The sequence below is a fragment of the Bubalus bubalis genome, chromosome 5 (genome assembly GCF_019923935.1).
Source record: "Bubalus bubalis isolate 160015118507 breed Murrah chromosome 5, NDDB_SH_1, whole genome shotgun sequence".
In the NCBI taxonomy this organism is placed as follows: Eukaryota; Metazoa; Chordata; class Mammalia; order Artiodactyla; family Bovidae; genus Bubalus; species Bubalus bubalis.
Genome location: NC_059161.1, coordinates 121,357,852 through 121,497,474, shown reverse-complemented (window position 1 = coordinate 121,497,474; position 139,623 = coordinate 121,357,852). Strand labels below are relative to the sequence as shown.

The window sequence follows — 139,623 nt, the reverse complement described above, 5'->3', positions numbered from 1 at the left end:
GTGACTGAAGAATAACATGTGCAAGTAGCTCAGAGTCCCAAGCTTGGGATCATGTTCTGCTGTCGCTACCTTGAAATTCTTAATCATTTTTTAACAGGTACCCAACATTTTCATTTGTACCGGATTCTGCAAATTATGTAGCCTGTCTTGCTCCTAATAATAGTATCTATTACTGATATGGGCTTCCCTGGAGGCTCAGTAGTAAAGAATCCGCCTGCCAAGCAGGGCACATGAGTTTGATCCCTAGGTCGAGAAGATGCCCTGGAGAAAGAAATGGCTACCCATTCCAGTATTCTTGCCTGGGAAATCCCATGGACAGAGGAGATTGGTGGGGTACAGTCCATAGGGTCACAAAAGGGTCAGACACGACTTAGCAACTAAACAACAGCAGCAACAAATACAGCTCTAGATCTTGCCGTATGCCAGGTATGACCAGCTTCTCCTAGTTATAATTCATCTGTCCCCCACAGCGGCCAGGTGTAAAATGCTTCTCTTGGACTTGGTCAACTCAGATGATGATGTTTACTGGGAGCTAGGCATTTTTATATATGCTGACACTCCTAAGGCTCTTAGCAATGCCAGAGGTAGTATGACCATCCACATCTGATACAGGAGGCCCCAGGCCCCGAGCGATTAAGCGACTTGCCTGAAGTCTGTAGGGGGGCAAGGAGTCGGCCGCAACTGAGCACGCACGCACTGCAGTTGTGGGGCGAGTGAGGAGTCACCGGCTATTTGAATCCACGTTCCAGACCCTGGTCCTCCTGCCACTGTGCGGGGAGCCCACTGAAAGCCAGGGGTCATCCCAGGAGCGTGGCTGCCCTGCCGCCGCCAGCTTCCAACCCAGCTGTGGTGCTGCGTGCCCAGCAGTGCCCGGGTGGGTGAGCTGTCAGTTCCCGTTCCCTCCACCTCCCAGGCCTCTGACAGCTGCTGCGCTCTGCCACCTCCCATGCCCAGGTGCGCGATCTGCTCCCCCGCTCAAGCGAGGACCCGTGGGGCCAGGAAGTGTCACTTTCCATTTCTGCCCGCAGTGCTGAGCTCCCTTCGTTCCCGGCTGCAGCGTGGCTCTGGGGACCCTGGTCCGCCCGTGCTGGTTAGCACTGACATGACAACCCAGGCGGAAGGGTCTGATGCAGCTGGAAATGGGGTGGACAGACCAGCACGCAGACATGCTGCTGGGATAAAGACAGCAGGTTCATCAGTGAAGAATTTGGGGTCTGGGGCACACAGTCTTGAGTTCAAGTCCAAGATTCGGCACTTATTAGCCATTTGACTTGGGTAAATTACGGAATTGAATTTCAGGGTCCCCTTCTGTAAGAAGACAGCAAGAAGGAGGCATCTTGGTTAAGAACTCAGACATAACGGGGACTTCCCTGGTGGTCCAGTGGCTGAGGCTTCCTTTTCCCAATGCAAGAGGCCCAGGTTTGATCCCTGGTCAGAGGACTATTAATACATTCCACAAGCTAGCAAGGTAAGCTGCTTTAGTCATGTCCAACTCTGTGCAACCCTGTGGACTGTAGTCCACCAGGCGCCTCTGTCCATGGGATTCTCCAGGCAAGACTACTGGAGTGGGTTGCCGTGTCCTCCTTCAGGGGGTCTTCCCAACCCAGGGATCAAACCCATGTCACATGTCTCCTGCATTGGCAGGCAGGTTCTTTCTCATTAGAGCCACCTGGGAAGCCCCAGTACATCCCACATATGGCCAATTATTAATAAGACCCGTTGAGGCCAAATAAATAAATTAATTAAAAAAAAACTCAGACATGAAAGACTAATGGAAATTCACATCCTAGCTCTAGTACTTATAGCACTTGTGCTAAGTCCTATCACTTTGCACAACTCATTTCAACTTCTCTGAGCCTCGGTTTCCTCACCTGCCAAGTAGAGATTACCCCTGTGGCAACCTCATGGTGTGCCTGGAGGCCTGAGTCCCTTTTCCCAGTGCCTGGAGTTTAATACATGTTCAGTAAGCCATTGTTACGACCATGATCTCTCAGGGTCATCGCGAAGACCTGATGGGGTTGCTGAATGTCACAGGAACCGGTGCCCTGCTGGAGGGGTCTGTGTCAGGCCAGGCTGGGGATGGAGTCAACCAAGGGCAGGGTTGACAGCTGGGCTGTAAGGAAGACAGCCCATGTCCCATGCAGAGGCCGAGCCTTGGGAATTTGTAGCTGAGCCCCGGAGAGCTGACCAGGAGGCAGGTAACTGAGGGGCTAAGCCTGGAGTGCTGAACTTATTCAAGTTCAAGACCGTGGCAGTGGAGTGGGAGAGACACACCAAGCCCATGCCAGCCTGGGCCACCTCCCCAGCCTCTCAGCGACCTCTCCTTCCCCCACCCTGCAGCCCACCCACTCTTTAAGCCCCAAAGCTGAGCTTCTAGAACTTTACTATTCAGAGGAACCCCAAGTGGGTCCTGATACCCCACATTTTCTCACTGGCCCTCAAGTCTACTGTTGCTGCTGGTTTAGGAACAGACATGAGCAACCAGAATCTAAAACACTGCATAAACGTAGGTCATGAAAATGAACAATAACATGGGTTGTTGAGTTATTATCTGGTCTGACTTTGGTTGTCTTCAGGATGCTGTCTGAGAGACGATTCTCCCCAGAGGTCAAAGTGAACACTGTCCTCTGAAAGTCAGAGTGCGCTAGGATCTGATTCTTCTCCTAGGAGCAAAGAGAAAGGGAGAGGGGTCCTTCCAGCTTGGGTAACATGGACAGTAGTTTCCAAACTCTGGGCCACACTCCACCTTCATCTGAGCTACTTGGGGATCTGAAAAAATACAAAGGGACTTTCCTGATAGTCCAGTGGTTAAGAATCCACACTCCTGAAGCAGGGGGCCCAGGTTCAACTCCTGGTCGGGGAACTAGATCCCGCATGCTGAAACTAAGACCTACACAGCCAAATAAAGAAAAAAAAAAAAAAGACAAAAGCTGCATGATTCCACTTAAAGGAGGCATCCAAAGTAGTCAAAGAAAGAGAAAGAAGACTGGTAATTACCAGGGCCTGGGTTGGGGTGGGGGTGGTGAGTTATTTAATGAGTGTTGAGTTTCAGGTTTTTTAAGATATGAAAAGTTCTGTAGATCTTTTCACAACAATGTGAATTTACTTAACAGGAGAAAATGGTACCCTGAGAAATGGTCAAGATGATAAATTTTATGTAATGTATTTTTTTATCACAATTTTTTAAAAAAATTACTGATTCTGTCCCTGACTCCTGAGATCCTATTTAGGTGTATCCAGGTAGAGCTTGGAGAAGGAAATGGCAACTCACTCCAGTATTCTTGCCTGGAGAATCCCGTGGACAGAGGAGCCTGGTGGGCTGCTGTCCATGGGGTTGCAGAGTCGGACACGACTGAAGTGACTTAGCATGTATGCATGCATTGGAGAAGGAAATGGCAACCTACTCCAGTGTTCTTGCCTGGAGAATCCCAGGGACAGAGGAACCTGGTGGGCTGCCTCTATGGGGTCATACAGAGTTGGACACGACTGAAGCGACTTAGCAGTAGAAGCGGGTAAAGCTTAAGAATCTGTTTTTCAAAGTCTCCCCGAGGGGATCGGGTGCATAGCCAGGCTTGGGGACCACTGGTTGGCGGAGGGGGGAGGATATACCCTGAATATCTCCTGAACCTACTCACCTCTCATGTCTCAGCCCCCTATCCTGACAATTAGAATCCCCATGCTCCTTCTCCCTGCCTCCCTCCACCAGGCAGCTAGCTGCCTCATGACCTTTTGAGATCACAAATCCGATCCTACAAGCTCCATCAAAACTGTTGCCCAGCCTCCCATTGCTCTTAGTACAGAAGAGAAAAAAGCATGGCCCCCGTTATCAGAGTCCAGAAGTTAGGTGCGTTCTGAGCATCACACCAGGGAGCCTTTGGAGCTATGGCAGAGGTGTGTACACGGGCCCCAGGGTGCCAGGAGCCAGGGATTGATCCTGCATCAGAGAGAGGGTGGCAGGAAAGCTTCTCTGAGAAGGAGGCGTTGGGATTTCCCTTCCAGTCCAGTGGCTAGGATTCCGTGCTTCCACTGCTGAGGGCCCAGGTTCAATCCCCGGTCAGGGAGCTAAGATCCTGCAAGTTGAGCAGAGTGGCCAAAAAAAAAAAAAGAGAGAGAGAGAAAGAAAGAGAAAGAAGGAAGCATTATGCTGGGTCTTGGAGGGCAGATTGATGTCTGTCAAGGACTGGGGTAAAGGGCCAGCTAAGCAAAGGTCAGGAGGGGTGACCCCAAGGGGAGGAGTTGGGGGCGAGGAGATGGGAGAAAAATGAAAGTGGAGGTGGGTCGAGGTCTGTAAGGGGCTGAGCAGGGAGAAGGCAAGAGCTGGTTCAGCCGGGATCAGCAGGGGAGAATTTCCAGGGCTGGCTCCACCCTGGCCTCATGGAGCCGTCGGATCCCCAGTGTGGATCAGTTTACCAGCTTCAGGCCTAAGTGAGTCCTCTCTGTCCCACACCCTCGTGAGGGCCTCCCTCTGCAAAGACACCTATCTGGGAGGGGGCACAGCTCTGTTTGCTTGGAACCCCCACAGCGTCCCAACTATCCACTCACACCCCTGGCTTGGCCCACTTCCCAAGGGCCTGCCTCTAGCTTTTGGCCCCAGTGCGTGTGTGTGTGTGTGTGTGCGTGTGTGTGTGAGTTTTCAGGGCTGTGTGGTCACACTGCCTCTTTGTGCATCTGTGTACTTGTGGGTGGTTTGTTAAAAGCTGGGTATACAGCACATACAGGCTTCCCAGGTGGTGCTAGTGGTAACAAATCTGCCTGCCAATGCAGGAGACACAAGAGACACGGGTTCGATCCCTGGGCCGGGAAGATCCCATGGAAAGGGAATGGCAGCCCCCTCCAGTATTCTTTCTGGAGAATCCCACGGACGGAGGAGCCTGGCGGCCTATAGTCCATGGGGTCGCAAAGAATCGGACACGACTGAGCCGCTGAGCACACAGAGTGTTTACAAATGTCTGAGTGCAATCCCTTTAGATTCTCAGTGAGGCCTCAGGGCTCTCCCAGGCTGAAAAAGGGGATTCTAGGGGCCACAGAGATATAGACCTGGCATGAGGGAGCCAGGGAGGCCTTCCAGCCACCCTGCTGCTGCTGCTGCTGCTAAGTCACTTCAGTTGTGTCCGACTCTGTGCGACCCCATAGACGGTAGCCCATCAGGCTCCCCTGTCCCTGGGATTCTCCAGGCAAGAACACTGGAGTGGGTTGCCATTTCCTAGATAAGCACAAAACCCAGGTAAAAAGAGAGAGCCCACTGTGCAAACACAGCACCAGGCAGGGCCAAATTCCCTTTGACTTCCTCCATGTCCCCAGGGTCACCCCCATCACCACCACAGAGGAATTCAGGAGTGTTCATTTCAGGAAGGGCCCTTTTCATTAGAGACTAAGGAAACTCATCCTCTGAGGCTGGGGCTCCCCTTCTGCACCCCCTTCTCCCCTGGGGAGTCTTCTTTTCTCCCCATCTCCACCCCACCCCCCTGTATACACATGCAGTTTCTTACCTGGAGCAGAAACAGGGTCCCACCTTGGGCATGGCTGAGCGGGTCAGCCTTGGATGGGGTCACAGCTGGCCCCAGCTGGAGGGACATGACAGCCATCTCAGGGCTCAGGGGAGGCTTCTATCTTTTGGAAAGGAGATGGGAACAGAGATATCCCAGCCAGCCCTGGAAAAGATATCACATCCCGTAACGGTTGGCAGGAAGGTTAATTGGACACAGCCGTAAGCTTGTTCTGACAGCGCTAAAACATCTGAAAACATCTAGAGACACAAGGAGGAATTAAAAGGTCTGGCAAGCCCAAGGGCACACTGAACGGCACCCAGGAGTGGAAAGAGCACTGGACTGGGAGTCTGAGCCCCTGGCTCCTTACCCTGACTCGGCCACTACTCGCTGTGCCCCTCGGGCGAGCTCCTGCCTCGCTGGCCCTTGAGAAACATTACTGTGTGCGAGGCACACGGAAATCTCGTTGTGGCTCCATGCGGTGGTATTGTCATCATCAGCTCCGTTCAGGGGATGAGGAAACTGAGGCTCCCCGGAGAGAGGTGGCTTTTGCCAGAGTTGGCAGCGATGGGTCAGTACTGGACCCCCACTCTGAGCTGAAAGCCATTCATTCCAGGGCAGGACTAGAAGCTGGGTGACTGTCCTCTGCTCTTCCCTTGGTGTCCACTAGGAGGCGCCCCAGGCTTTCTCCTGGGCACCAGCACCTTCCTCCTCAGCCTGTGTGGCCTCCCCTACTCTGAGCTAGGTGGGCCTGGGGGCCAGCTCCTGGGTCAAGGTCAGAAGGCACACTGATCCTCCCTATCCCTCACAACCCACCCCTTATGGTGGAGCCTCTTTCTAAGGGTAAGGGAGAGAAGAGAGGGGTCTCAAACCCACAGTGTCCAATAGGTCCTTCCTGGGAAGGCCAATGTGCGTGTGTGTGCAGGCTCAGTCGTTCCGACTCTTCGCGAGCCTATGGACTGGAGCCCGCTCCTCTATCTGTGGGATTCTCCAGGCATGAATACTGAGCGGGTTGCCATTTCCTCCTCCAGGGGACCTCCCTCCTCTTCCCGACTGAGGGATCGAACCTACTTCTCGTCTCTTGTGTCTCCAGCATTGGCAGGTGGATTTTTACCACGGCGCCCCCGGGAAGCATGCCAGATTGGGGTCAGCTACAAATGGCAGAGGCTCAGAGAGGGTTAGTAACTTGCCTGAGGTCACACTGCTAGGTGTGTCTGGTTCCAAACACCGGAGCCCAGCCCAGGTTCAGGTGAAGCTCTGGGCAGGTGTACTGGGCTCAGCCTGTCACGTGGCCCACAGCGGGCAGGAAGGTCCCAGTCAGCTGGGCCTGTGAGCCCTGGGAGTGACAAAGTGTCCCTCGGTTCCGGCAGTTGGGGACGGGCATGGAGGCTTGTGAAAGGGCAGGGCGGGCACTCAGCGGGCAGCGGGTGGCTGTCCTTGATGCTGGTGTTGGCGTCTTTAATGGAAAGTGGGGTGGAAGTTGGGGGTGGGAGCAGAGGGTGTGTGTGTCGGGCTCAGGACCCCCAGGTCACTCTGGCTTAGAATTCAGATTTGTCAGGGCCCTGGGAGGAAAGGGGATGGTGCTGACAGGGGACTGGGCTGGGGAGAGGCCTTTGGGGATGGGGGTAGGAAGGCTGTCATTTGGGGAGGGGGTTGCGCACAGGATCCACTGTGAGTTGGTGTAGCATTGACAGCATGGGCTGGGCTGGGTGAGGTGACAGTGACATTGAGTGGGGCTGCAAGACCCTTCTCTTCCCTGCTTGGCTTCCTGTGGTTTTTTGTTTATTTCGTTTTTGTTCACTGGGTATTTTTTTTTTTTTTTTTTTTTGGCTCCACAGCACAGCAGATGGGACCTCAGTTCTCCAACGAGGGATCGAACTTGTGCCACCTGCATTGGAAGCACAGAATCTTAACCAGTGGAGCATCAGGGAAGTCCCCTGCTTGGCTTTCTGAAGCATGGCTGCTTCTCTGACATCCAGGGTGGGTGGCCTGGACCTTCCAAGAAAGCAAGGGGCGAGGCTGAGTACTGGGGGAGAGAGCCTCCTTGCCTCCCCAGAGTTACAGCTAGCTCCTGCCCTCTCACCCAGTCGGGGCATCTCAGCCAGGACCCTACCCCAGAGCAGGGCTGAGTCCCCTCCCCAGTTAGATGGAGACATCTAACCTGAGCCTGTGGCTCACGGCAGCAATGGTGGAGACAGGGTCTGGCCCACGGCTGGACTCCAGCCTCCAGGGATGGAGAGGAGCACAGCCCAGACCCCAAGGCACTCGGCAAAGCTGGGGAGACAGGAGACCATCTGCGTGCACGGTGATGGGGCTGCTCCAGGTGTGGGAGCTCTGTCTCCCCCATCTTCCAGTAGACAGATGAGTGTGGGGACATCAGGCCAGTGACGCCATCCTGAAAACTCCGAGCCCTTCCGCAGGCAGGTCACAGAACCTGCTCTCCCAGCCTGGGGCCCCTCCCTTTCTCCGGGCAACGTGTCCAGGGGCACCTGACTTGAAGAGGCTATAAATAGAGGGATGACGGAAGGCTCCTGAAGCCCAAGGGAGGGCAGGAGAAAGGGTTCTGATTCTCCCCAGAGGGGCCTAGGGAGGCTGCACTGACAAGACAACATTTCCATGGTGAGTCTTTGGGGTTGAATAGGGGACCCCCTGGCAGAGGAGGCACTCAGGCAGAGGGAGTAATCTGGCTTAATAGAGCAGGTGGGGGGCTCAGAGCCACTGGGCGAAGGCTGCAAGGGGTTATAGCAGGTGAGGAAACCCAACATCTAACAGCCTTGAATGCCAGGGTAAGGGCCATGTTTCGGGAGCCAGGTCTTGCTCTCGGGGTAGTTCTGGTTTTGTGATGACGAGTCAAGAGTAACACATGAGAATAAGTTGAGGGTGAGCCCAGGGTGCCTGGAGCACACTGCCAGAAAATACATGGCCAGTGGAATGGAAGAACGTTACAGTGTGCTAAAGGCTGCTAACTACTCCCCCAGACCTGTGCTCCCCATCTTCTTTGCTGTAGCACTCCTGATTTTTCACTGGGCACATAACCATTTGAAATAAAGATATTTCCCAGCCTCCCTTATAGCTAGCTATGACCACATGAATAACCCTCTGCCACTGGGGTGTAAGAAATGTCATTTAAAGACAGAGGTTTTCACCCTTTCTGCTGCTTCTTTTCCACCGGCTGGAGTGTTTATGTGATTGCTGGAGCTGAAGCAGCTACCTTGGATCATGAGGTAGACACCACGTGTTAAGGATAAAGATCGAACAACAAGGAGGTGGTCTGGGTTCCGATGTTCGTGGAGATGCCACATCAGTTCTGAACTAGACACTTCCAAATGTTGTTTGTTGGGAGAAAAGAGATTCTATATTGTTCAACACATTATTTCTTTGAGCTTTTCTGTCTCCTTCAGCTGAACATAATTCTAAACAACACACAGGTCAGAAGAGAACCTCAAGAACCCTTATACCCAGTTGTTCTGCCACTGAAATAAATCTGTAAACAAAGCCAAGTGAAAAAGGAAAACCCCAGGGGCATTTACACTTGTTAAGCAGTAACAACAGGCACAAAACAATTCTATTCCAGGTATCATCCCTCACCCACTGGATCCTTTCCAGTCTCCCTTCCCTGTAGTTTCAATAGAATGCTTGGAAATGTACCATCTTTACTGCAGATAATATACAACATCCTGAGAGAGCTTGGTTCCCTGGGCCAGGCCCCATATCCAGACTGCCTGTTCTGGATGCGGTCACTCAGGTACCCCATCCCCCTGCCAGAGAGTCACATACCCAGAGTGGCACCAGAAGGTTGAGCCACTCACTGTTAGAGGAGTAAATGCAGGAGAGAAACTTCCGTTACCCCTTTGGCGTGCCTGGGTGGGTCCCTTTAACCCCTTTCTCAACACACAGGGTTGTGTGGTCTTTTATCTCTGATCATTTATTTCATCATGATCATGATGAAATGATCATGAGAACATGATGATAAGCTGCCACTTAATGAAGACCTTAAGTGTTCAGCTCTCTCCGAGAGGACTGGTCAAGTGGCCTCCGCCCTCGGCTGAGATGGAAAGGGAGGATACAGCCCTTGGCTAAGGATTTAATGGAGCCCTTTCTGGGAACAACCTTCTCCTTGCGTGGCTGAAGGATTAGTTGTTAAGGGCCCGGGAGCTCCTCTTAGGCTCATACCACTTACTGGATCCCGGGCAGGAGCCAGGTTGAGAAAGGGAGGCAGCTGGGAAAACATTTCTAAGCCTCCTAAGGCAGCTCAGGTCGCTCTGTCTCTGAGTCTTGTGTTTACCTTCAGTAGCGGCTTGTGAGGCTCCCAGAGCTTTACCCAGGCCACGCCTCCAGAGGGAGGCGGGGTGGGCTAGCAGGGGCCCTGCCGGGAGGCCTGGAACTATCCTAGGGCCTACCCACCCCTCCTTCCTGGCTGGAGGGGCAGGGAGGGCACTGCCTGGGCCGCTCCTCAGTACCCTGGCAGCTGGGGGAAGGTCCCTCCTGGTGGTTGGGACACAGCTTCCCGACATGGGGGTGGATGGGGGATGGGAGAGGGGCTTTGCACCAGGTACAACAGATGGGGCAGGAGTCTGAGGCTGGTGGGGTGGGAGAGGGATGAATGAATGACTGGAGCCAAGCTGCCTCCTGGGTTTGGTCCCGGCTCCACCACGAGCTCTGGGATTTGCCCAGTGACTTATCGTCTATGAGCCTCAGTTTCCTCATCTGAACAATGAAGAAATTCACAATTCTCCTCCTCTTTGGGCCGTCATGAGGATGAAATGAGTTACATGCCAAGTTTTAGGATAAGCATGTAGTGTATGAAATGGGCTGGAAGAGTATTAGCTGCTAGTTGTTTTATTATTATTAGCTATTGCAAGAGAGAAGCTCAAACTCCATGAGTCCTCTCAGTGACGGGAACTTCCGGTGAAGAATCTAAGTTCTGGGGTGTTACCTCAACACTTTGCAGCATCACCTCCCACTCTGTAAAGCTGTCTAATCACTCCAGCCCATCAGGGGAGAAGGGCTAAACCCATCCAGGGTGGCAGAGGTGTGTAGTCGTTTCCAGCACAGACTCTGGGGCCAGACTGCCTGGGTCTGAACCCAAGTTCTGTCCTTCTGGAACATTCCTTAACCTCTCTGGGCCCCCAGCTCCTTATGGTGATGTAGGATAATGCAAGTGCCTCATCAGTGAGGTATAAGTGTCTTGTGAGCCAGCATGACAGCCTGGCGCTAAGGGTGTGGGGAGACCAGGGGCCATTGCCATGGGACTGGCTGCCCCAGCACCCCTTGTTCCCCAGCAAGCCCCTGAGGGATTGTGCCCAGGAACTCCAGGGTGGCTAAGAAGCGGTGCATGCATGTGTGTGTGTGTGTGTGTGTGTGAGCTGTATTCAGGGAAATTGCCCAGAGGGCCCACACCTGCCTCATTGGGTGAAACAGGAGATTCAGGCTCCACCCCACCCAGCTGGAGGCCCCTTCCACAGTGGGCACGGGGTGGGTGCCCAGTTGGCTGCCCCACTTCATCTTCTCTCCACCCAGAAGGCTGGCATTTACTGTCCCATTCTGCAGATGAGGAACTGAGACCCAGGGACCCAGAAATGGGGGTGATCCCAACCTTGACTGATTCTGGCCCCCACCCTGACCAGGACACCTTGGCTCCTGGCTCCAGTGTGAAGCCACTGTCACCGTCTCTGGGGTGCAGAGCTGGGGAGGCACATTTTCCTTCAGCTGACTCCTTTCCTTGGGGTCCAGCCTTCTAGTCCCACCTGCTGGCCCCCTCTTTGTCCATTTATCCCAAAAAGCAGTGACTTGGAGTTTACTGCAACTCTCTCCTGCAACCTTGAAGACAAGCAACAGACAAGCCCTCCCCCTGTGGATCTTGTCCTGGAGCCTGAGAGGGAGCCATGGTTGGCAGCAGGCACACGCTGCCCATGGGAAACATGGGGGGAACCTGTGCTGGAGCCATCCAGGAAGGCTTCCTGGAGGAGGTGGGCCTTGAGACCATCTGTTGGGCACCCGCTTGGTGCTACATGCTTTCCTTGCATCCTTTCATTTCAATTTCACGATTACCTTACTTGGGAGATTCTATGATTGTCCCGATTTTTCAGATGAGGAAACATGCCCAGAGAGGTTTGCTGACTTGCCCGGGGTCACACTTGCCACCTGTCAGGTGGCAGGGCAGAAGCTAAGAACCCAGGGCTGTCTGATTTCTGAGCCTGTGTCCCTAACACTCTGACCACTTTCTCTGACCCTCCCTCCCAGGCTTCCCCATCATTAAGAAGGGCACAGGGTGGGAAAGTGGTACTCTGCTCCGTCATGACTCGAGGCCCCAGCTGTTGGCAGCAGCAGCAACAGCCCTTTCTGAAGCCCAGTGCCCCCAGCTGGCCTCTTAGCAGCATCCCTGACCCACCCCTAGGGCAGTGAGGAGCAGGGGCGGGGTGAGAAGCCTTGTCCTGGGGCTCATTTTCCTGTCTTTGCTGAGGGTAGGGGGCTTGATGGGGGAGGAGTCGGGTCCCCAGTGCCCAGGCTCTGCTGGCTAAATTTAGGTGCTGGGATATAGAAGGAACAAGGGTAATTAGGGGTGTTGTGTCACTTTCCAGCTGCCTCTCACATCCCCTGAGCAGTCACACGCCACTCGGGAAGGAGGGAGGAGCTGTGGGTGACACGGAGGGGAGGGGTGGATGGACTGTTGGGGCCGGAAGAGGTGGGGGGACCTGTAGCCTTCGCCCCAAACTGGAGGACTCGGCAAGCAGGGGCTGCTGCCCCAGGACCCTGCAGTGGGGGTGACTCACAGGGAGGCGATTTTCAGCCAGAAATGACAACAGCTTCCTCCAATTAATATCATCCATAAATGGCAAGTCCTGCCCTGAAAGTTGTGACCCTTTCGTCATTGGCAGTGCTCTGCCTAGGGGGACAGCCACCAAGTACGGGTCACGCACAACATGCAGCAGGATTTATGTGTGTGTTCTCAGCAAGTGCTTCCAACAAGGCCATGAGAAAGGCATTGCAATTCCATCTCACAGAGGAGACACTGAGAAGTTAGCTGCCCAGGTTCGCATGGCTGAGACTTGGGGGTCTGGGTGTGAACCAGGCCAGCTGGCTGCAAGTTCCCAGCTACAGGCTACAAGCAACAATAACCCACTGCAGTGTGGTCAGTTATCACTCTGAGAAGCAGGGAAGGATTACCAAGAAGGCTTTACTGAGAAGGTGAGAAGGGGAGGCAGTAGGAACCAGGTCTGCAACGACTATAAGCCAATCTGGGGATCCTTGGCAGTCCAGTGGTTAGGACCCTGCAATTTCACAGGCAAGGTCCCAGGTTCAGTTCCTGGTTGGGGAACAAAGATTCAGCAAGCCACCCAGTATGACCCCCCCAAAAAAGGCAGTCTGCCCATCCCAACATGCACAGGCTAATATGAAAGAAAACATGAGGCTTCTGTGTTGGAGCCATAGTGATTGTTGCTGTATCTTTACAACTATTAAAACCAGACTTGGCCTGGGAGCTTCCCTGGTGGTCCAGTGGTTAAGACTCCGAGCTTCCAACTCAGGGGGTGCAGGTTCGATCCCTGCTCGAGAAGCTAAGATCCCACATGTCATGCAGCATGGCCAAAAAATAAAAATAAATGAAAAAAACAGATTCGAATCACCCAGTTCAAAAGCAGGCAAAGGAATTGAATAAGCGTTTCTCCAAAGAAAAGATCTGCAAATTGCTAAACAGCACACGAAAGATTGGTCATATGGGAAACAACACCATTGGTGTTGAACAACACCAATAACCAACACCATTGGTCATCTGGGAAAGGCAGATGGAACCACAGTGAGATCCACTAGGAAGGTTAGAGTCAAAAAGTCAGACAGTAAAAGTACTGGCAAGGATGTGAAGAAATAGGAACCCTTGTGCATTGTTGGCGGGAATGCAAAAAAATGGTGCAGCCACTTTAGAAAATCGTTCAGCAATTCCTCAAAAGTTAAATACGGATTACTGTGAAAGTGTGTTAGTCACTCTCAGTCATGTCCAACTTTGTGACCCTGTGGACTGTATCCAGGCTCCTCTATCCATGGAATTTTCCATGCAAGAACACTGGAGTGGGTAGCCAGTCCCTTCTACAGGGGATCTTCCTGACCCAGGGATGGAACATGGATCTCTCACATTGCAGGCAGATTCTTTACCGGGGAAGATCCAGCAATTCTACTCATAGGTATACACCCAAGAGAACTGAACTCATATGTCTACCAAAAAATTGTATGTGAATGTTTACAGCTGCATTATTCACAAGAGCCAAAAAAGCACAAAAAATCTAAATGCCTATCGGTTGATAAATGGATATCAACATGGTACATCCATGTGATGGAATGTTATTCAGCCTTTAAAAGGGCTGGAACTCTGGCACATGCTACAACATGGATGATCCTTGAAGATATTACGCTACATGAAAGAGGCAGACACTAAGCCCACACGTATAATTCCATTTATATGAAATATCCAGAATAGGCACATTTATAGAAATAGGAAGTAGATTAGTGATTTCCAGGGGCTCAGGGGCAGGGAAGGATGGGAAGTGACCGCTAATAGGAGCAGTGTTTCTCTGGGGAGGTGGTCATCTTCTGGGATTAGATGGTGAGTGCGTAGATAAATGACTTTTTGAATATACCCAAAACTACTGAATTGTACACTTGAAAAGGATGAACTTTATGATATGTGAATTATATATCAATAAAACACCCTAGACCTATCTCTAATATTTGCAAGAGCATAAATGGAGATCCACACACCATATGTCTAAATATTTAAAAATCAAGCAAACAAGCTGTTAAATAAAATATGTTCCCTTCTCTTACCTTGACAAATATACCTCCATAGTGGTAAAATTGAAAAGTATGTATAAAGCTATGCTTTGTATATGCTTGAAAGCTGGTGTGTTTGGGTATTCTGTTGATGGAACGGCTGTGTTTGGACAAGTGATAAAGACATGCATTATTCATAAATTATTATAGTTTTATTCCACAAAAAATGTTCATGCCTTCATTTCACAAAAAATACTAATTTGTGTTCTAGTAAAAGGAGTGATCTGAAAAGACTAAAGAGACAAAATATGTTTTCACAACAATGATGAATTATAGTAAAATGTAAAAATGTTTTAATATTTTTCAAAAAATATATATTTCTAACATATTAAAATTATTTATTGAATTATAAGGCAGAATACAAATTCAATTAAGAAAACATCTAAAGTCAAATTTTAATTTTAATTTTTTAATTAATTAAAATTAAATGTTATGAGACATTAAAAAAATACTCTCAGCCATTCTAGTGTTCAATGCCCATCTACTTGGTAATGTAAAGAATCAGTATCATACTCCACTCATGTTATATCTAAATTTATCTGTACAGATTTAAGAGTAATAGAAATTGTTTAAACATTGCAAGATAAATGTTCCTCAGCCACCACGGGCATCGTTGTGGATACAGCATTAATTCACAGGAACTGCTGGAACCAAGAGTTACTACATGAAAAAGAACCAGAAAACAACTCTCACCCCCTGGTCCGAGGGTGGGTTCATTCTCATGAATGTTTCCATGCAGCTGGCACCCATTCTGCATGGTTGTCTAATCTATGTCTTCGGAGATGCAGAACATCTGAGCCAGGAGACACCTGGGGGCTGCTTCAAACGCTAGCCCAACGCCTGTTCCTTCTTTCTGGCTTATTGCCCACTCCTCCACACTCCACTCCTCCATGTAGCACAGTGTGGCTTCTCAAACCCCAGGGCTGACCTCCACTCACCCCCAATCCTCCTCTCTCTTCTCTGCTGCTCACACGGCAGCTCCGAAGCCCCTCCCTGCCCAGCCAGCAGCCCCGGGCCGTGCAAGTCCCACTCCCTGGAACCCTCCTTCCCTCCCTTCTCTGTCCTCAGCTCTCACGTTTCCCCAGCTCTCCTCCTCTGGAATAGGAGCTCTCAGGGCTGACCTGAGTGTGAGCCCTTCGAGGGCAGGGACCTGTTGCCTGGCTCAGGCCTCCTTCCCAGATCAGGCCCTTGGCCAAGTTGGCTGAGCAAGGAGGCCCCAGCCCAAGGGGCCAGGAGAGGGGTTGGGCCTAGTTTCTTCCATAAGCTTTTCCTCTGTGGTGATAACTCTGAGAACAGTGGGTTCTTCCCAGAGGGGTCTGGGCCAGGTGGGCAGCACCTCGTGGTCCCCTCATGGTCTGGATCACTGAGGCCGGGGGCCTTGGGGACAGACTCCTCATCACCTGGTCCACCAGGAGCCCTCTGACTCCCTCCCTCCAAGATGCCCTCTTTCAGCCTCCCCTGACTTCCAGCCCTCATCCCAGACCTCGGCTCCCCAAGCTCAGCACTTTGCATACGACAGCTAAGATTCTGGGGGCCTCCAGGGCCACACTGTCTAGAGCAACCATTCTTCCTCCCTAGCCTGTTCTTTTTTGTTGTTGTTGTTGTTGTTTTTTCCTAGCCTGTTCTTTGGGCAAAAGACAAAGTGATCAAGCTGGTTTCCTTGACCCAGAAGTGTGAGGAGAGAACAGAAAGTATGGGCTGGAGACCACAGACACAGAGTAAATTTCAGCCTCACCATCTGCCAGCTGTGTGACCCATTCTGGCCTCAGTTTTCCTCATCTGTAAAATGGGAACAGTTAGGGTTCTGCTTCATAGTGTTACTGTGAGGATTAAATGAGATAATGCTTCATATAAAGGGTATAGCAAATCCTCAATATATGGGGTTGTAATAATAATAGTAATAATGATATGACAATTATTATTATTATCATAAACTTATATAAGCTTCATCCTTACTGTCCACTCAGTCAGTTAACAGGCGTGTAATAGTGCCACAGGGTCCAAATATCCTACAGTGGCCTAGAGCAATGGAGACATTCACAGACAGATTTCAATCTGCATTGGTGAGAAAAACATTTGATCACTAGTCAAAGAAAACCTGAAAACTGTGGCTTAAACATTTCAGGGATTTCTCCTCTCACATATCAAGGAATCTGAAGGTAAGGGCATTCCTTAGATGTTGGCTTTCAACCTCATGGTGCCACAGTGGCTGCCATACCTCCAGGCATTATGTCTAGGTTCCTGGCAAGAAAAAGAGAAGTTGGAGTCAAAGGAACACAACCAGCTCAATCTGCCTCTTATTATAAAAAGCAAAAACTCTTCTGAAACCCCACACAATTAACTTCTGCTTATGCTTTATTGGTCAGACATAGACTCATGGGAAATTGGGGAGCATGATTAGCTCAGGTTAGCCCTGATCCATCCATGGGGATGGGGGACAAGGCAACCCTTCACAAAATTGGAGTGTGGTTAGCAAGAGGGGGATGGGTATCATATGGGTAGTTAGCAGCGTTTGCCACAAGTCACAGGATGGAGGGGGCTTGAAGCTCATCCCCTCCATGTGGATACTAGGGCACTGGGATTTAGAGAGGGGAAGCGACTTGCCAAAGGTTACACAGCAAAACAAGGGGGTACTGGAACCCAGACCTTCTAAGGCCACAGGCAAAACTCTTACACCTCCCCTGGCCAACATGACATGGCTCCGTTGACAAGCCCCCATCAGAGGACTCAGGAGCTGGGGACCCCAAGGCTCTGGCACCCAGAATCTTTCTGGAGGAGAGGAGACATTGTCCATAGGAGGAGGTGAAGGAGGACTTCTCTACTGTCACCATCTCCCAGGGGCAGAGCTGGCTATTCGGCGTGGCTAGCCAGCAGGCAGTTAATTACTCTTGTCACCCACTGTTTTCTGGGAGAGACAGCCATATAATCTGCCTGTCAGCTGGAGGGAGGAGGGTCCCCCCTCCTCCACCCTCTGCTGGGGCTGACACTTGGCTGACAGGGGGGTGGCACGGTAGCTTGTGAGGGAGGGGATGATGGGGGGCCAGCTGGTGGGCAGATAGACAAGTGAGAGAAGAGCAAGGATGCCAGGCACCAGAGCACTGTTACGATGGGTAAACTGAGGCAAGACCGAGGTTCAGCCTCTGCCAGGGGATAGCGTGAGCTAAGGTGTAGGGCCTCTCCTGTGCCTGGGTCTCCAGACTCCTTGGAAGGTGTCCCTAGAAGACCCCGGTGAGAGACACTGAAGTCCAGGTGGGGGTAGAGGGCAGGGCTGAGGATACTTCAAGTTGGAGGAAGCAAAGAAGGGCAGGAAAGGTACCCGGGCAGAAGGGACGGCATGAGCACAGGCATGGGGGCCTGCCAGCCTGTCGGGGCCTGTTTTGCTGCAACTTCCAGGGAGGGGCAGCTAGAGGCATGCAGTGGGCGTGGGGACAATGGAGGCAGTACCTGCTGCAAGCGGGCGCTTTTCACTATCTCATGGAACCCTCCCACAACCAGGGAGTCCTCTTTGCATTCCCATTTTACAGATGAAAGGGCTGAGGCTCTGAAGCCACACAGCTCATCAGTGGCAGAACAGAGACTCAAGCTCAGATCTGCCTCCCTCTCGAGCCTGCCCTCTTAGCCCTCACCTGATTCAGCCACCGGCTGTTGGAAGGATGGATGAGGGGCCCACAGGGGAGCCTGGACTTTGAGGAAGGCAAGTCATTGAAGGTCTGAGCAAGAGGAGGTTATATGTCCCATTTGTAGTTTTTTATATATTTCTTCATTTGTATGTATTATCTTCCTTACGGCACGTGGGATCTTTAGTTGCGGCACTTGGAATCTTAGTTGAGGCATGTGGGAACTGGTTCCCCAACAAAGGATCACATGTGCCCCCTGCATCAGAAGAGCAGAGTTCTAGCCACTGGACCATCAGGGAAGTCCCACCCTCACATCTTCATTTAAGAGGATCCTTGGTTGTTTTTCTAAACGCCACCCACAATGTCTACATTCTTGATTTTCCTCCTGTTTCCTTCATGGAGATGTAGAGTGGTGGCGAAGTGCATGAGATCCAGAGCTAAACTGCTGCTAAGTTGCTTCAGTCGTGTCCAACTCTGTGTGACCCCATAGACGGCAGCCCACCAGGCTCCCCTGTCCCTGGGATTCTCCAGGCAAGAATACTGGAGTGGGTTGCCATTTCCTTCTCCAATGCATGAAGGTGAAAAGTGACAGTGAAGTCGCTCAGTCCTGTCTGACTGAGCGACCCCATGGACTGCAGCCTACTAGGCTCCTCCATCCATGGGATTTTCCAGGCAAGAGTACTGGAGTGGAGTGCCATTGCCTTCTCCAGAGCCAAACTGCCTGGTTCAAATCCTCTCCCTGAAATACGCCAACTGTGTAACCTCAGGCAATCTATCCAAGCTTTCTGTCCCTCAATTGACTCATCTGTAAAAGGGACATCCTAAGAGCACCACCTACTTCACAGTTTTGGTATGGAGGTTCAAATTGTTGTATAGGGACGTTCCTGCCAGTCCGGTGGCTAAGACTCTGCACTCCCAATGCAGGGGGCCTGGGTTCAATCCCTGGTCAGGAGACTAGATCCCACATGCCACCACTAAAGATCCCACACGCCAGAACAAAGAGCCGTTGGAGCCAAATAAATAAATAAGTATATTTCTTAAAATTGGTACATAAAAAGTCTTGTAACAGTGCCAGGCAGGGAGCGAACACTCTGTAAAGGTCAGCTACTGTTAGCAGAGTGCCCTGATTCTACACGTTTGTTAATTGGCCCCTGTCGCCTTGCTACACTGTAAACTCCAGTGAACCAGAACAGTGTCACTTACTGTATTTTATTGCCTAGAGCTGCTGTAACAAAGTGCCACAAACTGGGTGCCTTACAACTGTAATAATGCATTGTCTCACAGTTCTGGAGGCCAGAAGTCTGAGGTCAACGTGTCAGCAGGGCTCTGGTGCCGCTGAAATTTGTTGGGGAGAATCCCCCTTGCCTCTTCTAGCTTCCACTGTTGCCGGAAATCCTGGCGTTCCTGTGCATGTAGACGCATCTCCCCAGTCCCGGCCCCTGCCATCATGCGGCGTTCTCTTCCTGTGTCTGTGCCTTCACACGGCCATCTTCCCTTTTCTGATAAGGACACCATCAGTCATATTGAATTAAGGTCTGCCCTACTTCAGTACGATCCCCCCTCAACTTGATTCCATCTGCAATGACCATTTTTCCAAATAAGTTCATGTTCGAACGTCTGGGGGTTAGGCTTTCAATGTATCCTCTGGAGGTGGGTCAGGAGCGGGGGATATATTTCAACCCATAACACTCATCAAAGCAACCCCAGCACCAGGTTCTGGAGAGATCTGTCGGGTAGATGATAAACATGAGTAAATGGGGTCTTCTGATTGTGAGCCCCCAGGAGCAGGACTCACTGTTCCTGGGAGCTGGGCAAAGCCTGCTTTCTTGGAGGGCTTTAGATGGCTCAAATGGTAATCTGCCTGCAATGCAGGAGACTCAGGTTCAATCTCTGGGTCAGGAAGATCCCCTGGAGAAGGAAATGGCAACTCTAGTTGCCCACTCTAGTATTCTTGCCTGGAGAATTCTATGGACTCTTGCTTGGAGAATTCTATGGACAGAGGAGCCTGACGGGCTATAGAGTCCATGGAGTTGCAAAAAGTGGCACATAATTGAACGGCTATCACTTAGGTGGATTTTAATTTAAATGCATCTGGGGGAATTTTCCCAGCCAGCTGCCTGACCAAGCCACCTGTGACAAGAGTCCTCTGGGACCGGGAGGGGTAGAGAGGAAACCTCAAGAGGTTTCTGCCCCTCAGAAGGGCAGGCCTGACTGCTGAGCCCAGAAAAGCTGCCACTGTGCTCAGCCCTGCTGTCACTCAGCATAGATGGGGCAATCCCGGGGGAGATGCCAGCCGGGGGCGACCGATGTCTCAGTGACATTGCTAATCTGGGGCCCAATCTGCCCGTGAGTCAGGCAGTGACTGGGCGGAGTAGGGGTGGGGGGTAGCTGACGCTGAGTCAGGGGACAGTGGGCTCCCCCTGCCTGGGGGAAGAGGCGGGCCCCACCTCTCAAGCCCCCTGCCCAGCAGTCCCTGGACCCCCTGCCTTTCCCGCTATTCCAGAAGACTCCAGCATCCGAGGGCCAGCCAGCCAGGCTGCGCCCAGAGGCCTTGACAGGAAAAGGAGGACTCAGGCAGCGGCTGTAAAGGTCAGCAGCCCTTGGGGCCAGGAACATCCACCATGCAAATGTGGAATTTACACTCCCGGGTGCCCGCTGGCCAGCCTGCCTGTCTGTCTGTATGCCAGCCAGCAGTTCTGGGCAACACGGGCACAGCAGATGTCCTGGGCCATGCCCGGAAATGGGTGGCTCTGGGATTCCCCGTGGCTGCGGGCACCTCCCCATGGAGGCCCCAGGCGTGATGGGGGAGGGGCCTCAGCAGTGGCCTGGCCCCCTGGGGGCAGGGGGTGGGGGGCTGCTCTGGCTGGTGTGGATTGGGGCCCATCTGGGTGGACTCTGGCTATCTGCCTGGAATTTCCACCACCAGCTCCCTTGGCTACATGGCTGAGAGATTCTAGGGGCCAGACAAGAACAACTCGACACCAACCAGCCGTCCTTTCTGCTTATCTGGCTTCCCCCAGATTCTGTCCGGGGCCAGTTCCATTCTATGAGACTGTACTGACCTTCCTGGGCAGAATCGTAGAGCCCTGCTACAGGCCAGAGGTTTTTCTTTAAACCTGCTAACATGCTGTTATCCTGCTGTCCCAGGAGACGAAACTGAGGTTCAGAGAAGAACCCTGACAAGATCACATGTGTGTGGAATGGTGGGGCTGGAACTCAGACCTGGGTCACCATCATCTCTGACAGGCAGCGAGCAGGTCTCTACACTTTCTCAGTCCCCACCATTCTCGGCCACCCTCCCTCCATCTGCTTAGCCCAGCAGACCCAAAAAGATGACCTCCGCACCCCACATCAGGCACTGAGAGTCTGGGCATGTGTTCTGCTCAACTGCATGGTAGGCGGTGCCTTGCAGGCAGCACTGGGCCAGGAGTCCTGGACTCAGGACCCGACCTGTATCTGGCTTGCTGAGCAACCTCAAGACCTTCACCTAGCCTCTGAGCCTCAAACTCAGCAGAGACCCAAGGGCGACAGTCAGGGATCTAAGTCGGTTGCTCCTCTGTGTGTCCAGAACCCCCTGGGGCTGAAGTCACCTTCTTCTCTGCTTTGTGAGCTCCATGTGCCCCCAGCAACCAGTGATGAGCTTGACACCCCGTGGGTGCTTGATAACAGCTCATCCTTGCCTGAGTGACAATCCTGCCACTCTGAGTCCCCCGGGACGCTGTCCACAGCCTCCTCAAAAGGCTTCCAGGCAGAACACTTCCCAGGGCTCAATCTTCATTTGCAAACTTACTCATTCTCTCTCTCTGTCTCTCTCTCTGTTCCTACTCCTCACACACACACACACACACACCCATGCCCTGGGGAGCCCTTCTCCACCGCTCTATTGCACTGAACAGTCCAGCCCAGAGTTCAGAGTTTTGGGTGTTTGGAGCCTGAGGGAGTGGCGTAGGGAAAAGGCCTTGTGGTGAAGGGCTCACAGTACCCCCAAGAGCCACCTGGTGGGTGGTACAAGGGGATTCGCCCCTCCCGGACAGCTGGAGCCTCCTCAGTCTTCTTGGACGGAGGCCAGCCTGGAGGAGGGGCAGGTCAGGGAGGCACTTGACGCTTGCAGGAGGTGTGCGTGAGGTGAGGCCAGGGAGGCAGAGGGACCAGCCCAGGACCACACAGTGAGGCGGACTCGTGAGCCCTGGCTCAATGCCTTCCCTCTCCCACCTCTGGGCCCTCGAAGGAGAATCCAGAATCGCTCCCCAGCTGATTGCTGGTTGTGCCAGAGACACTTGGGGGCGCGGACTCAGAGGGCAGAGGGGCCAGGCCCGGGGAACCCACCACTAAATGTGGACAGGCTGCTGGGGCTGTGGGTTTCCTGGGGAGGACAGGAGGGGAGGACTCCGGAAACAAAGAGGCTTGGGGGAGCTGCCCGCGGAAGTTGCTGCTGGGAAATGAACCCTCGTGAGTGCCTGCTGTGGAAGCTGGTATTGGCTCTGCCTTCTCAGATGCCACCTGCCTGGAGTTTAGGACCAGCGGGCTACTCTCCTGCTGAGCCTCTGCCCTAAGAGAGCAGAGCAGGGGTGCTGGGAGTCCTTCTCAGGGAGGCCCCACCCCTGGGCAGGACTGTAGGGACCAAGTCTTGTCCATCACTCACTCCTGGGAAGCAACATCCTGGGGAGGTGGGGGCCCAGAGCCCAGGTGGGATTGGGGAGGGCTAGGAGCGGGTGGTCCTCACCCTGGGAGATCCTGAGCAGCCCAGAGCTGGACAGCAGCCAGAAACAAGGAAGGAGCATGGGCTCCAGGCAGACAACTTGGGCTCCAATCTCCCATCTGCCTCTTGAAGGCTGTGGGACCTTAGGGAAATACTTAACCTCTCTGGGCTTCAGTTTTCTCCCATATAAAGTCAGACAACTGCTATCTGTTTCCAACGGTTCTCTGTGAGATATGAGCATAATGTCACATGCAGCACGTGCTTGGCACGGTGCCTTCCTGCTCAGTAAACAGCCACCGATATAATTGCTGTTTTAACATTTCTAACCACAGCGACAAACCATTATTCAAATATCTGATTGGCAAAGCTCACAGAGTCTGATAAAACACTGTGCTGGCAAAGCTATGGGAGAACAGGCAAATGCAGGCACGAGTGGCAGGAGGAGAGGATGAGGCAGCCTCAGCGAGGGCAATCTGACCCCCTCTTTTCCTTCATGGGGGCTCCTAGCCACGTCCCAGCCCGCTGTTCCACTTGCCAGAATTTGTCTACAGGCTCACTGGCACACATCTGAAGCGGCACACGTACACGGTTGTTTATTATAATATTTAATGTAGTTACCCAACACTAGAAACAAGCTAAACGTGCATCAATGGGAGAGCAGTTAGATAATTTGCAGTCCTTCTGTACAATGAAGTAATCTGCAGCCATAAAATAAGAACGGGGAACCAGTTTTCAGCTGACATACAACAATAGCCAAGAAATAGTTTCAAGGGAAGAAAGCCAGGTACAGAACAAGATGTATATGCATTGAAAAAGAGAACGAATGAGAACAGGTGTGAACGTGACCGTTCTCTGGAACCATCTGGAAGAACACACAGGAGCTGGCAAGCACTCCTTTCTGGAGAGGGGACCTGAATGGGCAGGCCAAAGTGGAGGATCGACATTCCCTTGTACGTCCCTTTTGAATTTTGAATCATGTAAGTGCATGACCCGCTCAAAAACACAAAGGTGAACTATTTTAAAATTAATTTTCGTAAATTATTTTTTAAAGTCCATTTTTAAAATTAGACTCTCCTATGGGAATTCCGTCAAGGTCCAGTGGTTAGGACTCTCTACTTCCACTGCAGGAGACATGGGTTTGATCCCTGGTCGGGGAAGCCAGATCCCACCAGCCTTTTGGCATGGCTTAAAAAAAAAATCTAGACTCTTGGCTGAGACCAAGCTTCAGATGTGCTTTTGGTTCTGTGTATCCAGCGGTGGGAATGGAGACCTGAAAACCTCAGAAGCTATGCCCAGGGTCCTAGGCAGTGAGGTGGGACCTCGCAGGACCTGGATGGGCCAGGCCTAGGACCTCAAGTCTGCCCCAAAGGTGGGAAAACAGTAGGACCAAGGAGCTATATAGGCACCTGCTCAGCCATGGCCCCAAAGCTGGTATAAAGTCCTAGAGTACAGATCGGCCCTCGTTACATCCTGCCCACATCCGGTGGAGGCTGGCACGGAGTGGACTCACTGAGGAGGGGGAGGGTGGATGTGAAGAGGTGCGGGACGATCCTGGAGCTGAGGTCGCCACTGCGTCTTGTCTGAGGGAGCACTGAACACTGAATGTTCCCAACAGCCACTGTCAAATCCCATGCCCGCCCCCCTGGTTTTCTGCCCCTGCTGGCACCCAGGGTGTTCAGAATCCATCGGGGAAGGCTCTGCCCAGTCTCCGAGCACCTGCATGCCAGCTGCTCTCCCTCCCAGTGGAACAGGCCCAGGGCAGCCAGGACCACCGTCTCACCTGCCCCCACTGCCATACTGTCACCTGTCCCCCCTGGCAAGCGCGCACCCTGGGGCTGGCCCTGTCTCCAGCCTCCCTGGCCGGATGCCGGCCCACTCCCAGAGTCCAGTCAGCCCTGGTGCCTTGGCGTCAGCATCGCAGACACCCATGCAAGGCGAGCAGCCGAAGCCGTGCTGCCAGGAGACCGTCTCCCTGGATTCTGATTCTTTGAGGAGACAGCAATGTGGAGGAGGAAGGGTGCCATTCCCAGAGCGGGGGATGGCTGGTGCTGGGCTCTCGGAGATGGGGGTGGACCCTCCACCAGGACTGGTCACTGGGTACCGAAACCCCTTCCCAGCTTTGCTATTAGTGGTGGGACCAGAGCAGAGAGGACTGAGGATAGGTGCTCCCTAGAAACCAGGGCCTCGGGTGATGGCTTTTCCTGCATTGCCAACCCCAGAGGGTCTTTGCTGAACTCCACAGATAGAGGCAGGATCACCCTACATCTGTCCCAACTGGTGGTCGTAGACCTGCTATACCGGGACCATCACCTCCATCATCGTTAGACCTCATGAGAAGCCGGGATGAACATTCCTATTTTATAGAAACTGAAGCTCAGAGAGCTGGTGACTTGCCCTGAAGTCACATACTGCCCCTCAAAGCCCCTGATTTCTTTTCCACCTCTCCCCCCCGACCCCACCTTCTCTCATTGTGCCTCTGGAGGGGCTTGTATATCCTGGGTCAGCTCAGTTTCACAGACCAGGGGCGCTGGAGTCAGTTAGAACCTATATTAATGAGCGAGCATTCCAGGAAGAGGGCGCAGTCCACGCAAAATATCTAGAGGTGGGAGTGTTCATGAAGAGGACGAGAAGTGTGAGATGTGTGCTTGGTCTCTACAGTGTGGAGGACGAGCACGGGGTTGGAGGGAGGTCGGGAGGCCAGGAAGGCTAGGGTTCGAAAGCCAGGATGGGAGCACTGGGACCCCACAGGGTGTTTCTGATTGGGGGAACAGGCAAAATGAGAAGTGTCTTTCTAGATGATTCCTAGAGGAGGTGATGTGGGCACCAACTCAGGAACAGAGGCCCTGAAGCGGGTGCAGTGACAATCAGAATATGGTAGCTGAAAGAGAGGCTTCTGGAGTAAGGATGCTGGGACTGAAGCCCAGCTGCACTGCCCAGCTGTGTGACCTTGGGCCAGTTATTTAACCGCTCTGGGCCTCAGTCATCTCATCTATAAAATGGGGATGATGGTAATACACCTCCTAGGGCTGTTCTGACAACAGAAGGAATTAGGACATGCCCAGCATGCAGAGCAGAACCTGTTAGAACGTAGTAAGCACTAAGTCTCAGCTGTTCTTTTTTATTACTGTCACCCTGGTGACATGTTGGCTCTCTCTTCCTACTCTGGGAGGAAGCAGATGGGAAGACAGGAAGCCAGTGGGGAGGGAGGACCTGCCCTCACTTCAGACGTCTGTGTCCATGACCCGGATCTAAGTGGTCCCCTCTGTTTTCAGATGCCTGGTCAAGGTGACCAGACAGGCAAGGACGGGTCCTGCCACACCCTGTCCTGCCCCGCTTCCAGGTGGATGGGGGCACTTTATACCAGTTTCCCTGGACAGGAATCCTGTGCCCACTTACCAATGCTCCAAGGCAGGCTTCAGGATCCCCCTGCCAAGCCTGGGAGGTGGGGGAAGGGAGATGTCAGGGCAGAGAGCAGGCAGGCACACCCACGAGGCTCTAATGAGGCGTGCGAAGGCCACAGAGGCCGCCTCGGAGTCATGGTCATGGGAGGACAGGGGCGCAGCAGGCCTGGCATGACGGCTGCGGAGTCGCGGTGATCTGCCCTTTGCTGGTGGTTGCTGGGGTGAGCTAGTGCGCTCCGAGTCATCCGCCTATAATAACTCTAATCCGCTCATTACCACTCCCAAGGCTGCCAAGGGTCCCTGCCTTCCTCACCCCCATTGCCCCGCCTCCCTCCACCCCTCACATCTGTGCAACAGCTGGGCTCCGAGACAGCCAGTTCTCCGCAGGCCCCGCACCATCTGCTTCCCCTGGGGAGGAGGCTCTGCAGAGGGTGTGCCTGGGCGCTCCTGTCCCTGGAAGGGCAGGTGGACCTGAGGTTTGCTTGGCCTGGTGTTTGGGGCTCTGAGCCTCGCTTTGCCTCCCACCAATGGGCCAGGGATCCAGAATGTGGGTTCAGGAGGCTGGGGTCTCTCTTTGGCCCCTGATAGACAATCAATGCTTCATTTCCCTGACACTTGAATGTCAAGGTCTCATCTGCACGGTGATATGGCTGTCTGGACCCCTCCCAGCTTCTCCAGCCAGCCAGACCTAGTGTGTGAAGGTGGTTCCGCTATGTGTCTTTCCTGGGGCTCCTGTGTGTGTTAGGGTCCAGTAGAGGACACTGAACTGCTGACTTCTCTGGGCTGGGGATGGGGTACAGCGGAGAGGGATGAAGGCAGAAGCACCTGCTGGCTCCACCCCACCCCAGGCTGCCCACCACTTCTGGGGTTCTCAGTCCCCTCCGTCCGCCCTCTGCCTGGATGACCGGACTTGTTCTCCATGGTTGCCCCTTCCCAGGACTGGGAGGAGCCGTCAGGACCCTCAGGAATAACAACAGCAGCTGGGCTCCCCAGGTGGCGCTAGTGGTAAAGAACCTACCTGCCAATGCAGGAAACGTAAGAAACAAGGGTTCAATCCCTGGGTCGGGAAGATCCCCTGGTGGAGGAAATGGCAACCCACTCCAGTATTCTTGTCTGGAGAATCCCCATGGACAGAGGAGCCTGGTGGGCTATGGTCCATGGGGTTGCAAAGAGTCAAACACAAACGAAGTGACTTAGCATGCGTGAGGCTTACGGAGCACCCGCCGTGCACCCCTTGAAGGCTTTATGCCAGGTGACCTCACGGGGGTGGGACAGGTGTTCTCCTCACCCACAGGTGGGGAGCCTGAGGCACAAGGGCCCCAGAAGGTGACACAGCTAGCAAATGGCAGCCCTGGGGTGTGAGTCACGGCCGGCGTGACCCTGGAGCCCCCTCACCGAGCCCTAGAGCTACACGTGGCCCAGCGCAGGCTCCGGGAGTGGGGCTCCCCTTCTCAAGCCGGAACCTGGCCAGGCTGTCCCTTTAAACTTTACCCCCACCTGGCACAACAGGGGCACTCAGCCCAGCCACTGTTTGGGGCAGGAAGGAATCCTCAGGCAAACTGCTTAAAGCAGAACTGCTCTGGTGGAAACAAAGATGGAGTCCCATTAGAAAACTGTGAAAGTGCTTCTCTCCCTGCCTCTCATTTTCAGAGAGTAAAACTGAAGTCCAGAAAAGAAAGGGCCTGAGTTGGAGGGCGGGGGGACGGGAACATCACCCATCAAATTGGTGGCAGAGTCTATCTTGGACCCAAATGGTGGAACTTCCCCAGTGGAGCAAGACAGAATCTCAGGATTCTTTCTCCTCCCAGAGGGGTGGCCTTACTCCCCGGCCCCTCTCTTGGGCTGAACCAGAGCCCAGGAAGAGGGCCGGAGACCCAGCCTGGGCTGCATTTTCTGAGCACCTCCACTGGCGGGCATAAGGAGCTCCTCGGGTGTATCAGGCTTCCCGGGCTCCTGCTCGCTGACGCCCTGCGCAAAGACCTCCATGGTTCACTCCAGGGACAGCCCATGCGTGTGTGCAGTTCAGGGCCACTTCATTCCCCACTGTTGACACACCCGTCTCCCTTATTCCATCAGCAAACACTGGGCCTGGAGAGACAGTCTAATTGGCTGGCAGTGCCCTTCTCCCAGATCTCCTCCTTGCCTAAACACACAGCCCTGTTTATCCTGTGTGCCCAGCCACCAGGACCTCACTGTCGCCCAGATCCCTGCCCCGTCAGCCACTCACCCCTGTCTCTCTCCCACAGTGCCCCTGCCAGAGCAGAAGAGCCCCATGGAAAACTCGTCGGACACCCCCTAACCACTTACCCAAGTAACACCACCTCCACTCAGAGAGATGAAACAACGCGAGAGGGAAGGGAGTGGCCTGTGGTCACAGCCCAGGAGGACAGAACCTGCTTCCCACCACTTGCTGGGGTTTGAGCACCACCTCTGTGCCTTTGCGTGAGCTGGTGCTTTAGCCAGGAAATCCCTTCCTCCGTGCAGCCTCAGCCCACTGAATGATTGACAACCTCATAGGAAACCCCACATCAACCTCCATGGTTGCCTCCATTACGGCTAATAATACCCACTACCTTCTATGGGCCTGCCTGGTGGCTCAGACCATAAAGAATCTGCCTGCAATGCAGGAGACCTGGGTTCAATCCCTGGGTCGGGAATATCCCCTGGAGAAGGCAACAGCTACCCATTCCAGTATTCTTGCCTGGAGAATTCCACGGACAGAAGAGCCTGGCAGGTTACAGTTCATGGGTTCATGAAGTTTCTATATTACCCTGCAGGTTCCTGAAGGCCAAGACCTGGGTGTTTCATCTCCGGGCCCCCAGTCCCAGCCCAGAGTGAGGCCCTGATAAACAACTGGCAGTGAGAGAATCAGCAGGCTAGAGGCAGGTTCTCAGTCCTGTTCCAGCCTGGCCCAGCCTTGGTCCCTCAAGTCCCCGAGCCTGCTCCCCTGGCCAGGCCTATTCCAGGGGCCCTTGTGCACACCGCTCCCCTGGGTACAGGAGCCAAGCGGGCTTTGCAGATCGTGTCTCCCTTGGTTCCCCGAGCCTGGGCCCAGCCTGGGCAGAGGCTCCTCTGGGCTAGTGTGGGTGAGTCACGGGCAGACTGTAAACAAGTCTACAGAGCACTGGCTGTACCACCAAGGCCCTGGCACTCATCCTAGCCATGCCGGGGGGATCTAAAAGAAGCCATGGCTGGCTCCCACGCACCCACTATGGAAAGGAGAGGGTGGAACAGAACCAGGGAAGCTTCCAGGTTTGCATATCAACCTGTGCACAGGGGTCTGCAAAGAGCCCCATCCGAAAGGGGACTAAGCAGAACCCGTGGGTTGGGACAGTGTTAGTTGCTCAGTTCAGTTCAGTCGCTCAGTTCAGTCGTATCCGACTCTTTGCGACCCCATGAATCGCAGCACGCCAGGCCTCCCTGTCCATTACCATCTCCTGGAGTTCACTCAAACTCATGTCCATCGAGTAGGTGATGCCATCCAGCCATCTCATCCTCTGTCGTCCCCTTTTCCTCCTGCCCCCAATCCCTCCCAGCATCAGAGTCTTTTCCAATGAGTCAACTCTTTGCATGAGGTGGCCAAAGTACTGGAGTTTCAGCTTTAGCATCATTCCTTCCAAAGAACACCCAGGGCTGATCTCCTTTAGAATGGACTGGTTGGATCTCCTTACAGTCCAAGGGACTCTCAAGAGTCTTCTCCAACACCACAGTTCAAAAGCATCAATTCTTTGGCGCTCAGCTTTCTTCACAGTCCAACTTTCACATCCATACATGACCACTGGAAAAACCATAGCCTTGACTAGACAGACCTTTGTTGGCAAAGGAATGTCTCTGCTTTTGAATATGCTATCTAGGTTGGTCATAACTTTCCTTCCAAGGAGTAAGCGTCTTTTAATTTCATGGCTGCAGTCACCATCTGCGGTGATTTTGGAGCCCCGAAAAATAAAGTCTGACACTGTTTCCACTGTTTCCCCATCTATTTCCCATGAAATGATGGGACCAGATGCCACGATCTTCCATTTTCTGAATGTTGAGCTTTAAGCCAACCTTTTCACTCTCCTCTTTCACTTTCATCAAGAGGCTTTTTAGTTCCTCTTCACTTTCTGCCATAAGGGTGGTGTCATCTGCATGTCTGAGGTTATTGATATTTCTCCCGGCAATCTTGATTCCAGCTTGTGCTTCTTCCAGCCCAGTGTTTCTCATGATGTACTCAGTCATGTCCAACTCTTTGGGACCCCATGGACTGTAGCCCGCCAGACTCCTCTATCCATGGAATTCTCCAGGTAAGAGTACTGGAGTGGGTTGCCATTCCCTTCTGCAGGGGACCTTCCTGACCCAGGGATCGAACCCAGGTCTCCTGCATTGCAGGCAGATTCTTTATGGTCTGAGCCACCCTCACTGTGATTGGGGTTGGGAAGGGGCAGTTAATCAGGAAGAGACATGCCTGCTGGGAGTTTCAATTTTTTGACTACCTACAATGTGACAGCTACAGATGCAGGGCTGGGGATACTGCAGTCAACAAAACACAGCCCTGTGTTTTGGGGAACAGGAAAAGCAGAGCAGGGTAAGGGAGGGTGTGGGGCAGTCACTTTATTCATCATTTGAAAGATAGTGTAGAAAAATGAAATCCTGGAGTACTTTCCAGCCACTTGACAAATGGGGAACCTGAGGCACTGGAGGGCTAAGCATTTGCCTGAGGTTACACAGGGAGACAGGGCAGAGGCAGGTCCCAAGACCATGTGTGTGGGCTCAGAGGTAAGGCTGACTCCAATGTGGTTCCTATGGGGCCTCATTTCTATAGTCCTGGGGGTGGGGTCTGTATGGGGCCTCATTTCTATAGTCCTGGGGTGGGATCTGTATGGGACTTCATTTCTATAGTCCTGGGGGGTGGGGTCCCCATGGGGCCTCATTTCTATAGTCCTGGGGGTGGGGTCTGTATGGGGCCTCATTTCTATAGTCCTGGGGGTGGGGGCTGATGAGTACAGAACCCCTCTCCTCTGCCTCTTGGGGGAGGGGCTCCCGGTACTTGGCAGCAGCAGAGACTCCTGGGTGAAACCAGGCTCTGCAGTCGTTCCACGGTGGGTTGCCAGACCAGCCTCCTCTGTCTCCCTATCTGTGAACAGGCAGCTCTAACTCTGTGCTCCTGAATGGCCTCCCCAAGATCAAAAGGTGCTTCCCAGGGAGCAGCCAGCTAAGGCTGTCAGTACGGTCTGGCATCGGAAAACTCTCCCACCTCCACCGCAACCCAGCTGAGAGCTCTAGGAACGCTGAGTGACTCCATTTCCCCGGTTTCAACAGCCTTGGCCGCTGCAGGGTCAGACCGCAGGCACTGACATTTTGGAGGCTCGCTCTTGGCTAAGTGAACATTAGACACAGCTTACTTAGCCGCTGAAATCTGTGGCTGCCTCCTACATGCTGTTTGATAAGCTTTTATTGTCACCTCCCTCTGGTGCTGTATCCCCAGGTCCTGGGGCAGCTTGTTTGCCAGGAACCAGGATGCTGCCAGGTCAGGGGGGCAGGGGCAGTGGGTGGCACAGAGCCCTGGCTGGGAGCCACTACCCAGCTGTGTTCCTTTGAGCACAAGGCTTGCCCTTTCTGGTCTCACCTGGAAACGGCTCTCCATAACGTGACCCGGCTTCTCTGTCTAGCAGCCCTTTCGCCAGTCCACTCCTGGGTGTAGCCCCAAGTCTGAGACAAAGTAACCCATTCTTGGGTCACTAAGCCAGCCCTCCCACCCCCAGCCCTAACCCCTGGCCCAAGCAATCATTCCAGGATCCTCCCATCTCTTCCGGGCAGAGTCTCCTAGAATCCCTTCTCCATTGCTGCCCCTCTGTTTTCTGAGCTCCCAGCACACCCTGTCTAGGCTCACCCTGGACAGTGTCTTGGGCCACTGTGCATGTGGGTGCTCCATGGAGCTGGGGCTGAATGCCCTACACAAGCCTGGGACATAGTTGATCTCCATAGATGTCCATTCAGTCGTTCAACAAACATTGCTCGGGGCAATCTATACCCCGCTCCATGCTGGGTAGTGGATATGGATATTAAAAGCTAATAAGGCACCGCTCCTTACCCTCAAGGAGCTCCAAGTCTGCTGCTGAGAAACACAAACTGCGTAGCAGGTGATTCGCGCACTAGCAGGGGAAGCCCAGGAAGCAGTTGGGAGCCCACAACAGGGTGTACTTGACCTTGGGAAGGCTCCCTGGAGGAGGCAACATCGAAACTGACTTGAAGGATCAGTAGAAGTTAGCCAGTGGAGGGAAGGGTTCCTGGAAGAGGGAGCAGCTGAGGCAGAGTCTGGAGTGTAGAGGAAGTGTGGTTCATTCTGGAAACTAAGTATTTCGGCTAGCCTCCTGATTGCCTGGCTCTTTCCCACCCCTCTAATATCAACAAAAGAAAGATCATTCTCTCCCATGGATTGAGTTTCCCAAATTCCTCTCCCTGCTTGAAGAGACCAGGGGACTCCCAAGAGGCTGACCATTGGCCCCACGCCCCCTGAGCTGCCAGTCACTTCTCCACTCTGAGCTTCAGCTGCCTCATTTGTTAAATGGGCTGGGGCCCTCCGGCCCACATGGTTAATATTTTGAGAGACCCAAAGGAAAACAGAGCAGGCACAGTCCTTTCCTGGCCTGGCCAGGGGGTGCAGCCCAGTTTGGGGACAGAATCTGCAGGGGTCAGATGTAGGGAGATCTTGCCCACCAGTCTGAGCCCAGGCTATGGAGTCTCCCTGTCTCAGAAGGCTCTCTTCCTGGCCCCTCCTCTCTCCCAGCCACTTTCGATGGGGATAAAAAAAGAAAAGAAAGAAATGGTCCTCCCACCACCTGGCAGGCGTGCCCACAATGAGAAATGCCTTCCTGCTGAGCCCTCAATACCACCCAACCCTACCTGTCGTGATCTTGTGGCTGCACGCCCCCAGACGGCCTGGGGAGGGGTGGAAAAGGCATCTCTCATGGTGGGCTGGGGACCGGGAACCTAGGTGTGGGGGCCAGAAGGACAGAGGGGTGAGGGGGGAGCCCTAGGGCCACCTTCACACAGGCCATTCTTCCCCTCCTGGTTTATAGGGGGAGTAAGGGGAGGGAGTGGAGTCCACGACCAGCAGACACACTGAGCCTGGCTCAATTCCTGGAAAGCCTGACCCCCATAAACGACTTGATAAGCTTATGAATCAGATGGGCACAGTCGGGGGGCAGCAGGAATGGTCTCATCCAAGAAATGGGATTCCCGGGTGGTACAGTGGTAAAGAATCTGCCTGCCAATTCAGGAGATGCAGGTTTGATCCCTGGGTGAGGAAGATCTCCTGGAGCAGGAACTGGCAACCTGCTCCAATAATCTTGCCTGGAAAATTCCACGGACAGAAGAGCCTGGTGGGCTATAGTCTATGAGGTCGCAAAGACTCAGACATGGCTGAGCACACAAACATCAATAAATGGGAAAACTGAGGCCCAGAGGGGCCTGGGCTTTTCCAAGGTAACATAGCAGGTTAAATGAGGCAGAGTCAGGACTAGACCTTGAGCCTTCAGAGTCCAGTCCGGGACGGGGACCAGCAGTTGGGATGGAAAGCAGGGTCCCCTTGAGGCCTGTGACACAGCCAGGCCAGGCTGCTATGGGGCCCGAATCCAAGCCTGACCACAGCTTCTATGCCTCCCTATGCTGAAAAGGTTTGTCCATAGGTGGGCTGGGCTCCTGTCCCACCAACTGAGGTGAATGGCAGGGAGAAAAAGAATTCCTGCCTCGATTTCCCAGGAAGCCAGACTTCCAGATCTTTCAAAATTCCAGAATGAAAGAAACGCTGGAAGGAACCTTCTGAATCACCTATGGATATGGGAACTGAAGCCCAGGGAGGAGAAAACTGTCTCAAAGCCCAGACCCCAGTGAGTGGCCAATGCACGCCTCCTGTCCCTTAGTCCAAGCTCTCCTGGCATATCAGTGGTTAAGAGGCTGGGCTGCGGCTGGAGGCTGATTGACCTGGGCTGGAATGCCAGCTCTGCCATTCACTGGCTATGGGGCCTCACTTCACTCCCTAGTCTCTCTGAGCCTCAGTTTCTCCATCCCCATGTAAGCCAGGGATAACAATACTGACCACATAGGGTACTATAAGGATTTAATGGCATGACAAGAGCCTCACAAGGACAGGCTTGGCCTCATTCACAGCTGTGTTCCCAGCACCCTGACACATGGCACACCCTCAATAAAAGGGAAAAGTTATCACCGTGTACTATACTGCTTGTGGGTTGACATCTTTAACTCTCAAGTCCCCCGGAGGGAAGTGGGGGAATCTGGCTGCAGTACAGGAAAGTAGCCAGGATCCTAGGAAGAACGGCAGTGCCCCCTTAGGCAGGTCCCAGCCCTTCTGTTCGGTCCCTTCCCACAGTACAAGGAGGACATTGCTAAGTGATGACTGAAGGCCTCCAGCTCCAGGAACTGTTCCTGAGCTTGCGCCATGGCCTTGCCTGAGGGCACTGACCCTGACTCTCTGGGGTACCCTAAGCACGAACTGAGGGTCAGACTGGACACAAGGGAAAGAGGCAGGAGCCAGCCTGTGAGGTTCTCAGGAGCCTAGACTGTATTAGGCTGCCTGCTTGTAGGATGCACGAGTGATCAGAGGAGCCAGGCATCAGTCCGGCCTGAGAGCCAAGCTGATGGTGGATGCTGCCTGGTTCATTAGAGGGGTGAAGGGCAGCGCTAGCTGAGCACTTCATGGGCCCCCACTTCCACTCCAGCGTTACCACCACCTGCACTTAGCAGCTCCCTCCCCACCAGGCATTTGGGAATGTAAGGAACATTGCGGCTCCTAATAGACTACACAGCCCATTCTGGCCATTAGCTCTTGCTACCTGCCTCCGTGAGGGTGTTTACCTCCAGGTTGCAAGGGGGTGGGGGGATGAGTGAAAGTTCAGGAGCCAAGAGGCTCTGGTTGGGCAGAGCAGGCCTCAGTGTCAGGGCTATGAGTCCCAGCCTAGGGAGGGCAGCTCCCATCCCGAAGTCTTTCCCTGGTGTGTTGCCCCACATGAATCCTTCTATCCTCTCCCTCCACACACACACACACACACACACACCCCTTCAGCAGAGCCCTTCCCCCCACATCACAGCCTCAGCAGAGGGACTAGCCAGTGGACTATTTTCCAGGGAACTTGAAGGTTCACACCTGGAAGTCTGCCAAGTCTAGAAAGTTCTGGGCTCTGGAGAGAGAAAGTAAAGTTCTTAAAGAACGTTTCCTTAGATGAAATGGCCTCCAGGAGCCAGGGAGGAAAAACAGGAAGGGCCTGGCTGGGCAGGAAGTCCTGAGGGTGGGGCCAGGTCAGGGGAAGAGGTGCTGGGGAGTGGCCACCGTGGCCCTGGTCGAGGGCTGAGTTAGGGACTGTCCTGGGTTAAGCTGGGTGTGGGAGAGTTGTCCCCAGTTGACCGCTGCCCACCCGAGAGATAGGTCAGGACCCTCAGATCACACGGTGGGAGCTGGGCAGGATGATGGGACTGAATCCTCCATCAGCAGGAGGCACAGATCCCACACCAGCCCTCTTCTCCCCACTCCTGGGCTGCAGGGGCCCAGAGCAAACTCCCCTCCCCTCACTCACCAGGCCGTCACCTTTCATGCACTGAGCCCTGCTCTGTGCTCAGCAACAACTCTTATCACTGCCCCCAGTCCACAGATGAGAAGACTGAGGCATAGGGACACTAAAATTCTTCTCCACGTTTACCCAGCAAGTGAGTCAGGGAAGAGACTTCAAACACTGGCTGCCTGACTGCACAGCCCTTGCTGGTAGTGGGAATGCTAAGGAAACAGAGCAGAAAACACCTAAAATCCTGGGGCGTGAGGGGAGGCCAGGGAAAGCTGAGGGGGTGGGCGGCTGACCTGAGCCCAGGGTGGGGCAGGAAGCCTCGCTGCTGTTTTCGCATCTGCCACCCCCGGCCCGTGCATGCAGGGGGCACTATTTCTCACGATCTCCTCTCCTCACACCCACCCCCGCCTCCCCCACCCTCAGTCTCAGCTGTGACCTCGCTTCCCACTCCCCCAAGACAATCCAGCCGCTCAGAAGTACTTCCAGATTCTCAGGGGCACAGCCGCCCCCGCCAGCATCTGCACCCACTCACCCTGCCTCATCCTAGGAGACTCGACTACCCACGCTCCCTGTGCCACTCAGAGCCCAAGCTCTGCTCCGCTCAAGGACACCACTCCGGCGAGCCTCTCCACTCCACAAGCTCGTCCTTCCCCCCTCTCGCATCATCAGATCCTTTCCACCCGTCGATGAACAAATTGTTTTCCTGCCATCTTGATCCTACTCCCCTGACCCCCCCACCGCCAGCTACTGCCACTCCCCTGCTCCCCTCTCCAGGGGAACTGCTCAGAGTTGATTGTATCTGTTGTCATCCATGTCTCTCCTCCTGCTTCTCTCAAAATCACCCATCTGGCCTCCCCTCCCATCACTCCACGGGAAGTGCTCCTGTCCAGTGGCCTCTGAGTGGCTAAACCCAGCAGCCAGCTCATTGTGGCCACACTGGCCCTCCCCACAGCAGTGGACTGTTGGGCAGCCTTCCCCCTGCTGTTGTGCTCCCCTGTTTTTTTTCCAATTTATCTGGGTATGCCTCCTTGGTCTCCACTGCTGGTTCTTTCTCTTTTCCCAGACCTTGCAGTTAGGGTTAGAGTGAGGGTTAGGGTCACCCAACTTGCTCTAACACATGCATTCTCCATGGGGGCGCCATCTCCCCCAAGGAGGGGGAAATTGGTTTTGGCGGGGGGGAAAAAAAACTCTTAAATATTGCAGTGGTTTGACTCTCCAAAGGGCCAAAGTACATAAACATATGTACATCACAGCTGTGGAATTACAATTTTGTACGGAGGGGGTGATTATAGGGGAAGAGTCTGCAAAGGCTTCTTCGGGTAGATGATAATTTTTTAAAAGGCTGAGAAAGAGGGTTTGTTGTAACACAGATTTCTTATTCTGGCGGATGGCAAGCCCCTCCTTCCACTGCTCAGGCCAAAACCTTGGGAGTGATGTGGCCTGTTCCCTTTTTGTCTCAACCCACATCCAATCCATCAGGAAATCCCGTTAGTTCTGCCTTCAAAATAGATCCGGAAACCAATCACTTCCCCCCACTCACACCCCCATCCCCATGGCAGCTACCCTGATTTGAGCTGCCTTATTTCTTGCCTGGATTATAGCAACAACCTACTTCCTGGTCTCCCTGCCCCTGCTCCCTTGACATATAGCCAGAGCAATTCTTTTACAATATAAGTCAACTCATGTTCTTCTTCATCCAACTCTGCAGAAGCTTCCCATCTCCCAAAGTTCTCACAATGGCCCTCACTCCCCACTCCCGCTTCCTCTCCTGACCCTTCTCTGCTATTCCTCTCTCCCTCACTCATTTTGCTCCAGCCCCACAAGCCTCTGGCAAACCCTCCAGGCACCATCCCACCCCAGGGCCTTTGAACTGGCTGTTTGCGATCCCTGGTTCACTCTTACTGAGACACCCACAGGTCTGAATTTCTCACCTCCCTCAAGTCTTTGCTCAGATGCCACCTTGTCAACACAGCCTGCCCTGACCACCCTGTCTTTTTTTTGTGTGTGTACATTTATTTACTTATTTGGCCACCTCGAGTCTTAGTTGCAGCGTTCAGGATCTTTGTTGCATCACGTGGGGTTTCTCTGTTGTGGCACATGGGCTCAGTAGTTTTGGCATATGGGCTTAGTTGCTCCACAGCATGTGGGGCCTTAAAATAGTTCTCCGACCAGGGATTGAACCTGCGTCCCCTGTATTGCAAGGTGGATTCTTTACCACTGGGTCATCAGGGAAGTCCCTGATTACCCTGTCTTAAGACTGCAGTCCATCCCCAGTATTCCAGATCACCTTTACTTCTCCAGACCCTTCCTTTCTTCCCTAACACACCTAATACTGTGACATTTACTTCCTCTGTTTACTGCTGATTGCTTGCTAGATGCCAGCCCCCCAGGGGGCTCCCTGTTTGGTCACTGTTGTCCACTCAGCAGTAGGAGAGGGTTGGCACACTGCAGGAGTGTCTAATGCCCCCAGACACCCACTTCAGGCAGGTTTCAGACTTTTTTCCCCACTGGGCTCATCACGCCGCCCACCTTTGCATTTGCCTTTTGCTTTCTCTGTAATGCGCCCTGCCCCCTGCCCCCCACACTATCCATTACTCAGAACCCTCTCAAAGAACACTTCATCTCTCATTAGATCAGGAAGGGCCCAGCCTGCCAGCAGGGAGGGAGCTTTTCCCCAAGAGCAATGGGAATTCATGAAAGGGATTTGAGCTGAAGAGTGACATGGTCACATTTGTGCTGTGATGCTCATGGATGGTGGGTGGAAGGGGAGCCAGCTGGAGGCAGAGGAGGAGACCCAGAGGAGAAGCTGGTGAGAGGCGAGAGGACCCTGGCCAGGGTAGTGGATGAGCCAAAAGGGGGAAGAGGGGAGTCTGGGGCAAGCTGCGGAGGTAGCCAGGAAGGGGTAAAGGCCGGGCCCTGCCACCAACTCACTGTGGCAAGTGAGGAAGACAGGGAGACACCCAGGAACATGGCCGAGGTGTCTGCTTTACAGGGTTGGGTGGGATAATGAGTCAGCCAAGCTCAGGGAACGGGATCACACTTCACAGGGGAAAGGAGGTTTCTAGAACCAGTTTCTGTCCTCCAGATCCAGCTTCCATCCCTTTTCACTGGGGCATCTTATACCCCAACACTTCTGGCCATAAAGGAGGCAGCCCATGGGGGTGCCCCTCTATGGCCCCCCAGGGAAGGGCAGGGAGGGGTCCACCAGGGGGTCTTTTTCAGAACAGAAGCTGAAGCCTGTGCCTCTAAATTCACAGAACTTCCAGTCTCTGGTGGAAAAGTCCACACTTGCTTCACTTTCTGCCTAGCCTTGTTTGACCAGAAAGAAAAACAGGACAGGGAGTGGCCTTTGTGTCATCACGGGGGCTCCGGAGTGAAGCCCAGGGTGTGCCAGACAGGAGGACGAAGGGCGTCCCCTGGTCAGCTCCAGCTGTCCCCGACAGCAGCAGCTCCTTGCAGGAGGAAACTCGCTCATCTCACATCCTCACCTTGCAAATGGGGAAACTGAGGCCCAGAGAGATGCAAGCTATCAGAGGGTACATCTGGTTTTCCCGGGGGGAAAACTGAGGCTTCCTGGAGAGGAGAACTTGCCCTTCTGACAGGGACAGACTAATAATGTCATCGAAATATATATATAACTCGTTTCTTCCCAAGAATTCAGAATGCCGCACATCCATGATCTAATTTGTCCACGAGTCATCCCACTGGGATGGGTGGCAGGGCCACTCCATGCAGATGTTGTGAAAATGCTCAGTCATTGCCCTCCCTTCCCTAACCTTTCTTTTCTTCTTCAGTCTCTATAATTTCCCCTTTCTTCTCCCATCCAATTTAATACAGCAAAGATGTAAGAGGCCCCCACTTGGTGCAACGATTGGGTATTTGAGAAGCTTCTGGATTTCCCCAGGGCAAAGTCACCATTCTGTTCTCTGTGGTCTCAGAGCACTTTGTTCATACCTGCATCTGTGTGCACATCATCCTGTTTCTATAGATCAACAATTCTGGAGTGCAGGGTTGGTCTTATTCGAGCTTACTTTCTCGAATACTGTCTAGGCCAGGGCCTGGCATTCGGGAGCCTGGAGACACGCTTGCCCAGGGCATTCCTCCGTTAGTGTACTTGTCCCACCATATGCCAATTATCCCGGGGATGAGTCCAGAGAGGGGTTGTGAATATGCAGTCTCTAGCACATAGTAGCACAATGTCTGCTGAATGGATCAATTTAAAAAACGAAGAAAGGAAGATGAGGATGAATAGGAAGGGTCAATGATAACCTTGCCTTTAAAGAGCTCCCGATCCACGGCATGGATGGGGGAGGTGGGCAGAGAGCAGGACTGGAGAGATGTACAAATACATTGGAGTAGTGATGTAGAAGTACCATGGGCCTACAGAGGAGGAGAATCACCTGGGAGAATCAGGGATGACTCCCCGGAGGAAGTGGAATTTGAGATGGGTCTTTAAGGGTGGAAACACCTGGCAGAAACTCAGAAACAGTTTTTAGCTGAAGGTAGGGCATTGGGCAAGACAAGAAGGGCAAGGTCCTCCGACTGGGGGTGGTGGCGGTGGGATGGTAGTCTGGGTCAAGCCAAGTTGCTCATGCCTGACTCCACTGGCAGTGGGAAACCATCAAAGTCCTTGGGGCCAGAGATCAGAGTATGTTGGGGCCAGTGTCAGAGAGAGTGTCTAACTGAGGGAGGCAGCTGCCAAGTTTGCAGTGAAGGTGTGAGAGGCTCCACAGAGGAAGGATCTAAGGGATCTGGAAACCCATTAGATGTGGGGGCAGAGCAGGGGGCGCTCTGGAGCGCCCATCTGGAGTCTGGGAGAGTGATGAGGCCTTAACAGGTATGGTGTGATCCTGGGAGGGAGGGACTGCTTCCCAAGGAGATGATGGAGTTCATTCCACTGGGGTGGAGACGCTTCATTAGTAAGGCAGATGCCAGCTTGGAAGGGAGGTCAGGGCCCTGGAGACAAGAGTTGGGAGTTGGGTTAAAGCAAAAGCTGAGGCCCTGGGAGTGGATGAGCTCATGCAAGACAGTGTTGGGTGAGAAAGAAATGGGACTGAGGACAGAGTCTTGGAGAACTCTCACAGTTGTCGTGGGAGAGGAGCAGAAAGAGAGGGGATCCAGGAAGAAATGGAGTTTCCAGAGAGGTGGGGGTGGTTCCCTTATCTTCTCCCTCTTTTCCAGTGCTACCCCCCTCACTTCTCAAGAGGTGTGTGGGGGTGGGGGGCGGCCCAGCGGGACCCTGGTGCCTGCCCAGCCCCCGGAATGCTCCCAAGTGAAAGGCAGTCAAGCCAGCGATTGGAGTGCTTGGGTTCTAGAACTGGTCGGAACCGGGGAGGTGCGGCAGGGGGGACTGCCCCCTCCCTCACCCTTCCTGGCTGTGTGACCTCAGTCGAGCCACACTCCCTGTGATCTTCAGCCTTTTCTTCACCTTCCCGAGGGGATCACAACAGGACTTCCTTCATCGGGTTGCTGCGACTATTAAGAGGGATAATGTGCGTTATGCACTTGGCACTTGGGCCTGGCAAGCCCTCAGAGCTCAATAAATGGTGGCTGCTGCTATTATGATTATTACAGGGCTGGGATTGGATTCTGGCGCTAGGTCTAGCCGGGCCAAGGAGTCCAGGAGCCCCCAGAGCCTTTAGCGAGAAAGGGGGCCTGGCAACCTGAACTCGCCCAGCTCCCGAAGTGCTAGAGTCCCTCCCGTGACCCTCCCAAGCGCTGAGTCGTGTTTCGTGGAACTGGGGCAGAGTCACAGCTCTCTGTGCGCGGCTAACCGTTTCACCTGCTGAGAAAGGGGACCCCAACCCGACTAAAGTCTTCAACTTCAGATGGGGCGTGGGGATAGGGTGGGGGGGTTCAGTCCCCGGGGGCCCCCGCTCCTGCGGCGCCTCCTCCTCCAGGGCAGACGTGGACGCGTCCTCTCCCGTACGCGGTAATTCACCAGCTCACGCGGGCTCCGCGGCGCCCCCTCCGCGCACGCGCGTCCCCGCCTCGGCCCCCGCCTGGCCCCAGACTCTGCTGCGGGCGCTGTAGGTGGGTCCGTCCAAGTTGATGAGAAGGACAGCCGCCCTGGGTGGGGGCGCCCGTCACTGGGGGCTGGCGGCCTCGTCCTCCATGCCTCGTCCCCCGCCCCCCGCGGATTTTGCCGCAGGGGCCCACCCGAGGCGCGCCTTCTGCGCCGCCCTGGAGGAACAGGAGCGCCGAGGGGCGAGTGGCACGGGCTGTGCTGGGGGCTTGTGGAGGGGGCGAAGGTCTTGGGTCGGTGGCTGCCGGCTCCTGTCTCCTCACAGACTGAGACCTGTACCCCAGACTTTTGAAAGCCTCGTTTTCCCCTTCTCAGACTAAGGGATCTTTTACTGGACCCTGGAAACAGGTTAATCCATCCCTTGGGCCGCATGCCCGTCTATGCAGCCTTATTAGAGAGGGAAAAAGCGTGTTCCGCCGGAGTCTGGGGGATATTTACTCCGATCCCATCCTCTCTGGACCAGGCGCGGGGCGGGGGGTGGGGGGCTGCCTGCGGGGAGTGGGGCTTGACTGAACTGGACCTTCTACCAGCTGGGCTTGGGGACTGGGGTCACGCCACTGCAGGCAGAGCCGTCTAGCGCTGAGAGGCCCCCATTAACTAGGCCACCGCTGGGGGTGGGCGGTGGCGGCTGGAGCTGACCGGCTTGGGTCTCTGGGGGAGGTGGCCGCAAGGGCCAGGGCTTTGAACAAACCACAGAAGGATTCTGCAATATCAAAAGAACTCTTAGTCACTAATATGTGGGGGGAGGGGGGCCGCTGGTGAAAGAGCTGCTGCTTGGTTCCCATCAGCGGAGGATCAAAAAGCATTTGGTCAAAGAACCTTTAAATACCTTGAAAGGCAGGTGGAGCCTGTTCAGTAGACTACAGGAGATACTGAAATGTTAGTCTGAGCTGCCAGCAAACTGGCTCCAGCCACACCGAGTGCTGGGGGGAGGGGGCCGCTGAGGCAGGAGGGAGAAACCTAGCCCACCCCCAGCGCCACCCGGGAATCCCTGCGGGGAGGGTGAGTTGGGCAGAGAACTGGGCTCAGACTGTCAGAGCTGGAAGCCACCTTGTAAACCTCTGGCTCAGGGATTTTTATTTGGAACCTGTAGGACTCTCTCCCCCTCACTTAAGGACAGAATGTTGTGTCTGTATTTGAATATGCATTTTCCTAGGGAAGAGAGGTCCTTGGAGTTCATTAGATTCCCAAAGGAGTCCAAGGCCAAATCAAGACTAAAAATCAACAACATCCTTGTACAGACTGGTAAACTGAGGCTCAGAAGGATCAAATCACTTACCTCGGGTCACTCAGCTTCTAATTGGCAAGCCAAGGTGCTGCCACAGTGCACCCAGATAAGGGCATCTCACTAGTCCCCTGTGGTTCTGTCTCAGGGGCCCAGAGTTGTCTGAGACTGGGGTAGGGGTGTCTCAAAACAGAGGCTGAAGGCCAAGATTCTGACTGAAGCTGTGGCAAGCAGGGACTGGCAAGGACAAAGGGCACTAGCTTTCATCTTTTGGGGTGACAAGTGATTTGAGCAGCTGAACCAACCCTCAAGGGTGTCAGAGTGACCATGGAGAGAGATCCAGAGCCAGAATCTGGATACGGAGGAGGTTACAGGGAGAAAGGATGTGGGTGGGGTTGGGAGTGGGGAAGAGGTTTCTGCAAAGAGAGTTTCTGACCCTATGACATGACCCAAGGATGTGGAATGAGGGCCCAGGGCTATTGGAAGTCAGCTTGGAGTAGTGTCTTTGGTGCTTGGTCACCCCCAGGGAAGCAAGAAAGACACCTAGCCCTTGCCTTGCCATCTCCCCAGTGTATTCTCACAGACCTATGGGGTACAACTATTAGCCCTATTTTATGGATGAGAAAACTGAGGCCCAGAGGTGTCAAGCAACTGGCCAAGGCCAAACAGCTAGATAGTCGCAGAGGCAGGACCAGAATTTGAGTCTTGGATTCTTCCTGGGATGCCGCGGGCCAGACCCTGCCTCTTTAGTATCAGGTATCCAAAGGAGGACCCAGCAGAAGACTGACAAGCGTAGGCCCTGGGTAGACAAGCCTGGGGTCTCCATTGTGATGAGGTGGGCAGAGAGTGGGCTGCAGCTGCCTTCTAGAAGTTTGCTGTTGCGTTGTTTGTGGGGAGATGGCATCTGTTAGTGTGATACCTTCTCCAGACTTTTGTGTTCTGTAAATGAGGAAAGGGAAGACTGGGGAGGGTGTATCTGCAGGGATGGGGGACAAGGTGGCGGAACAAGTCACTCCTCGCCTGGCACATCGGCAGGCTCTGCCGTTGCCCTGCACAGCTGCCTCTCGGAGCCCGCCCCTCCTAAATCAGGAGTAGTGCTCAGCCTGAGCCTCTTGCTACATCGATGGTGGTGAGGAGAGAGGTGTGTTTGTTCTGTCACGTGAGCTGCACAAACGGCTTCCTCAGCATTTTATTAATAATTCAGCCTATGGCCAGGAGGGTGGGGTAGAGGGGGACAGGAGCTATGGGGAGACAGCAGCAATGGAGACCATGCCAGGTGGAGGCCAGGGGAACCCAGGAGCCCTGCCTCCAGCCGTGACCTAGCAACGGAGCCAGGCAGCCTCAGGGGCCCTGTTTAGGCGAGTGCAGGCCTGGCATCTGCTCCTGCGGGGACAGAACGTCCCTCCCTGCTCCCCATCCCTCCTGAAGCCGACCCAGGACACCTGGGCTCTGACGACAGCACCGTATCAGAAACAGGCCTGAGGGGTCCACAGCAAGCACTGCACCGGGCCTTGGAGAACCTGGTGCTGCCAGCATTTCCTGCCACGTCATGGAACCCAGGACACAGGGGCCAGCAGCATCAGAGAACGAGAGAGAAGGGAAGGCGGGAGGCAAAATTCCCAGCCCCTTACCACCTGCGAGGGACCAGGCAGAACCGGGGGTGATTCACACCCTCTAATCTCCTTTCTCAGAGAACCTGCTCACTCCCCCAGGCTTCATTTCTTGCTTGTGCCCAGCCCTCAGGGACTGATCAGAAGACAGGCACTCACAGTTGTCTTGGCTTTCAGTGATGCTCCAGCAGGAGAGCGTAGCCTTCACAAGCAGGAGAACGGTTCAGGGTTAGACATCTGGAAGAACTTCCCTGACAGGCAAAGCATGGGAAAGGGGAGTATGTGGTATCCCTGTTAAGGATAAACAAATGACAATGGCATTCAGAATCATTCAAGACTAAGTGCTATGCTCCCAGTATCATTTTACGTGCTTTAATTGTACCTTCTCATTTAATCTTTGTAATAGTTGAAGGAAGTGGGCATTATTATCTCCATTGTACAGATGAGGAAACTGAGGCCCAGAGGTGTCAAGTAGTCTTCCCAAAGTCACACTGCCATGAATGGCAGAGCCATATAAATCTATATTCTTTCTGATGACTGCATCCCCTAGACAGAGTGACTGAGGCCCAGTGAAAGAGTGTCTTTAGAGCTTTTCCTGTGTCAAGCAGGAAATAAAAACCCACCTGAGGTTTCCAATGCCTCCAGAGCCTCAGATTCTACAGTGATATTTCATGGGGGTTTCCAAGGGACTGTCCAGCTCTGACATTCTGGAACAATGGTTGTCTAATGCCTGCTGGCAGGGAATGAGATTGAGGTTTTTAGTTTTGTAAGGGATAAGCTATAAGATCTTGGGTGGGAGCAAGCACTGGGTCTTCTCACAAGTCTCACAGTGGTTGGCATAAGGCTGGGAGTCAGGACCAATGGTTCTATACCTGGTTCTCTCACCAGCTCCCTGGGCTTTAGCTCTGGGCCTCTAGCTTTCCCTTGAGGCCTCATTTTCACCATCTGTCACCTGAGGGGTGGCCTGGGTCATCTCTCAGAGGTCCTTTCCACCCACTTTGAAAGACTCCGTGATTCTAGATGCTTATAAAGACCTAGTGAGTCACAGTGATGAATTCTGCTGTACCCTTTCTGGATTCTCAGGCTGATGGATTCGGGAGATTCCTGAACAGGGAGTTTTTTGGTGTGCTATCCATTCATGACAGAGGTGTGGGCAAAGGGATGGAAAGGGTGGGTGTGGGTTGGGGGGTGCACTATTTGCTCTTCACCAGGGCACTGGGCTTCCCTAGTGGCTCAGACAGTAAAGAGTCTGCCTGCAAGGCAGGAGACCCGGGTTCAATCCCTGGGTCAGGAAGGTCCCCTGGAAAAGAGAATGGCTACCCACTCTAGTATTCTTGCCTGGAGAATTTCATGCACAGAGGAGCCTGGTGGGCTACAGTCCCTGGGGTTGCAAAGAGTCGGACATGACTAAGCGACTAACACAGGGCAGTGAGAGAGGCAGCTGGGGGTGGGGGTGGGAATAAGCGAAGCCTAGAGACCCTGGAATCCCAGCCTGTTGGCTTGGCTTTCTGGGGTGTGTGAAAAAGGGGTGTGTGGAGAGTACCTGAATTTTTGGCTGTGAATGTGACTGGCTGCAGAGTGTGTGAAACAATGGCCCTTGACCAGGGGCGGAGGAGCTGAGATTTCTGGCCACTGAGGAATTATGGGCTAGAACCTACAGATGCCTTTTTCCCCCCTTCCATTTTTAATTAGAACATTCAATCCAAGGAAATCTGTTCTCTACCGGAACAATCTTCATGGAGGTTTGCTTGGGGGAATTTCCTTGTCTGTTTCTCAACCAGAAAAGCTGTGGGTGGAGGTGAATATGTGTGTGTGTGTGTGTGTGTGTGTGTGTTATAGGCTCCATGTGAGTTCATGGAGATGGTGTGTGTGTGTGAGTGAGTGTGCTGGGGGAGACTTGAGATGGAGGCTTGTCCCTGGGGTGCTGGCTGCCTGCTGCTCTGTGGGAAGGTGGAGGTGTGGCTGGGTGTGAGCTGTGCAGTATAAAGTCCATTTCTTGAGGTGACAGTAGGAATCCTTGACTCTGGAAAGCCTGGTTTCCCTGCTGACTGCATCCTCAGTGGAGGGGTGGGGACGACGCTGCAGCAGTCCCCGGGATAACGCCCTCCTGCTTATCCCCTTCAGTTCAGGGTAGGGGCAGGCCCTGTGTTGTTTGACGCATCGGTGTCTGTACCTCCGTATTTGTGTGCCTGTGTGTGATGGGGGGGCGGGGAGAGTGCTGTGGAGGCGGTGTCATTGATTAGGTTTGTAGGTATGTGCAGGGATGCATTTCTGGACCTGAAACCAGCAATGGTTTGGTTCCAGGCTTTGACAAGCCTTGGGCTTGGGCCAAGCCTTGGGCCCCTTCTCCTCCCTGCCCCAGAATCAAACAGTTCCAATTCTGTAGAGAGAGAAGAATTAGGGTTCACCTGACTTGGACTGTGTTGAGCTGACAGAGGCAGGAAAGGCCAAGTGAGACCCAGGGTTGGGAGGGCAAGGAGGCCCTTCTTTCTTACTCACTGAAGGGCTGGGGTCAAGGAAAGAGGGCAGTGGAGTGGTGAGAGGGAAGCAGGGACAGAGGTTGAGATGTCTGTTTTCTTCTACTGTGTGGCTGGGTTAAGTAGGGAGGGTCACTAGGCCTAGTCCCTCGCTGAGGGTCGAGATGTTAGACCTTTCGGTTCCAGCTGTGCGCAAGCTGTGGGCATGGCCAGCGTGGTGGACCCAGCTCAGCGTTGGCAAAAATCCACTCCTGGTTTTTCCACACACCAGCTTCCCTTCCCGGGACCGCCGGTCTGTCGAGCCCCGAGCTGACGCCCTTCAGCCGCCACCAAGTGGAAAACGCGGAGCGGATCCACTCGCCTTTTGGAACGGAGTCAAAGGGCACCTCGGAGGAGGTGGCCGGCCTCGCCGCTCTGCAGGGTTCGAAGCCGCTGCCATCCGGGGCGCATCGGCCAGCTGGGGCGCCTGGTGCGGTGGGACCCGCAGGCCCGAAGAGCCCCGCCGGCGGGCTCCGTGCCCTCCCCGCGGGGGCTGCGGGCAGGCGGGGCGCGGGGCGGCGGCAGTGCCCTCGGGGCGGCTCCGGGCGGCGGCGGGCGCGGGCTGCAGTACGGCTCGCGGCCGGCAGCGGGCACCGGCGGACGCCAGGCGGTGGCGGTGGCCACGGCGTTCGGCGGCGGGCGGGCGGCGCCGGCGGTGTCCCGGGCGCGCTCACACACGCGCTCACACACACACATACACACCGCCTCGTACACACTCACACACGCTCCGGCGCGCACACGCGGCTCGCAGGCCGGAGGGAGGAGGCTCGGCGCGGCTCGGCGGCGGCGGCGGCGGCAGCGTGCTCGGCGGGCGGGCGGGAGGGCTGGCGGGCGGCCCCCGCTCCCCAGCTCCGCGGCTCGGTACAGCCCGCACGGCCCCCGCCCTCGGACCCGCCCCCGGGGGTCGCCCGGCCCCATGCCCTGCAGCGGCGGCGGAGCAACGCGCGGCCGCGGGAGGCTCTAAAGAGCCCGGAGGGAGCCGGCGACGAGGGGACCATGTACCGGGACCCGGAGGCGGCCAGCCCAGGTAAGCGCGGCCCCGCGCGGTCTGGGGCGCCCCGCACCGGCGGGCAGGACGGCGGCAGCGCCGGGGGGCCGTCTCGGAGCTCCAACTGGGGGCTGCTGTCCAACCAAGCCGCACGGACTCCCCTCACCCAGGGTCACCCCAGCCCCGGGGGCGCGGGCTGGAGCGGCAGCAGCTCGGACCCCGGCCCCCCGCAGTCAGTCCGGGCACTGCCAAGCTTGATGCCCGGCGCCGGCTTCGCAGTGTCCCCACAAGGACCTCCTTCCCCCCACCCCCCGCAGCCCAAGGACAACGTGTGTGGCGGAGCGGGGAGCTGCCGCCCCCGCAGTGCCCTCAGAGGCACCCCTGGGTCCCAGGCAGCTTTCGGCCAAGGTTGTGGGCACGGGGAAGCGGAGTGACATCGGCCGTGACAACTGTGAACCGAGAGGGTGCCAGGGGGCAAGTGGAAATCTGGTGCAGCCGCAGGGGAGGGGGGCTTCTGGAGGGCGGTGAGCCCCAGGAACGATGAGAAGGGAGGCAGGGGTACCTGAAGGGAAAGAGAGCAGAGACTGGTAGGAATAGGGGTGCCAGGGGAATGTTCTCCAGGCCTTGGGGAGGGGGCAAGCAAAGAACCCCAAACTCACTCCTGTCCTGTCGGGGGTGGGAGGGGGAGGGGCCATGCTCCTTTGCATTTCTGCGGAGCCGGGGAGTGGCCTGAAAGCCCACGTCTGCTAGGCATCTTGGAAGCAGGAATCTTTCCACCTTTCTCGGGAAATTGCTCTGCCATTTCCTCCTTGGTTCCTGATGACGCCTCCTCACACAGTGCCCACCTGTAGGCAGGTCCCCTGCCGCTCCTCCCCAGGCTCATTCTCAACTCCCACCTGGGGTGCCCCACCCCAGACCCAGCACCCCCAGTCTGCCAGTCCTAGCAGCAGGGTCTCTGCTTCTGGGTTTCTCTCTGATGCTGAAAGCACGACTCTCAAGCCCGAGGATTTGCTCCCAGACCAAGAGCCTCTAGGCTTACTGATGCTAACCTCCGGGGTCTGGGGGCCCTGGGTGGGGGGAGGGACAGCACTGAGGTCCTCTGCAGAAGGGGCCTAGAGCCCCAAGGCTTTTGAGGGCACTCCTGTGGTGCCAGCTTTGCCTGCTCTTGCCCCAGCCCCACATTTGCTCCTTCCCTCTAGGGGCAGGCTCAGCCTGCCCCCGTGTCTGTCCTCACCCTCATCAAGTCATAGCAGCTCGAGCCCACCCAGGAGGACCTCCTGGGTGCCAGGCATTGCACTCATTCTGTGCTTGCGTATATGCGTGAAAGAGGACTCAGTCTCCCACTCTATAGCCTCATGGCCACCTGTGAATGTCCTCTAGGTGACAGCTGAAGGGACATTGCCTTTGGAGACCCCTCCCTTCATCTCTCGGGACCCAGATCACCCACCTTGGCACCTTCTCCCAAGTGGGCTGCCAGCTTCCAACACTGAGACCAAGGACATAGGCGTTCTCTTCCTTGGATCGCACTCTCAGAAGCCAATAGCTCAGTGCGAAGACCAGCTCTGGGGTGTGAAGGTGGAAGGGGGGATGCAGTGAGAACTCTCCCCTCCCCCTGCCAGGCTGGCAGCCTCCTGTTAGGCCAGTGGCCTGGGCCCTGCCCTTGTCCCCTCTCCTTCCCTCCTCTTTCCTCCCACGCCTGGGCACCATGACATCACCACAACCCCAAGCACCTCTGCCCTCTCCACGGAGGCCAACTTGATGTGCTTGGCATCTTCTGGGCAGAGGGCCTGGAACCCAGTGGTGTCCCCTGGCCTGCTGGCAGCCCCTAGACTTTTCCTTCTCCCTCTTGAATGGGCCTCCCTGTCTGAGCCAGAGACCTGTCTTGCCCACTCCAGTTGCAGGACTCACCAGTCCTCTGGCAGGGCCAGTTCTGGTGGAAACAGATTGGTCTTACTTACAACCGGTTTACTTCTGTCTGAGGTGGGCAGTGGGCTGGATGGGGTCAGAAATAGGCTGCAGAGGGCAGAATTTGCTTTTGACCCTAGATCTCTGGGGGTCTTTGAGGAGCCAGGGACCTCAGTCTGGACTCTGCGCCCCCTGGCCTCCCTGCCCACCTCCTCTCATCCCTACAGCTCCAGGCCAGGCTTTCCCCCTTCCCCAGCTCACCCCAGGCTCCCCGGACTCTGCTCCCCCAGGCAGGGAGTGTGTCCCCCAAGGCTGGCACTGGATGGGAGTAAGATATGCCAATGAATTCCTGTGTGATTCAGGCCCATCCCTCTGGTCCTCCAAAGGCCAGTGGACCTTTTACATCCTCATCACTTCATCCCACTGCCTGGAACACCTGCGGCCCAATCCTTTCAAAAAAAGATCTTTGTCTCCTGTCCTCTCATGCTCCCCACTGCCCCCGGCTGGTTCCAGAAGGTCCCTGTGGTACTCTCTCCTGTAATCCATGCCCTCTGCAAGTCCCCACATGGCTCAGCCTACTGCTAAGACCATTACCCCAACAGGGGACAGGCAAGCTCTGTGTGGGCCCCTGGCCCGCAGGCCATTCTCTTCCGGATCTGAATTCTCTTCCTTGGCCGAAGCAACGGGACTGTGGGGCAAAGCCCGAGCCCAGTGAAGAAGGAAGACCAACCCCCCACCCCACACCTCCATCACTCCTGCTCCGAACTCTGCCCCGCCTCCCCCCAGCCAGGCCTGCAAGCTCTCCTCCACCTTCCCATAGACAGGCAGCCCTCTCCCGGCCCACGGCCTCCATCTTCTGTTCATCCCAAAGCTGGGCTGGCCTGGCCGCTCTGTGTCCCTGTCCCCTGGCAGGGCAGGGCCTCGGCCGGCCCACAGGGGTCAGCGTTGCAGTGGGCAGGCAGGACGGCAGCAGAGAGGGAGGCAAGGAGAGGTGACCTTGCGGTGAGCGAGTGAGCAAGGCCAGAGAAGGAAAGCCTGGGCTGGTGCGGTCGCTCTGGGAGAGAGTTCAGGTCCTGAGGGCCGCCAGCTCTGGCCCCAGCCCTCCCTGAACTTGTCCTTGGGGATAGTAGTACTTAAAGTCTCCTCTGTCTGTCCACCTGCTAGCGGACTCTGCTCCCTCCTACAGCAGCTCTGCCAGGTACGTCATTCCTAAGGAGTGTGGGGGACACCCCACGGGCCAGGGGGCCTTGGCACAGCAGGTCTTCTCTCTCAACCCCAAGACCAACCCCTCCACCTGTGGGCACAAGTGAGGGGCAGAGGCTGCTGGCTAATGTGTGGGACAAGAATCAGGGCCTGGCCGAAAGGGCAGATCGGGGCTATACACTGTGAGGGCCATCAAGGTCAGGGACGGGGGCTGGGGTGTGGGATGGCCCAGGGAAGCCTGACTGTCCGACCGTTTCACAAACTCTCCCCTCCCACCCCCACCCACCCCACCTGCACAGGCCCAGACCTCCCAGGCCTGCCTCCCAGGCTTGAGTCAGAGTCTCAAGCTGAAGATCACAGGACCTCCCGACGGGCCATGGCTGGTGGCAGGGCTGGACGTGTGACTTCTGTGGGGCTTGGGTCAAGGTAGCCAGCACCCCCAGACTGTAGCGTTTCTAGGACCAGCCCCCACCCTTGGCCTTGGGTTGTGCTGTTCAGTGGCCTTGTGGGGACAGCTTGACTAACAGGCTGGGGGGCTCAGGACCAGGGGATGGTGGAGGGGAAGAGAACCTCACAGCCCCTCCTGGTTCATGAAGAAGGGCTCGAGCAGGCTGGACCGGCATGGGAGTGCACAGGCCAGGAGGTGACAGGGAGGCACAGCTGGAAGGCAGAGGAACAGGTGGGCGTCAGGTGGACAGAGACAGGCCCTGGGCAGCTAGGGCTTGGCTGACCCCAAGCTCAGGCCCCAGGGACAGTGAAAGCAGCTTGGGGTGATGCTGGTGACAATGGAGGACTGTCCCCTTCTCGCCGGCTCCGGCCTACCCGAGGGACAGGCAGAGGAGGGGTGGGCGGTCCCCTCTCCCCCTTCACCTCCCCCCGCCCCCATTCTCTCAGGGACTCTGAATTCTTATTGAATCCGCTGGACCGTTTTCAATAGCTGCTTCCCCCAGGGAGTGAGGCCGGGAACAGCAGAGAGAGGCGTGGTGAGGGGGGCCTCCAGGAGGGTGTGGGGGCTGGGAGGCCCAGTCCTGAGCAGAGGACTCTTGGCTGGAAGAGGAGTCGGCCGCACAGGCTCCCCAAAGGCTCCGAGGCCTCTCGGGTGGGCCCGAGCGGCCCTGCATGGGGCCAGCACCCTCTCCCCTGGGCATGCCCGGCAGGTGGCACATGCCACCCGTAAGGTCAGCGCTGTCTGTTGGGGCGGTCACTGATCTGGCCTGATGCCGGAGCCAGCCTGTGCCAGACCTAGCCTGGGTGACCGCCCGCCTTGCCAGGGAACCCCAGCCAGTGGTAACAGGTGGACCGTGCCAGTTCCACAGACATGGACGTCCCTGACCTTCCGGGCAGCGGGGGCAGCCTTGCTGGGCCCTGTCCAGCTCGTGTCTAGAGGGCAGGGCTTCGTCTCACCCAGCAGAATTCCCCAAGGGTTGGAACAGAGTTGGCAGACAAAATGGGACCTGTGGAAGGGGCTGGATGGCGCCCAGAGCCTGTGCCTGGAGCTCTGAACCCAGCTGGTCGGAAGGTGGGCTGGTGCGTCGGGCCTGCCCCGGGAGGCTCTGCAGCATCTGCCTGGAGGGGTCCCTTGGCAGAAGTGTATCGCCTGCGGGGCTGAGCTGGAAGCTGATCCAGACGGTGAGCTGGGAGGTTTGGGGAACTGACGGATCCGAGTGACTGCGGGTGTGGGCCCCCAGCACCCAGGAAAGGGAGGGCAGGGCCGATGGGCAGAAGTGGTGGGCTGTGTATGTACCTAGGTGCACGCGGGTGGCAGCTGGATGGCCCTAATAGTTCATCCAAGTGCCGTGCCCGCTGTAAACAGGAGCTAATAAGTGGATTTGTAGCGAGGTGTGTCAAGGTGCGTGGGGAGCTGTGACAGAGAGCGTTGGGGGAAGGCAGCTCCCCTGGCCCTGTACCCAGCCAGGCGGAGCCTGAGCCCTCCAGGGGCCCTGCCTGCCCCCTGCCACACCCTCCCACCTGCCAGCTTGGCTGCCTGCAAGGCCTCCATCTGCTGGGAGCAGGGCCTCACCTGGCTGTGCAGTGTGCACGGCAGGGATGTTAGGGTGGATGAGGGGGTGGGGTTGGAGCTTTGGTGTGTACAGATACGGGGAGGCCCAGGACAACGTGTGAATCTGTCAACGTGTGTGTGTGTGTAACTGGGTGTGTATACGTGTTTCTCCAACTCGATGTGTGTGTGTATACACCCCTTCCCAGAGCTCTCAGAGAACTGCCTCTCCCCATGTTGGTAGTGGCCCTGCCCCTCCGATGCCCTTCCTGGGGCAGAGGGAGCTGGGGTTCTCCAGCTGGCCCGGGGTAGAAAGACGGTGACCCTTTCTGCCCATCAGAAGAGGCAGGCCGGAGGTGCTGGTTGCCTTGGAGAAAGGGCAGAACTTTGCACCTGTAGAACCCCGCCAGCCCCGTGGCTCCCGAGCGCTAAGGAGCCCCCAGAGTGAGAGGAGAGGTGCCAAGGCATCCATCCTAGCAGGTGGGGGTCTCACAGCACGGGCTGGCGAAGCGTGCACCCTGCTTCCAGCTGGGGTGGGGGGTGGCGTGGGGCATGGGAGGCCTCGAGGGGTGCCGGCGTGAGGCACTCCATGAGGGGAGCAGAGGAGGGAGCTGTGTGGCAAATGTGTCCAATTAAATTACTTCAAACCCTGCCGCAGCAGCTGCTCCCGGCGGGGCCCTGGGTACAAATTGGATCCGTCTCATTACCGCAGGGTGGTGTCAGCGGGGCCATAGAGCAGTGGCCAGCTCAGCTAGCGCACGGCCGGCCCCCTCCCACCCTGCCCAACCTGGGCCTGCCGTGACACCTGCGGGCACTGGCTCCCTCCAGCATCCCTCAGGTTCCTCAAGTCCCCTGGGTCCAGATCCTGGGGCTCCCTGTATACCTTCTTGTCATCCTGACCCTCACTCCTGGCAGCCCAAGGCTTCCTCTGCACCCTCACTTTCTTTCTCCAGGAAAATGGGAGTTTCCTGCTTTATGGCAATCCACTCCCATACCCTTGTCTGGAAAATCCCATGGACAGAGGAGCCTGGGGGCTACAGTTCATGGGGTTGCAAAGAGCTGGACATGACTGAGTGACTGAGCCCACATACCCTGCTTTATAGGGGGTCCAGCCTAAGGAAACCCCTCTTAGATCATCCAACAGACTTTGTTCCCTCCACTGATAGTAACAGCAGGACAATAATAGAAAGTTCTTATTTATGGAACATCTGGTATGTGCTACGCACTTCATGTCCATGCAGCAAGGGGTGGCTTGCTTAAGCCAGGTGTCTGGGGTCAAACAGCTTCTGGTAGAGACACTTGCGACTGTGTCCCTAAAGCAAGTCCCCCCATCACCCTGGCCTCAGTTTCCTCCCCTGTTAAATGGGTATGATGCTGGTTCTTACCTCCCATGGAGTCAGAGGATGAGGCGAGATAAGGCAGGAAACATCTTTAGCAGAAAGCCCAGCACATAGTAAACACTCAACCAGCGACAGCTGTTATCAACATTACCCTGCACTGAGTGATTGACGTGTGGGATGCGGGTTCTGGAAGCTCCAAGGAGGACAGGCCTGCCTCAGCCCCACTCCACCCTGCTGCCGGCATTGGGGAGGGCTTCACGGAGGCAGTGTCGGTCTGTCTACTTCAGAACAGCGAAGATGTGTGGAGCATTCAGTAGATGCCACGTGCTCTTCTAAGCCCTCGATGTATGTTAGCTGGTCCATCCTCAGACCACCCTGGGATGGGGGAACTTGCAGTTAGAAGTTGATTTGGGACCAGCCACACTGCCAGACCCAGGAGCATGAGCCTTGGGTCCAGGGTTTTGGGGTTTGGAGGGAGAATGAGCTTGCCATGTGAGCAGGCAGGGAGGAGTCATTCCACGTGGTGGGGACAGCACGTGCAGTGCCCCGGACGTGTGTCAGGTCTCAGCCGGTCGAGGCAGCCGTGAGCGTCTAAGCCTGCAGGGCTGGAACGGAGGTCTTTGGAGGCCGTAGTAGGAGACTCGAAGGGCATGGCAACCCACTTCAGTATTCTTGCCTGGAGAATCCCCTTGGACAGAGGCGCCTGGTGGGCTACAGTCCATGGGGTCGCAAAGAATCTGACACAACTGAGCAACTAAGCACGGGAGTCGAGGCTTGGGCGCAGCAGGCTGGGCCAGCTGATGAAGCTCCTGGGGTTCTGAAGTAGGAAAATTGGACTTTTTTTTTAATTTGGGCAATGGCAGGCTATGGATGGCTTTTCAGCGTTCTCTATGAAGAACTTTAACGCAGCAGTGTGGAGGGTGGGAAGCCTGGTGGCAGGTCCGTCTATGGAGCTGCATCCCCAGCCATTAACGTCTTTGTTCCCACCTCTGTCCAGCCCCTCCACTGCCTCTTACCTGCCCAGGGCTGTGTCGAGAGCACCCTTAGCAGGAGGTCTGGGGCCCTGCCCTTGGAAAGCTTGTGGTGGGTAATGGGCAGTCAAGGGAACAGCCTGCTGCAGGGGGGCATGGCTGTACACCCCCAGGGGCTTACCTAGGGGGCCGGGGTATCAGAGGAAGTCTCCCGAGGAGAGATGTAGAGCCAAGTGGGGTGGTCCCAGGGCCCAGTGAACACAGTAAAGGCTCCTGAGAATCAGTCCTGCACCCCACCCCCCACCATGGGTATCAGGGCTTGGCCCTGAAGGAGCCGTACTGCTCAAGCTCCAGCTGCCAGGCCTGAGCTCCAGAGCCCCACCGGAGCCAGCCTGTCTCCACAGCAACTAGGCAGGCCGCCCCCCTCTCCATGCCCACGGCCCCTGGCACAAGGGCCCATTCACAGCAAGGCCTGGGTACGTCCTCCCACTTCCCTAAGGGGGTCATCCCAGAGCGAACGCCCTCACACCCAGGCACTGGCAGCAGATGAGCATGTTGGCATTTGAGTCCGTGTGCACGCGCAATGGGTATGGGTGCCCCGTAGCAGGAAGCAGGGAGTGGGGATAGTCTATGATTTCTGCCCACCTTAGCTGGGGGTTTGTTTCCCTGGGGGAGAGGGTCCCATGGGTACCAAAGAAGATGAACTCTGGGCTCCTGCCTCAAGGATCATGGTAAGGAGGAGGATTTGCCAGTGGGGGAAAGCCGTAAGGGGGATCTCTCAGCAGTACCTGGTGGACCCACAGACCACCTCGTTCTACATGTACGGCTTTCATCTAGTCTTCACAGCAGCCCCTTGAGGGAGATATCGTTACCACTGTTGTACAGATGAGGAAACTGAGGCCCAGTGAGGTGGAGCGTCTCTCCAGGTCACTCAGTAGAGCAGACATGGAATTGCACGTCAGCCTCACCCCCAAGCCCTGGTCTTAACCACTGCGCCACACAGCCCTTATCCCGCTAGATCTGAGCCAGCCTGTCTCTTGGTCCATCGCTCAGAAGGGAGGGCTGGGGATGGGTACTGGCCTCAGAGCTGGACCCAGAGTATATCCCAGCACCTGCTTTAGTGCCCGGCGTCCCCTAAAGCTTTATTCCCAGGCCCCTGGAGTGGGGCGGAGCCTCCTTCCCACCATATCTTCTCTCCCTCTCTCTGGGCGACGTGGAAAGATCCTCTCACTCAGAAGGAGGCACCCCTTACTCCCTACTTGGCACCTGCCAGCCCTGGAGGAGCCTGATGAATCGGCTGTGTGTGTGCCCCCCCCCCCCCTCACAACCCCGTTCCTCCCTCTCCAGCCCCCGCCTGGTTAGGGAGGTGCGAAGGGAGCGATTTCACAGCCTGTCAGCTGAGGCCTAAAAATACACAGAACTCTGAGATGCTTGGGCAGGGGGAGGAGAGAGCAGGGACCAAGGATGGGGTGGGGGGTGTGCACCGGTAACTTGGCCAGAGTAGCCCTCTTGGCATCACAGTCCTGCTCGGCAGTGGTGGACAGACCCTCTGTCCCCTGGTTCCCTGACTGGCCCCATATCTGGCGATGACAAAGGGGAGTTGGCATCTCTAGGGTCCTGAGGGGCTCAGCTCTGCACTCAGACCTAAGGGAGGGCTTAGTGTCCGATGGGAACCATAGCCCCTGGGCCCCCAGAGCCTCTGATCAATGGCTCTTTCTCCATCTCCTCCCCCGGGTTGGCTGGCATCTTTGGGCTGTGGGAGCCAGGCTGGGCCTGTGCCTGCTTCCTTCCTGGAGAAGGTGCCTGCTTCTGTTAGGGGAGAGGTGTGAGGAAGGCAGCGTGGATGGGGGTGCCAGCAGGTGTGCAATGTGACGTGCGAGCCACCCAGGCACTGGTGGGGGGAGGGCGACGCAGAGGAGAAGGGGTGTGGTGGCCCACGTCACTGCCACGTGGCCATATGCTGAAGCCTGGCACACAGCTCCCTCGAGTCAGCCAGTGCCCAGAAAGGGGGCCGTGCGTGCGCGTTCATGTGGGCCTGCTGGAGCTGGCCTGTTCTTGTGGCCATGGATGGTCGTGTGTGGCTATTCCAGACAGAAACTGGGCGGAAGCACAGGAGTGGGTGTGGCAGCATGAGCAGACGCATGTTGTGTTATGCAGACACGTGATGGCGGGTGTGCCTCCCATGTGGAAGCGTGATGGCATGTGTGCCAGGGCCGAGGGACATAGGCAGATCTCTCTGGGGCACCAAGCAGGGGCGGAGAGAGTCATTAGGGAAACTGCAGAGTGGCAGGCAGAGCATGGGCTCTGGATCAAAAGTAATGGGGCCCAAATCCCAGATCAGCCATGTATTGATTAGAATTGTGCCCTTGGGCAAGTTACTTAACCTTGCACTGCCTCATTTTCCCATCTCTAAAACAGGCAATAATAGCTCTTACTTTAGAGTGGGCTGGAAGGGGCTGCTGAGTTAACATCCATATGCTGCCTAGAACCGTGTCTGTCACAAAGTTAGTATCATGTATACCAGCTCTGCCTGGAGAATTCCATGGACAGAGGAGCCTGGAGGGCTACAGTCCATGGGGTTGAAAAGAGTCGGACATGACTGAACAACTAACACACACACAAATACACACACACATACATACATACAAGCTCTATTATCTGGTCCTACCCTTTGATGAAGAAGGAAATGGCAACCCACTCCAGTATTCCTGCCTGGGAAATCCCATGGACAGAGGAGCTGGGGTGGGTGTGGCTACAGTCCATGGGGTCACAAAGGGTCAGACATGACTTAGTGACTAAGTAACAGCTCTTTGATGATATAGGTGGGAGAACCAAGGCCAGAGAGGGCAAAGGACCTGCCCAAAGTCACACAGTATGTTAGTGGCAGAGCCAGAACTAGAACCCGGACCCCAGCACTGTAAGACAGGGCTTATTCAAGTCTAGGATCTCCTTTGGGCCATCAGAAGCCTCCACAACACAGAACTGTAACCCCATTGGCATCTGGGACCTAGATTCTACCAGGGCTGGGCTAGGATCTTGCAAATTCAGGGCTCTGAGCATCTCCAGATAATGCCAGGGTGCAGGGGTCCTCAGAGCAGTAGCCAGCCACCAGAGTTAGAACCATGCCATTGGTTAGTCTGCAGACTTGGCCAATTACTCAACCCTCCCGAGTCTCCATTTCTTCCCTATAATAGAATAACAGTAATACATACTTTATAAGGTTATCGTGGGGATTAAATGAGATCTGCATGTAATGTCTTAAGTGGCTGGAACACTGTACCTAGTAAGTGCTCAATAATGTTAGCTGCAATTATAACCCATGCAGAACCCTCCCACCCAGGGCTCCATAAATGGTGACTTCCTTTGCTTCCCTTCCAGCCCCTGGCAACCCTCGCTGCCTTCTGCCTGCCACCCCACACTCCACAAGGCTTAGACGGATCAGGGACTGACTTGCTGGCAACCAAGACCTGTCTTGTCTCCTGTTATTGGCTTCACCCAGGAGGGAACAGGACCCACCACTGAGACTTAGCCCCTGAGCTCTTTTCATCTGGCCTCCTCGCTCACTTGTTCTGTGACCTTGGACAAGCTCTGTTTCCTCTCAGGGCCTTGATCCTCCTCTCCGTAAAGTGGAGGGGCTGGACCACACAGCCCCAGAGCCTCTTGGTCACATGGCTTTGTGACCCAGGAGGGTCCTGGCTTAGCCTGCTGGAGGGGGGCGGCAGATTGGCAGAAAGGAGAGTCGGCTGGCTGCCCTGGATGAGTGAAGCATCTGGGGCTTCAGCCGGCTGGTGGCCTGCCATCCTGCCCGCCCGCACCTGTGGCTGCGTAGGAGGGCAGGCAGGCCCGGCTGGCTGGGCACTGACATTGGGGGAGGCTCAAGGACAATGACGTAGAGAAAGCCCTTCTTCTCAGGGCCCTGGGAGCGGCCACTCCAGCCGCCCTCCCCTGCTCTCCTCCCCTTCTCCCCAGGGCTTTCCTTCAGCAATGCCTCCTTCCCCCTTCCTGGAGTCCCCCGGTATCTCCCCGCCTCTACCTTTTCCACTTCTGTCATCTTGACCATTTTCCAGGGTTCCGTCTTTCTCCCTTGGCAGAGGGGAAATCTCTCCCTCCTCCTCTGTCTCCCTGCTTCCTGAGATGCCTCCTTGTCCCTTCCTATGACGTGTCCCCGATTCTCTGGATCTTCCTGGCTCCCCCTGCTCCTCCCGAGCCTAGGTCTCTCTCTCACTCTGCCTGGCATGTCTAGGCTTCTTCCAGCTTCTTGTCCCCTGGCGCTCTCTCACATCCGAGCTGTAGCATCCCCGCCTCCCGTCTTCCCATTTCTTGGAGCACCTGACTCCACCACCCGTCCCCCCGCCCTCAAAAGTTTCCTGGCCTCCTTCCGATGATGGGGCTGGTCCAGGCAGTTTCTGTGGCTGGTGCTGCTCCCTAGGATCTCAACAATCCCCCACCCCCATGAGTTGGGAAAAGGGGTCAGCCCAGGGCCCAGGGACAGCAGTCTTGCCTCCTAATTAGCAGGAAGTAATTGCCTGGAAAAAAAAAAAATCATTTCGAATGAGACTCCGAGACTCCAAGTTAGAGCTGAGACAACTGATGGCCCCTAGAGAGCAGGAGAAAGGAAGCAGCTCAGGTCAGGGCCTCAGGAAGACCCCCAGGAGATGAAGGTCCTTAAGACCCCCTTGCTGGTTTGCCTGCAGGACCCCAGCCATGAAGAAGTAGGGAGAGAGAGCACTGGGCTAGGAACCCCACCATCTTCACCGGAGTTCTAGCTCCATTACTCATTGTGTGACATGGAACAAAACTTATTCCTTTGAGCTTTATTTATTTATTTTTTTTCCTCCCCTGTAAAATCGGAAGAGTTGATTCGAACAGTGGCTTTGAAAGCAATTCGCAGGCTGTAAGGTGCTGTGGGAGGGTGAAGTTTTCCTCCATGTGGCTCTCAGCTGAGACATGATGATGGTGGAGGGGTGGGGTGGCTTTAGAAACCCCTAAGGGGGCAGTGAAGCTTCCCAAAGAACCTGGAAGGATGGGGTGGTAGATCCAGTTGAGCTGTAAGGTTAAGGGCAGATAGAGGTGGTTTCCCTTGCTGGTCTCAATACTCACCAGCAGCACCCCAACTGAGTGGTCACCTCACCTCTCTGAACCCCACTTTCCTTATCTGTAGGATGCTGACCATGATGCTTCCCTGGGGCAGCGGGGTTTGGCCAGGTTAAATGAGATAATGTTCACAGAGCTCTCAGCACAGTGCTTGTCCTGTAGTAACTGCTCAATGTATATTAGCTCTATCTGCTGTAATTAAGTGGCTTCCCTGGTGGCCCAGCTGGTAAAGAATCCTCCTACAATGCAGGAGACCTGGGTTCGATCCCTGGGTTGGGAAGATCCCCTGGAGAAGGGAAAGGCTACCCACTCCAGTATTATGGCCTGGAGAATTCCTCGATCTGTATAGTCCATAGGGTTTCAAAGAGTTGGACACAACTGAGCAACTTTCACTTCACTCACTGTAATTAAAGGCTATTATCTTTACTCCCTGCCTGGATCCAGAGAAGCTGATTCGGGGTGTTGTCTTCAGGTGGTTTGATTTGTTTTGCTGTTTGTTTCAGGAAGAGGAGAATTTCTGCACCCAGTGAGGCTAATACAAGCAATCCCTAGAGACACCAAGCTGCCTTGCCTCTCCAAGAGCCCCTACCTGTGGGGTGGGGGGAACAGGCTTGGGCTGCAGCTGTGGCCCTCTCCCCCAAGCCCCATTCTTCATAGGAAAGAGCTGTGGGCACGTTTCTTATTTGGGTGGATGTGAGGTAGAGAGACTATGCCATGGTGAAGGCATATTACAGGCCTTAGTGTTCGTTTTGTTAGGACTGGCCTGGCAGCAGGAGAAAAGGTTGCGTTTGTTTAAACAGGCCTACCCCACCCACCTTGGAGGAGAGAACAGGAAATTTCACCTGGTAGGGTCCAGCTGTGTGAGTTGAAGTTGCTGTGAATGGAGCAGCACAGCACCCCAAGGCGGCCGGAAAACAGTTGGACAGCCTGCAGCGTTTGGGTGTTGGACAGCGCTGCAAGCTCAGAGCTCCAGATTGCCCCAGGAGGGGTGAGGGGGCGGCGGGGGCCCAACCGTCTGCCGCTCCTTCCCCACACTCCCGGTGCCACCCTGGGGACCCTTCTGTGTGCCTGCTCTGAGCGCAGTACCCGCGCTAGCCGCCAGGAGGCAGTGTGGTGGGGGGGCTACCCTGAGGGAAGGGGATGCCGCATTTTCATTATCTGGGAAGCTCTTTTTATCAGGAGCAGGGCTGCTGACTGGGGTTCTTGGCATCTTCAGGCCTCATCCAGGAAAAGGGAGCTCTTGAGGTTGGCTGCTCGCTGCTGGGTCTTCAACTTGGGACTTATCAGGGAGTAATTAGCAGAGGAAAGTGTGACCGCCATGCTGCAGTCCCGGAAAAGGGCGCGGCCCTGGGACCGATTTCTGTTTCAGCACCAAGGACAGAGGTGATGTGCCGATCGTTGTTTCAGCACCGCGGACAGAGTTCAGAGCAGCGGGCTCTGTGGATCCATCCAAATAATTTGTGATGCAAATAATACCACCAGAATACCACCACCAAGAGCTCCAAGAAGGAATCTCAGATCCCTTATATTCTAACGCGGAGACAGGGCCAGAGAGTTGAGTTAGTTGCCTAAAGTCACACAGCCACAGTGACAGTGGGTGGCAGAACTGGGTTCAGATCCACAGTGGTCTCTCTCCATCCACCTCCCCCGACACCTGGATCCCAGCGAGTTAATCCCTCCTTCTTGAACATCTCTGGGAGCAGCTTCACATTATGTTGCATCCCCCGGAATTTTGAGCTGGCGAGGATTAAGTGTATCCCCTCCCCCACCAAAAACTCAAGTCGGGAATTTGAATCCCAGGAGAGAAGATTCCTAGCCCCCATGGCTTTCATGGCTCCGAGCCTCAGGTGGGAAGGTGTCACGGCAGGACAGGTGCCCTGTCCTGTAAGGAAGTGTATGACTTGCGGAGGTAGAGTTGAGTCATCAGCATGAGGAACTCTTAAGTGCTCTGAGGTCCTCAAATAAAATATAGCACACCATTCCAATCCCAGCTTCTTTGCAGCTGTGTATTATTAATAACAATAAGATGCTGATTTAGGCCAAGGCACAACAATGCATTATTCATAAGAGTAACTAGTGGTCAAGGCCTGCACTTAATCATCACACGTCCCTGATCCTGCCCCCGCTGCACACTCCTGGGGGAGAAGCCCTCTATCTGAGCTTCTCCTTTTCCTGGGCTCTTGCTGCCCTGACAGACATGATCATTTTCATGGCTGCCCAGGCAACTCATCAGGTTTTGGGTCAGGGTGAGTGACAGGTTCCAGGCTAGCTTCTGGCTGGACACCCTTCAGTCTGAGCTCCCTGCTCAAAGCTGGCACCTGGTCCTCTCTGTCCTGAATGGCTTTCACCCTGAAGACTTCCAGACTCAGTAGGCCTCTGGGGTCTAGAGATGTCCTGTAACCCTCCCTACACACACCCTTTTTTGAGACTGAGGACTAAGCCAGATGCACCAGACTTCCCTAAGCCAAGAATTGTAGGAGTTTGGGGGTGTGGCTTTAGTGAGGGGAGGGAGTCACCAGATAGAAGATACCCTCGACACCTCCATTAAATATGACAATGGATTTAAAATCCTCAGTAAACTCTGGAGCACTGTCAAGTGTTCTGCACTAAACAAACCTGAGCCGTGTTACCAAGGCCATGTTCTCTGCTGGAAGACAGAACAGAGGTAGAGAAGGCATGGATGAGGTCCTTGTAGTTCACCAGGCCCCACTCCCTGATGAGGAGTCAGAGTTCTTGTGGATCCTGACATGTCCCCGTCCAATTTCTTGCTGGAACGGCTCCTGGCCCATCCAGATAATCCTTCATTCGCTGTTTACTCACTTGGCATCTCTTCTGAATTCTAAACTGTCTGCATCCAGCCGGCCTCTGCGGCCCCTGCCAGCACACTCTCCCTGGCTCACTCACGCATTATCTGTTTTTATTACAGTCAAGGTTGAGGAGGCTTGCTCGTGCTAAGCCCCTATTTTCAGCTACTTGTAACTTTCCAAAACAATTCCCTTTGGGCCTCCTCTTTCACCAGCCTTGTTCCTGCCCCAGGTGAGGCCAGAGGGCTTGTGGGTGCCTCTGCTGCTTTCTGAAGGACACTCAGAGAGACTGTCTGGAGGGTATGGGGGTAGAGCAACAGCCCAGCCCTCCTGGGAAATGAGAGGCTCTCTTTCCTCTCCTTTTTCTTTTTTCCTTCTACCTGTCCATCTCATTTTCTTTTTCTTGTTGGAAGGAATGAGCTGCCCCCATTCCCAAGGTGGGTGGCCTGGAGTGGGGGAGTTTTCAAGTGAAGAAAGGGCAGAAAATTCAGCATGACAGGAAGCCTGGAGCTTTGCCTAGCTGTCTGGGGTTCAGAGTTTAGCTCACTGGTTTTCTGTTGCTTTCTCCTACACTCTGCCTTTTTCTGGCTTCCTTGTGCATGTTGGGTCGAGAAGAGGAAGGGAGGTGGGGTAGGTGCCAAAATTGTTCCCCTTCCTATGCCCAAATAGTCCTGGGGCTGGTAGGCTCTGCCTTTGCCCTGCCACCCTCCCCCATTTCCATCTGCTCTGCATGCACGTGGAGGGGTGCTTCCTGTGGAAACCTGTGACTCCAGCTTTCACTGTTTTCCACCTCGAACGTCATCCTGCAGCCACCAAAGGATGGTGGGGGGAGGTGCTGGGGCATGATACATTGCGGTGCAGAATCAAGTGGGAGGAGGCAGGATCGGGATGGGAAAGTGATGGCAGATGTAGTCCCAACCACCCCCAACATCTCTGCCTCATCTCTGGAAGAGTGGTTGCACCCTAGTCAGCACCTGAGACAGGGCCCTGGGTGAGTCCTCAGGTACCCCACCCACCCCTTCTTCCTGCTCCTACCCTGTCTGGCCTCAGACACCCAATCCCCAACCTATTCTGAGACTTTAGAACATCTTAGCATCTATCTGATGGAGAAGGAGAAGGCAATGGCAACCCACTCCAGTGTTATTGTCTGGAGAATCCCAGGGACAGGGGAGCCTAGTGGGCTGCCGTCTATGGGGTCGCACAGAGTCGGACACGACTGAAGTGACTTAGCAGCAGCAGCATCTATCTGATGAGGATGCTTTACTGAGGCCAAGGGCTGGACCAGTTGAGGAAGGAAGGAGCAAAGATGTGTGGGTAGGAGGGGGTCTCTTACCCACTTTTCTCCAAGAAGTGCTTGGAGAAGTTTGTGGAAAGTGGAAGCCCTTTCCCTTTTGATGTGGAGCAGTTTTAAATTCTTTATTGAATTTGCTACAGTGTTGCTACTTTTAAAAAAAGTTTTGGTTTTTTTGCCACAAGACACGTGGGATCTGAGCTCCTGACCAGGGATAAAACTCGAACCCCTGCATTGGAAGGTGAAGTCTTAACCACTGGGCTGCCAGGGAAATCCTCCTGGCTGCTCTTTATATTTTGTGTTCACTCGTTTCTTTCTTCCCTTCTGTCTCTCCTTGAAGCAACTTATTTTAAGGCTTAACTCCCATGGGGCACAGAGTTGAGGCCTTCCAGACTCCAGGTCCACTCCTAGCTTTGTCTCTCCTCTGCTGTGTGTTCTCAGGCAAGTATTTACCCATTCTGAGCCTCAGTTTCCTCCTTTGTGAAATGAGGATAAGAGGGTTTACCTTCAGAGGGCTGCTGAGGACCTGAACATGATTCAGTGTTGAGCATACACTAGTTACTATGATTAAAGGCACTTGGTGAGGAAAGCAAGGCCTTGTGATCTGAGGATCCCCCAAAGAGGGAAGCAGTCTAGGTTAGGAGGATGTGAGGGTAATGGGACAACTTTGGAAGGGCTGGATGTGGGGAGTGTGAATGTCACCATCAGACTGTCAGAGCAAGTGAATTCTTGGGGAAAGAGTCTGTGTGCCCAGATTCCCAGCATGTCCACTAGTTTCTCTGTATTGTGTCCTGGGCCATGGGCTGTGGGAAACCCAAGCAATGAGGAGAACCCCATAGGCCCTGCTTCAGGGACAGACCTACTCCCAAGAAAAGGAGGTTGGACAGAAGACAGTTAATACAAGTTTGGAGAAGGAAGAGACTGCTGTGAGCACTTGTCATCAGGGAGGGCTTCCTGGAGGAGGTAAGCTCATGTGGGGCTTTGAATAATTTCATGCATTTGTTTAGCACTTATTTATCCAGCCTTTCCTGTGCACCAGACCTTGGGCTACAGAGATGAGTGATCCGGGGGTCTCAAATCTCCAAGTGTTCCCAGTGGGGGAAAGACATGGAAAATGCTAATTATTAATCCACAGGGATGGATTGCCATAGTTACAGGGGAGGTAGAAAGGAATGTGGGAGGAAATGAAGACCATCTTTGTCTAGAGATCTTGAGAATAAAAGGAAGAGAATAGGTGGTAAAGAATGGAGGGAAGGGCCTTCGAGGCAGAAGGAACAGCCCATGTGAAGCCTCAAGTGTGAAAGAGGAGACATGTGGGTTGTGGCTGGGCTGTGCAGTGTGGCATGTTACAAAATGCTCTCACATGCTTCAGCTCAGAGGAGGGCAGCCATAGCAGGATCAAGGCCAAGTTCAAGTTGCCTTAATTCTCCATACCTGTTTCTTCCTCTGCAAAAAGGAGATAATATAAGGTTGAGGAGATCACACGAGATGGTGCATATAAGCTTCCTGGCACAGTGTCTGCCACAAAAGGCACATGTTCAATGAATGTTTGCTATTCTTTGATCCTGATGACACCCCAGCAAGAGAAGTTGGGGTTCTTCTCATCATTTGGAGGTAAAACACTGAGGCCCAGAAGGAGACTTGCCCTGGGTCACTGGCCAGGTGCAGAGGTGGGACCTGAACCCAGGTCAGTTGCCTCCAAGTTTACTTCCTGTCCCACTGCTCTGCCCCAAAAGACAAACGGGGTCCATGGGGAGAGGACTCCAGGCCAGAGAAGGTGCATGAACACTTAGACCTCAGGGACAGCAGAGTGGGCTAGGTATCTGTTCATGACTGTGACCGTGGCTGTGTATTCACTTTTGTGTGTGAGAGCATGGGTGTCCCTCCATGGGGTAAGTCCCCATGGCTTGTGTATATGTGTGTGTGTGTATGCATGTGTGTGTGTGTGCGTCTGTGCATGGGGGAGGCGGGCATAGATGTCTGCGCCAAGGGTGAGTCTCCATGACTTTTGTGTGTGCACGTGAGCCATGGGTGTCTCTGGCCCGTGTGTGTGTGCCTGCTCCCCCTCTGGCTCCCCTCGTGTTCCCCCTGGGCAGCTGTGAGCTTGCCTTCAGAAGTCCAGTGCATCTCCAGAAGCTCCCCAGGGCATCCCAGCAGCCGCGCCTGTTTGATTCTCTTCATCTATAAATCATGGCTTGCTGAGGACATGAGGAGGAGTTGGGAGTTGGGGCAAAGTCCTGGCAAGGGATGGGGTCAGCTCTGCAGTTCGTATCTGAAGCTTTGCCTGGCTTCCAGCTGTTGCCCCAACCCCCGCCACACCACCGCCCCCGCATGGCTCAGCTCTCCCCATTCCTTGTCATAGGTGTTCACTGAGGTTTGCTCTTGTTCAGCCCTGGGCCAGGTCCTAGGGAGGGGGTCAGGAGTACACAGGATTGAGTGAGACATGACCCCTGACCTCTGCTATCCTGTGGGGAAAACTAAATGTGTTTTTAGTATTTCAATCACCACTCACTGAGGGCCAACTTCATGTCCCAGATGTCTCTAATGCAGGGCTCGATGTGGTGATATTATGATAATAGCTAGCATTTATTGCCTACTTATTCTGTGTCAGGCACTGTGCTAAATGCATTGTATGTGTTAATTCCTTTAAACCTCACTGTCCTATGAGGCCTGTACTATTCTAGCCCCTGTTTGTAGATGGGGAAACCAAGGCACACAGATAATCAGAATTTGAGCCTAACAATCTGGTCCCAGAGCCCTGGCCCTTAATCAATGCACGCTAAAAGACGGGTACACGCACAGAATGACGGGAGCTCAGAGGCAGGAGAAATTCCCACTGGGCAGATTATGGAAGGCTTCCTGGAGGAGGTGCTTCTCATGTGGGTCTAGAAAAATCAGGACTTGTCAGGCAAAGATGGGTATGGGAGGAGACCAGAATTGATCCTGGGGGGTGTGTGTGTGTGTGTGTAAAAGAGAGAGGCTCTCAAACCCTCCCATCTCTTCTCTCCCATCTTGCTTGGGTGACAAGGGAGGTAACATATGCAAACACTGGGCATTCAACAAATATTTACTGAGTACCTTGCATGCACTGGCCTGCCACAGAGGTTATAGGAAAAAGCAAAACAGCAACATCCCCTTCCTTTATAATCTGTACACAGTAGGCACTTAATAAATGGTAGCCTCTATTATTATATTTATCCCTAGAGGCTTGAAATTCCTCCTCATGCATTCTTTCAACAAGCACTTACCAAGCACCTACTATATGCCCAGCTGTCCTTGGTGCTGTGAAGAGAGTGGTGAACACGAGGCCCAGCCCCCTTCTTGTGGGGCTGATGTTCTAGAAGGGAAGACTGTGTGTGGACATCTTGTCCACCTTCAGAGGGGACCACTTTCTCGAGCACACAGGTCTTATTTACCCTGAGAGCTCCCTGTGGGATGACATGGTCAGGACCATGGTCTCTGCCCACAGCACCTGGCGAAGCCCACAGCACTCCACCAGATGGTCATCAATCCTGGGCTCTGACACGTTGACATGGTGGCCACAGTCCCGGGCAGAGGGGCAGGGATGTGCCCGAGTTCACGTCTCGCATCCTGACACCCCTGGGGCTGGACCCTGAGGGCCTGGCTCTCCTTCTTCCTGGCTCACCCTGCCTCCTAGGTCTCCTGAAGACATCTGTCTGCCCTTGTCTGTGTCTCACCCCTGGGACCCAGATGTCTCCTCTGCCCAAGGGTAGGTCGTGGAACTCAGCCCTGTCAAAGGCTGACTAGGGCTGCATTATTTTGTTTCCCCCAATGCTAATATGCTGACGCTAAGGGGACTTGAAACCATGTATGTCATCGGAGGAAGGGCCAGGGCGGCTTTGCCTGGAGAAGACCGGAAGGGGACATGAGAGCTGTCGGTGGGGATTTGGAGGCCTGTCATGTGGCAGAGGGAGCCGGCTTGTTCCCAGCAGCTCTGCAGGGCAGGCTTAGGACTGCGGGGGGAAGATCGAGGGAGACAGGCACAGCAGCCCTAGCTACCAGTGCCTATTCGTGGAGGGTCTGCCTCCCACAGAAGCAGCTTCCTATCCCTGGCAGGGCTGCCAGGGGGTTTGTTCATTGATGGAACCTGACTTCCAAGGTCCCTTGCAGCCAGAGACACAGTGATCCCACACTCTGGGAATGGTTTCATTCTGGCTGGCAGGCAAAAGTATGCCTGACCCCCTTGGTGGCAATATCGCATGCTGGCCGAGGGCGTTGTGCCACTTGTTTGTGGTATCAATGCAGTTTCGCACTGGCAAGCATTTTGCTTTATCCTAGATTCAAGGACTGTTCAAGGATTGCTTGGTGGGGGGTGGGGTGGGCAGGGAATCTTTGGGAGAGAGGTCAGCTGTGTGGAAGGTGATATCATCTGCACATGCTGCAGGGTGTCCTGGGGTCACTGATCTGGGAGGGTTCAACTTTCCTTAGTAATATTTCCCTTTCTTCACATGGGACGTTCCATGGACATGAAACAGGGAAATCAGGTTCTTTTGGTTGCAAACAGCTTGAGGGGACACAGCCCTATCTACTCAGCATCCATCTCTGTCTGTGGCCCTTGAGAAATTCCTGGGAACCCTAGGTGTTCCAAAGAACACACTTGGAAAACCACTGATCACCCTCCTCTGTAGTGGGTGTGATGTCTGGGCGAAGAGTGTAGGCTCGAAGTCAGACGGTCTGGGTTTCAGCCTTCACTCCATTACCTACTAGGTGAATGACCTTGGACAAGGTACTTGACCCCCTTTGTGCCTCAGTTTCCACGTCTGTAAGATGGGGACAATCTTAATGCTCCCCTCAGCTGTCGTGCAGACTAAGTTGTCACTGCATGTAGAACACCTTGAATATCTGTTCCTCGTCAGAGCAAGGACAGGTCAGCTCTCCCACACAGGAGGGCACTGGCATCTAAGGCTGAGTGCCTTGCAACCAGTGCCACACATCTGGTTAGTGGCCAGAATAGGGCCTCAGCCTCCTTCTCCCAGACTCCAAGTTTGGTGCTCACTCTGCATGCCTGCAGAACGCTGATTGCTTAAGACAGGTGTTTTCTGGATCTCTGGGGTCCGTTCAGAGGGGCCACTGGCTTCTGGGATTGACAGGCTCTGTCCTCAGGGGCTCTTCAACTTACAGCACAGGTCAAGGAGCAGTTTTGATAAGGACCTTGTTTGACAACGAGAAAAGGGAGCTCCAGGGAGGTGACCCCGTGGAGAATTGCCCCGTGGCCAAGAGATGTGGGGCAGGGTGAGTGCGGAGAGGGCACCAGAGCAGAGGAATCACGTGGGGTGTAATTGCCAACCACAGCTCCCAGCTCACGAGCTTGCTGACTCCCCCTCTGATCCTGCCCTCCCCTGCTCAAAAACCTTCCATGGCTCCCACAGCCCACAAACACAAGGAGCCCCTCAGCGAGAAAGACAAAGCCCCTCTCCATCAGGCCCTATTCTCATTCCCAACCCAGCCTCCACCACTTCCCTCCCCATCTCCTAGTCCAGATCTTCCAACAACACGCCTGACCGTTCTTCCTTCTCATGCCTTCGCTCTTGCTGTCCCCTCTGCCCAGACTGTGCTACCTTCACATCCTGTCCCTCTCCCAGATCACACTAAATACCACCTCCTCGGGGAAGCCTTCCCAGATAGCTCCCTGGTCCAGCAATCACTTCTCTGTGCTCCTGGAGCTTTCTGGACACCTGAGAGAGAACTGACACTACCAACCCTAATAATAATTCATATCTGCTCAGTCACTTCAGCCGTGTTCAACTCTTTGCAACTCCATGGACTATACCCCACCTCTGTCCATCAGATTCTCCAGGCAAGAATACTGGAGTGGGTTGCCATGCCCTTCTCCAGGGGATGTTCCTGACCCAGGGATCAACCTGCGGCTCCTGCATTGCAGGTGGATTATTTACTGCTGAGCCACCAGGGGAGCCCCAATCTGTATCTGCTGCTACTGCTGCTGCTAAGTCGCTTCAGTCGTGTCTGACTCTGTGCAACCCCATAGACGGCAGCCCACCAGGCTCCTCCATCCATGGGATTTTCCACAACAACTCCATGAGTGGGTGCCATTATTATCTTCACTTTATTTTTTTTAATGTGGTGGGGGGGGGATTAATTATTTTATTTTATTCTTTTGACCACGTTGCTCGGCATGCAGGATCTTAGTTCCCCGACCAGGGATCAAATCTGTGCCCCTGTGGTGGAAGCTCAGAGTCTTAACCACTAGACCACCAGGGATATCCCCTATCTTCACTTTGTGGAGAAAATGCAGACACTGAGCGGTTAAGACACTTGTTCAAGGCCACACAGCTATTAAGAGGCAAAGCCTGTACTCACACCTGAGTCTGTTCTTGGGTCTCCTGGAGTCTTGAGCTTCAGCCTGGGTGTCTATCTGCCACTCCCTGGTTCTAGGACACGAGCTGTCCTAACAATTAGCTGAATTCTGACCTGTCCCCTGGGCCTCAGGGTCAGCTCTTAATAGACAGTGGTTGAAGAAAGCTCAGCCAAAGAAGGGAATTTATTTAAAAGTGAGTTCAGCAAAGGAATGTCTGCTCTCCCAGCCCACACAGCACCCCACCCCCAGGCTCTCTCCATGGGGGCAGGGGCCAACTCCCATGGAGAGAGCTGGAAAGAGCACTGGCCCCATTCCCAGAAGCTGTGTCCGCACATCTCTTGGCCACAGGCCTGAGTCTGGGGGCCTATGGTATTATTGTCCCTCCGCACCCCCTGGAGCCTGAAGGTTCAAGATGGAAGCCTCCCATCTGGCCTGAGAACCATGATACAAGTGGCCGCTCCAGCCTCAGCAGAGCTGTGCTCCTCTGCTGGAGGGAAGGAAGGGCAGGACCACTTCCCCGGTGTCTGCAGGCTGTCCAGGCCAGAGCCCCTGGGTGCTATGGACTCTGAGGTTGACAGTGAGCTGGGTGCAGTGGCTTTCTAGGCGCTGAGGCTGGGACTCAGGACAGGAGGAAGCGTAGATGGCCTGGCAGGTGGACAGGGAAAGGCCCCGCAAGACTGGCCTTTCCCCACAGCTTGCAGACTCCAGACGTTGGGGTGGGAGGGGTAGAGCCCAAGCGGGATTCTGAGGAGACCAGACAACGGGACCAGCTGCCCAGAGCGCTGGAGTCATGGTGGGAGGCAGCCCGAGGGCCCTGAGCGCTGGGGCTGGCCTCTGGGCTCTCCTCCATGAGGCCCCACAGCAAAGCGACAGGGACTGGGCGCCCAGAAGCTAAAACCGCAGGAACCGGGAGCAGACAGATATCGTCGACTCTTAATTACCACCATTGCTGAAACCAAAAAGCCCACGCAGGCTCCTCTGTAAATAAACAGCGTCTCCTTGACTTGAAGATCCATCCGAGCGCACACATATTTACAGAGCACGTGTGATCTGTGCCGGTCTCTGTCGACTCACTCCCCCACACAATAATCTCTGGTCAAGTTTCTCCTTCCTTACATTTAGGTTTGAGTTCGTGTTCACAACCACCTGTGAGGAGGGAGGGAGGAGGGTTAATCCACATTTACGGGGGGAGAAAACCCAGCGGTTAGGTGATTAAAGCCGCATAGCTAGCAAGCAGTGGGATTTGCACAGAAACCTGGGCTTTGGCTCCCAGGGCAAGTCCATCAAGGTTCCCACCCTGGAAGCTTAGGGCCCCTGGGCTGTTAGGACAGAAGCTGCGGGGCACACCCTTCCCCACCCACCCCTGCCAGGAGCACGCAGGGGCACTGTGAGCAACCAAGGTGAGGCTGAGTTGGAGGGGAGGAGAGTGCGGGGAAGGACGGGAGGCAAGCTCAGGGACTAGGGCAGGGGAGGACAGGGCATGCAGAGGTCAGTTGGGTGGACTTCCAGACCAAGAAAAGCTGAGCTAAAGGGGATGAGGACTGCTCAGGGGGTTCCAGATTCCCTCTTTGATTACACATGTGGCCAGCACTTGAGGAGGGTCTGTGAGGGCCCATAGGGCACATGGCCTCAGAGGGGCTGTGGGAACTAACCCTTTTGGCAAATGAGGCTGGAGTTGTGGCTCAGAGTATGTGTATGGGTTGGGGGGGTGGAAGCATTCTTGACAGAAGCTCTTTAAGAGGTACTTGAAAGCCCACTGGGGGCTTCCCTGGTGGCTCAGACCGTAAAGAATCCACCTGCAATGCAAGAGACCTGGGTTCCACCCCTGGGTTGGGAAGATCCCCTGGAGGAGGGCATGGCAACCCACTCCAGTATTCTTGCCTGGAGAATCCTATGGACAGAGAAGCCTGGAGGGCTACAGTCTATGGAGTCACAAGGAGTCGGACACGACTGAGCAACTAAGCACAGCACAGCACAGAAAGCCCAGTGAGGTCTGGGTAGGCCAGGGGCACACTTGACCTCTCCCTTGGGGGGCATGAAGTTTGGGGGATGGGGAGTACCCCATGCAGGGTCCATGCAGTGAGGGACTGGGAGAGACCTACCAGAGGCTCCCATTTTACAGATAAGGAAAGGGAGGTGCAGAGGGAGGAAGAGACGACCCAAGGTGAGCCCGCAAGGCAGAGCTGAGTGTAGAACGTGGGGCGCACAGCTCCCAGTGTGGGTTGGGCGGTTGTTCTGGCGCGGGGCTCCGGGCTGCGGGAGAATGGCTGGCCTTGACCAGTGAGGGTCTGACCTGTGCATGTCCTCTCCAGGGGCGCCCACCCGCGATGTCCTGCTGGTCTCTGCCATCATCACCGTCAGCCTTAGCGTCACTGTCGTCCTCTGCGGCCTCTGCCACTGGTGTCAGCGCAAACTGGTGAGGCTCCTAAGGGCTCCCGGGGGGACGCGGCCTGGCCCTGCACCCCGCCCTCCTCGACGACAGGCTCGTGAACGCTCTCAAGGGCGCGCGCCCACGACCCACCTGCCCACAGAACCAGGCACACGTGGAAATTCACACCGGGCGCTCTGTGTTTGCTGGGGCTTGGTCCCATACGTCTGTGTGCACACCCAGAGCCACACACCTAGGCACACACTGGTGGGGGCATTCGCACGCTCTTGACTACGCGCACACACGCCCCACTTCCCGCAGAAAGGACTGCAGGCACACACGCGCAGACTGAGAATGGAGACCCCTCCTCCCACCCAGCGCCGCGCGCCCCCTCCCCTCCGCCCGCGCGTCCCGCCACCACCCAGGGCTGGGCGTGGCCGAGCCAGGCCTCCTGTCCAATGAGGAGGCTCCGCCCGCCCCGCCCCCTCCCCCTGCACCCTCCCATCCATCCTGGTTCTCGGGGGTTTGTACAGGCACAAACGGCTTCTTTTCATTTTTAACGAGGGCTGGGAAATTAACGAGCAGGATTAGGCCATCAATAAGTAACGAGACCGTCAGGAGGGACATTCATCACCGGAGGGCGCAGGGATGGGGAGTCAGCTTGAATCACCCTCCTGCACCCCCGCAGCTCCCCAAGGGTGGCTGCCCTTGAGGCCGCCGCCCCATTCCCCCTTCTGCTGCCCCAGTTTGGAAGTGCTGCGGGGTCTTTGAGGACTGCGGGGGGCACCCCCAGAGGTGGGCCCAGAGGTGTCCCAGGTGTGGGGCGTTTCTGAGGCTTCGGTGAAGAAGGGTCACTAGCAGACCTCTTTCATGCCCCAGATCGAGGATGGTGGGAGTGAGGTCAGAGTGCCACATTTTTCTCCCTGCCCAATCACAGAGGGGCGAGGGGCGAGGGGCGGGGAGGGCTGTGGCCATGGGTACCGTGTAGGTGGGAGCTCCATGCCTCAGTCCTAATGAGGAGAAGGGGCAGATACCCCTGGGGCCAGACCCAAGAGGCCACCATGCTCCCTTCAGGACTGTGTGCCTGCAGTCCTTTCTGCGGGAAGTGGGGCATGTGTGCGCGTAGTCACGAGCGTGCGAATGCCCGTGAGACCCCTGTCTGTCCACCAGTGTGTGCCTAGGTGTGTGGCTCTGGGTGTGCACACAGACATATGGGACCAAGCCCCAGCAAACACAGAGCGCCTGGTGTGAATTTCCACGGAAAGGCAAGCCTGGGGGTTGGGGGTGTTCTTCATCCCAGGATGTGCAGTTTCAGGCAGCCTGTTCCCTGGGGAGGAGCCAGGGAGAAGGCCAACCCGGCCCCACGCGTGAGAGTGTGCGAGTATGTGTGTGTGACTTGGGCCCACTCCTTGTGTGCAGGTGCCAGGCTGGCTGCCCTGCATTGTTCCTGGATTTCCTGTCTCTGTGTCTGTCTCAGAATTTCAGGGGAGGTGGAGGAGGGGGCTTGGCCACGTGCCTGTGTGTGCCAGTGTCCTCGGAGGCCTGGGAGGGGCTGAGCCTGCACTGCAGCCCTGTGCGTCTTGTTGCAGGGCCCTTAGGCTGCCCGTCTGTCTGTATGTGAAGGCCGGGGACTGTTGTATGAACAGGCACTGCTGCTGACCTTGAGTGGGGGCTGTTTTGTACTGGGGGTGTCAGTTTTGAGGACATTAGTGCTGTGTGCGTGTGTGTGTGTGTTCTGCCCTGCACGGTGGGATGTGGATCATCTCATCACATCCCCATGTAAGTGCTGCAGTATGTGTGTGTGTGTGTGTGTGTGTGTGTGTGTGTGCATGCGTGCGTGTGTCTGTGTGTGCGTGCATATCTCTGTGTTTGTTGAGGGCCTCACCACTCACCTGGGGACAGGAGTTCAGAGATGACAGCTTTTGTAGCAGGTGGGGGGCTGTCACTGCAGGAAGTGCCTTGGGAAGCTGAGAGCTGCAGAACCTTCCCTGGCCCAGCCCCTCCTCCCGGCCTCCAGCCAGGAGCTTCCTCCGGGGTCCAGACCAGACCGGCACGTGTCCTTCTTTGACTTAATCCTCTGAGCTGCTGCTAGAACATTACTTTGGCCAAGACCCCCCAGTCCTGCCACCCCTTCCCCGCTGCCCCTCCACCTGGGTCTCAGAAGCCAGGGAGCTTTTTGTCCAGATTGTCTCCGGAAGGGGCTTTCAAATGCACCCCCCCCCTCAACAGTTGCTGGGCTCTTCTTGCCTGCCTGTCCCCTCAGCAGCAGTGACGTGATACCTGACAGCCCAGATCCCATTTCCAAACATTAATAACTTCCTTAATCTCCAGCTGGCTTTTTCCGGATCAGCCTGGCCAACCCCCTCCCTGCTAAGCAGGCTGGGGGGATCAGGCTCCTTTAGAGCCACCTAATTCTCCAGTGGGGAGGCTTCTTAAATGGCGTTAGTGGTAAAGAATCCACCTGCCAATGCAGCAGACACCAAGAGACCCAGGTTTGATCCCTGGGTCAGGAAGATCCCCTGGAGAAGGAAATGGCAATCCACTCTAGTATTCTTGCCTGGGAAATCCCATGGATAGAGGAGCCTGGCGAGCAGGAGTCCATGAGGTCGCAAGAATGGGCCACGACTGAGCACTTGTCAGCAGCAATGTCTCCAGAACCCCAGCTGGGGTTCCTCTCTTTGCCCCATTTACTTCCCCCTGACCCCTAAAGCAAGTCCTGCCTTGGTTCCTATCCCCCATATGCCCCAGCTCTTCTGCAAAAGGATCGTTGCAGCTGGAGGGGAAGCTTCCCTGAGCTGTGGCAGGAAGAGGGACAGGCAGAAGCTTCCAGAACACCCTGGGTGAGCCAAGTGCCTGGGCTTGGGGCAGGGGTCACGGACCAATCTTGGAAGAGGGTGCTGGCCAGAGCAAGTTCCCTGAAGACCAAGAAGAAAAAGGAGAAGGGATGAGGGGTAAGGTAGGGACTGCCAGCAGATGCTCCCTGCCCCAGGCTGCCTGAACAGCTGGAAAACCACAGGGCTGGGGCTCCAAACTGAGGGTCCTGCCCATGAAGGGCCCTGGGCCACCGCAGAGGTGCTCCAGGCTCCCCACCTTCCCAGGTGGAACTAGGAATTGTTTGGGGCTTGAGCTTCTGGGTGATGATGGGAAGGACCAGAGCTAAGCTGAGAGAGGGCAGCTTTTGTGGACCCAAGGGATCCAGCAGTTCTGGTGGGTTTTTTTGTTTTTTTTTTTTTTTCCACTCTTTGGGTTCTGGCTCAGCATCAGCCTGAGGCTGGGATGCCCAAGTAGGTGGGGCACCACACCAAGTACCAGAGCCCATACGGTCCCTGCCATTGGGGGCTACATTCCCAGGGGTGGGAGCTGAAGTAAGTAAAGAGAAATATTAAAGCCGTGATGAGAACCCTGAAGGGTGAGGGACAAGGGCTCATCCAGGGATGCCACACCGTTTCAGAAAGGAGGAAGGGAGGCTAGAGAGGGCAAGGGACGTGAGCGGGGTGACAGGGGGAGTGTGGGGCACTGCTTGGACAGGACTCTGGTGCCCCCAAGGCACAGGGGTGCTGGGGGGTGGCATGAGGGCCTTCCCCCCACCCCCCACGCCTCTTCCAGCAAGCTCCACTGTTGTTGTCCCTAAACAGGCAGCTCCGGTCCCAGGAAGGGGCTGCAGCTGGCAGGAGCGTCGGGGAACACGGCTGTGTGGCTTTTATTTTGCTTTAGGGAGAATGGAATAATTGACTGTTGTGGCTATGGTCTTGGCGCACATGACGGGATGTTGGGGAAATGTATGCCTGTTTGTTTGTGTGTGAGTGTGTGTGTGTGCGTGCATGTGTGCATGTGTATTGTGTGTGTGTCCCCATCCCTACTCTGCTGGGCAGGGGCAGGCCAGTGCCCAGTGGGTGACAGCCCCAGCCCCTGCACTCCCCCTACCCCACCCAGGCCCGTGGCCCCTGGGTGCGCGTGAGGATGCTCGGTGGCCGCCAGGAATGTTAATGGTGCCAGGCTCTGCAGGAGCTAAATTTAGAAACCCAAACCGAGAAGGTGAATGGTGCTCACCTTCCCAGCAGCAGGCCCAGTCACCGCTGTAGCTGTGGCCCTTGCTCCAGCCAGGGGACCTGGCGTGCCCACCCCATGCCCATCATCCTGCCCGGCCTGTCCCTCCACGCATGCTAGTTGAGGACCTCTAGGGGGCTGAGCCTGGCTGCCCCCAGCCCCAGAGTTCGAGGGCAGCCCTGCTTCCTTCCTATAGTGGTGGGTCCTCAAGCTCTGCCCTGCCTCACAGGCCCAGAGCAGAAGTGCCTCAAGGAGCCCCCAGACAGTAAGGGACACGGCCCCGGCAGGACTAGGCACGGGCCTTCTCCCCGCCCCCGCTGCTCACGTCACTGGCCACTGCCAACCTTGCCCTGCAGGATGCCACCCCCACCATCTGGGGGCAGTGACGTGGCCCGTGTGACGTGGCCAGGCGCCTGAGAGCCGTCTGTCCATGGCAGAGGGAGATATGTTTCTGGGAGCCGAGCCAGAGCCCCAGGAGACAGGCAGGCGGGAGGGGCCTTGTCCCCAGGGGTCAGGGATGCAGTGCAGGTCAACGGGGCGGGGCATGGAGCCTAGGAACTGCCAACCGGGGAGCAGGGATGGGTGGGGGCCGGCACCCCTGGCTGGTGGCACCCTCAGACATTGGCCCTGGCCCTTGCTGCCGAGGCTGGGCTCCCATCCACTCCCCTCCCCGCTGGGACCTTGCTCTGGGGAGGCAGGGAGAGTCCAGGCCCTGTCTCCCAGGACTGACCCTGGTGCTGTCTCCACAGGGCAAACGCTACAAGAACTCCTTGGAGACGGTGGGCACACCAGACTCAGGGCGTGGGCGCAGTGAGAAGAAGGCCATCAAGTAGGTGCCAGGCTTCGAGTCTGGGGAGGGGCACACAGGCAGTCCAGGTGGGAGGAGCCCCCGGGTGTGGTCAGTTTCCCCTTTACACCTGGGTGCTGTGCTCTCTCCGCCCGCACGCCCATATACGCCCTCCCAGCGCCTCAGAGTGACTCCAGGGCCCCACCTACTCTGCCCGTACCTCCCAGAACCCTCTCAAGGCTCCAGGGCCCCCAGCCCTATCTCTGGCTGCCTTCATTCCCCCCATGGTCTGCCTCCTCCCTCAACCTGGGTCCTGGGTGCTCCATCAACCTACACATCACACACGTGATCCCCCAGCCCTGCCTGGCTCCCCTGCACCTCCAAGCTCCTCCCCCAGCTGGGGAGCCCCTCTCTGGGGGTGGGGTGGAGGGGGCTCAGACCCCACCCATGTTCTGAGGGTCACCTGGAAGGAGAACAGACAAGAACCCTGGGCACCCCGACAGAACCCAGTGCTGGGCGGCTCTTGGAAGCAGAGCGATGGGGGAGGTCTCCCTGGTCATACCCGGTCCCCACTGCAAGTCTTGCTGCCCTGACTCCGCCGGTTTCCCCATTTGGCTCTGTGATCCCTCTTCAAGTGGGCAGGTCTGCCTTGCCCTGCAGACCACTCCTGAGAGTCACTGGGAGACACTGGGATAAGCTCCCAACCCCGCCACTGGGGACTCTAGAAACTGGGTGAAGGGAGAGGCCTCTTCCTAGAGGGCTTTCTGCCCTCTGGCCCATTGGATCGTCCCCTTCCTCTCTGCCTAGCCCCGGCCTTTGCTAAGAGGCGGCTGGGCACCCTTCCATCTTAGCCTGCCAGGGCCGAGCCTGCCAGCCAAGGGCTCTGCCTAGAAGCGGGGCCTTCCCCAGCCCCACCCTGCCCAACTCCAGGCCCCACTGCTCCTGCCCACGCCTCCCCTCCTGGCCTCCCCCTGGTCCGTCTTCCTCTCTCCCTCCTACCCTCCTTCGCTCCCCCTCTGCCCTGCTCCTGAGGGCTCCTTCCCTGCCCTTCCTCGGGCCCCCCTCCTCTTTTTTCATCTCTTGCTCTGACCCTGCTTGGGGCCTTCACAGAAGCTGTGGGTGTGTGTCTGTGGGGGAGTGGGTAAGTGGAGGGGTGGGCCAGGCCGAGGTTGGGGGTGGGGAGGAGGCTCGGGAGGAGGCTGCCGGGAGCCTTTGAAGCTGGGTTTGGTTGCACACTCTCCAGTCTTCAAAGCTGAGAGCTGGTAGGTCTCAGGGGCTGTTGCAAGAGCTCAGGCCCCAGGCTTTCAGAAGGAGGGGAGGGACCACGTGGGGGAGCAGGGGCCAACCCAGCTCCTGTGCAACCTCTGGGCCCGACTCCAGTCGCCTCTGTAGCCACGGTCTGGGCCAGGGGGCCTGTCTCTGCCAGGTGACCATCACCTTCCTGGATAAGGGTGTGTGTGTCCCAGACAGTCCTAGAAAGGGCCGTGAGAGGAGATGGGATTCCGATAGCAGGGAGAGTGGGCAGCAGGCTCTGTGGGCTGGGACAGGGTCCACAGGTATCAGAACCTCAACCCCAGGCGAAGGAAGCCACCTTTCATGGCTGCATGCCCCTAGGTCCCTAGCCTTTGGCTTTTGCCTGGGCCCAAGCCAGCGGGCTTCCCTGGTGGCTCCGACGGTAAAGAATCTGCCTGCAATGTGGGAGATCTGGGTTCGATCCCTGGGTTGGGAAGATCCCCTGGAGAAGGGAGTAGCAACCCATTCCAGTATTCTTGCCTGGAGATTTCCGTGGACAGAGGAATCTTGCAGGCTACATGGGGTCACAAAGAGTTGGACAGGACTGAGCGACTAACACACACAGACACACACACACACACACACACACACACACACACAAAGCTAGTGGGGCAGCAGGAAGCAGGGTTTACCTGCTGCACAATCGCCCTATGGGCTTGGGACCTCCTCCCAAAGGATCATGTTATCAAGGATTCCGAGAAGCTGCATCCTTTAATAGCTGTTTTTCAAACTGTTAATAGTGTTTCTCAAACTGTGTTCCTCAGAGCACTCGTGCCCCTGTAAAAGATTGATAGTGATCCCATGGATCCAGGGGTCCGTGACCAACTAAGTTTGGGAAACACTGATATGCACGGGTACGTTAAAGGCTCTGAGAAGCCCTGCAGTAAAGGAATCAGTGTTTTGTAAACGTCTTTAATGAAAGAGCCTCTTTTCTGGTACTACCGCACGCAACCCTAGGGACCGTGGGCTCCTTGGAACACAGCGGAGGAGGCCAGCCTGGCAGTGATGATCCTGGGTGGATCTTCCTCTCCAGGACCCTGGGTGGGACGGGCCTCGATTTTGGAGATCTGGAGGGGACAGAGGAACAAAAGCCTTCCAGCTGCTCCATTGCTCTGTTACGCTAGGGCAGGGGACCAGAGCATGTCTCCGGCAGAGTAGGGAATAGGATCTTCTCGGGAGGGAACCTCCCTGGGGAGCCCCCCACCACCACTCGGGTTGCCTTCCAGTGGCCTCCCTTGCTTCTCCCACTCCCGGCTCCTGCTGTCCCCTGAGCTGGCTCAGGGCTTGGGCCTTGGACCCTGAGTACGGAATCCCCTGTGAGACATTTCCAAGGCACACTCTGGCAGAGACTGTCTGCACCAGGGAGGCCCAAGGGGGCCCTGCCCACCCTCAGGCCCGGGGCACTGTCTCCTCCTAGCCTAGGGAGACATCTCAGTTCCGCTTCCTCTTTTTCTCCTTTGTTTCCCAGTCTGAGGCTGAGAACCAAGGTTGAAGTCAAATGCTGGGGCTGGCTGGAGGGAGAAGCAGGTCCCCTGAGAACATGTTTCCTCTGTCCTCAGGGGCTGTGCCTCCTGACGGTGTCCCCCACCCCCAGCAGGGCCCTCACCTTGGCCTTGAGCAGTGGCATGGCCTAAGCACATGCCATGCCCACCCCTGACACGCCCCCCAAGCCCCTTGCTGTTGATGCCTTCCTGAGGGCTCAGACATGACTCCTTTCTTGAATGTTCCTTTGGCCTGGGGGTTGCCCTCCTCTCCCGGTGCTCCAGTTCTGCTCTTGGGGAGGTTCCCAGGAACCCAAAGAGCTGGTGGAACCCCTGGTCTTTGACTCCTGGGTTTTCCAGGCCACACCTCCTGCCGAGGCTTCTGCTGCCCACCCCTAAGAGAGATCCCCACCTTCTCTGCGCTTCTAGCACACATACATCTTCCGTAGGATATGTCACACGGCAGGAGGGGTGGGGAGGCAGGCACGTGGTCCCCTCCAGACCCAGCAGTTCCACTTTGGAAAGGGACAGGGATAAGCCAAGTACACGTCAAGAGCCGAGGCTGGGTCTGCCCCGTCACTCCCCTCGCCCAGAGAGGGGTAGTCTCCCTCCATGCAGGCCTCAGACCTCCACCTGAAGGTCCTCTGTTGACCCTGCTCACCCCCTTTTCTGGGATGACCCAACTACCACTTTTGCAGTGAGCAGAGGGTGCCTTCAGTTCAGCTGACATTGGGACAGTCTCCTGTGAAGGCTGTATCCCAGCCTTTCCTGAGGCAGGGAGAGAACAGAGGAGGCCAGGGGAACCTGGGGCCAGTGGGAGGGCGAGAGACCAGCCAGGAGCGGGGCCTGTCCCCAGAGTGGCTACCTTAAGTAGATGGAAGGGTGGGGAATTTTGAGTCTTATGGCTCAGTGTTTGCAGCCAACCTTCCAGTTTGACAGGCAAGGAGACCGAGGCCAGGAAAGGGGGCACCTAGCGGGTAGGCAGCAGGGTCTGATCTACCTTCCGGTCATTTCCAGCCAGAAACCAGCACGCCCCGTCCTCCTCCCTGTCCACATACCATCACCATCCCACCGCAGGCTGAGTCCCGGCCTCTCCTCCCCCGCCACCTCCTCTCTCACCATCTTTCTCTCTCCCACCAGCTTCCGGGGTGCAAGGCTCCAGTCTGCCTGCCTGCAGCTCGCCTCCTTTCACCGACCTCTCCCGCCCTGGAGCATGTGTGTGTGTGTGTGTGTGTGTGTGCACGCACGGTGTGTGTGTGTGTGTGTGTGTGTGCGCGCGTGGGCCACCCGCCTCTCTTCCTCCCTCAGGCACCGACCCCCGGCCCACCCCACCCTCAGTGGCCCCCCGGGGGCCCGGCTCCTCTGCCCACACGGGACTTGGGCGGTTCTTGTTTCTTCTTGTATCTCCCTGTTTTCTCCCCTCTCTCTCTGCCCCTCCAGTGATCTAGACAGAGACTTTTGGAATAACAATGAGAGCACAGTGCAGCAGAAATGGAGCTCCTACCCTCCCAAGGAGTTTATTCTAAACATTTCACCCTACGCCCCTTATGGCGACCCACGACTGTCCCTCAAGTGAGTGACTTTACCTGGTTTGATCATATGTACCCAGTACCCTCGCACGCCCTCCTTCCCCCTCCTGGCCCTCCCCCCACCTCCCCACCCGTGCACCCCATGGGCAGGCTGACCATGGAGACGAGCAACCCCTCCTGCCCCCCCACCCTCGCCTGCCTGACCCTGTCCCGTCCCCTCCCCCAGGGCCAGCCACCAGGAGCGCCCCCCACCCCACTCTGCAGCCACACCCAGCCCCCCAGCTGGCCCCCATGGCCCCCGCCCCCTCTGTGCAGTCAGGATGGGGTTGCCCGTTTTGGTTTTTTTTTTGGATCCCCTCTCTCTCGGTGTGGCTCGCTTTTTCCTCCCTGCTGTGTGCTGCTGCCCTGGCTGCTCCGGTTGGTGGTCGGTGGTCTCTCGTGGAGGTGGTGGCGGTGATGGTGGTGGTGGTGATGAACTCTGACTAACACGGCTTTCTCTCTCTCCCTGCCTTGGGGCCTCCTGGCCTGGACAGCCCGCTCTTCCTCCGTCGTTAACCCTTCGTTGTCCTGTGGGATAGACTTGGAGGTGGCTGCCCTCCCCCACCCCCGCCGCCCCGGCCCCAGGCGGTGGGGAGGGGCCCCCCTCCGTTGTCGTGGTGCGTTGTTCTCCGACCCCCAGCCCGCCCCGTCCCCTCTCTCCTCTCTGCAGGCTCCGCTGGTGACCCATTTGCAGTGCTGACGTCTCTCTCTCTCTCTCTGTCTGTCTCTTGTCTGTCCGTCTCTCTGTCCTCCTCCTCCTCTCTCACTGCCTCTTTTTTCCTTTTATCTGTCGTTGTTTCTCCTCCTCTGACCCCACCCCGCCCCCACCCTCACGTGTGGCCTGCCCTCTGCCCCACCGCCACCCCCGGTTGCCCCTCTGGCCCGGCTGCCTCATGGTACGTCCAGTGGCACCCTCCTGGCGGGCGCCAAAGTGGCCGCCGCGGCGGGGCTGGCGGTGGAGCGGGAAGGCCGGCTGAGGGAGAAGCCGGCAGCGGCGCCGCCACCCGGAGAGGACGCCTTGAGAAGCGGCGGGGCTGCCCCCAGCGAGCCGGGCAGCGGTGGCAAGGCGGCGGGGAGAGGCCGCTGGCGGACGGTGCAGAGCCACCTGGCCGCCGGGAAGCTCAACTTGTCCAAGTGAGTGATGGCCCCACGGCCGCCGGAGCCGTGAGCTCAGGCCTGCCCTCTCACCCCCCGCCTCCCGCCAGTGTGGACAGCGGGACCCCTGGCATGCCCGCTGCTGCCCCCAGAGGTGCCGTCCTCGGCCCCTGGCTCATCCCATCCCTTCACAAAACTCCCATCATCCTTGCCACCTGGCACAACCGACTCAGCCATGCACCGTGCATCTCAGCCTCCGGTTGCCACCCCCATCCGTTTCTCTTTGCCAGTGACCAGGTCATTTCATTTTCTGCCCCCAGGGCAGCTTCATTTCAGTCCTTGGGTCATCCCATCCTCTTTGACTGGCTGCCCCATCTCGACCTCCATGGGCACCAGGCCACAACTGTTAGCACTGGACCATCCATCCCTGGGGAGCTGGCCCAGCCTCAGCCTATTTTCTGCCGCTCATCTGCCACCGGGCCTTCCCTCTTGCAACCAGCACAAAGCTCTAGACCCAAAGGTCGAGCCACTTCATCTTGACCATCAGGTGATTCCATTGGCTTGTCCCAGTCTTGCTTGCATCATGTCACCGTCTGTTCCTTGGGCCCACTGTGAGCAGCTGGGAGGTCCCCACTGGCTCATCCCCATTGACTGTCCCGGTCTCGGTCGGTGACCTGTCCTGCTCTCAGCTGTTGGGACTGGATGTTCTTGGACGTTGGGTTGTTGAGCCCCCAGCTAACTTTTCTGACGAGGGTGGTCTGGATGTCAGACAGAAGAGCCGTTTCCCTTTTAATAACTTCTGAGCTGGCCAAACAGTCAGTCCAGTCCCTCCCTGGGAGCAGACATAGGGTGGGCCTCTATTCTCTGCAGATATTAAGTTCTTAAGTTCCTCCCTCCTCCCATGGGGCAGCCGTATTCTCATCTTGGCTCTTAGAACCTTCCATTTCCCCACAGCTAAGCCTCCCAAGCTCTAAATCCTTTGAACTATGACCGTTCTCACCTACTGGGACGTAGGTTCCATTTTTGGCTTTTAGAACCGCCTTGTTCCCAGCTAAGGCAGGAACCTCTCACTTAGAAGGCCAACAGCCCTGACCCCTTCTTGGTGGCCGGGCCGGTTCTCTTTAGCAAACCTGTGGTTCCCGCCAATGGGACCACTGAGGACCACCACACTGAGACCTCATTTGCTCATTGGCCTGAAGGAGCACCAGCCGATGTGCCCCCTGACTTGGAGCCTCAGGAAGGCTCCAGAGGGAAGCCCCACTGTCCTTCAGAGAGCCAGGCCCAGGGCCCTGCCCTCACCGGGTTACTCTGGCCACAGACTCTGGGCTGCTGAGGCCTCCATGCCCTCCGCTGGCTCCAGGCCTGGAGGAACCGATTTTAGTCTCCCTGTGACTGAGAGGTTGTAAATTGGACTAATTCTGGATGTGATAGAAAACCAAAATGAGGTCAGCGAGGAGGAGGAGGAGGAGGCAGCCGCCCCGGTGCCGGCCTCCCCTCTCCTCAGCCTTCCCCGGGGAGTGTGGGCCCACCCGGCCAGCTAGGCCACGGCCTGCCCCTGGGGGTCGCCCCGATGCCAGGCCTGAGCCAGGTGAGGCTGCCGCCCCTGCCAAGACCCCAGCTGAAGCCATATTTTGCTTTTCTCTTTCTTCTTTCCTTTCTGTCCTTTCTCTCTCTCTCTTCTTTTCTTTCTTACTTTCTCTCTTTATTATTCTCTGACTTTCTGTCCCTCCTTTGCTCTCCCTCTTCTCACTTTCTCTCTCTCAGCCCACAGGGGCAGCCTAACTGTTGTCCTTTTGGTTCCCAGGGTGGGCTCAGGGGGTGAGCCAGGCTGCCTGGTCGTGGTGAACGTGGCTCCAGGGGCCCCGGGGCCTCCCTAGGGCGGCTCAGGCGGGGGTGGGGGGTGTCCCATCTGCCCTGTGGTCCCAGACCAGGAGGTGGCAAGCTATCTCTCTAAGAGATCTGATAGGAAATAGGCTTTGCAAGTCAGGTCCTCTCTTGTATGACTACTCAGCCCCAAAGCCACCATAGACAACATGTAAATGAATGCCGGTGGTTGCATTCCAGTAAAACTTTATTTATGAAAACAAGCATCGAGCCAGATTTGGCCCACAGGCCATAATTTGCCAACCCCTGCCCTGGACGACTGAATGGAAGACGGAAGGAAGGGACAGAAGACGAGGAGGGTGGGCCCCCTGAGGCTCTGGCCCTGCAGGTGCTGAAAGCTCTGGCCAGGAGACAAAGCAGACAGGTTGTCAGAGGAGGCCAGTGGTCTTTGAGACCTCCTTCTGCCTCCATTTCCTGAGACATCTGTAGCTTCCCCTGGCAAGGGAGCAAGGACCAGTAGCATATTTCCCTGGGCCTGACCTCATTAGGTTCCCATGGCAACCCTGTGATTGGAGGCAGCTCGGAATTTTTACCCCCATTTTACAGATGAGTAAACTGAGAGGTCGCCTCCTTTTCCCAAAGTCCCTCAATGAGGAAGTGGCAGAGATGGGTCCTGAACCCTGGGTCTCTCTGACCCCAGACTGCCTCTGATGAGCCATGTCCTGTTCCCAGCATCTTCCAGAGATGCTGGTGGCCCATGAGGCAGGGGCCCTATTGCAGATGCATAGAGGACAGGATAATTACCCTGTTCTTTGTCAGAACTTGGGCAATCCGAGTTCTGCCAAGCAGCCAGCCAAGTGGTTTCCTGAGTTCCCTCCTCCGACTGGGAGTCATTCCCAAGATACTGGGAAAGGAAACTAAGCCTTGGAAACAAGGAACCCCAGAAGGGTTCCCCGTGCCAGAGCCCGAACCCTGAGGGAGCACCGGCCAGAGGGCAGAGGTCCCAGAGGCCCAGGACACGCCCCAGCCTCCGAGGACAAAGCAGGACAACTGTTGGCTGCTCCTGACTCACCGCAGGTTACTAGGCCAGCTCCACGCTGGCCTGGATTTCCTGGCGTCTCCAAAGGCCTGGAGCACTTACAGCACAGAGGCGGACTTTCTTGGGGTCCCCCAGTGAGATGATGGGAGGGGGTGGCCCAGCTCCCTCCACCCCCTCCCACTCCAGCAGGACAGGCAGCCACGGGGCCCTGGGACCCGCCTTCACCACACGGCCAGCGGCGCAGCTCCGCGGCCCACTCAGACCAGCACAGAGGTCGGCTCAGACAGGAGGTATCGGGCACTAGCTGAGCCAGGGCCGGGGTTGGGGGCTGGGCGGGCCGCCCTGGGGGCCTCTGGGTGGGTGTGGGGCCTGGTGGTGGCCTCCTGGGTGAGTTGGTGGTGGCGACGGCAGCGGTGACAGCTTGGATGGAGGCCCGGCGAGGTATTCCGGCAGAGCGCGCCCAGCACTGGGGCCTCCTCGTCCTGGCCCTAGGCGTCTTTCTCCTCCACTGTGATCCCTTCACCTGCTTCTCCTTTCTCTCCTCTCCTCCACCCGCCCCAAGTTTCGAGGACTCCACCCTGTCCACGGCCACTACCCTTGAATCTATCCCCAGCTCCACGGGAGAGCCGAAATGCCAGCGACCCCGCACCCTGACGCGGCAGCAGAGCCTGCAGCAGCCGCTGAGCCAGCACCAGCGGGGCCGGCAGCCCAGCCAGCCCACCACCAGCCAGAGCCTGGGCCAGCTGCAGGCCCACGCGGCCTCGGTGCCCGGCCCCAACCCCCGGGCCCACGGCCGGGGCCAGGCACGGCAGGGCTCCTCGGCCGGCTCCAAGTACCGGCCGGCCGGCGGCCGCAGCCGCTCCAACCCGGGCAGCTGGGACCACGTGGTGGGGCAGATTCGAAACCGAGGCTTGGACATGAAATCCTTCCTGTAAGTGCCCTGCTTGAGCAGCCCGGCCCCCACCTCCCTGACCCAGCCTCTTTTCCTCCCCGTCTCCTTTGGAGCAGCTGGCTCTGAACCACACTTAGCCCTCCGTCTCCAAGGCAAGGTGCCCGGCAGACTCGGGCACCCTCTCCCCAGCCTCTTGTGGCCTGTGGCTTGTCCCTGAAGCGCCCCCCTTCCCATGGAAGGACTTGTATCTGAGCCACCCCCTGAGGACCCCAACCCCCCGCCCTGATGTCCCCCAAAGCCAGTGAAGACACTAGCGGATGCTACTGAGGTCCCCAGATCTGTCTCTCCCCTTCTGGCCAGGCCCAGGCTCTCCTGGCCTCCCTGTCACCTCTCTCCTCTCTCCTCCTAAACCTGGTCTCCTTCACTCCAGTGCCCAGGCCTTGCTTCCTCCCATCCCTGTAACCCGACTCTGCTCACCTTCCAGCCCTGCACTTCCTCCCTCCCTCCCTCCCACTTCCCCTGTCCCTGCCTGGGGCCCTGTCCTCTGTCCCTCTGACGACCTTCCATAGCCACCTGCCCTCCACTTCCCTCCGTGGCTCCCACCATGAACCGTTCATTCCCTGAGGAGAAACCTCAAAATGTCCCCCCAAAGCTTTAGAAAACATCTCTGTATCAGAGGCTTTTTCGAAGTGCACAGGTCAGAGAGGTAACAACACCCCATCCGTATCTGGCCTTAACCATTCCCCTCCGCTGGGTGTGTCCCTCACCCACCCCCTACCGTGTGCCCACTTGCCCCTCCCGCACTGGCAGGGCCCCACCTGGTTGCCCTCTGCCCAGTGTCCCTCTGGGCATCTACACTCACTCTCCGAGCCTGGGGCCGGCCTGGGCTTCAGTCCCTGACATTACCTCCTTCCTCTGGCCTAACGTGACCTTCCTTCCAGGCTCTGGGAATTATTCTCAACACCCAGATCTTTCCTGGGAGCACTTTACATGGAGCAGGAGACCAGCACACTAAGCCTGGGAGAGGAGAAAGGGAGGAGGAAGGGGAAGGCCAAGGTGAAGGCCCAGCTTACTGGCAAAATGTGAGGATTCTGAGCGTCCTTCAGAGCTCATGCCTCCGGCTGAGACCCCAGCCCGAAAGGTGGGCAGGAGTGCTACCCCTGGGAGGGGCAGCCCAACGGAAGACACCCCGCTGCACCAGCTTCCTGTACCCTTGGCCCCGGCCAGGCAGGAACATGCCATGCCACCTGTGACTCTACTTGGCCAAACTAGGCAGCGCATCTGCTGGGGCTTTTCCCCACCCGAGGACCGTCAGGAATTCAGCAGATGCCGGCCTGAGACAAGACAGCCAACAGAGCTTCCTGGCCTGCAGAAGGGTAGTTTGTCCTGGGGCGGATGCTGTGGCACTGGCGTGGATTGGAAGAGTGATGGGAATCGGTTCTGCTGTGGCTTGAGCAGAACGGAGAGCCGGCGGGAACCCTGCACCCCTCTGCTCTCCCTGACTGAAGGCAGCCATCACCCTGCCTCCCATTCTGTAGCTGTCACGTGGGAGCAGGGGCCATGCCCAGACTTCGGGAAGGAAGTAGCCAGCCTCAGAAAGGCCTCTGGTACCCCCTCCTCTGCCCACCCCCTCTCTAGCCGGCCAGGATTCGATGAGCATCCCTCTCGTCCCAGCATCAGCGCTTCTTCTGCCCACTGCGGTATTTGCGCCCCTCACCTGCCGGCCAGCCCCAGGGCTCACCCCAGTTCCCCACCTCCTCCACTTGTAGTCCCTCACAGCAGGGGTCTGCAAACTTTTTCTGTAAAGGACCAGATTTATAAATAATTTAGGCTCTGAGGGACACGTGGTCTCAATCACATTTAAAAAAAAAAAAAACAATATTTTTAAAATGTGCAAACCATTCTTAGCTTGTAGGCTGCACAAAACAGGCCACCAGCTGTAGCTTGCCAGCCCCTGACCCCTCTCACAGTTCAGCTGGCGTGCTTCTGACATCCTTCTCTCACCACAAATGCTGGGGACCCACACAGAGAGTCAGAGTGAGAAGGCTAACCAGGACCCCCCAAATCCCACTCCCTCTTGCAGGGAGAAGGTGTTCCTCCTGCTTCCAGGATGTGACCACCCCCCTCAACACCACCAGCTTCTCCCCACATCTCTTCCTCTTGCCCTTCACTCGTGCCCCTGCAGCCTGCGATGCCACGGAGAACGACAAACCAGGAACTTATGCAGAGCAGCCGTTTTGTTTTTAAGAAGAGCAAAAGGAGTATCTGAAAAATGCATTAACCAGGGAAAAACATGTTGTTTTCGTTGGGTTTGACTTCCCCCAGCACAACCAGCTTCCAGGCAGTCAAATGGAATTTTACCAACTGTGAAACAGTACCAGTGGGCAGGAAACAAAGGAAAAAATGAGGATTCGTCCTGAGGAAAGGGGGCGTTCTTTCTGAAAGTTAGACGCCGGTGCAGGTGTCAGCCTGGAGCACCTGTGGCCAGGACGAAGATGCAAAGACAAAGAAGTCAGCATCCACCGGCTCCGGACCCCACGGCCTTCCCCCACTTTCTGAGACCCCCGCCTCTTCCCCTCTGTTGTCATGTCTCACTCGCCTTTTTGACGACCTCTCCAGCAACTCTCCAGGGCGACCAACCTCTTCGCGCTCTTGGACGGTGGTTGAAGCGGGAGACCTCCTGGCCCAGGAGTCCCACCCTCTGGGACATCCCATCAGACTGGCCATCTTTCCCTTGGTGGCTTGCCTGCCGCTTCTGAGAATCGCTCTCCCTGTGTTCAGTTGAGAAGTCAAAGCAGGGGGACCTCAGCCAAGCACCCAGAAAAACCCACCAACCGCAATGGACTAGAGGGGCAGAGGGGCACTTTTCACCCCTGGAAAGGGCAGGCAGCCCCACAACCGCCCAGCGGTTCTCTGAGAGAAGCTGGCTGGAAGACGTCACCCCTTGACCTCTGGCCCCACGATGCTGCCCACGTGATGATTCCTGGGCCATCTGAACCGAGCCTTCCTCAGGGCACGATTCCTCCAGACCACCCTGACTGTGGACACAGGTCCCTCGAGTCCTGCCAGGCCCTCTACAGACCTTGCCAGCTTCCTGCACTTTCTGTCTCTCTCTCTCTCTCTTTGCCCCTTGGCGCCTTCTGGACTGATTCTCCAAGGAAAGGCCCCTGAACTGGACCCCAAAGCCTTGGTGGCTATTCCCCAAATCTCCAGGAAGGGGGACCCAGGAGAAGGTGCAGGATGGCCAGTCCACCATGTGCCAGAAGAGACTAACGTTCTCCTCCAATGGGCCGAGTCTCTAAGGACCTGGGAGGGAGCCCCCCAGACCTGCCTCCTGGCGGCCAGGACTCAGGGATGTCTTGATGAGGGACTTCTTTGGATGCAGCACCCTCTGGGTTTCCAAGCTTTCTAAGAACTTCCTGCCTGGAAGCCCAAACCCCTGCCCGCAGGGTCCCCAAGCAAGATGGCAGCAGAGGGCCTCCCCCTACCTTCTCCCAGGGGCCCAGGTGCTCTGAGTAGCCTCTGGTCTTTGTTCAGCCCGAGATGAATGAACCTTGGATACGGACCGTGTCCCTGGGCCTGGGCTCCACTCCTAGCCTTCCCTGCAGGTTTTCTTGGGGCATCCCAGCCACACGCCTCTGCCCAGCCCCTCCTTGGTGGCGAGCTGGGTCTCAGGCTGCAGACACCTCCACTCCATTCCCCTCCCTTCCCCATCGCCCCGCCGCCCCCGCCTTCTCCCCTCCTCTGCTCTACAACTGTTGACAGTGCTGAAGTTTGGTTTCTCTTCTGCAGGCCAGTTTCTTATGCTGTTTTCTTCTCTCTCTTTGTCTCTGTCTCTGTCTCTCTCTCCTCCCCCTCCCTGCCCCCCGCCACCCCGCGGGGCCTCCTCCTCCTCTCCCCCGGCCGGTGGGCTGCCCACCCCGCCCCCCGGGCAGGGAAGGCCGGATGGTGGTGCTATCCTTGGTCTTAGGGCTTTCGGAACAGGATGACTTTGCCAATATCCCTGACCTGCAAAACCCAGGAACCCAGCAGAACCAGAACGCTCAGGGGGACAAGAGGTACGAGCACAGGCGAGGGCCTGCGGCGGCCGTGGCAGAGAAGGAGGCGTGGAGAGGCTCCCAGCCTCGACCCCCAGCTGCTGGACAAGGCAGCGGCACCTTCTGCGGATGCTGGAGAGGGAGGACGACCCCTCCCCAGCCGGCGCCCTCACACCTGCCACGCTGGTGGTGTCCCTTGGGCCTGAGGCCAGTATGGCTGTCCTGGGACCATTCTGGATCAAGCCTGCTCCCCGGGCCTGCCTGCCTTCGCCCAGAGCAAGCCAGCCTTTCGGCCCCCATCTTTCCTGCTTGGCTCCCCTCTGCTGCCCCCTCATCTTTCATTTCTGTCCCACCCGACCCAGAAATCCCAGTTTCTCCGGTGGTTTGTGGGCAGCGGGGATGTTAGGGAGGGGGCATCAGCCTGTTTTCCCTCATCCCCGCCACCTCAACCTCCCTCTTGCCTGGAGGTCCCCCTGGGGTGATGGTCACACACACACACACACCCAACACCTGCAGAGATGTGACCTGGCTGCTCAGGGCTGATGGAAGAGGAGGCCCTGGCGGGGAAGGTCTGGGGCCTAAGAAAGGCCCAGGGATCAGAAAGAACCAGAAAGGCAGCCCCCACTGAGCCTGAGGTACCAGGAGGAGGGAACAGGGTGGGTGGGGGGTGAGAGCAGGTGGCAGGGGCTGGTCGGGCCCTCTGTCACTGGGAACCCTGCAGCTGGCCTTTGGGAGTAGCCCGCGTGGCCCCAGCATGGGCTGAGCAGAGGGCTGGGCATTTAACCATCCGTCGCCCTGGTCATCAGAAGCCAAAGGAAGCATCATCGGATGCCCTCATCTCAAGGAGGGAGCAGAGCGCTCTCATGGGGAAGGGGACGGGCAAAGGTCAAGGGACCCAGGGTTCAGGCAGCATCACTAAGGCAGGATGACCCTGCACCTGGTCTGGCCACCGCCTCCCACCTGGCCTTGGGCTGGGTCAGGTACATACCTGTAATCGCGGGAGGAGGACTCATCCTCTTGATCGGGTTGTACTTTTCATCAGACCAAAGGCCTTCAGGAGAGTTGTGTGGCCTGACAGCCAGGCCACCTCCTTCTAGCTCTGGTTTTGAGACATTGGGCAAGTCACAGCCCTTCTCTGGGCCTCTGCTTCCTCGTCTGTCAAGTGAGGGATTGGACAGGGTGACCCCTTCCAACTTGGACATGCTAAGCCTCTAGCGAGGGAGCAGCCCCTCGGGTTGAGGCACGGGTCAGAGCCTGTCTGCTAGGCAGGGACCCTGACCCTCACTCACTAAGAGCCCGAAAGGTGCAGGAGGGACTGTCCCAGGCTGCTGCCGGGGGCCTGTGTGGGAGGGGAGGACAGGCCGAGTTAGCCAACTTGCCTGTCTCTGCAGTGGCTTCTGGAAACCCAACTCTGTTATGTTCTTCCCATCCCAAGTTCACAGTTGCATGTCTGGTGGGCAAAGCCGCAAGTGAACAGAGAGTGGGAGGGGAGCATGGGACCAGCTCTTCCGCTCACGGGCACAAATGGTGTCACACCCTGAGCCCAGGTCCTGGGATGCGGGAGGAGCTGAGGCTGCCACCTCCAGGCCCCTGGAACCACCGGAGTCCCGGCTTCCTGCAGGCCAGCCAGAGGTCTTTGGGGGAGAGGGCTAGGGGCCGCAGGAGCTGGAGCCCTCTGAAAGCCTTGCTAAGAACTCGGGCTCCTGGACGACAAAGGTGTGAAGCGTGAGGGAGCAGATGCAGGCTGGAAACGAGATTTCACATCACCCATGTGTTAATTAACTGGCTCCATTTTCACCCACCGCCTATTTTTACCCCTTTGCCACTCAGGTCTCACTCCATATTTTAAGACACTCATCCCTTCTGATCATTGCATCAGTCGTCCCCTGCCTTTCTGGGAAAGGTGGGTGTGGAGGTGGGGGCCCTGCGCCCTCGCCCCCACCCAGCCTGACTTTCAGAGTGGACCCAGGCCATTCCCACCCAGTCACACCTACTCCATCCCGGAAGCTCATTTCTCATGGCTGTTGGGGTGTTTCTCAGGCAATGGGCCACTGCTAGGGTGCTTCCTGCCCGGCACTCTCCCCTCCCCCAAGCTTGGCATTGGCATCAACCTCCGGGCACCGGGCACTTTAGGGTCCACCCCTCTGGGCTCCTGGCTGCATGGACCTTGCAATGGTGAGCTTGGGTCAGCTGTTCCCTTCCTCCTCAGCTTCTGCCTCCACGTCCAGGGTTCGCCCTCCAGTCCCAGCACCCCCTTCTCCACCCAGCTGACCCCTTGGCCAGGTGTCTCTGGGGTAGCAGATGGGTGGCCCATGGCTGTGGTAGGGGAGAGCATCCAGCCCCCCAGGTCTGTTAGCCGCAGGTTCCCGGGAGACAGAAGAGCCCTAGGAGGAGGTGTGGCCACTCCAGGTCCCAAGCAAGTCACTGCCCCCCACTCCCACAGTTCTTGGTGGCCCTGAAGCACCCCCCATCCAGGACCCCCCAGACCCCTAGGCCTCAGTGCTGGCGCCCCAAGAGATGCAGACGGCTCCTGGGCCCGCGAGGGGGAGGGAAGGAGGCCACGGCTGCCCCTGGCCCCCACGCCCCGCTCGCCCAGCCCACTTCACCCGTGCTGCCCTGCACCCATGCATGCTTCATGCCCTGTCTGTCCCTCTCACCATCGCTTCTCGGGATCCAAATGGTTTCCACCATGGCCCCACCCCCCAGAGTGGGGTGGGGGGCAGGGCGGGACCTAGCCACCCCATCGCTGCCCCCCGCTCCGAAGCCACCATGCTTCCTCCGTCCCGGTGTGTGTCCCCGCCTCCTCTCTGCCTCTCCTCTCGGCCGCCTCGCTCCTTGTCCCCTTGTCCACCCTGCAGCCTCTTCACTTGTGTCCGACTAACCTTTCTCGGCTTCTCTCCCTCCCTCCCTGTCTCCTTCCTCCCATCTGCTCCTCACAGGGATGCCCCTGGGCCAGGCCGGGCCCCTCCGCCTCTCCCTCCGCCTCCATGCCCCGTCTCTCTGTCTCTCTCTGTCCTGTGACCTCCGATAGCTTCAGTGGCGCTGACCATCTTTTCCCAGGCTGCTTGGCAGCTGTGCTGATGCTGTGGTGTGGCCAGAATAACTCCGACTTTCTCATACCTTCAGCAGTCAATCTCGGCTCTCTCCTCCTCTCCCACTCTATTTTTAACCTGACTTTACCTCTCCAGCTATTTCAGTCTCCTCTTCCTCCCCGTGCCTGTCTGTGTGAGCACGTGTCCATGTGTGTGTGTCTGTGATGCGTGCATGCGTGCGTGTGCTCTGCTGTGGCTCCGCCTCTGGGAGGGTGCCCCGCGTGTCCCGGCTCGGGTAGGGCATTTTCCGTGCTGTCTGGATGAGGCCGGGTTCTCACAGCAGGTGCACCGTGCGTCTGACTCTCGTGGCGTCTGTCCCCAAAACTGCTCCCTGCTTTTTCTGTTTCAGTGTGTCCCGGTTCACACGCACCCCTTGGCATGCCCGGGCCTCCCCGAACGTGTGTCCTCTTGGAATCTAAGTGTGCACAGCGCTGCGTGTGCGTCATCTTGCTACCTCTGGTCGATCCGCCTGGTTGCCCATGCCTTTTCTCTCCCTGTTGCCTGGGTGTCTGTTGTGCTTGTGTGCACTCGTGTATGTTTATGTGTGTTTGTGTGTGTGTGTGTGTGTGTTCACACACCCTGCTGTTGGGTCCTGGTGTCTTCTCTCCAGGGCCTGGCATACTCCATGCATGTCCTGTCTGCCTGTCGTAGCCAACCGTGGGTGCTGGTGGCTGGTCCATTCCGAGGGCCATGGCTTGTGTCCAGCCTGTGTGTGCCTCCGAGTCTATGGCTCTGGTAGCCTCGAAGCTGTTCTACTGTAGCCCGTCATGAGCCCCATGCTCCCCACCACACGGTCCCTTCCTCGCTGCCTGCCCCCACCTCTCTTCCTCATGGGATGTTCCAGCCTGGTCCCTGGACAGGCTTCCTGAATCCCGGCTAGACAGAGACTGGCTCACCACCCAGCCGCTGGGCCAGAGAGCCCAGCTTCCCGGGGGGCCATGCAGAGTCAGGGTGTAGATAGGGGCCTGGAGTGGAACCGTCAGAGCCGGGGGCTTTTCAGTGGGACCCTGTCTTCCTCTGACCTGGTGAGAGCCTTATCAAAGTGCAGTCCTCAGAGTGGGAGGAGGGTGGAGATTGGGGAGCAAGGCGGTGTAGAGTTGCCCCATCCAATAGGTGGCCATTTAAATCTAAATTATGTCAATCAAAAGAAAAAATTCGGTTCTCAGTTGTACTGGCCACGTTTCAGATGCTCAATAGCCACACATGGACATGAAAATTTCTAGTGGACAGGGCTGCGTGGACACCGGTCCCAACCTCACCTGGTCAGTCTCATGTGTCTAAAGGGCACCTGTATTCCTGCTGAGCCTGAACAAACAGGTGGGGCCTCCAGGAGACAGGAGCTCTGGGCGTGTTTGCCAAGGGAAATGACGCGGACAGGGGAGCCGGACACGCTGTCTCGGGAGCCTCCCTCCTGGGCTGGGGCCAGCAGGGGTGGAGGGAGCCTCTAGGGAGGGCGGGTGCTCAGAGAGCACCACGTGAGCAGGGGCTGCAGGGTGGGGTACTTTCTAGGGGACAGGAGGGGTGGGAACACGGGCCAAAAAAGCAGCTGCCAGGGGATGTCCAGCCAGATCATGCAGGGGCAGAGGCGAGGGGGAGGTCTCCTGCTGGCCCGCAGGAGGTGGCAGCTGCTTGGGTACCAGAAGGTCCTGCCGCCTCCCAGGCTGGTGGCGCCCAGTCCAGCCCACCTCCGAGCCCACACTCATTCAGATCCCTTCCTGCCCCCAGGTTGCCTGCAGGAGGGAAGGCAGTGAACACAGCCCCAGTGCCCGGCCAGACACCCCACGATGAGTCTGACCGCCGGACCGAGCCTCGTTCCTCCGTCTCAGACCTCGTCAACTCCCTCACCAGTGAGATGCTTATGGTGAGAAGGGCAGGGGGCAGGGGGTGGGGAGCGTGAGGGTCAGTCATGCAGGAGAATGACCCTGGTGGCCAAGTGAGCCTGCCCTGCCTCCTTTTCCAGCTCTTTCACCCCAGCAGCCTCTCTGTGCTTCAGTTTCCTCATCTGTCAAGACATCCTCCTCCCATCTCTGGGTGGAGCCAGGGCCATAGAAAATCTGATACATGGTCCTAGGAGGAAAGGCTTGTGGACCAAAGACTTGGAGCGGAAGGTGTCCCCTCTCTTGGAGGGACCGCCCACTGAGTGGAGGTGTCAGGTGGCACTCTGGGACCCCGTTGCTAGGGGTCAGCTGAGGCCCAAAGAGAACAGGAGAGCAGAACCCCTCTGGTCCTAGTCCTTCTGAGTGGACCCCACCCTCCTGGGATCCTGGCCCTGTGGATCTGGGGTGTTCTCTCTAGGGGAGAGGTTGTGGCGTCACATGGCACCCCCTGGTGGCAGCAGTGAGTCACAGCCATTTGCCCCACCTGCACTTTCCAAAGGGCTCCTTGGAGGGCCCAAGGCCCCAGGGCGAGCCCCCTGTGATTGGGCAGCCGTAGAGGTCAGGCCAGAGTCAGTCAAAGGCTTGGCAGCCCAGAAGTCCCAGGAAGGCTTGGCGAGGACCTACCTGAGGGTGGGAACCCAGTGCCTGCTAGATTCCTAGTGGGGACAAATCATTTCCCATCCCTGGACCTGGGTGCCCCACCCTCCTCCCCTTACTCCTCCCTGTCTTCTCCATCCCTCCTGTAGAGAAGGAAGGGGGCTTGGTGGGCTCCTGGGCCCTTGCTAGACCTGACATCATTCAATTCAGTGTTCCCTTGCCCACCATTCTGACACCACACCCCCCACCTTCCCAGAGGCTCCGGAGCCCCAGGCCCCACCCTCCTGCCATTTAGGGTTCTGGCTGGCTCAAACCATCCATCCACACTCCCCTTTTCTAGATTGTGATAGGCACACACATCACTGGGAGATCTCATTAAAATGCAGATTCCCAGTCAGCAGGCCTGCCACGGGCCCAAGTCTGCATTTCTCTGGAATATAGACTAGGGTATCAGATTTTTCCACATTCCAGATCTGGGCTTCCTTCAGCCTCTCCCCTCTCCCCTTCTTCCTGCCCGCTCTGAGCCCTGCCTGCCTGGTCCTCCACCACCTTTCTGCCTGTCTTCCCCCACCCATGTAAATCAGCCCGGCCTTCCTCTCCTCTGGACGGGCCTTCGGCACAGTCCATCCTGCTTCCCTGCACAGCCTCTTAATTGGTTCCAGCTTCCCGGTAGCCAGGTTCCCAGAAGGGACGGCCCTTTCCCAGCCAGCTCGCCTGCCCCTTGCTGCCTCCAGGGAGGGGCCGGCAGCCTCAGGCAGAAGAAGGGAGTGCAGGCCCCAGAGCCCTCTCACATGCTCAGCGAATGCTCAGAGGTGGGCAGGCAGGGTCTAATTGCCTAGCCTTAGGCCACAGCTGGGTCACTGGCGTTAACAGTGATGATGAAGATGAATAGGGCAGAAGGAAACCAGGCCCCAGGCTGATCTCCAGGTCCCAGACTGTCCGAAGCTCAGGGGTCAGGGAACAAGTCGGGCACCCAATATAGCCTTTCAGACAAAGGGACTGAGGGGAGGGGTCAGAGAGGAGGCCTAGCCATACCCGCATCTGGGTTACTCCTGCCTGCTTACCAGAGCTGGGGCTGAGGTAGCACCTCCTCCAGCCCTTGGTGGGGAGGGCGGGGGTGGTGTGGCGTGGCTAGCTTGGTTGCCATGGATACAGATCCAGGAGCTGCCCCAGCTGGTTAATTAGGGCTCAGGGCTGTGGTTTGGGAAGACTGGGAGTGGACACAGAGCCACTGCCCACTTCTGAGGTGAAGTCCACTGGCCCAGGTTAAGACTCTCAGCATCAGACCACCCTGTTTGCGAACCAAGATCCAAATAACCAGACCAGGAGGGGCTGGGGCCACCTGTGCTCCGGTCACCAGGGTCTCCACCCCAATTTTAGAAGGCATGGGGTGGGGCAAGTGGTCCTGGAAGGGACTGCATGCCCCAGGCTCTCAGTCCATGGCCAGCAGTGGCAGGGGCCAGGCTGCAGAACAGGACCACAGAAGGGTCCCTTTAACCTTCCCTGGAACCCCATAACATAGGTCTGTCTCATGGTCCCACTCTATAGATGCAAAAACTGAGGTTCAGAGGGAGTGGGGCCAGTAGGAGGAGAAGGAAGGAGCTCCCAGGGAAAACTGGACCTGAGTTGGAAAGCCAGATTCTCAGTGGGCCTGAATGGAGCTTGCACAGGGCTGCCTGGATCCAGCCAAGGGGTGGGGCTAGAATAGCTTCTTCGCTGTGAGAAGGATAGGGGAGGCAGCTCCACCCTGCTCCCACCTCCAGGCAGGACCAGGGGTGTGGCTGGTGAAGCCCCAGACACTGGACCTGAGTGCAAGAGTGAGGGCAGCCGTAAGGGCATTCATGATGGCTGGGCGCTGACCTGCATTCAAATTCTGGCCCATCACTTAGTCACAGGCTGTTTGAGGCTGTAATCTCTGTGCCCCAAACCAGACTAGAGCCCAGTAGTGTCTGCTTCATTAGGAAGTTGGAGGGAGTAGCTGAGGGCAAAGCGAACAGGGCAGGGCCGGGCCCAGGGTGGTTACTATTGGTGTGATCTGGGTGCCTCTCACCTGAGTCAGGGGAGTCCACACACTGGCTTGAGGCGGATGGTGGGAGAGTCTCAAAATCACCCTGGGATGTGGGCCTGCTTTGGTGGCAAGAGTGGACTTTCAAGTCAGAGAGAGTCCATACTGCTGTGCAATCTTGGACTTGTGACTTAACCTCTCTGAACCAGTCTCCTCAGCTAAAGAGTGGTCATAACTGCCTCTCCTGGCTGTTGTCAGGATTCAGCAAGAAGGTGATGTAAGAGACTTCTGCCGCGGTTGGTGCACATCATACATATTCGTGTCATCTGTATTCCTTAGTAGTTCAGAGCCTAGGGCCGCCTCTCCAGGAGGAAGGAGGGGGCACGGAAAAGTCTCCTGCAGGGGAAGGGGCGAAATCAAACCAGTTCCAGCAGTTTTGTCTTAAATGTGGTACCCTGGGCCCCACCCTGGCTCTTAATCCCCTCAGGAGATTTTAGAGAGAGGAATTGTTTTTGTTCAGTTGCTGAGTCGTGTCCAGTTCTTTTGCAACCCCATGGACTGTAGCCCACCAGGCTCCTCTGCCCATGGCGTTCTCTAGGCAAGAGGACTAGAGTGGGTTGCCATTTCCTTCTGCAGGGGATCTTCCCGAGCCAGGGATCGAACCCGGGTCTCCTGCACTGCCCGGCAGATTCTTTACCACTGAGCCACCTGGGAAGCCCAGAGTATGGAATGCCTGGACCATGTGGATCCCTGGGTCAGGGGTGGAATTTAGGATAGGACTCAGGAAAGGATGCAGGTGGCCGGGGAAGGACAGGATTCTAAAACCTAACCATGTGTCCCCGGTGAGCAACCACAGCTGGGAACACTTGGCTGAGAGACCCGCCCCCAGCTACTTCCCATTTTTTCGACTTCCTCCAGGAAATGGGACACCCATGCCACCCCCCATGTCTGTTGGTTGCTGGGTTGGCCCAACCAAGTGCCACCCGCCCCGGGGATGAGGACTGAATGCAGGTGCAGCCGCCGCTGCAGCCATCCGGTGTGTGTACTGTCATCCGAGGCTCCTAGGAAAAAACTCTGCCGCCCAGGCCACCCCAGCCCCCTAGAAAGGAGGCTCCCCAGGGATGCGGCCCGGGAATCTGCACTTTGCCTGTCCCTGCTTTACACAAACAGACATTGCTCCTGAAAATTCACCTCTCTCATTTTGGAAATCTCTTTATCCTCAGAACCCCAGAGAGTCGCTTTCTAAAGAATTGCCATGGTAAACTCTTTTGAGATGAGAACAATCTCCCTCATCTGTTTTGTAGCCCAGGTTTTTGTGTTGGTGTATTTCACAGGGGGCCCTCCTGTAGGGCTGATGGAAGGGTGGGAAGGAGGAGGAGGGAGCTGGGGTCCCAGGGTGCACCAGAGGAGGTGAAGCAGCCTGTGGTGAAGCTGGGGGTGGGGGCAGACCCAGGGCTGCGAGAAGAGGCTGGGGAGTGGGGTGCACACGGCTCTGGGGTTCAGGGGTCATCCTGGCTCTGCCCCCTCTCCCTGTGTGATCCTGGTCAAGGCACTTGGCTTCCGCCTCGGCGTCCTCACCACCAAGATGTGAACAGGAGAATGCCACCACCAACCCCACATGGTGACGGGGCAGGGATGGAGGCGGCTCTCCGTAGCTGGACCGGCCTTGGGCACAGGGAGGGGGCCTCCCAACCCCGCTGGACTGTGGAGGGGGCTTCGGGGAAGCAGTATTCTCCCCAACGCTGCCTGCCTCTCCCCTGCCCCCAGCTCTCCCCAGGCTCCGAGGAGGACGAGGCCCACGAGGGCTGTAGCCGTGAGAACCTGGGCCGGATCCAGTTCAGCGTCGGCTACAACTTCCAGGAGTCCACGCTCACCGTGAAGATCATGAAGGCCCAGGAGCTGCCGGCCAAGGACTTCAGCGGCACCAGCGACCCCTTCGTCAAGATCTACCTGCTGCCAGACAAGAAGCACAAGCTGGAGACCAAGGTGAAGCGGAAGAACCTGAACCCCCACTGGAACGAGACCTTCCTCTTCGAAGGTGAGGCCGTGCCGCCCCTGCCCCCAGAGTCCCCTCTTCCCCTTGGCTGTCCCCCGCACCGCCCAGCCACACACACACACACAGATGACCACATGCACAAACACACTTGTACAGATACACACACGCACAGGCCCAGGAACTCGGCCCAGTCACCCCGATGCGTTTCATGTCTGGCTGGGATGAGGTTACAGGGCTGAGTGGACCCAGCATCACAGCCCGAGGGCAGGGAGGAAAGCTGGGCCACTGCCCAGACACGGGACCCATCCTCAGCATGCAGGAAGGAGGGGAGGCAACCACAGGATCCAGAGGGGGAACACCTGCAGTGACCATAGTGTAGAGGGTAAGAGCCCAGGCTGTGGCCTAGGCTGCCTGAGTTCAAATCTCAGCTCTGCTGCTTACTAGCTGTGTGGTCTGGGGCAAGTTCCTGAACCTCTCCATGCCATGGTTTCCCCATCTGTAAAATTAAGATAATAGTGAGGGCTAAACAAATCAGCGAATTGTAAAAGCACTCACAACACCCAGAAAACACTTTATATCAGTTTGTTAAACACCTTATGGCAGGGTGACAGCCAGCGCACCCACTAAATAATTCCTTAAGGGTGAGCCAGTGGGTGTTTGTTTGTTTCTCCCCTCCTCAGCTCTGCATAGGGTCCTCAGCTCTGCATGGGGGCCGGTTTAGAGATGGCATAACCAGTGAGAGGCTCAGCTATCTGCTGGTGTAGGTGGCCAACTGGTCGGGTGAAGTTTAAGGGCAGAGCCTCAATCCACTGATCCCTTCTGCAAACATTTACCCAGCATCAACTATGGGCTGGGCACTGTCCTGGGTACTGAGGGTACATAAAAGAATGAGGCACCATTGTGACCCTTAAGGCATTCTTTGGAAAACACAGATGTGTAGATAGGTAAACCATGCATTGCATGGCAGATGTGCAAGAGTCCAATATAAACTCCTGTTGGTGACACTGAAAACCATTTCCCAGAAGCAGGATCATTCATGATGGGTTTTGATGGATGAATAGGAGTTTGCCAGATAGGAGACTGGTGTTGAAGAGAGCTGACTCAGGTTCAGGGACTTCATGGAACCTTCAACCTTTCCAGAACACCTGTCTACATGCATTTCACCTAAACAGATGCCAAAGGTCACCTAGGGAATTCCCTGGAAGTCCAGTGGTTAGGACTCCATGCTTTCACTGGCAAGGACATGGGTTCAATTCCTGGTTGGGGAACTAAGATCCCATAAACCACACGGTGAGGTAAAAATAGAGTCACTTGAACAGGTGCCTGGGGTACTCCAAAGTGAGCAAGACATAGCCCATAGCCCCCCCGATATGGGCCCCCTCTCAAGAATTCAGAAGCTGGGGGCTCGAGGGACAAAGAATTTCCTCTTCGAGTGCAACTGCTCCTATCAGAGGCAACTCTGTGCTGCTGGCATCTTTAGTAGAAGGCACCAGAATCCTGCAGAACTCTTCCTCTCCCTTCATCTTCTCCACCAGCTGAGCTAGGATCTTAAGTATTGTCTCTCCTTCCTGCTCACACCTTGGTTCAGGATCGCATCACCTGAGGCCTCCAGGCTGGCCCGCACCCCCTGCCCTCCCAGGTCAGCTCTTCCTCCTACTAAGCCTCCCAAAGCCCAGTGAGTGACTCAGGCTTCAGACCTCAGGCTCCCCAGTATCTTCCATCCTGTCCCAGCGCCTTCCCCTGGCTCTCCGCTCTGGCCTGAGGTCCTGTTCCAGCCCAGAACACTCCAGCTGTTCCATCAGGCCCTTTCACGGGCATTTGTTCAATGATTGATTCACTTAACAAATATTTAATCGAGTGCCTACTACGTGCCAGAAATGGTGTTAGATGCTGGGATCCGGTGGTGGCTGAGGACAGAGATGCCTTCCTGGAAATTCTAGCCTTCTGGGAAAGCCAGACTCAAGGAAACATAAATCTCTAGTGCAGCCTGTGAAAAGTGCTGCGAAAGGAATGGGCTAGTGTATAAAACAGGGGATCCAAGCCCCTCTGGGACGTCGGGAAAGAAAGCTGAGACCTGACGGAAGAGGATAAGCTGAGACACGGCGTGGTGGGGCCAAGGCAAGAAAAGCCAGGGTGGCTGGAGCCCAGTCATTGAGTGAAGAGCGGTCACGAGGTGAGCAGGGACAGGACAGCGGGCCAAATTAAAGCCGAGGCAGGGCACCTGGCTTTTATCCTAAGTGCACTGGGAGCCATTGAAAGGCTTTAAGCCGGAGAGTATCATGATGTGATTTCTATTTTTAAAAGCTCACTCTGGCTGCTGTGTTGAGAATGGGCTCTAGGAGAAAGCTCACGAGCAGGGAGGGCTGTTTGGAGACTCTTGTGACTGTCTGGGCAAGAGGTGCCAGTGGCTCGGATGGTGAGGTGGCAGTGGAGACGGGGATGGCTGCTGGTCTGTTGAGGAAGGATGGACGGACAGGCTGATGCGTTCGCGGGAGGCTAGGGCAAAATTAGGGAGTCTAAGACAGGAGTCTAGTGCTGTTCCTCCACCTTTGCCATTTCCCCCTGTCCTGTGTCCTCCTGGGCCTTGCTTTCTAGCAGCCGTGGCCATCTCAGGCAGGGCCACATGCCCAGACTTGTCTTATGATGATTGGCAGCGGCAGGGCTGCCCAGAGGGCAAGGGGGGTCACTGCCCAGCCGCCAGGACAAACTCGTGATGAACGAGTGAATGAATCGTCTGCTCTTGATTAGCTGTGGGACTTTGGGCCGATAATTTAAGCCATCTGAGCCTCAGTCTCCTCATCTGTAAAATAGACACGATGCCGTCCACCTCGCAGAACTGTCGAGGGAGACAAATGAGACGGTCCTTGCTGACACTTCAGGGAGGTCTGAGTGCACACGTTCCTGCCCGGGAGCGCTGCCCTGCCTGGGCTCCGTGTGACCGCTCTGTCCTGCTGTTTACCTGCACTGTCTGCCCCCCAGGTTTCCCCTACGAGAAAGTGGTGCAGAGGGTCCTCTACCTCCAGGTCCTGGACTATGACCGCTTCAGCCGCAACGACCCCATCGGGGAGGTGTCCATCCCCCTCAACAAGGTGGACCTGACCCAGATGCAGACCTTCTGGAAGGATCTGAAGCCATGCAGCGATGGGAGTGTAAGGCCCTACCTGCAGGTCCCCGGCTGGGCAGCTAACAGACCAGGTCCTGGTTGTTGTCCAGTCACTAAGTCGTGTCTTACTCTTCGTAACCCCATGGCCTGCAGCCCGCCAGTCTTCCCTGTCCTTCACTATCTCCCAGAGTTTGCTCAAACTCATCTCCATTGAGTCTGTGACGCTTTGCGACCCCATCGACTGTAGCCCACCAGGCTGTCCATGGAATTCCCCAGCCAAGAATACTGGAGTGGGTTGCCATTCCCTTCTCTAGGGGATCTTCCCCACCCAGGGATTGAACCTACACCTCCTGCATTGCAGGGGGATTCTTTACCATCTGAGCCACCAGGGAAGTCCAGATGGGTTCCTAGTCCCTCCTCAATGGCAGGGAATCAGGAGGGTTGTGGGAAGGGAGGGTTGACGGGGCCTGGCAGACCCGAGTTCCCACCAGCTGGCTGGAGGCCAATGCCAATGCTCAGCACTTGGGGAGGCTGGGCGGTGATAGAGAGCCTGGGGAGCAGGGCCCAGACCTGCCAGATGAAGGGAAACCAGCTGTGCAGCTGTGACAGACAGAGGGGGTGGGTAAGCACCCAGGTGCAAGGCGAGGGGTCCCCTGGTCCCCACAGCCCTCTTGTTCTCCCTTTCAGGGGAGCCGAGGCGAGCTGCTCCTGTCTCTCTGCTACAACCCCTCTGCCAACTCCATCATCGTGAACATCATCAAAGCCCGGAACCTCAAAGCCATGGACATCGGGGGCACGTCAGGTGCTGGCACCTCTCACGGCCGGGGGCGGACGGGCCAGGGAGCTTCGGGTGCACAGGAGTCATGCTGGATGTGAACAGCAGGGTCCTGGCTGTGGGCTTCACCCCCGACCCCCAGGCCCCACCTCTAGTCCCCACGCCTTTACCCTACAGCCCTGGTGGCTGCCTTTGGAGTGCCCTAAGGGTCAGCATCATCTTGAACTCTGCCCTGCTCAGGATCAGGAAGAAAGTGAACACGATGGTGGGGGGGGGGGGGGGGCCTTGGGTTCTAGCCCCAGCTCTGACACCTCTTATCTGTGACCTCGAGAGAGACCTGAGCCTCTCAGTCTTCCTGTTTGTGTTCCCAGAAGAGCACTAGGCAATGGCTACAGTCCCTGGCAGCTCCTCCATCTGCTGATGCCCCAGGTCCCCCTGCCCTCCTTCTTCCTTGGGCTTTCCTCACCCCGCAGGGAAAGCGCACAGCCCTTCCTGCCCCAGCTTCCCCTCTCTGCTCCTCTGACCCTTCCCCCTGGTGTCCCCCAGACCCCTACGTGAAGGTGTGGCTGATGTACAAGGACAAGCGGGTGGAGAAGAAGAAGACAGTGACGATGAAGAGGAACCTTAACCCCATCTTCAATGAGTCCTTTGCCTTCGACATCCCTACGGAGAAGCTGAGGGAGACGACCATCATTATCACCGTCATGGACAAAGACAAGCTCAGCCGCAATGACGTCATTGGCAAGGTAGTGGGGGTGGGGCGGCGCCTGGCAAGGATGTGTCCTTAAAAGGAGCTGCCGGGGTAGTGAGTGAGCGCAGGGCTGGACAGCAGGAGGGAGAGGGGGTCAGTCTGTCTGTTTCATCTGAAAAGGAGAGGATTGGTCGAGATTTGCCCCTCAGTGTCCTCCCATGGGTCCATCAGTTCAGGACAGACCACTGGAAGAGCAGGGAAAGAAGGAAATGATAGGGAAAAGTGTCCTGGGCCCCAAAGGGGGTTTTCTGGGCAGGACCCTCTGACAAGATAAATCAGCGTCACCCTGGGTTCTGCCTGCAGAGGGTAATCAGCCTGGGGCCTGTGTTGAGAGCTGTAGTCAGGCTCCGAAGACTCTGCTCTTCAACAGCTGTAGGACCTTGCCTCTCTGAGCCTCAGTGTTCTCATTTGCAAAATGGAGCTATAATACCAACTCTACAGCACTTAGCAGGGTGTTGTAAGAACTGCCTGAGGCATGTGGACATTCTCCTTGCAGAAACTGACCTCTCTTCGTCATATATTAACCGAAAGTCCATGCCTGGCCTTGAGTTTTTCCAGGATGCAATTCTGTACCATAAAGCCATCTCTTTTCTACTTTGAAATGTCTATTCCTTTGTTTGGCTATGGCTTAGTGTGGAAAGTGTGGGCTTGAGAGTCACCCTGCCTGGATCCAGGGCCCGTTGCTGCCTCTTAACAGTCATAACGTTTATGAGCCTCGTTCTTCCTCTTAAAATGAGAGTAAACAAACCTAGCCTCACAGGGTGCTGGGAGGATTAAATAACACAGGCAAGATGCTTAACACAGCATATGGAACATGTATGTTACTACTATTGTAATGGCTATTACTGAGAAGTTCCTAGTAAGGGCATGGGTGTCCAATCGGGAATGGAGGTTTGACCAGGAACAGTGCAGGAAGTCAGTTGATCAGGGAGGTACAGGGGAAGGAAAGATGCCAGGGGCAAGTGAGGGGACAACATGCGTCACCCAGGGGATGGCCCGGTATAAGGGAAATGGGAAGTGGCCTGGGCACCCACAGGGAGGAGGGCCGAGGTGGAGGCACCCCTCAGACAGACAGGAACAGAGAACCTAGCTACTGGGGGTGGGAGGGAAGCAGCTGGCCCCAAAGAGGAGAGCTGGCCCTGCCTGCCGTCCAGCAAGGCCCAGGGAGTATGTATGACTTGCTGACCTGTGGTCACAGGTAGGATGGGTCACCAGGACAGCATCACCCACATCCCACTGGGACCATGAGTGTTGAGCCCTTCCTTGACCAGCTTAGTCTTTTCTCAAGCTTAGTCTTTCAGAGTTGAGTGAGTCCTACCTTCTGCTGGCTGAACTGAGGTGAAGGTGAATTTGTTCTCCCTTTGACCCAGGTAGCTTAGGGAGCCCTATGCTCTGAGCTAACCACCAGTCACAAGTCTGAGGTTAGCCAGGGGATCACGTACACAGCCTCCCCCACCCTGGGGCTATGAAGCTTCTCACATGGAAGCAGGTAGGATTAGGTTGATAGTATAAAGTCCACGGGGTCTCCAAGACTCAGGTACGACTGAGCGACTGAACAACAACAAACGAAGCCCCAAAGACCCAGATTTAAATCCCTCTGCACCACTCATAAATCCTGTGACTATGGGTCAGTCTCTTAACTCTCTGTACCTCAGTTTCTCCATCTGTAAAATGGGGATAATAACATACCTGCCTCACCAGTAAGGATCTGATGATCTATGTATGCGAAGTCCCTAGCTCCGTGCCTGATAGGTAGTAAGTGCCTATGAAGTGTGGGAATGTTTGTCAGTAAGGAGAGATAGACAGTGCCCAGCAGGTAGGGGAGGGAAGGGCGTGGGATAATCCTGCCTCCATCCCCATCCATCTCCCACCACAAAACTGGCTGGGAGTTTAATTCAAAAGGGCCAGGTATGCCCAGGCTCCCGAGAGAAAGCACAACAAGGAAGATAGGTCAGGCTGGTGGGGGGGTTGGTGGGGATAGGAGGGGCTTCTGTAGGGTAGGTTGTCACTGCAGGCAGGGACCCCATTGGTCCCCACGATCACAAGCTAGGGTGCCAACGTGGACACAGAGTGTCACCACCAGCGGGGGAAGGGACAGTGCCTCAGAGGGTGCCACTAACACGTCCTCTTCCCTCTCTCCCCAGATCTACCTGTCCTGGAAGAGTGGGCCCGGGGAGGTGAAGCACTGGAAGGACATGATTGCCCGGCCCCGGCAGCCTGTGGCCCAGTGGCACCAGCTGAAGGCCTGAATGGGGCCAAGGGAGCCCCAGGGGGCCGAGGGCCGGGTCCCCATCACGCCCTCACCACTTTATGCACAAGGCCCGGCCTGGCCCCCCCGGCCATGGGTGAGGGAAGGATCCTGAGGGCTCGGCCAGGAAGAGGTCCCAGGAACCAGTTGGGCCCTGCTTCTAGCAAGCACCAGCCCCATTCCCCACCGGTCCAGCTCTGGGGGAGGGGCTCTGGGAGCCATTTGCCTGCTTTGCCCCTTTCCTTCCTGACTTGCTGATACTCAAGAAGCGGGGAGGTGAGCTTGAGAGCCAGAGGGCAGATCCCTCCAGAGGCCCGCCAGGTGGGCAAGGTCCCCCCGTTTTCTTTAAGGCAGAGCCTAGGAGTAGAGGAAGGCCGCCCCCTCCCCTGCCCCCAACGTGGGCCCAGGAGAGGGGACGTCGGAGGCGTTTGGCCCCGGCCTGGCCTGACTAAGAGAGAGGGAGGCCTGTTCCAGGGCAGTTTCAGGAGCCGGCTGGGCCCTGAATGCCGAGGATAGTATATAGCCTGCTCCGGGGGTTCTGGAGCCGCAGCCCTGTGTACTTGTGTTGTGTCCACTGTGCGTGTGTAATGTGTGTGTGTGCGTGCACGTTTGGGGGTGGCAGCACGCACTCCCTGTGTCCCTGGGGCCCATGTGCTGAAGGCGATGCAGAAAGGACTGGGTGGGCTGGAGGCTTGAGAAGTCAAGGCACAGAGCTAGGGGGTGGGAGAGGAGAGGCAGGTGAGGGGGTGGGGTGAGGCAGGGATGGAGGAAGAGGTGGGTGGGGAAGAGGGGCAGAGAGGAGCTGGGCTGAGACCTGGGCTCTGTCCTTCTCCTCCCGCCTCCCCAGAGCTCTCCACCGGCTCCCTCCCCAGCAATGTCATCTCTTGAGCATCGGCTCATGCCTTTTAGGCACCACTGTGTATATCACATTCCACCTCTGCTCCTTTCTGTCTCAGGGGTCCCAAGCCCCCACTAGCTCTCTTCCCCAACATCCTCATCCAAAGACACCCTCCCTGTTCCCAGGTGTCACCTCCCAGCCACACTGGCAGCACTCACCACGCCTTCCAGCTTCCTTCCCCTTCCTCCTCTCTGTCTGCCGACCTCCCTGCCAAATTCTCCCTCTCCTCCATCCCACCCCCGCTCGGAGACCTTCCCTTTCATTCCATCGTGGTTTCTGTCCTTGCATCACTTGAGCAGCTCACCTTTCCCATCGCCCCTGGTCCCCTGGTTCAGGCGGAGGAAGCAGAGAGCATTCCCGGATCCTGTGAGCTTTGAGGTTGCCTCCTCCCCCACAAAGAAACTGTGGTTTCCCTGCCTCCGCGGCTGCAGAGACCAGAACTAGCAGCTCCACGGAGAGGGAAGATTTCAAGATGATCCCTGCTTAAGCCCCCTCATCCCCACGTGGGTCCTGGTGTTGATACAAGACCGCTGGCGACCGCCTTCGAATCCCGGGGTCCGCGCGCTTGCGCCTGACATTCCCGGCAGATGCCGCCAGGTGGCGCCAGCACACCACAGTCTGTGGACGAGGCCTGGGACCACGGCTCTACCCCCAAATGGGTCTGACGCCCCAAGAAAGGAGACTCTGGAAAAGGTCCCCCACTTTGCACGGCAAAAGCATGGGCAGTTGGGAACCATGTTCCTTAAGTAGACTTCCCTTTGAGCTGAGCGTTCTGCTCACATTTTTGCCCATATCAAAAGTTTCTTACATAGACTCTCATGCCTTCGCCCTTACCCCTGACCCCAAGGATCTGGAGGAATATCATACAAAGTAAGTGAATCATTTTGTAGAGTGAAGAGTGCTAACGTAAAGCAAGTAGTCACCCACATTCCTTGTAAATCCCAATTTTTCTATATTGTAGCTTTGCTTAAAATGGGGGTCTGCCCTCATGGCACGGCCCTTATCGGGCAGGCTGGGGAACCAACCCCAGTGGGGAGGGAGGGCAGCGGCTCCGGAGACAGTGGAAGCGAAGAAAGGTAGCTGTTGGAAGCTCTGAGAAGCGGAGGGGCTCTGCCAGCCTCCATCCCGCTCTCAAATCCTGTGCCCCTCCACCCCGAGGCGGGTGGGAGAGCAAGCCCCGCCCCGGGTCCCCTTGCCTGCTACAGAGCTCTCGGGAATTGGACCAACTAGCACTGAGTGGGCGGGGCAACTGCATCCCCGTTTTCCGAGCCCCGCCCACGAAGCTCTTAGCCAATCACATGCAGAGAGCCTCACAGGGCCCTGCCTATTCCAAACCTGACCGCACCCAGGCGCAGCGATGAACCCCGCCTGGGGTTCTCCAACCCTCGACGTGTAGCCTGAGCTCTGGGACGCGGGGGTTGGGTGGCAAGCGGCGGGCCAAGGGCAAAGTGGGCTAGCAAGGGAAGAGGCGGGTGGTATGGGTGAGGGCGGAGGGAGGTCTAAGGCTTTAGGGAACAGAGAAAGGGGGAACTTGAGGGTGGAGGAAGGGCACTGCCCTGTCGCCATCCCAGGACCTTGGACAGATCACCCACACTCCCGGGGCCTCAGTTTCCCCATCTGTAAAATGATGGTAATAATACTTCACCTACCTCATGGGGGAGGTTGTAAGGCCGCCGTCACCTGACCTGGGGGTGGAGGCAGGAAGATTCTGAAGGTGCTACCCGCGAGCAAAGTATTATTACCGCAGCCTGAAGGCAAGGCCCGCCTGCCCCTCCCCCTACAGAGCCTCCGGGGATAGCTGAGGCCGGTCTGGGCCCACCTATCTCTTCTCCACTGTGTTCCTGCACCCTTCTTGAGCGTCATCCACCATCTTTGTGGGCACCCTAGAGTTAGTCGTTAACTTGTTCAGGTATCCTTTCTTGTGACCATCACCCCACATAATTGCTGTATAAATTCCACCTGCCCCAGGACCCCGCACCTGCCCACCGGCGCTAGACGCCAGGGAAGGGACAAGGAAAACAGCCACACAAAAAGCCAAGGGGAGTCCCCAGAGTCCCCAGTCCTGCTGGGGCCCCAGGGGTGGGGATTGGTGGTTTCTGTTTGTATTGTGTTTGAGTCCTTGAGCGCAAGTGTTTTATAAAAAAAAAAAAAAAAAAACTACGACAAAAACCCACCATCACAAAAAAAAAAAAAAGCAGCGAAATGAAGAAAAACTGAAGAAAAAAAGAGGGAAAAAAAAATACAAAATTTTTCCACCACATGCACCCTCTAAGCCAGCAAGATTTCCTCTTTGCAAAATCATATTTTTGTGGGGATGGGCCCTGCTTTTTGTGGCAAGGCCTATTCTGATTAATAAAGGATCGTGAAAAAGTAGGGCCTTGGCTGTTTCCTCCGTGGGTCCTAGCCCTCCACTATCTCCCAGGGGAAGAGGAAGTGGGGGATGGGGATGGGTAGCCTGGGGCCAAGTCTCCCCTCACCTGTCACCTTTGGGATTCAGCTTCATTTGATGAGGCCCTTCTAGCCTATCTTCAGGTTGAGGATATGAACCCACCAGCTACCCAGAAAGCCAGGAAGCAGCCATACCCCCTGGATCATGCCTAAAGCAAGGCTTATTGGGAGTGGAGTCTCCTTAGGGCTTACAGGGTGCCCCCTCTAGTTCACCCAGCCCAACACGCCCTCCCCACAGTTCCCAGGGGACCCTCACCACCCTCCAAGGCAGGTGAGACAAACCAAAGGGAGAGCCTTCGCCTTCCCCACCACCACCGTGAACTCTGACAGGGCCACTGTGGTTTCAGGCCAGTGTGTCCTCTCTGTGTTCCCTGTGGAGTTCTGGGTCTGTTGGCTGGACCTGAGCCTTCTCTCCACCCTTTTCTGGTTTCATCCTTTAGAATTAGAAAAGTCTCAACTCAAAAGCGTCCAAGGCCAGTTCCAGCCTGAGGACCTAGGAAGCTGGGCCCCAGTAGACACAGAGGCCCCGGGGCAAGGTGTTTCCTTCCTCAGTTCTCTCCATCCACAGAAGAGCAATAACCATCCTTGCCCTTTCTCCTTCCCTCCCGCACACAGCCTGGGGGAAACGAGGCTTGGCAGCTCTCCTGGTTCTTTCAGAAGGGAAGTGCTGCACCTGTATGGGCGCACAGGAAAGGAGAGCCCTCCACTGTCGTGTGTCCACCTGCTGGCCCCTGTGCACTCCTATTAGAGGGGCCACCTCGCCTCTTTCTCCCCTGCACCTGAGGCTGGCAGCTTTCTCCTCACTCTGCACTAAGTACTTCCACCTGAAGCTGCCTGCCCTCTCCCCTTCTGCCCCATACTGACAATATGGTTTAAATGTCTCTGGTTCAGAGGTTGGAGGGAGCCCTAGGGTCAGGTAAGTAAGCCTCACAAGCAGTTCTTGCCAGGACTTCTGCTCAATCTGGAAAATCTAGGCTAAAAAGCAGGACAGCTCAGCCTGGCAGAAGTGACAGCCCCTTGCCGTGGGCTCCAAGCCTCCCTCCTCCTGCACTTCTGTCTTTCTCCTGCCTTCACTTCGTGGGGTTTCTCTTCATCCCTACCTGCAGAGACTCCCCCATCCTTCCCTGTGCCTGGGACCACTGCCCTCTGGTCTCTTTCTCCTGCCAGTCCCTCTTGGATTCCACTGCTTTCTGGAAGGCCATCTCAGGCCACGTCCTGCTCTCCTCTCCCTCCCCCACAAAGACAACCAGAAGGACACGGCTTGAACACACTGTATGCCCCAGCCCTTGGCTCCCCTGACCACCTGTCTCCCTTGAAGAAGCCCCGCTCCCTGTGTCTGTGTCTTGTGTGTATGTGTTGTGTCACATTTAGATTGTGAGCCCACCCCCGGGCAGGGACCCCTGTCTGAATACATGTTCTGCGTAGCACACTCGGGTGTGCTAATAAATGTCCATTCTGAGAACAAGAGTGCCCAGGTGTCTTAAGGAAGCTTTGGGGCAATGGCTAAGCAAGCCCATGTGATGGCACTGGAAGCAAGGGAGGTGCTTCTGGACAGGGCCCCCAGTTTCTGAGCACCCTGTTCTCCTGCTTTCTGAAGCGGGAAGAGGGGGATGGTGGTAATGAATCCAGGAATGCTGCTCTGCCAGCTGGGAGGGCTGGCTGTTGGGAGGCTCCAAGAGGAAGAGAGGCTATGATTCTCACTGACTCCACACCCAGACCTGACCACCAGCCACAGGCAGGTTGCATCTCCCATGGCTCGGATTGAGCACTGGGTTAGGAGGCCTAACATACACTTATGGGCAAGTCACTTACCTCCCCGGGCCTGTTCTTTGCCCTGTTGCTGCCTCTGCTCTCATCTCATTACCATCCCCACAGCCTGCCTCTGCCCTGCATCCCTGGCACAAACACTGAACTCTTCCAGGGCTTCCCTGCCCTGTTCCCCCACAACCCACCCACCCCTGACTGTCCCCCCAACAACGTGGGGAACCTCTGACCTGGCCATTGTTACAAGTGCCCCTATAAAAATCATCTCCCTTTCTCCCTGCTCCTCCAAGGCCAAGTGTTAAGTCACGGGCAGCTGGGGGCTGGGGAGCAGGTGGGCCAGTGGGGAGGGACCACCAGCCCTGATGGAGCCTCAACAGGGGGAGCGTGGCACCTGAGGGTCTCTGGGAGGGACACAGTCAGCAGCCAAACCCCAGGCTCCTTTTCTTCCTTGAGAAGAAGGCAGCCTCTAGTCTTCCCCATTCTACAAGCACTTTGTGCATTTGGAGGCCTTCACTCTCCCAAGCTGACTCCTTCAGATCCATCCCTGGCCTCCTCCTGATCCACAGGCCCAGCCCAGTGGCCAGCGAACTGCTGGGCCAAGCCTGACCTTTGGGCCTTATATGACATTATCCTTGTTGCCATGGTGATGGTGACCTGGCAGCATCTTCTCATGGGACATAGGCTTCCAGGCTTGAGGTTTTATAATTTTCTCTCTTTAAAAAAAAAAATTTTAACTTATTTCCCCCCCCCCCTTAACAATGAGGAAAGTAATGACTGAGCTAAAAAAAAAAACAAAAAAACAAAAAACGATTAAGAGGAAGAAGTGAGAAAGGAAAATGGAGCCAGGGAGACGGAAGGAGGGAAGAATAGTCACAGATGGGGAGGAGCCAGGGTCAGTACCAGTGAAAGAACAGAGAAAGGTCAGCCCAGCCTGAGATTCAAAAATATATTACGAGTCAGGATATCTGAGAAGGAAGCTGGAGAAGACAGGGGAAGGGAAGCTGGGAGTGGGAGGCAGTGGCCGGGTGGCAGAAAGATACAGCCAGACGGAAGAGCAGTCTTGAGCAGCCAAAGCCATTTGTGACTGAAGACAAGCTCTCCTGCCCCAGACAGGACACAACAGTTGGCTGGGGCCACTGTGACGCAGAGCTGGGGCACATGGACAAGGGGCAGTGCCAGGGGCAGCCCAGAGTCCCCACAGCAATGGGACCCAGTGCTCCCAGGGCTTATTAATAAACAGACATGTGGGAAACGCACATTCTTTCTCCAAGAAATATAATTTATGTTTACAGCCAGTTTTTTTTTTTTTTTCTCTTCCTAAAGAAAACACCACCATGTGGGGCCTCCGCCCCAGACAGTGTCCCTGAGTGGCCCTGGCCCTGGGCCTTCCTCCCATTATTGCTTGGATGGGAAAGATCTGACCCTGGGAACTGCAGAGCAAAGCCTCATTCCTCACCCCCTGGAGGCTGTCCTGGTGACGGAGAGGAGGCACACAGGGCTCGTCCCCTGCCCCACACCGTGCCAACCACCCTGACGCTGCCCATTTAAGGGAATGGAGAGTCCAGGCGGTGGCTACACAGGAGCAGCCGCCCAGAGCAGAGAGCCTCTCTCTTGGTGCAGGAGGCCCTGGAGGCACAGTGGCTTCTTTTCAAACCTGACAGCTGGAAGGCTCAGGCCGTGGGGAAGGGAGGGCCTGTTCTCTTTGCAGCAAGATTCCGCACACAAGCTGGGAGAAGAGAACAGAAGAAAAGGCAGGGGCAGAGACCTTGCCTTCTGGCTGACCCCCTATCCCCACCCCTTCCCCACACAAAATTTAGGAGGCCTGGAGAGGGAGGTATGTACCATGAGCCCCGGTGGAGGGGCAAGGGCAGCTGTGGTGTTTGGTCCCCAATCCCCGGCTCCTACACCTGTCTGTCCAGGGCACAGGCTCCAGCTCCAAGCCCCCTGCCCCTGGGCCAGGCCTTCTTCTGTTCGCACTTCTGCCTCATGCAGGCATGTGGTCCACCCCAGAGGTAGTGGCTCCTGCGCCAGAAAGGGTGGACCTAAAAGATCCAAACTCCGGTCGGAGGTGGGGGCCTTGGGCATCCAGACTCAGCCGAGGAGATGATTCCGTGGTCAGTGGTGACCCTGGTTCCAGGAAGAAGCTGGTGCTTTTATTGTGTTGTCAGTGACTCTATCAGGGGCCAGAGGAGCTATAGGTGGAGAGAGCTGGGACTTCTTGGCCTGACGACTGCCCAGGGACCAGCCGGGAGGCAGTCTTCTCATCACCCTGGAATGTCTGAAGATGGCTCCCAGGCCTGCCTGTCCCTGGCAGTGTGCCCAAACTGACCCCTCCTCTGCCCCCAAGTAGGGACCCACCGTTCCCACGAACCTTCCCGGAGCCCCTCCTCCCAGACTGGCCAAAGCCCATCGTTCAGATCACAGGCTCAGGTGCCCAATCCTGGAGCTGCTTCCAGGGCACGGAGGCTGTCGCCGGGGGCCCCCAGAGCCCGGGAGCTACCGCCCCCTATGAGCAGGTCTTCTTCCTCTTCATCCTCAAAGGCCCGCGCTGGGCGCCTGGGCGGCGGCCGGGGCGTGGGCTCATCGCGCTCGGCCATGCGCTCGACGGCGCCCTCGCCCACAAGGAAGACTGTGTCGGCCACGCGGGGGGGGCCAGTGACCGGGTTATGGTCGTAGGAGAAGACGCGCAGGGCGCGCAGCGGGTGCAGGTCGGGGAAGCCGCCCAGGCGGTTGCGGTCTAGGTCGAGGATGTGCAGGCGGCCCATGCGCAGCAACGCGGGCGGGAATTCCTCGAAGCGGTTGCCGTAGAGCCAGAGGCCGCGCAGGCCCGTCATGCGCGGCAGCTCCGCGGGCAGCGCGCGCAACCGGTTGTCGCCCATCTGCAGCGACTGCAGCGCCACCAGGCGCAACAACGGCCGCGGGAAGCGCCGCAGGAAGTTGCCCTCGATCCAGAGGCAGCGCAAGCTCTGCAGCTGCGCGAAGTCGGCGGGCAGCGCCAGCAGCCGGTTGCTGCCCAGGTAGAGGCGCGTGAGGCGCGGAAGGCGACACAGGCCGTCGGGCAGGCGCTCGAGTTTGTTGAAGTCGAGCGCCAGGATGCGCAGCTCGCGCAGCTCCTCGATCTCCTCCGGCAGCTCGCGCAGCCCCGTGCCGCTCACGTACAGCTTCTGTAGGCGGCTCAGCGCGCACACGGCCCTGGGCAGCCGCCGCAGCCGCCTCCCGCTCAGCTCCAACTGCTGCTCGCCGTTGCGCAGTTGCTCCTCAGCGTCCGACGGCAGCTCGTCCGGCGTAGACTCGGCGATGCCCATGGTCACCAGCCCCGGGCGGGGCCGCCGCCGCCGCCCGGCATCGCCCCGCCCTGGCGGCCCCTGGGCCTCCTAGACGGGGCCGAGGCCGCGCTGGCTCCGGGGCCCCCCGCCCCGGCCTGTCCCTGCTCCGGGAGGGAGGCCGTGCCGGGCGGGGAGGAGGCGCCCCCCTGGGGCCCCGCCGCGGCGTGCCGCGTTCGGCCGCCCCACCTCCGGCCTCCGCCGCTCCCTCTGCTGGAGGCCGACTGGTTTGGGTTAGCGCGGATTCTTAGCTTGGAGACCCGTCGCCCTGGCAACCCCCGACGCGCGTGCTGCTGCCAATGACGCGGAAGGAGGGCGGGGCGGGGCCAAGGTGCAGCTGAGTTGGGTCCTGGAGCCCCGGCCCGCGGCCCGCTTACCCACCCGTCGGGCGCCGGAGACAGCACTAACCCAGGGAACCCAAGAACCGCGCCCGGCAAGCCTGGCTCCGTGCCAACACAAACCCGACGACTGACGCTGTCTACGCTTCCAGCCACAGCGAGCCGCTTGGTGTGCGGTTTGTAGGCGCCCAGAGCTGCAAGTCCGAGAAGGAAACAAGGACTGAGGAAATGACGGCGCGCGACCCAAGACTCCGGACAAGTGGCTCTCCAGCAGGGACTGAGAGGCGAGGTCAATGCCCGCCAGCGTGCGTGTCCAGTCTTCCCGCTAGGGTCACATTAGGGGAGTAACTCAGAACAGTGCTCTTTCTGGGCTCTTTCAGGGTGGGTCGAGGATCTGCGGGGACCCAAGCTTGGCTCCGTACTCCTCCCCGCCCGGTACACCCTCAGCGCGCCGCAGGTTCCGGGTTAGTGCACTCACCCTTTCTGCCGAGTTCCTCCAGCTGTGTTTAAGGTCGGTGGGTAACTGCGGTGGACAGAGGACTGGAGCACATGAGCGCCTTTGAGCACCACAAACGGTGACCACACTCGTTCTGTAACGCTTCCTCTTGCACACGCTGTCACCAGCAGCCTTTTTGCCCCTGACTTCTCCCCTCCTACTCCAAGCCCTCCTGCTAGAGCTGCCAGCAGAAACACTCCCTCTGGTTTATTGCCAGCCTGTCATGTGCCCAGCACTGTACTAAAAGCACTGCGTTGAATCCTTGCCACAAACCTATGAGGTAGGTACCCTCACTGCCCCGATTTTAAAGATGGAGAAACTGAGGCTCAGAGAGGTTTGACATGAGCTGGGTGACTTGCTTGGGGCTTCCCCGGTGGCTCAACTGTAAAGAATTCGCCTGCAATGCAGGGGATGCAGGAGACACAGGTTCAATCCCTGGGTCAGGAAGATCCCCTAGAGAAGGGCATGGCAACCCACTCCAGTATTCTTGCCTGGGAAATCCCATGGACAGAGGAGCCTGGTGGGCTACAGTCCATAGCGTCGCACAGAGTCAGACACGACTGAAGTGACTTAGCATGCACACATGCACGGGTGACTTGTCCAAGGTCACCCCGCTGACTAGTGGCTGGGATTTGAAACCAGGCAGGGGACTTCCCTGGCTATCCAGTGGTTAAGGCTGGCGCTACCATTGCAGGGGGCGCAGGTTCCATTCCTGATTGGGGAACTAAGATCCCGCATGCCTCACTGCTTGGCCAAAAATAATAATAAATAAAAATAAAACCAGGCAGACTGCCTCTCCAACTTGTGTTCTTAACCATGTGTGTGTGTGTGCTCAGTCGTGTCCGACTCTCTGCGACCCTATGGACTGTAGCCCGCCAGGCTCCTCTGTCCATGGGACCTCCCAGGCAAGAATACTGGAGTGGGTTGTCAATTCCTTCTCCAGGGGATCTTCCCAACCCAAGGGTCGAACCTACATCTCTTACATCTCCTTCATTGGCAGGCAGGTTTTTACCACTAGTGCCACTTGGGAAGCCCCTCTTATATACTTACGGGATTAAGAATGCCTTTGTCATCAGAGTTAGAGGCTCTGCTGTGAGAAAATTCATGGTCAGAAGTGGAGTCATGTCCATTTTTTGGAGTAGTCTCAACCATGTTCCACTCCAATAAATGCAAACGACTCCACTTCTGACCATGAATTTTCTCATGGCAAAGCCTCTAATTCTGATGGTTATTAATCCCATTAGAAAGATTAGGAAAGTGGCCCCAGAGGGATTAGGCAACTTGCTGAAGGTCGCAGAGTGATGAGAGAATACAGTCAGGGAGTCAAGTGTGTAGGCTCCAAGCCTCATCCATCCTGCCTTCCCATGTGACTGGTGTGTTGATAACTGGCTGAGCGACTTCTCTGATGGTCCAGTGGGTAAGACTCCACGCTCCCAATGCAGGGAGCACAGGTTCCATCCCTGGTCTGGGAACTAAATCCCACATGCCACAACTACGAGTTTGCATGCTGCAACTAAGACCCGGCACAGCCAAATAAATGAAATAATAAATAAAAAAAATATATAATTGGCTGATGGGACAGACCTCTAGACTGCATCTTGCCCTTTGACCCATCCCCATTTTTTCCCCACTACAGGCAGGGCAGGAGGCCAGTCCAAGGGCAGACAGCAATGGCCAATGCAAGAAAAGGATGGAAACCACAACCCCTGAAATGTAAGCTGGGCGGGGCAGGCACGCTTGTCTCCTTCCCTGCTGGCACAGGGTCTGGCACATAGTGGTGGTTCAATGAGAATTGTCAACATTTTAAAAGATGAAGGCAAACTTTACATACTGTGAAATGCCTAGGCCGTAAGTATACGGTTTGGTGAGTTCTGACAAATGTAAACACCATGTAATATTTCCATCACTCCTACCTGCCTCTTCCAGACAATCCCCACCTCCCAGAGGCAACGGTGATCCTGACCTCTAGCATCATGGATCAGGTTTGCCTGCTCTTGAATTTCATATAAATAGAATTATTCTGTGTGTACCTTTTTTTTTTTTTTTTTTTTGGTCCTGACATCTTTTGCTCAGATGCTTAATATCTATGTGTTGGATAAGGGAACAGAAGGGCAGAGCAATAGCAGTTGTAATCAGGCGAGGGATGTCATGGGGCAAACAGGTGATGGGGAACACAGAGGCAGGTTTTGCTCTGAGCCAGGAGCTAGCTGCCCTGGAATGAAGACTAACAAGATCCGAGCTGAGTAGAGGAACCAGGCAGAGGATAAGTGGGGCTCAGATACCAGATCTGGGATGGAGGAGGATTCTGAGCCCCAGGCAGCAGGATTTCAAGCTCCTTCTGGATCTCCCCTAAGCCCCAAACCAACTCTCTCCCTTCTACTCATTTGGGAGAACTTCTGGGAAGAGCTGACACCTCAGAGACCAGAAAGCTGAGGAAAACCCAGCCAGGCAGCTGGGACAGGAAAGAGTGCCTCCCCATCCACCCCACCTCCTGGTGCCACCCCACCCCCGCCAGCAGCTTCCCCAAGGGAACATTTGCTGCGGAGGAGGGGGCCCAGCCAGCCCCCCTCACCACATGCTCGGGGCTGGCGCTGCAGCACCAGGCAGCCCTCTTGGGCTCTGCCAGCACAGGCAGGACCCCCGAGCCCCTGCCACCCCAGCCCCGGCCTTGGCAGAGCTTCCTGGGCTCAAGGGTACAGGGGACCAGCCCTCTTCTTTCTTTCTTGCTCTCGGTAGATGCTGTACCTTCGCCTCCCACCAGGCCCTTCTCAGTGGGGAAAGGTAAAGTGCGCTGTCGTTCTGGGCCCACGCAGGCTGGCAGCGGGGCAATCGTGCTGATGAATCACGCTGGCGCTGCGGGTGCCCAGCCGTTGTCGAGGCGTCACTAATGAATTAGCTTCAGCCCCAGCACGGGGCCTCTCAGCCTTTCCCCACTCCCTGGAAAGGCAGGAAACTGAAACCTGGGAGCCAGGAGGGGCTCTGACAGCTCCAGGAATTCACCCAGACCCAGGCCAGCCCCTCTGCCCACACGTGCTGGAAAAATGTCCAAAGGCCAGGCCCCTCAGGCCCCCTGAAACAGTCTCTCCATTCCTGGTCAGGAGCTAGAACTGTCCCACCCGCCTCCAAATCCGTTGTTTTTTTTTTTTTTTAAGAAATTTTTGAAATACAGAAAACGTACAGAGCTTTCTGGGATAAACACCCCTGTGCCCAGAATCCAGCGCTAACAGTTGCTCACACTGTGTCACACTTGCTTTATATCTAGTTTTTTTTAAATAAAAGGAAGAAAACTGCACGTCATGTAGAAGTCCCCTTTGTTGCCCCTCCTGTGCCCCCACGAGCACCCCAGCCCCCTGCCTCACTGACCCTGCCACGACCCCTCTGGTTCCCACCCCCACCATCCCCTGTTCCAACCCCCCACCTCCCCCTCACCTCCCACCCCCCATCTTTGGAGCCAGGACCTCTGTGCCTGCTGGGACTTGAATAAGATCAAGGAATGTTGGCATCATCTATTCTTAGAAAGCAAGGCTTTGAGCCTATTAGAGCCAACCATGAAATGCCAGCCCTGGGAGTGTGCTTGGTACATCAGAAGATCACAGGTTCTGTTAAGAAGCCAGGGACCCTCACCCCAGAAAAGTGTACGGAGGCAGGAACTAAATGACACCTACAATTCCCATGGTTCCTCATCTCCCGAGGGTCTAGTCCAACGCCCTCATTTGGCCAAAAGGAAGTGACAAGTCCTTGGTACCATGGCCCACTCCCTTTACCTGTACCAGCCAGAACTTGAGTCTTCACCATCATTCAGGTATTCATTCAACAACCATGAAGCCCCTGCTCATATGCCCAAACACTGCGGATGGCTATGCATGTGAACCTCATAGACCAAAAAAAAAAAAAAAAAAACCCTGCCTTTGTGAAACTTGCATTCCTATGAGTGGAGATAATCAACAAACTGCCTTTGAATATGTCAGGCAAAGGCCAAGTTATAGAGGAGCTAAAATAAGAAGAGAGGACTGAGGACCCCACTTAAAACAGAGTGGCCAGGGACTTCCCTGGTGGCCCAATGGTTAAGAATTCACCTTCCAATGCAGGGGATGTGGGCTTGATCCCCAGTCAGAAAATTAAAATTTCATATACATCGGGGCAACTAATCCCAGACACAGATACCAGAGAGAAACCTGGACTCCCCAAAGAAGAGCCTGTGAACCTGCAATGAAAGATTCCTCAGGTTGCAACAAAGACCCAATGCAGCCATACATAAACACATAAATAAATAAATATAAAAGTGAAAAACAGAAATAAAAAGTAAAAACAGAGTGGCCAAGCAGGCCTTGTCGGCAGGATGGCATTTGAGCAAAGACGGGAAGGAGGAGGAACAAACGAAGCAGACAGATGTCTGAGGAAAATAGGTTCCAGGCAGAGGGGACGGCAATGCCAAGACCCCAGGGCAGGAGTGTGCCTGGGCGTTCTGGAGCCACAGAATGCCCATGGAGCAAGGGTGGGTGGGGCTCGTAACAGATGAGGACAGAGAGGAAGGGACAGGGCAGACCATGGAGGGCTCGTAGCCTTCTGTGAAGGCTTTGGCTTTGACCCTGGGTGAGAGCTCCCTGGGGACTTTGAGCAGAGGAGTGACATGATTTGACACACATTTTAACAGGATCCCTTTGGCTGCAGCTGCAAGAAAGATGTGTGCCTGTGCGGCGTAGGGGGAGGAGGCGGGGGAGGAGTTTATGCTGCTCGCACCCCTCCCATCCGAGTTCTTGGCCACAAAAATGATGATGGTTACCATTTACTGAGCACCCCCGGGTTTTCTGATTTACCTTTCTCCACACCTTGGCCAGGCAGGTACCTGCCCTACAGATGAGGAAAACAGATTCAGAGAAGTTATGTAGCTTGATCAAGGTCACACAGCTGGTCAGGGGCAAAGGCAGGATTCCAACCCAATCCATCTTATTGTGAGCCAGGCCTCCCCCCACTGTATCTTGTTGCCCCTCTTGGCCGTGGGAAATCAGAAGAACCACCCAGGATCCCCAAGTGCTTTCTCCCACCCTGCTGACAGCAGAAAAACTTCCAGGACTGTCCTACTTGGAGATCTTGATTCCAGGCCCTGGGGTTCAGTGTTTACCCAACTGGGGGTGTCCTAGAACCCACAGTGCTAGTCTCAGTTCAGTTCAGTCGCTCAGTCGTGTCCGACTCTTTGTGACCCCATGAACTGCAGCACACCAGGCTTCCCTGTCCATCACCAACTCCTGGAGCCTGCTCAAACTCATGTCCGTCCAGTCGGTGATGCCATCCAAACATCTCATCCTCTGTCATCCCCTTCTCTTCCTAGTGCAAGTCTAGGAACCCCAGAACAAGCTGGAGAGGGCCAAGCAAAGAGGCCCGTAGGGCTGTGATCTGGGCTCAGGGTTTGCCTGTTAGCAAATCCCAGGTAGTCTCTGGCCCCTCACTGGCCCAGAACTTTCTCTAGACAAACAGACTCACAAGGCTAGCCCAGACTCAGCCTCTGAGCATCTGCTCCCCAGGCTCCCTGGAAACTAGAGCCTAGACATACCCTGGAGGATCATTTTCCCCTGAAACAAGAGCTCTGAGAGTGACCTGCCTGGTCTGTTGAAAGCTGAGAGTGTCATTTTCCATTCAGTAGCCACCCCTACCTCCACAAACCCTCTTCCTCTCTCCCAAGGACACAGGAGCTGGAGCAACATGGCAAGAGAGTGAGGCTGACTCAATGGCCAGGGCCTTGCCTCCACACTGTGGATGGAAACCTGACCAAAGTAATGGTTCTAGTAGGTTCCACATTCCAAAATGACTTCGGAGCACTTCCTTCCGAAATAGGCCACAGTGGTCACAGCTGACTGCTGCCCATATGTTAACATCTTCCTAGACCTGTGGCCAAGTGTTGGTCCAGTCTTCTGCTCCAAGACTGTAAACTCAGGTCCCAACCATGACCACCAAGGACTAGCCTGTCTTAGTCCCCCTCCCTGTGGTGGGGGCTGTTGAGGGTCACCAACTTTTGTTTTTTTCCACTTCTTCCTGAGTTCTCAGGCTGATGGGGTGGGGCCCTGGGATGAGCCCTGAGCCGATGGATGTCGGCAGAAGTGACACATGCCACCTCCCTACACAATCGTCCTCTCTTATTTTCTGCAGTGTCAATGGTGGAAAGGAATTGGATCCCCGAGTCATTACTTGGATGCACTCTCTGATTCATGTTAGACTATGTAACAAATGAGGAATACATTATTAATATGTTTAGCCATTTAGAGGTATAGGCTGTTTGTTACAGAATGCACCTGGTCTAACACACTTCCTCTCAGTTTCTCAAATGCACCAGCTTCTTTCTACCCCAGGAGCTTTGCATATGCTCGTCCATCTTCTTCCCATTCTCCTTGCCTCACACTGCTTACCCTTAAAATTTCAGCTGAAACCTCCCACTCTCAAAGAATCTTCCCAGATCCTTCAGAACACAGGAGTCAAGCCCCGATGTTACAGATTCTTCAGCTCCCACATTTCTCCTTCAAAGTACTTATTCCAATTATAATTAAATAAATAATTAACTGTGAATTAGTTGAAGTCTGTTTCTTCCCTGGTGGCTAAGAAGGTAAAGATTCTGCCTCAATTCAGGAGACCTGGGTTCAATCCCTGGGTTGAGAAGACCCCCTAGAGAAGGGAATGGCAACCCACTCCAGTATTCTTGCCTGGAGAATTCCATGGACAGAGGAGCCTGGCAGGCTACAGTCCAAAGAGTCTCAAAGAGTCTAAAGAAACCGAGTGCAAAGAGTCGCACGAGTCTAAAGCAACTGAGCGACTAACACTTGCACTTTCCTCTGTACCAAAGATGTAAGATCCATGAAGGTGGAGACCTTGTTCATGGATGTTCCATGGTGCTCAGCCCCATGCCTGGTGCATTGTACCTCCTGAACGAACACGTGTTGAATGAATGGATGGGAAGTGTCCCTCCCACAGGATCCCTGGGGCCGTCTCTCCTGACTTGAACTACTCACCCTCTCAGAACCTCAGTTCTCACATCTGGAGGAAGTCCCAAACCGTGGTGGAATTGGGGGTGGGGAAGAAGGGGGAGGAGGGGAGCTAGGGATAGCTAGGTTACTTGGGCCAGGCATAAAATTTAAGTGGGCACCAAAAAACTCAGTAATCGAGAGAAATAATAGTTTAATGCAATAAAAGCAGGGTCATAGCCAGTGCTGTGATCCATAGTGGATCATATGTCAAAAGGAAAAGTCAGTGATACGAATCCTGTGTTTAAATTTCACTACTGTGTTCCTCATGAGGTTTTTTGCATTAATTTTGATTTTTTAAATTACTGCATTAAACTAATATTTGTCTGCATTCCTTGGCTTGACAGCACTTCTTTAAATCTTCTGCCCAAAGAAGTGCCTCACTCGCCTCACCCTAGTCCCAGACCTGGAATCCTCCTCTCCTCGAAGGATCAGGTGTCAGTGAGATAACTCAGGAGCTGGGTATTATCTTGAGATAGCAACTGATGCGCCTCCGGAGGCAATTTCCTTATATCCCTTCCCCTCCATTCAGATGCTAAATTGGCTTCTCAAATTCCGCCCTCCAAAGGAAACTCAGAACAAAGAATCAAATCCTTGGCTTTAAGTTGCAAAAGAGGCTTTGAAACACAGAGCAGGTTCTCAGAGAGAAATATTTTTTGTTAAGTCAAAAAGCTAGGCTTTGAACTTGGAGAGCCGGGAGCTGATGCTGTAAGCCCTGGAGCGAGGAAACGTGTGTCATCACAGAAGTCAAGATCCCACCCAACAGGAGATGAAGGCTCAACAGGCAGGCAGGAGAGAAGGGGGCAGGGGGTGGGGGGGAGGAGGCAGAGCCACACTCCTAAACATGGATGCTGGCCCGGGCTGAGCCTGAGGGTGCCATGAAAAGATTCCCAAGTGGGCCTTCCCTGTTGGCTCAGTGGTAAAGAATCCGCCTGCCAATACAGGGGTTACTGGTTCGATCCCCAGTCCAGGAAGATCCCACGTGCCAAGGATAAACTAAGCCCATGCGCCACAACTACAGAGCCTGTGCTTTGGAGCCCATGATCCACAATAAGAAAAGCCACCACAGTGAGAAGTCCCTGCTTGCAGCAACTAGAGAAAAGCCCACGCAGCAACGAAGACTCAGCACAGCCAAAAATAAATAAATAAATAATATATATATATATATATATATATATAGGTCCCAAGTACGTTTGGGGAATACCAGGGCAGAGGGGATGGCACTTCTCTTAGCAGGTGTGTCCTGAGGATATAACAGCTCCTCCCGCCCCGCCTGTATGCAGAAGCCTCAGTAGAAATGGAGGTGATCTGGACCCTCCCCAGAATCCACGATAGACCCCTGTTTCCTGAGGGGGAGCATCCTGAAGTTTATGCACCCCCAAGGAGGACTTGGTGTGTCGGAGAGCAGGCTGATGGACCTGGAGGTGCTGAGTATGTGGTCCAGGTAAGGCAGCTGAAGGACTGGTTGCGTGACCCTGGCAACCAGAGGCCAGAGTGTCACTCTTGTTTCCAGGTAGATGCAGGCAGGACAGGTGTGGATGACCAAAGCCCACTTCACATCTCGGGGGAGTCAACCACGGACAGATGCCTCTCCCGTGGCAGCAAGCTCCAGGCAGGTATGCACCCTCCGGGGGAAGGAGATGAAAGAGAACAGGAGCAGATCCTGACCAGACTGGATTCTCAGATGGACAGTTTTGCCAACTACACACTGGCACTTGCCATCTACAGCTTCCCAGCTGGCTCAGTGGTAAAGAATTCACCTGTCAAGCAGGAGACTTGGGTTCGATCTCTGGGTCAGGAAAATCCCCTGGAAAAGGAAATGGCAACTCACTCCAGTATTCTTGCCTGGGAAATTCCATGGACAGAGGAGCATGTGGGGCTACAGTCCATGGGGTTGCAAAGAGTCAGACGCGACTTAGCAACTAAATAGCAGCAGCAACAGCAGCATCTACCATTATGAGCTGGTGCGGCTGCTGACCTTGAATACCTCCTGAAAGGAGTTCAGGGTGAAGATCAAGAATGAGGCACTCTGTGCTCCTGCAAAAACTGGCAGAACAGGTCCTCAGACAGTTAAATATTTTCAAGAAAAAAGGTTTTTTGAGTCCAGTTCTTGCATCTCTTCGTACCTAGAAAAGCACTAAAATCCTTCATGGTGATGTCTGCTCCTCGTGACTAGCAGTAACCTTCATGAGATTATCAGCAACCTCTGTTAAAAAAATGGCAGGGGGAGGGGGCGGCTTCCCCTGTGACCCAGGTGGTAAAGAATCCGCCTGCAATGTGGAGACCTGGGTTCAATCCCTGGGTTGGAAAGATCTGCTGGAGAAGGGCATGGCAACGCACTCCAGTATTCTTGCCTGGAGAATTCCATGGACAGAGGAGCCTGGCAGGCTACACTCCAAGAAAAACATGTGCTTAATTTCATGTACTCTGCCTTCATTAAAATCGCATATACACTGACCTTCCTGTCTACCTTTTTGGAACAATTTCTCAGAGCTATCTGAAATGCTGCCTCTCAGACTATACCCCTCATTTTGCCCCAAATAAAACTTCACTCACAACTCTCACGTCGTGATTTTTTTTCCCAGTTGACAGTTTTAATTCAAAGGGGATCAAGTTGCACTGGAAGCAAAGAGATGGGTGTGTCTAAGTTCAGTTACAGAGAGACCGAGGTTTGTTTCCAAGCTCCTGAGTATGTGCCCGTGAAATCTACATCTGCTGTGTGAAGGGGATGGCAGCTATACGTGGGAACCACGCCCAAGGGGCTCCGGTTGCATCAGGAAACTCGTAGATTGGTATGCTGTTAGGGCAGTGGGGAAGGGCATCTTTTCCCATGTCCCACAGAGAGTCCTTAAGGATCAGCAGCAGCCCTGCCAGGTGTGTGAAGCTCCCAGCTCAAGGGAGGCATACAGCAAATGCTTATTCCCTTCTTTTTTCTTAAGTCTTTCTTGAATTTGTTACAACATTGCTTCTGCTTTATGTTTCCAATTTCGGCTCCCAGGCATGTGGGATTGAACTCAAATCCCCGACATTGGAAGGTGAAGTCTTAACCACTGGACCACCAGGAAAGTTGCCTTGTTCGCTTCTTGATGGTAACCCATATGTGAAGGACATTTGAATTCTTTGGGCCTCCCAGCAGTCTCCTGAGTGGGAGAACCCCAAATGCTTTACCAAACAGAACCCACACATCCTACTATGGAAGCTGAAAACTCTGGGAACTCCCAGCCTCCCTGGTAAATTGGCTGCAGCCACCCAGCACAAGTACCTGTTCCAGATTTTGAATCGGATATGAGAGATGCAGAGCCGAAGAGACTGTGTGGAGTCCCTTCTGAGGATGTGTGGGGGCGGCAGCAGCAGGAGGAACAGAGTCCAGGCCCCTGCAGGGAGGGAGGCACGTGCTCTCAGGGGGCCCAGGTCCATGGGGTGATTTTGATCATGGTTCTTGGCTGGGTAGCCTCTAACCTTTATTCTCAGGTCCACCTGAAGATTTTGTGAGCTCCAAAAGCCTTTTAATAAATTTCTTATAGCTTAAATAAGCTGAAGTTGGTTTCTTTTTTCTTTCTTTTTCTTTACTTTATTAAAGAATATTTATTTATTAATTAGGATGCATTGGGTCTTAGTTGCAGCATGAGGGATCTTCATTGCGACACGGGGGCTTAGTTGTCTAGCGCCTTGTGGGATCTTAATTCCCCGATCAGGGATCATACCTGCATCCACTGCATTGGAAGGTGGATTCTTAGCCACTAAACCACCAGGGAGGTCCCCGAAGATGGTTTCTGATGCTCGCAAAGAGCTGTGACTGCTACCCCGCATGGTTGGAGCCCTAAGCGAGTCACGTGATCACAGTGGAGGGCCCACTGTCCCGGATCCACAGGGCCTTCACTGTCATAACTAGGAGGCCCCACACTGCCAGATCCTCCTCCTCATATATACTCAGGAATAAGTCTGCCCAGGTTCTTCAATACCAGCTTCCCACACCAGGTGCCAGAGCCCACCAGGAGAAAGAGGATCTGCAGCAAAGCTGTCCTGCCATAGGGACCACACCTCACTGGGCCCAGAGCCTCCTAAAGTCTTTTTTGAGCACAGCTTTTTCAGGATGTTGTCCAATCACTCTTCTTAGAATCCCTGTCTTAGATGCCTTCCTGGCCTCTTTACCTGAGGACCTCTGAAGTGCACACACACACACACACACACACACACACACACACACCGCTTCAGCAAATAGTGAAAGTGAAAGTTGCTCAATGGTGTCCAACTCTTTGTGACCCCATAGGCTATACAGTCCATAGAATTCTCCAGGCCAGAATACTGGAGTGGGTAGCCTTTCCCTTCTCCAGGGGATCTTCCCAACCCAGGGATAGAACCCAGGTCTCCCACATTGTAGGCAGATTCTTCACCATCTGAGCCACCAGGGAAGCTTAAAGCCCCATGCTTTTCAGCAGCTGCAATCCAAGACCACCAGTGCAGTGATGTGATGGGAAAGGCCATGTATTCCTAGCAGAGACTAAGCCGTGAGCCTCTGGGAGCTGGCTGCACCCCTCTGGCTCAGGCTGAACTTGTTTTCACAAAGGTCTTTGCAGCAGTGAAGTTTTATGACTCAAAGAACTTTCTTGGCAAACCTTGTCTGTAGCAGCATCTTGAGAAGCAAGGAGTGTCAGGATGCCTGGAGCACCAGCAGGCCCTCCTCTGACTCGAAGAGAGACCTCGGCAGGAGAGGGGTTTCTGGAGTCTGATCCCTCCAAAAATATTTGCGGCTCAGGGAACATTTCCATGGGGCTGGGGACCTCTCCGGACAGTCAGAGAGGAAGTTGGGGGTCGGATCCTACCTTTCAAGCCCCCATCTCTCTGTGTGTAGCAGCCTCCCCATGCAGGGCTTCCCACCACCCCCCAGGCCTCCAGTTCCCACCAACCAATGCCTTTTCCCAGCTGGCCAGCTGTCAAGCCTGTGAGCTGGTGGATCTGCGGGTCGCCATGTGACCTGGGCCAGATGGTGCCCATCAACATCAGCTACCACGGTGCTATAATGGCACCAGCCTCACACACGTCTGCCTGCCGATCGCACAGCACCCAGCACCTGTCTGCATCCTGCCGTCTGGGGCTCCACTCCCCCACACCAATGCCATCAGCGCAGCACCCACCTGTGTCCCCAGACTTCCCTCGGAGGGAGGTCCCTCTGCATTCTTGCTCAAAAGATGAAGGCCCACAGAATATTCCCAGCTCCCAGCAGGCTGTGGGGGCTTAATAAAGAATAATCATCCTCATTGTTGATGACACCTCAGAACAGTTTCTAAAATTTCAGTGGGGGGTGGGCAGGATTCAATATGGTAGTGGATTCAATGTGAAAGTCGTTCAGTCGTGTCCGACTCTTGGTGACCCTTCCATGGAATTCTCCAGGCCAGAATACTGGAGTAGGTAGCCTTTCCCTTCTCCAGGGGATCTTCCCAACCCAGGGGTCATCTGCTGAAAGGAGAGACTGTCCTGGTTACAAGTGAGCAGAGGCCCTTCCAGACCTGGGTAAATTGGCCTGGTAGAATTGTCCTCAGAGATAGCGCCCCCTTGAGGGTCTTCCTGGTAAGGCTGTCCAGGTGGATCACCTACCCAAACTCTCCCAGACAAGCAGAGGCCTGCTGGCAGAGAAGAGAGCAGAGGAGGGGCCCATCCAGAGCCGAGCAGGAGGGGACAAAGGTCAGACCCTGTGACAATTTCAAATCCCCACTTCTATCTGGGACTCGGGTTTCCTCTGCTCCAGCATCAATGCAGCTATTCATCACATGCTAAACTCTTACACACGTCATCTCATTTAGCCCACAGGGTGAGCTCTGTTATATTAGCTGTAGCTCAAATGATCAGCTGGAGGTGGGAGGCAGCCTCAGGATTCAGGGAGCTGGAATTTGGACCCAGGGAGTCTGATTCCACAGCTCAGGCCTGGACAGCTACCCTCTGTGGACAGCCCTGGCCCAAGGGAGGACAGGGTGCTGGGCTGATGCTAGCTGGGGGCAGGCTAGAAATTCGAGACTCAGAGGGGTGAGGGGCCAGGACCCTGAAAACGAAACTACATCATCAGTTCCCACATTCACCTGGTAGCCCAGAGGAGACTGACGAGGCAGAGGCCAGTCCCTCCCACGTGGTTTCAGTAACACAAATAGCCACAGCGCGACAACATGTCCACCCCTCCTGCCCTGAGGCAGAGAGGCTGCTTGGCACTGATCCTACTGTGGTCCTGGAACCTGCCAGGGGTCAAGGTTGGAATGTGGGGCCCTCAGGCCACTGCAAGGGAGCACGGTTGGGGCTGGTCAGAGGCCAAGCCAGAGACGAGACCAACGGGGCACACGCAGAGGGAGAAGAGGTGACCTGGGAGGCAAAGCACAGCGGTGCCAGGGGTCACAGCCATGGCATCTGGGCAAGGAGGCGGGGCCCACGCAGTCTCCATCACTGGGCCACAGAGATTCAGGAAGCCTGCGCTACTGACCTCCTGGTGTCGGGCAGGTGACACTGAGAACCCACATCTGGTGCCCACACCAGCAGGAAAAATTCATTCATTCATTCTATTATTTAATATTTACTGAGTATCTGCAAGGGTGCACACACTGCCCCTGGCTTTCCCTGTGAACAAGACAGACACGGTCTGTGCCCTTTTGGAGCCTCATAATGGAGGAGAGCGGCAGAGAAGGGCCCTGCAGCATGGCCATCAAGGCCCCTTCCCCTGCCTTCCCCACAGGGATGCCCACCTCTCACCCTCCCTTGCTCCCGTCCCCTGACCGAACATTGGGCTGACCCCTCCCTGGAGTCCTTGCCCACAGTCTTCCCTGGTTCAAGGCCCACAACTGATCACTCTGCCCATTACTTCAAAGTTCGTTCCCTTTGAGGCTTTGGGAGGAGGGCAAAGGCCAGGAAGCCAGGTATGACTTGGAATCAACTCACTCTTCCACCAGGCGACTTCTACTCTGGGTTTGCACTCCGCCCCTCTCCAGCAGGCCCCCTCCCACAATCCTTAAGACGGGGGGACCTGGGCCAGTTGCTCTACTTCTCTGTGTCTGCTTCCTCATGGAAAGATGAGGAAACCTGTGTCCTGCACCAGGCAGGGGCTCTAGAGTCACCTAGGTTTGACCTTGGCCCCCTGCTGGACTCCTGTCCTGCTACCCCACCCTCTTGGCCACCCTATCCTCACACAACCCCTTGGGCCGGAGCCCAGGACCCAGGCAGGGAGGCCAGGATGGGCTGCCTGAGAGCTGGGGGGAGAAGGCAGGGGTAAGGGGAGCCCAGGGGTGGAGTCCACAGCCCGGGCTCAGGAAACATCATGGCAGGGGTGGCCCCAGGCTTGGAAACGGAATTTAGCACAGTGAAGCGGGAGGTGATGGAGAGGCAGCGTCGTCCAGCTCTGGTGTCTGACACCATAAGCCCTGTTGAGCTAGCAGAGGCAGGGCGAGGAGGAAACACGAGCTGTAACAGGACACGGCTGAGGAAGGACATGGAGAGGTGAAACTGGGTGAGGAGTGCGCGTGTGTGTTTCCATCTGTCTGGCAACTTACCCCTGATGCTGGGGACCACGGACCAGCAGGCCCGCCCACAGTTTGTGGGGCTGTCACTGGGTCCTGAGTTCTGTGCGTTTGTAGTCGAGATACGCTGTGTCCCGCACTCCTCTCCTCCTCCCATGCTGGAGCCAGCTGGAGCCACCCACTTCCCACATGGAGCCCCACTCAGGCCATGGACAGCCCCCAGGCCTGCTGCTCATGACTCGTGAACACAGACAGGCCCCGGGGCTGGCAGAGCTGTTCCACAGACTCCCACGCAGGGGCAGGGGTGGAGGTAGAGGGTGGGGGCCCAGCTCTTGGACCACTGTCTGACCTTCCGCCTGCTGGGCTGAGCCGCAAGGTGCGGCGCACATCCAGGACATCCCCAGAGGGGCGGCTGCTGCCTTTCTGCCCTGTCCGACTTCGAGCATCTTGAAGTCGTCCCCTCCTCTCCGGGTCTAGGCTCCTTATTTATAAAATAAGGGGCTGGTGCGAGCAGGACCACGGCGTATGGTCAGACGGCTGGGCACTGCACAAAAGCACTGGAGGAGGTGACGGAAGGTGCTGAGAGGCAGCCCAGTTTCTGCTTTGCAGGTTGAGGGGTCTCAGGCTGCTACACCTGAAGGAAGGGAGGCTTTTCTTCCTCCCAGAAAACTTTTACTTTTCAAGTCTTGTGTTAAAGTGGGGCGTCCGCCTAGAGGGAGCCTTGTTCTCATTCTCACAAAGGTACTGAGGCACCAGCCTTGCGACCAGTCCCCACCCCACCCCCAGGGCCCAGTGTCCAGGTAGACATCCATTGCGAACCCTCCTCCGTCTGTCTCTGGAGAGAGATCTCTGGGACTCTTCATGCCTGGCTTTCCTCCCCTCTTATTTATTTATTTATTTTGGCCATGCTGTGCAACTTGTGGGACATGGGATCTTAGTTCCCCAACCAGGAATCGAACCCGTGTCCCCTGCAGGGGAATTGCGAAGTCTTTCACCACTGGACCGCCAGAAAAATCCCCTCCCATCTCCTTTAGATTCTCCGATGTGGGCACCAGCAGGGCCCCAGCAGACCTGCTCTGATCCCCCTCTGCATGCTATAGACCCACCTTCCGCTCTGGCCTGCCAGCCCCCCACCCTGGGGGCTTCCTCCCGCCCACACTGGACAGAACACTCAGTACAGGCCCGAGGTGACCCATTCCCAGGAGAGGGCACTGAGTCTGAAGAGCGAAGTTTCTTACCTGGATCATGACGGTGAGTCCAACCAGGCCTCCCTGACTCCACATTTGACTCCAGTCATGCACCCCCTCCCCAGCCTCACCCTTCCTTTCCCAGCCCCCTCTGACACTGCAGACACATTGTTCGGCTTCACTGATTTTATTTCATTAGGAAAGTAGCTGGGGAGCCCCCGGGGGGGATGTGGGAATAGGAACAGTAGCCGGCTCCGTCCCCTGGGGTCAGCAAACCTGTGTGAACAGAGATGAGGCCTGAAGGGCTCCGGGTGGTCTGTGCCCTACTCCCCTCTCTCCTTAGATGCCCCTGACCTCCCACCTCCTATTCTGGGGCTGGGGTCCCCGGGCAGGGCTGGCCTGACCCAGAACTTAGGCTGGGGGGCTGCCCCACAGTGACCACCCCGGCATGGAGTGGGGGTCCCCAGCCCCTTACCCAGGCCTCAGGCTCAGTTGGGCGCAGTGAAGTGGCTCCCGTGGCCGCTGGGAGGCGCAGTTCGGTAGAAGGGGTCCGCAGAGATCAGGGTTCTGCAGGGAAGAAGCGGGTGCAGATGAGGGAGGGGAGGGGGCAGGGAGCCCAGGCCTCCTCCCCTCTGCCTTCCCCTCTCTGCGGGGCTGGGGCTCAGCCCACATGGCCAAACCACAACCAGTCTTTGCCTGCCAACTCCAGGCCATTGTTGGTATAAATGTGATTTCTGAGGAATTGAATTGAGCAAAAAGAAGTCAGAGTGAGGAGGCAGAACCACAGTCATTCAGCTCTGTCCCCCCTCCGACACCCCACCCCACTCCACCCCAATCAGCCTGGCAGGGAGCCTGTCGGAGCCAGCTGAGCGCCCAGGAACAAGGAGAGGGCAGGGGAGCAGCGGTGCAGAGGAGGGGTCGCTGGGATGAGACGGGCAGCAGAGGCAACGGATAAAGCAGTGGGGGGAAAGGAGCATCTCAGACAGACAGACAGACGCAGGAGGCAGGCGAGGCCGGGGACAGGCCACGGGACACAGCAAAGGACGCAGCGGGGATGCGCTACCTGCCCACATGAGGGTGCAGGCGCCTCAGGCTCTCTTTGGGGGTGGGGGTGGCCTCCAGGCGGGTGACCGGCTGGTTGAGGGCATAGCCTCCCGGCTTCTGGGGCTGCAGGCCACCTTGAGTCCAGCCCTCACGGTCCAGGCCCTTGGGGATGTTCTCGAAGTATCTACATCACGGAAAGAAGGGCAGGTTGCCATACGTTGGCCTCTGTCCACCTGGGCTGCCTCTGCGCTCTGCTACAGCAGGAATCTCGGCTCCAAAGGAGCTCACCCTGCTGTGGTCCTCCCGCCTCGTTGCCTTTGCCCATGCCACCTGCTCTGCCAGGCCCTCCTGAAGGCCCTGGCCCCTCACTCCCCTCTTACCCCGGAAGCCTGCCCTGGCTCTGCCCTGAGCTGCGTGCCCCTCCTCTGTGGTGCCCCGGATACTGAGACATACTCGGGAGTGGAAAGGACTTTTGAGAGATGCCTCACTGAGACTTCCCTGGTGGTCCAGTGGCTAAGACTCCACGCTCCCAATGTAGGGGACCCAGGTTCGATCCCCCACGCCGCAGCTAATAAGACCCGGAGCAGTCAAGTATATATAATATATAATATGTGAGTGTGTATATGTGTGTTTGTGTGCACTTCAATCGCTTAGTTGTGTCCAATACTTTGTGACCCCACGGACTGTAGCCCACCAGGCTCCTCAGTCCATGGGATTTCCCAGGCAAGAATACTGGAGCTCGTTGCCATTTCCTTCTCCAGGGGATCTTCTCAACCCAGGGATCAAACCCACATATCTTGCATCTCCTACAGTGGCAGGCAGATTTTTTACCACTATATAAAAGAGATGCCTCCCTGAGACTTCCCTGGTGGTCCAGTGGCTAAGACTCCATGCTCCCAATGTAGGGGACCTGGGTTTGATCCCGCATGCTGCAATGAGTAAGATCCAGCACAGTCAAGTAAATACATACATATATATATATACATATGTATATATAAAGGAGATGCCTCTCTGGCCTGTGAATATCTCAGGGGTGGGAGAGGATAGGGGCTGGGAACCCCATCTCATCCATTCCCCTCTCAGCATTGGACATCTCTTCCATTTTGCCAGTTTTCACTGAGCTAGCCTAGGCTGGGTTCTGAAGGTGCCAAGATGAGTAATATGTGGGCCCAGCCCTTGAGTTTACAAAGAAGAGGTACAGAGAGATAAATGAAAAAAAAAAATCAGTAATCACAACCCCCGGGGTTCTGGGCGCAGGAGGAAGAAGCAGTGTGCTGATGCTGGCGGGAGCTCAGGAAGTTGGACAGGTGGGTAGAGAAGGAGAAGGTGGGGGGCTGAGGGGTCTGTAGGAGCCTGGGGAGGGGCAGGGACACAGCTGTCCCCAGTGTCCTGAGGGAGGCTCTGCCCCTCCTCCTTGCCCTCCGTGGGAACTGCAGCAGCCACGCACATCTGCTATCAGGCTCAGGCACTGCTTCTGCCCTCTGAGCCTCAGGGTTTCCATCCAAAAGAGGGGGCGTTTAGCTCCAAGGATCCAGGGTGGGTGGGGAGAGCTCCCTGGGAGATGGAGGAGCTGGGGGAGGGCAATGTAGAGGCAGATGACACATGCTGACACACAGATGACAGATGCTGTGAGGGCAGGATTTTCCTAAGAATCAATCTCCTTCCTCCCACTTGTTTGTGTGATGCCGTCCCCACCCAGTGCTGGCCTGGGCAGCCCCCACCGTGGCTCTAAGGCCGCTTCCTCCTGGAAGCCCTCCTTGATGCCCAGGACACTCATCTTGCCCAGGGCTCACACAACACAGAGCTTACCTTCTGAGGGTATGTGGAGCCCCCCTGCCATGGACTTAGTGTTGTCTTAGCAGATGCTCTGTTGCACCACGTGGACCCCGTAGTACCCATTATTCCTTCCCTGCCCACCCATGGCCTGCACAGCGTCTTTGGGAAGGCTGCCCTTGGGTTGTTGAAGCCCACTTTGCCTGGGCAAGGAGGTACCTGGGATTTAACATCACCCCTGGGGACAGTTGTTAACCAAGGACTGGCAGAGGTGGGGTATAAATACCCCAGCTCTCTTACTTCTTGGCCCGGATCATTCTGAATTGTATGTTTTGCACTGGTTTCTAGAGTCTTCCCATGGGATGTCTGGTTTAATAACACACTACTGTTGGCCATCGGCCCTACCCCATCCTGCTTACTCCCTCCCTGACATCCTCAGTAAAGGGCTCACACCCAACTCCTCGGCTCGGGATCTGCTTCTGGGGGGAACCACATTCATCAAGTGTTGGGTCCTCACTAATTATTGTAAACTCATTACTTGTCCAGCCTCAGTCTCCCTGTCTGTGAAGTGGGTACCAGCTTCACAAACCCAGATATAAGTAATAGGGAAGGGGGCTCACCCTTGGTTGTAGGTGGTCAGGTAGCGATTATCCATGTCAGGGTCATAGGGGCTCCGGACATAGCTGGGGTTGTTAAGGCTGAACCCTGAGGGCTCCTGAACCAGAAGGTCAAAGAGGGGACTTGTCAGGTCAGGAGGGGAGTGGGGATTTGGGGCTGGGGGGTGGTACCGTAGACCTCACCTTGTTGCCCACGGTCTCCCGGCCAAGCAGGGCAACATTTGTCTGTTGCATCCTCTGGGGAGACTGGAATTGCCAGTGGTTCATGCTGCTGGGTTCTGGGCAGGGAGGGGGCACCTGGAAGGGACAGAGCCACAGGAAGGGTGGCTGGGTGGCCAAGGCAAGGCAGCAGGATGGATGGAGGACAGGCAGAGAGCCCCAGCAGCCCCAGCCCCAGGACGGTGTCCCTCCTCCTTCAACACCCAAGTCACTGCTTTGAACACGCTCTTCACTTTCCAGCCCCTAGGCCTTTGCCTCTCCACCCAGGGGTCCTTCCTCCGCATCTCCAAAGATCCTGATTCTTCCCATCCTGCCTGGATCAAATGCCACCGGGTCCAAGAAACCTCCCTGTCCCCTCCCTTCTGAGTTGCTCCCCGCTTTGAAGGAGCCCCCTGAGGCCACTCACTCTGGGATTCAGGGTCCTCTCGTTCACTCGGCTGAAGCCCGTCTCCCGCTTGGAGCCTCTGGCCAGCACTGGCAAGAACTCATCCCCCTAAGGCAGCAAGGCAGCCCCTGGTACAGCTTCCGGCACAGCCCCCACCTCCCACCAGAGGACCCCAGGCTGCAGCACAGACATCCCTCCCCCCGGCCCCCGCCCCGGCTCCAACCCTGGCTCAGCTTACATGAGGGTGGGAAATGGGGAGAAAGTCTGACTTGGTGACACTCCGGCCAGGGAGGAGGACCTGGAAAGAGGCCACAGAGGAGTATCAAGCCAGCAGAGGCAGCAGCTCATCTATCCTAAGTACAGAGGACAGCTCAGCACCAAACGGGAGAGTTTGGAAGAAGGGAAGGAGGAGCATGGTGCTGAATGGGAACCAGCAGGCCATGGGTCTTGTCTAAACTCCAAGTGACCTTGGCTACACTGCTTTTCTTCTTTGAACCTCAGTCTTCTCATCCGTCAAATGGGGGAGCTGACCAAAGTGGTGATTTTTGCCCAAGTTTTTTCATCTTGTGTTTAGACAAAGGCATCTGCAGCATACACATATTTAAAGCTAGAATTCCCCCAGACTGGAGGGCTTCAATCACCTTGAGTCTAGTGGGTCCCAGCCTGACTTACTGGGTCCCCAGGAAGGGCCTGGGAGGGCGGCTGGAAGACGATGGGGTTCTTGTTGGACTCTTCGGTGAAGCCAGTCTCCTCCTTGGCACCAGTTGAATTCTTCTGCAAGAGATCTGCAAAACACAGCCCCCCCTTGCTGGCCTGGGACCAGCTGGTCCCACCCATATGGCTGCCAGGGCTCAGGGTCCCAGTAGGTGGGGAGGGAGGCAGCTCCAAGGATCTGGAAGCCTGAGCCACCAGGATCACGGGCACTGGTGGGGGCTCCAGAGTCCAGGGCAGAGAGCAGATGAGGAGAGCACAAGGAAGGGCAGGCTTCAAGCAGCCATCCTAGGCAAGTGAGTTGTCCTTTGGAGATCGGCAGGCCTAAAGCACAGAGGTCAGGCCGGGGAGGATAGTTTCCCCAAGCAGCCTGTGTGTCTTTCCTGTCTTCTGCTGATGCCTCCTTAGTGTTGTGCCAGCTCTGGGGTCCCCAGAGATTCCCTCCCCAAGGGTCAGGGGTAGGGATGTGTGGTGGGATGGTAGCTAGAGTTCTGACTTGCATCTGCCTACCCGGCTGATGTGACGGCTCCTTGAGATACTTGGAATTATACTCGGAAGTCATAAAGCGGGGGCCCTGGAACACAGAGAATGGAGCAATGGGGCACACAAGGTGGGCCAGGGCCTGCAGGCGGTGGGGGTGGTGCTGGCTCTTCAGTTCTCTGGGCTCTGAGTAGACCCGCGTGGTTCTCTGAGACAGGAGGGCCGGCAACACTTTCCCCCCACTCCCTGCCCCCACACAAATCTCTCTTTCATCCAGCGTCACAGCACCCAAAATTCCAGCATGAGAGCACAGCTCCTCTGTGACGACTGAAACTAAGTCCCATCCGGGGTTCTCTGGTGGTCCAGTGGTTAAGAATCTGCCTTGCAATGCAGGGGGACACTGGTTTGATCCCTGGTCCGGGAGGATCCCATATGGCACAGAGCAACTGAGCCCGAGAGCCACAACTACTGAGCCCACGTGCCACAGCTGCTGAAGCCTGCGTGCCTAGAGCCTGTGCTCCGCAGTGAGAGAAGCCACCAGAGTGAGAAGCCTGTGTGCTGCCAGCAAGAGTAGCCCCCACTCACTGCGAGCAGCAAAGAAGACCCACCACAGCCCCAAAAAAGACCTACTAAGTCACATCCCACACTGGACTCCAGGCCTGGAGCCCCTGAGAGCCAGAGCAGGGGGGACCCAAAGAGAGAAGAGAGGCTGAAGGGAGGAAGTGGGTGCTCACAGAGCACTGGGCCCCTGGAGGGGGTCAGGAGAGACGGGAGCTCGGGGATTAAACCCAAAGATAGCCATAAGGGGGACCACTTTGATGCTGTCTTGGAAACACCAAATATCAAATCCTTGGCTCACCCCTGTCTTTGTGTGGGCCCTGAGCCTGCATTGAGCCAGCTCCATGGGTGAGCCAGCTCAGAGCCTGTCCCGGGGAGGAAGGAGGAGGTGGGTTCTGGCCCCTCTGCCCGCACAGGGCCCTCATCGGAGCCAGGCACTCACATGTCCGGCGTTCTCCCACTCCAGCGATCTCTTGTTCTGCTGCTGGTGGAGCAGGGGCGCATCCTTGGGCTCCAGCCCCGTGATGGCCTGGGGCCCATAGTCCTGGGTGTCAAAATGGACCTTCCTGACCTGGGAGGAGGGAGCAGTCAATTTCCATCCCATTGAGGGGATGGCAGTCACTTCCAGACTCTGATTCTGCCCTTGACCCCTGCAGAGGATCTGCACAGCAGCCCGAGTGTCCTTCTACAGTGAAGCTGGGCCAGGACCCTCCTCTGCTCAGAGCCCTGAGGTATCCCCATCATACCTCAGGAAGGATCCCACAACCTGACAGTGGCCCACAAGGACCCAGCTCCTCACTCTGCTCCAGTCTCCTTCCTTCCTGCCATCCCTCCTCCTGTCAGATGCTCCTGCCTCAGGGCCTTTGCACTTGCTATCTGGACTGCCTGCTCTTCTCTCACTTAGCTGCATCCAGAGGAACATTGACCTCCCTCAAGTTTTTGTCTAATGTCACCATAGCAAGCTCTTTTCTGACCCTCCTGACTTGCAGGGGAAACTTTCACTTCTTCACTCCTTGCCCCTTCCTTGTTACATTTTTCCCTCCAGCACATATCACCTTCAAAAATAGAAGAGGTGGGACTTCCCTCATGGTCCAGTGGTTACAACTCCGTGCTCCCAAT

At 56.1% G+C, this 139,623-nt stretch overlaps 3 protein-coding genes across 10 annotated transcripts in view; 1 reads left to right on the top strand and 2 right to left on the bottom strand.

Annotated features, from left to right (window-relative positions):
* Window positions 1–47,747: 47,747 nt before the first annotated feature.
* SYT7 (synaptotagmin 7) lies at window positions 47,748–111,031 on the top strand. Of its 7 annotated transcripts, XM_025286494.3 has the most exons (13): window positions 47,748–47,983; window positions 73,198–73,301; window positions 78,050–78,129; window positions 82,302–82,433; window positions 83,336–83,563; window positions 86,950–87,318; window positions 91,215–91,337; window positions 96,134–96,269; window positions 100,655–100,925; window positions 103,863–104,032; window positions 104,674–104,788; window positions 105,308–105,507; window positions 107,657–111,031. In XM_025286494.3, the coding sequence occupies exons 1-13, from the start codon at window positions 47,953–47,955 to the stop codon at window positions 107,759–107,761; spliced, it is 2,064 nt and encodes a 687-aa protein (XP_025142279.1). In that variant the 5' UTR covers window positions 47,748–47,952; the 3' UTR covers window positions 107,762–111,031. The 7 variants fall into 7 exon arrangements, with proteins under 7 accessions (XP_025142279.1, XP_044799529.1, XP_025142281.1 ...); XM_044943594.2 differs by lacking the exon at window positions 82,302–82,433; XM_025286496.3 differs by lacking the exon at window positions 83,336–83,563.
* A 3,151-nt stretch (window positions 111,032–114,182) lies between these two features.
* On the bottom strand, window positions 114,183–116,754 carry LRRC10B (leucine rich repeat containing 10B). Its single transcript, XM_025286502.2, has one exon. It carries the CDS (start codon window positions 116,173–116,175, stop codon window positions 115,297–115,299), a length of 879 nt encoding a protein of 292 aa, XP_025142287.2. The 5' UTR covers window positions 116,176–116,754; the 3' UTR covers window positions 114,183–115,296.
* A 16,140-nt stretch (window positions 116,755–132,894) lies between these two features.
* The window catches only part of PPP1R32 (protein phosphatase 1 regulatory subunit 32), an 8,993-nt gene continuing 2,264 nt past the window's right edge, over window positions 132,895–139,623 (bottom strand). For both annotated transcript variants that reach the window (XM_025286493.2, XM_006040872.3), the window contains exons 5-14: window positions 138,947–139,075; window positions 137,977–138,040; window positions 137,428–137,540; window positions 136,994–137,053; window positions 136,777–136,863; window positions 136,335–136,448; window positions 136,155–136,249; window positions 133,781–133,945; window positions 133,193–133,284; window positions 132,895–132,993 (exon numbers count right to left, since the gene is read on the bottom strand). In XM_025286493.2, the coding sequence (XP_025142278.2) occupies window positions 133,206–133,284; window positions 133,781–133,945; window positions 136,155–136,249; window positions 136,335–136,448; window positions 136,777–136,863; window positions 136,994–137,053; window positions 137,428–137,540; window positions 137,977–138,040; window positions 138,947–139,075 (906 nt within the window). In that variant the 3' untranslated portion in view covers window positions 132,895–132,993; window positions 133,193–133,205. The remainder of the gene's footprint in view (window positions 132,994–133,192; window positions 133,285–133,780; window positions 133,946–136,154; window positions 136,250–136,334; window positions 136,449–136,776; window positions 136,864–136,993; window positions 137,054–137,427; window positions 137,541–137,976; window positions 138,041–138,946; window positions 139,076–139,623) is intronic.

Coding starts and splice junctions, on each gene's coding strand:
- SYT7 (XM_025286494.3), top strand. CDS start 47,953: ATGTACCGGGACCCGGAGGCGGCCAGCCCAG. Junction 47,984..73,197: donor CCCGGAGGCGGCCAGCCCAG/GTAAGCGCGGCC, acceptor TGTCCTCTCCAG/GGGCGCCCACCCGCGATGTC. Junction 100,926..103,862: donor CGAGACCTTCCTCTTCGAAG/GTGAGGCCGTGC, acceptor TCTGCCCCCCAG/GTTTCCCCTACGAGAAAGTG.
- LRRC10B (XM_025286502.2), bottom strand. CDS start 116,175: ATGGGCATCGCCGAGTCTACGCCGGACGAGCTGCCGTCGGACGCTGAG.